At 37.8% G+C, this 110,717-nt stretch overlaps 12 protein-coding genes and 1 pseudogene across 19 annotated transcripts; 8 read left to right on the top strand and 5 right to left on the bottom strand.

Annotated features, from left to right (window-relative positions):
- Positions 1-2,586: 2,586 nt before the first annotated feature.
- Positions 2,587-5,551, top strand: LOC130715527 (50S ribosomal protein L35, chloroplastic). Its single transcript, XM_057565637.1, has 3 exons — positions 2,587-2,977; positions 3,074-3,190; positions 5,235-5,551. The coding sequence occupies exons 1-3, from the start codon at positions 2,720-2,722 to the stop codon at positions 5,310-5,312; spliced, it is 453 nt and encodes a 150-aa protein (XP_057421620.1). The 5' UTR covers positions 2,587-2,719; the 3' UTR covers positions 5,313-5,551.
- Positions 5,552-10,659: 5,108 nt separating this feature from the next.
- On the top strand, positions 10,660-14,080 carry LOC130713177 (uncharacterized). Its single transcript, XM_057562968.1, has 5 exons — positions 10,660-11,047; positions 11,164-11,337; positions 11,459-11,565; positions 12,172-12,509; positions 13,437-14,080. Exons 1-5 carry the CDS (start codon positions 10,775-10,777, stop codon positions 14,033-14,035), a joined length of 1,491 nt encoding a protein of 496 aa, XP_057418951.1. The 5' UTR covers positions 10,660-10,774; the 3' UTR covers positions 14,036-14,080.
- Positions 14,081-15,252: 1,172 nt separating this feature from the next.
- On the bottom strand, positions 15,253-22,405 carry LOC130710292 (autophagy-related protein 11). Of its 2 annotated transcripts, XM_057559503.1 has the most exons (6): positions 21,852-22,405; positions 20,475-21,770; positions 18,354-20,022; positions 17,147-17,367; positions 16,634-16,847; positions 15,253-15,852 (listed from the first exon to the last, which is right to left on the bottom strand). In XM_057559503.1, exons 2-6 carry the CDS (start codon positions 21,419-21,421, stop codon positions 15,481-15,483), a joined length of 3,423 nt encoding a protein of 1,140 aa, XP_057415486.1. In that variant the 5' UTR covers positions 21,422-21,770; positions 21,852-22,405; the 3' UTR covers positions 15,253-15,480. The 2 variants fall into 2 exon arrangements, with proteins under 2 accessions (XP_057415486.1, XP_057415485.1); XM_057559502.1 differs by having other exon boundaries at positions 20,475-22,405.
- An 11,531-nt stretch (positions 22,406-33,936) lies between these two features.
- LOC130715074 (putative leucine-rich repeat receptor-like serine/threonine-protein kinase At2g24130) lies at positions 33,937-38,065 on the top strand. Its single transcript, XM_057565073.1, has 2 exons — positions 33,937-36,834; positions 37,426-38,065. The coding sequence occupies exons 1-2, from the start codon at positions 34,293-34,295 to the stop codon at positions 37,827-37,829; spliced, it is 2,946 nt and encodes a 981-aa protein (XP_057421056.1). The 5' UTR covers positions 33,937-34,292; the 3' UTR covers positions 37,830-38,065.
- A 1,214-nt stretch (positions 38,066-39,279) lies between these two features.
- Positions 39,280-41,013, bottom strand: LOC130715075 (myosin-binding protein 7-like). The gene is made up of 2 exons (XM_057565075.1): positions 39,676-41,013; positions 39,280-39,490 (listed from the first exon to the last, which is right to left on the bottom strand). The coding sequence occupies exons 1-2, from the start codon at positions 41,011-41,013 to the stop codon at positions 39,467-39,469; spliced, it is 1,362 nt and encodes a 453-aa protein (XP_057421058.1). The 3' UTR covers positions 39,280-39,466.
- A 1,669-nt stretch (positions 41,014-42,682) lies between these two features.
- On the bottom strand, positions 42,683-45,344 carry LOC130715348 (uncharacterized). The gene is made up of 6 exons (XM_057565434.1): positions 45,175-45,344; positions 44,954-45,078; positions 44,753-44,849; positions 44,523-44,632; positions 43,555-43,629; positions 42,683-43,034 (listed from the first exon to the last, which is right to left on the bottom strand). The coding sequence occupies exons 1-6, from the start codon at positions 45,242-45,244 to the stop codon at positions 42,984-42,986; spliced, it is 528 nt and encodes a 175-aa protein (XP_057421417.1). The 5' UTR covers positions 45,245-45,344; the 3' UTR covers positions 42,683-42,983.
- A 2,216-nt stretch (positions 45,345-47,560) lies between these two features.
- Positions 47,561-51,214, top strand: LOC130713176 (uncharacterized). The gene has a single exon (XM_057562967.1). The coding sequence runs from the start codon at positions 47,561-47,563 to the stop codon at positions 51,212-51,214; it is 3,654 nt and encodes a 1,217-aa protein (XP_057418950.1).
- An 866-nt stretch (positions 51,215-52,080) lies between these two features.
- Positions 52,081-52,191, top strand: LOC130716403 (U5 spliceosomal RNA; annotated as a pseudogene).
- An 8,639-nt stretch (positions 52,192-60,830) lies between these two features.
- Positions 60,831-66,953, top strand: LOC130711761 (AUGMIN subunit 8-like). Of its 6 annotated transcripts, none has more exons than XM_057561489.1 (7): positions 60,831-61,032; positions 63,147-64,594; positions 64,721-64,840; positions 65,373-65,492; positions 65,574-65,663; positions 65,917-66,024; positions 66,583-66,953. In XM_057561489.1, exons 2-7 carry the CDS (start codon positions 63,296-63,298, stop codon positions 66,643-66,645), a joined length of 1,800 nt encoding a protein of 599 aa, XP_057417472.1. In that variant the 5' UTR covers positions 60,831-61,032; positions 63,147-63,295; the 3' UTR covers positions 66,646-66,953. The 6 variants fall into 6 exon arrangements, with proteins under 6 accessions (XP_057417472.1, XP_057417477.1, XP_057417475.1 ...); XM_057561494.1 differs by having other exon boundaries at positions 60,832-61,032; positions 65,376-65,492; XM_057561492.1 differs by lacking the exon at positions 60,831-61,032 and adding an exon at positions 61,160-61,392.
- Positions 66,954-69,755: 2,802 nt separating this feature from the next.
- LOC130714195 (pentatricopeptide repeat-containing protein At4g30700) lies at positions 69,756-74,579 on the top strand. Of its 2 annotated transcripts, XM_057564083.1 has the most exons (5): positions 69,756-72,541; positions 72,671-72,759; positions 73,302-73,423; positions 73,758-73,822; positions 73,942-74,579. In XM_057564083.1, the coding sequence occupies exon 1, from the start codon at positions 69,971-69,973 to the stop codon at positions 72,296-72,298; it is 2,328 nt and encodes a 775-aa protein (XP_057420066.1). In that variant the 5' UTR covers positions 69,756-69,970; the 3' UTR covers positions 72,299-72,541; positions 72,671-72,759; positions 73,302-73,423; positions 73,758-73,822; positions 73,942-74,579. The 2 variants fall into 2 exon arrangements, with proteins under 2 accessions (XP_057420066.1, XP_057420067.1); XM_057564084.1 differs by lacking the exons at positions 73,758-73,822; positions 73,942-74,579 and adding an exon at positions 73,567-73,687.
- Positions 74,580-74,709: 130 nt separating this feature from the next.
- On the bottom strand, positions 74,710-83,545 carry LOC130714196 (translation initiation factor IF3-4, chloroplastic). The gene is made up of 9 exons (XM_057564085.1): positions 83,114-83,545; positions 82,987-83,026; positions 82,826-82,885; positions 82,428-82,480; positions 81,533-81,588; positions 81,402-81,435; positions 75,319-75,391; positions 75,126-75,218; positions 74,710-75,044 (listed from the first exon to the last, which is right to left on the bottom strand). Exons 1-9 carry the CDS (start codon positions 83,389-83,391, stop codon positions 74,880-74,882), a joined length of 852 nt encoding a protein of 283 aa, XP_057420068.1. The 5' UTR covers positions 83,392-83,545; the 3' UTR covers positions 74,710-74,879.
- Positions 83,546-85,055: 1,510 nt separating this feature from the next.
- Positions 85,056-87,377, bottom strand: LOC130710575 (heat shock 70 kDa protein). Its single transcript, XM_057559894.1, has one exon. It carries the CDS (start codon positions 87,192-87,194, stop codon positions 85,242-85,244), a length of 1,953 nt encoding a protein of 650 aa, XP_057415877.1. The 5' UTR covers positions 87,195-87,377; the 3' UTR covers positions 85,056-85,241.
- Positions 87,378-100,281: 12,904 nt separating this feature from the next.
- Positions 100,282-102,468, top strand: LOC130713175 (uncharacterized). The gene is made up of 3 exons (XM_057562966.1): positions 100,282-101,118; positions 101,379-102,263; positions 102,451-102,468. Exons 1-3 carry the CDS (start codon positions 100,282-100,284, stop codon positions 102,466-102,468), a joined length of 1,740 nt encoding a protein of 579 aa, XP_057418949.1.
- Positions 102,469-110,717: the final 8,249 nt, after the last annotated feature.

Raw genomic sequence — 110,717 nt, 5'->3', positions numbered from 1 at the left:
AGAAGCAGAGTAAATTAGTTCAGAGGCAGAGGAAATTAAGTGATTCATCAGGAGATTTCAATTAAATTAACGACAAGTTGAAAGGAGAAGCAGAGGAGTAAATTAGTTCAGAAGCAGAGGAAATTAACTGATTCATCAGTAGATTTCAATTAAATTAACGCCAAGTTGAAAGGAGAAGCAGAGGAGTAAATTAGTTCAAAGTTCTAACAGATTTTACCATCAGCCATGAGCTTCTCTTCGTTTGACGGGACCAATGGAGCCTTGTATTTTCGAACTGATTTCTTCACAGGTTGCTGAGGGGACGAAGTTTGTTTATGAACTGATTTCTTCACAAGTTGCTGAGAGGAGGAAGAAGGTGCAGATGAAGCAATCACCACCGGTTTTTGTTTCTGAGTCTGCAGAGGTTTCTTGCCCAGATTTCTCTTGATAGTCAATTTGGTAGGTTTTGGGTTTAGGGGGTGGGAAGAGATTTGGTGGGCTACAAGACTCAGAATAAAGCGTGGTTAGAGGCTATAGAAAGCTAACTTGAAGTACTACAATTTCCATGATCATGTGTTTTGAATATTCATCCATATACGGTGGTTTGTACAACTCCGAAGTTAACAGACCTGTCAGCACTTTAATTGGGCCAGTTGAGCAATGGACCACTTACTCACTTTGAGCCCAGACTTGTATCAGCTGAGAGCCTGAGATTTGCTTCTGAATTAGATAAGATATTACTTGGATAACAAGATTAGCTTTTTTTAGTATAAATAAGTGAGGTTTAGGTTATTTTAGACACCTCTTATCATCCCTCTCACTCTTCTAGTATGAGTTGCTAAACTCCACTGTTTGCAAACCTGAAGTTCACTTCTTAATAAATTTCATCTTTTTATTCAATTTGATTTATGTTCTTTAATTCTTGCTTTGAATATTATTTTGTACTCAAGTAATATTTTATTTTAATTGTTATTATCCAAGCGAGTTGAGTCAGTTAGAGAATTCTTTAATTGATGATGAGAAGCAATCGTGAGTTCGTTCTCTAAGAACGTTCTTATAGTAAAGTTCTTATTTTTTTTCAAAAATCAAAGTTGCTATTTTTCTCAAACTTAAAAATTTCATACACTATTTTTATTTCTTTAAACGAATTAATTGATATATAACTTTAAGGCATTATTTTAATTTCACAAATTAATATATTTTGAAATAAAATAACGTGACCTCCCTCGAGCTTTTATATTTTCTAAATATTAGAGTTTTTTCTTTACCAATGCACCTTCATAGCTAGTATTCATGAGGTTAATTTGTCGTCTTACGATCAATGCACTAGACGCTATGAGCGAATCAATTGGTTTTTTCAATTCATAAGAGTTGAGAATTGAATCTCAACCACTTACTTAAAAGATGAAGTGCTCGATTACAATGCCAACTAACGTGAAATAGCTTGTTATATACTAGGGGTGACAATACGGGTTGGCGGGCCGGGCCAACCCGCCACTAACCCGCCGAAATGCGGGTTGGGGTGAGCTAGCCCACTTTTGGTATTTGGGTTCAAAGTCTAAACCCAACCCATATTTTGGCAGGACAGTGGGTTGGCGGGCTAGCCCACTTAGAAAATGTAGTGAAATAAAAAAAGATGTGTCATGAGGAATTTTAAGAAATCTTTCACTTTTCATATGTTGGCACATGAAAAAATTAGAATTATACTTGTTCTTTATATTTAATTGTTATGAGTTTAACTAGAAAGTTTCACCAATAGCAATACCAAAAATTATTTATCATAAGTTGTAAAACTGTAACCTCACTAGCAACTATCAAGTGTAAGTGTGTTATTTTTATTCGTCGTTAAGACAATGTTGTCGCTGACTTTTTGGCCAGGAATTCCTCCTCGTACGCCGGTTTAGTGTGGATCGATGAGGCACTGCCTGAAGTGGATGTTTTTGTAACCGCAGACCTTTTGGCTTCCATGCCCTCTATTTAATTAACAGCAAAATCTTTTCAAAAAAAAAATATCAAGTGTAAGTCTCAATAACCTTCATCAAATCATTGATAAATGTCATTTTTCTTTGATACACACTCACTTAATATTACTTAACATCACTATATATGTTTTACAATCATCAAAAAGAATTTACTTTAGTCAATAATAGTCAACCAACAATTATAAAAGATAATGTCCAGTAGTCATGATAGTTTTAGACAAAACATGACCTACAAATAAGAGCTGCAACTTATATAGGTGAATCCATGGAAGGTCATCATTGACTAGTTTTCAATTTTTTTTTTTAGTTTAGGTCTACCGTAATATATGCGCACCTTACAATAATCTACTTAAAGAATAAAAATATAAAAACAAATTCAAAAAAAAAGTAAAAAATGGGTTGGCGGGCTAACCCAACCCGTCATTAACCCGCCAAAATGCAAGTTGGGTTGGGCTGACACACTTTTAAAATTTTGGCTCAAAATCTTAACCCAACCTGCCAAAAAAGTGAGGCAAACGGGCTGGCCCGCTCGGCCAACCCATCTTGCCACCCCTATTATATACTATTAAAAAATTACATCAAAGTAAAAACTAAATGATGAAATTGACACCATTTTGCAAAAAAAAGCAAAAGATTGAGGACTGTATAATTCTGTAACCCCTGCACCTTTATCCACAACCACAAAGCTTGAGCTTCTTCTCACTTCAACAACATCTTACCCGAAAACTCAAAACAACAAACGCTCTCGCCTCTCAGAGATGGCGCTGGCTTCTGCGACGGCGACGGCAATGGCGTCCTCCGCCTTCAGTTTCCTACCATGCTCTTCTTCTCCGACCCGTCTCTCTTACGCTTCAGTTCGATTACCTCCATCAATCAAAACCAACTCGGTTAAACTCAGTTCTTCAGCTTGCATTTCCACTCCAATTTTTCAACCAAAGCTCTGCACCGTTACTCCTCCGTCGTCTCGCTCTCTCACCATTGTAGCTGCTAAAGGCTACAAAATGAAAACTCACAAGGTCTGTGAATTGGGGTTCCTTCAATTTGATTTGAATTGTGAATTTCAAATGACACTGTCTTTGTTTTTGAATGTGATTTGCTTTTGTTGTTGTTAGGCGTCGGCAAAGCGATTTCGCGTGACTGGTAAAGGGAAAATCGTGCGTAGGAGAGCTGGAAAGCAGCATTTGCTGCAGAAGAAGAATACCAAGAGGAAATTGAGACTCTCCAAAATGGTAATGTTTAAAATACTCAAGTTATGTTAATTTTTTTAGTTTTCGCATTAGTAAACCTAATTCATTGCCTAAAATGGATGATTCTTTTGCTAATCACACTAGATTACTGATATCTGTAGTAATTGTGGAGTTGTCTATAAGCATTCTGTATTGGCTGTGCAAGTAGCTTGAAAGATATTGGGTACAATTGAGAATGTATATATCATGTTTTTCTTAGCATGTGACTGTGAGTGACTGCTTGTGCTCTAACTATGTATCCTTCAAAGAGGATTCTTTGTCTCAATGGCTACCTATGCTTGCAATCTGGTATTTGTATGCTGGATTATCTTATTTTCTGGTGTTATTGGCTGTTTGGCTCGTTTGTTTGTATGTTTTCTTACCTCTCTTATCCCAAGAGTGTTTTAGGAGTGTAATGCTAGATGGCTATTAAATACTGGATGAATTTTTTATTAGACTTGGGTTGTGCAGAGGGGCTCATTTTGCTTGTTATGCAGGATTCCATTATGCTAAAAAAATTCTTGTGTTCTTTTGATCTCAAGAATTCCATAACCTCTTACTTTGTTAATATATGTCTTTGTTAACTTCGCTTTGAATTGGGTAGTGACTAGAGAGATTATAGGAATTGGAGTGATTTTTGGGCATAAAAGCTGAAGTTGGAGGATAAATTCTGGCTTCTGGTTTTCTTTCTCTTTTTTCATTTGAGATGAGAGTAAACTAAAGTGAAGATTATTATATTACATCTATACTGGTGCACTCCCGCGCCATTAGAAAATGAGAAATCTGCAATGTATATATTAAATATAAGATTAAGAGGCTTTGGGAGTGGATGTCTCCTGGTAATTTGTTGCTTTTCATGTCAATATGTTGATACCTGAAAGCATTGTTGATCTCATGCATTAATTATGAGGAGAATGATCTTGTAGCTACTTCAAAAAGTACTCGAGTTTACTTCCCCATCCATATACTCTGAAATGTCTCTATAATTGAGTTTGGCCAATTATCATATAATTGTGTTTGGTCCTTAATTTTCTTTTCTCTTGATTTTAAATTTTGTTCAATACTGCGATTAATATTTTACCAAATATCTGGTTCATATGAAGGATGCACATTAGGGGATGTTGTTATAAACTCTGTAACATATGTGCTATTCCATTCTGAAGGACCTATTTGATTTTGAGTGATCTGTATATGATATAATTAAACAAAAAGATGGAAGTTTAGGTTTGAATTTGATATGTATAAAAAGCAGCCTTATGGGGCATTTGTATTAAACCATGCCATTATTTTTTCTCCAAATCCGTGAATCAGGACTTGCACAGCCTAAACAACATACTCATATCATTCAAATGCCTTGCATTCACAATTGACTTGTTCAGAAAAATATCTACTACTTAAGCTTTATCGAATAAATTAATATGGAGACCTAAAATACAGACATCTATGAGATGCATGCCTCAAAGTTAAGTCATATGGAATTTGGTCAGGTGATTGAAACTGCCAATTAAACTAAAGTGGTAATCAAATTGATTCCTGAGTCAGAGATAACATGAATGTTACACTCGCTAGAAAAATACAGTAATTAAATTTCTTCTCATCTTGAACTAGGAATTTCTACCAAACTGACATCCATCCTAACAGAAATGGGATTTGTAGAATGATGCTAGATATATTGTAGAAGGGCTTAGATATCTGACTTGGGTTCACTTGAAATGTTGCATTGACTTGAAATTATTTATACTGGAACTGTGGTGCCTCTGAAAATTTCTTATTCTGGTCTGAAGCTAATTGAATAAATAAAGTTTTGGCTCAGATCAGATACATATATTTTATATGAAACATGCTAGGAACACATTCTCTTATACACTGTATTTTGACACTTTATTATTGAATGAAATTCATATAGAATGCACTAAATTACGTCAGTGTTCCAGTTCCAGTTTGGTTGTTTTCATATGAATTTTGTCTTAGGAGTGTAAGAGGTTGCAGGTACACTGTATTGATTTTCTCATGTCTAACTTTTTTTCCTTTTTATTGTCTTGAACAGCACCCGGTTAACAGGAGTGACTATGACAACGTAATTGGAGCCTTGCCATATCTGAAAGTAAACAGAAATGCTACATAGATGTCGTGTTTTCGATCTGAGTCATGAGCCTGACTGCACTTAGTCCAGTGACTTGTTACTTCTCCAATTCCATCTGAAAGATTTTGTATTTTTCAAATGAATTGAAGTAGTTTTTGTTATTTGAGATATCAGTACCTCATGAAAATGGTACCATTCCTGTATTGTGTAATATTGTGTATTTATTCACATTACCCTATTGCAACTTTGTATTCACTTATTTCCATCTTTCCTGTTTAGCATTGCAATTGTTAGTGAATCATGTAACCATCATAATATATTTAGTGACTTAAGAATTTCGGCCGCCTAGTTAATGATTAGAATTTAAAAACCGGGTGGGTCGTTCAAGTTGCCCGTAAGTTTCAGATTATGCAAAAACAAACATTCATGTTACTAATGAGTAGTTATATGGTGGACCATTTATATTTCGATCCACCCATGGGGGTATTTCACACTTTGTCTCTCCCTCCCTTTCTCACAGTGCACTCTGCCCCAACCCATCCTTCTCCTCGTCCCTGCCCATTGTCTCCCTCCCTCCCCATCTATCCTTTGTACGGCACTCACACGACGGGGTTGATGGCAGTTGGAGGGGTGGTGGTGGTGGCGGGTGCAAGCCTAAACGACATTGATGAAGGCACAACACATGGCGCAGTGCCATCCATAGCAGATGCCATGAATGTGATATCAGAGTCCATTGGAGGACCTCCACGTGACTTCTTCTTTGACTCGATTGCGATTGGAGCATTCCATGCCATGAGGAGAGGGGTTCTCACTTCTTGCTCAGAAAAGATGGCCGTCACCCTACCACATTGAGAATGTTGCTCCTTGGATTTTGACCATCTCGGCTTCAACCACTTATAGGAAATTCACCACACTTGTAGCTTTTGGTGATTGAAATGGTTTTGGGGAGAGAGAATCACAATGCCACCCTAGAGTAAGACCTGAGTCCCCGACCTTCAGCGATGCTAGAATGCTTGAGATTTGTGCAAAGTGGCGCGATGAGTGTGAAAATGACATTGATTGTTCAGTGGCAAAAAAACTCATTGGTGCCTGAAGCTCCTCTAGAGAGTTCCACATGGCTACATTAATCATACTAGCATCACTGACGACGATAACAATGTCATCAGAGCTAGGGGTTGGTGGTGGAGTCACGACAGAGTTTGGTTGGAGTGGTTGGGGGTGGACGAGAGGAAAAAATATTAAAAAAAAACATTTATGTCACTCATTCAATCCTCGTGATTCATTTAGGGAAATATTTGCACCATCGAAAACTACAACGATGTCACCGAAACTAAGGGTGGTTGTGAGTGGAGTGACGACAGAGGTTGAGGTTAGGTGGGTTGAGTAAGGAAAATAGTTTTTTACAAAATATATATATATATATATATATATATATATATATATATATTAATCACTCATTCAACATAATTATTCATTTAGGGAATATTCCTAGAACCTTACATTCGACATTGTTTAATTGATGGTTCACTAGTGGATCAAAATATTAATGGTCGAACTTAAAAGGACCCCCAAATAGACTATTGAGTCTTTGTGTAAAGAATTTATTATCATTTTTTTTAAGTGTAAAGAATTTATTATCTATTAGGCTTAGATACATTTTTGTTCCCTCCGAATGTGTGATTTTGGTTCCTATGGTTTTAATTGCTCAAACTAAGTCCATGTACTTTTAATTTTGGTCAAATGTTGATTTATCATCTAATCTAATAACAAATTTTAACGTGTGAACTGATATAAATCGTTTTAAATTGTCATTTGCATTAAAGTTTATAATCAACATCAACTTTTTCATTACTAATTGAATGAAAACTCAACATTTGGACCCAAATTGTTCAATTTTGAAAATATGGGGCTTAGTCCAGCAATTGAAACTATAAAGATTAATATCACGCATTTCTAAAATTATAGGAATCAAACGTGCAATTAATCCTATTTATTACTCCCTCCGTTCCCTATTATAAGTCACATTTTTTGAAAAAAATTTGTTACAAAATATAAGTCACTTTCTAATATCTAGGAAGCATTAAATAATTTTTTCCAAGTTCACCCTCATATTTAATATGAAAGAGATGATAAACTTTAGAAGTATTAACTTGGAGAGAGAAAATTATAGGAAAGTAAATAAGGGTAATCTAGGAAAATAAATCATTTTTTTTACAAATTTATTACTAGTAACTACTTTTCTTAATATAAGAGAATTAGTTATTTGTGACTTATATATAGGAACGGAGGGAGTATATAATATATAATATTCGAAGTGCATATTATGCTAACACTTCAACAAATCCACTTCATATATTTTTACCACATCGTCTTTTTAGCCCAGGTGTCAATTTAAACATAGTCCTTACCTTTCAAATACCTTGAATATTCATGTCACTCTTATCATAATTACAATTTGATCATAAAATTAAATCTTAGTTTACCTTTTAATATTTTAATTGTATAAATATATTTATAAATTTAATAAAAGTATCTATATATAAAAACGGAAATCAATGTTGCAATCCATATCTTTTATTTTTTTCAAGATTATAATTTTTTCTATAATTCCTCAATACGAATGAGAAGATTGGATTATTGAAGTATAAATAGTTAGTTTTTTAGCCCATGCAATACATTGAGGGTTTTTTTTTCAAAACATAATTTTGTAATAAGTTATTTTAGATGTATTATAGGTTTAAAATGAAGTAGAAATAATAAAAAAAATGTAATAGATTATTAGAATAAATTTAATCTTTAATTATAATTGTTACGAATTTAATTTCATATCTATTAAGAGGAACTAAGATGAAATTAGAAAATTTAAAATTATCATGGATAAGGATCATATAAAATAAGTTAAAATAAAAAAAAAACTATGATACACAAAATATTCTTTAGAGAGGAGGGATCAACTTACACTCCGTTCTTACACCACTAATCTTACCCCATAATGATATATTTGAAACATTTAATTATTCGAATCATATGATTTATTTTTAATTTAATTAATGTTATATGTTAAATAGTAAATAGAATAAGAGTTTATGATTAAAACCCATTTCCGTTTTACAAAAATCATATAACATATACCAAATAGAATAAAAATATCCAATTTGAGTTGGTACAACTGATCACATATTTCTAGTTTAACTCCCGCATCCACATGAGTCGAGGGTGTGAATCAGTGACGGATGCAAATGTAGTGTTGTGAGGGCAAGTGCCCTCACTTAATTTTAGGAAAAACATTAGAAAAAAAATTGAGTAGTAAAAATGTGATTTTTTATGACCCTTTTGATAAAAACATGCCCTCCCTTATGTCATACATTGCTAAATGCTCTCACTTGTGTCCCACATTGCTAAATGTCCTCACTTGAGTAGTAAAAGTATGTGGTTTTTGATGGACCATTTGGTAAAAAATGACTTCACTTGTGTCCCCTTTGGTAAAAAATGTACTGACTTCTAATAGTATTTGTTAGTTTTTTTTGTTACGAATTTATATGTATGTATTGCCCCCACTACATCACATTTATGATTCCTCACTGGTGTGAATCATCTACAGGCGTTGTTGTGATATTAAGTGTGAGTAAGTCTCACATTGGAAGATAATGATAATTTCGAGGGTTTATAAGTAAGAGGACGCGTACACCTAATATCTCAAGGTTTTTGGTCAAAGATATATTGTCCAACTCACTTGTGCTTTTCTTTTTAGCCCAACAAGTGCATACTATCAAAAAAAATTGCTATCCCTTATTGATAAAATCGGCAATAAAAAAATGCTATGCACACACGCATTCCATAGTTTACTCCACTCTTTTTTTCTCAATACGCGATACATCGCATCGGAGGAGTTCAAGGATTTGGAATTTTTCCTATTCCACAAAACCCTGTATACCGCAAGCAGGCCAACGTGGATTTGGCCTCCATTTGTAATTCCATTACTGATCCGAAGGATCCATAAGGATCCATGGACCCTAAAATTAGGTCATTGGTTTTTCCGATCCCATTCTCATGTACTCTTCACGCCATGTTGGTGATTTATGTATTTTTCGTGTCGTGTCGTGTTGGCGAGTCATGTATTCATAGTCTTAGGCGATCCCACCCTTTCTTGGCGGGTTACATTTATATGGTCTATTTTAGCGATTTATGTTTTTTACTGTGAATGAGTCGTTCTATCAGAGTCACCTCCATCATAATTTTATTTTTTGACATTTTTGTAGTGTATAATCCACTTTTGAACTTTTTTGTGGCATCTTAAGGATGGTATTCCTAAAATGGTGTAAATCTTATACTATAACCTAAAATTAAATTAAAAAAATGGCAAGTCCTATAGGTGACACCCTCCCAACCATTGTCTGGTTTGACTCTACTATTTTCTCTTACTAAAATTAGTAGTTTGATGATGTCAAAATTAATTTTATTAATTTTTTCAACATTTACTATTTGATAATAATAAATATTTCAAAAAATTATTTTATATCATAAATATTTCAAATTTTTGTAATGATATATCCTAAAATGATGATAACAAATTTATACAAATACAAAATCATTAATCTCAATTTTTATTATTGTAGAAACTTAATAAATTTGGTCAAAAAATTTGGTCATGGCAATAATTAAGTTTCTTAACATCAAACCAATTTCAAATTTGACCTGATTAAACACTATTTTCAATTAATAAGTCAATTTTTCTTAAAATTTTAACTAAACGGATAATATCAATTGAAATATTATATTTATATCTACCAAAAGAAATATTATATTTATATATATTTACAGAATCCATATATTTAATACATATAAAAAAATATCAAATTTCAACTAAATTTCTTTAAGATTGTTTAGGATTGGAACAACCCCCTAATTTTGTGAGATAGGGATTATATCCATTCCAAATATGCTTATTAAAAAAAAAATCCATTCCAAATATAATTCATACGTGTCTGACATGTCACTCAACAACTAGCAACAACTATTAAAAATCTACGTGTCACGGACTCACGCGCACTCTTCTATATATTTCTACTCTTCCGAAACAAAGGGAGCTTGTTCCTCATTCATTCTCTTTGTTCTATTCTGTTCTGTTACTGTGATTTTCAATCTTCATTCATCTCTTCCAATCCATGGAAAATTCAATGCTTCATCTCTTAGGTTCTGTGAAACGCCGTAGCTCTGACATTGAAGCGGCGTCGTATCATGATCATGATCATGATCATCACAAGGTGGCGGCTCAGTTGGACTTGGAACAACAACTGCATGAACCTCCCAACAAGCGCTGCAAACCTTCATCTTCTTCCCAACAGGTTTTTTTTATAATCTCTCTTCCTAAGGGGTTGTTTGGAAACACTCTAAAAATCAATGTATACAGTTTTTAATACTATGTGAAATTGTTTTTTTTTTTTTTTACTTTTTCTACTTTTGCATGGTTTGATCAGCAATGGGATGCTTCAAATTCAAATGTTATGGCTTCTGATTCTCCTACCCAGTTTAGCATACTTGATGAACCTGGGCCTTTGGGTCTAAAACTGAGGAAAAGCCCTTCACTAGTGGAGTTGATAAGTATGAAGCTTTCTCAAGGGAGTAGTACTATGGTTGTTGCAAATGTAAAGGATGAAAACTTGAATTCTGGAGTGAAAAAGGAGAAACAGGGTGCTGCTGCTTCTTCATCAAGGTCTGTTGTAAAGCATAAGGCTTCAAATTTCCCAGCTTCACTTTTAAGAATCGGATCATGGGAGGTATATATTTAAGATTTAAGATTTTGCATGTTGTTGTTGCTTGTGTTTTTTGGGAAATATATTTTTCAATGAATTTAGCTTAGGTCAAAATTAATTCTCTTTGTGTGTGGTGGCAGTATAAATCAAGATTTGAGGGAGACTTAGTGGCCAAGTGTTACTATGCCAAAAATAAGCTTGTTTGGGAAGTTCTTGAAGGTGAACTGAAGAGCAAAATTGAAATCCAGTGGTCAGATATCATGGCACTTAAGGCAGATTTTCCTGTTAATGGACCTAGCTCATTGACTGTAGTGGTAATTTATTCCTCTATTTTCCTTTCAATGTCATTGTCAGCCACTTCAATAGTTCTTTAACTCACAAACGCCTATGCATTGGGTATTAATTGACATATTGGTGATTTTCTGTGTATTGCAGCTTGCTAGACCGCCTATTTTCTTCATGGAGACTAATCCTCAGCCTAAAAAGCATACAGTCTGGCAAGCAACTTCAGATTTTACTTATGGACAGGCCAGCGATTATAGGTATATTCTTTTTTATCATCTGATATGTGGATCTGGGCTCATGTTATACATTGGTGTAGATTGATAAGTATTATGGTCTCATTGATTTGTCCTAAGCTGGACAGAAGAACCAGTATTCAATATAATTTTTGTAAAAGATCAGAGACTGAGTTCCAATGGGATGTTGAGAATGCAGTCGGATTAGTATTGTCAAATAGCGGATATCGCGGCACTATAGCGCTATAGCGCAGCGCTCTGAGAGCTCAGCGCTATCCGCTATTAGCTGCTATTTTCCGCTATGAGGGCTTGGCACAGCAGATTTCTGTCATTATGCTATTTTCCGCGATCCGCGATTAATAACACCGTGGCGGATAAGACAAGATCACTTATTGAATTCATTGAGGGGTTGTCAGGTTAAATTTGATGCAGCAGTATATTTTGGCATCAGAGCACTCTTTTTGTACAGTTTAAAGCATGTCTGAATAGTGTATTTATTGTAAAATGTTTTTTGGTAAAGTTTTGTAGTTTTAATTTGCATTAGGTTGGTTGTGTATATTTTGGTCCTTTGGCTTGCCTCCTTATTTACTAGGCCATGATGTTTGGGAAACTCCATTCTTGATTTTGCAGGCAGCATTTTTTGCAATGTCCCCAAGGAGTGCTAAACAGGCATTTTGAAAAGCTTATCCAGTGTGACGCCCGTCTTAACTTCTTAAGCCGACAGCCAGAGATAACTTTGGATTCACCTCATTTTCATTTTTATGGACGACCTTCTGCTTATAAGAACCCTGGCAATCTGAAAGATCATGATTTGAACCAAGTCAATGGTAAAGGATCTGCCTCATCTCGTTTTCAGGACATAGGATCATCTCATTCACTTCTGTCTCCATCATTTAAAATCGAGCAAAATAGTCCTCCTGGCATTTCCTTGGATAGTCTGCCCTGTGAGGCATCTTCCCACAGTTCAGGTACTGAGAGAACTTGACTTGTTTTGATTGCCCTGTTTATTGGCCCTAATGTTTCATTTATTGCCGTGTTTATGTCTAGTGTTAGAGTGAGAAAATCTTAATGTGCTATTCACATGTATCTTTCATGCTTACAATTTTGATGCACTCTTCTCTTTCAAACACTTTTACTTTGTTTGCTGGTAACTGTTTGAAAATTTATCAATGGAAGGATGAGGTGTCACTTTGAAAATTAAGTCCGTGGTGTAGTGATCCGGCAAAGTCGCTTTAGAGGGTAAAACAAGTTGTCACAGCTGTTGATTAAGAAATCAACGGTTGTGATTTAAAGAGCATCATATTTTGTTGTTGTACATGTGCAAGTATATAATCACAATCTCAACCGTTGACTCAGTTGTGATAACTTATTTTATCCTCTAAAATGACTCCCTCACTTTAGAGGAGTCAAAATCCCTGGTTTTGATATATAGACTTGCCTCTCATGATCATCATATTCTATTGACAACCATAGAACTAATCTATATTGAAGTTAAGTCTTTATTCTTAAACTTTATAAACCACATCATACTCTAGAGGAATAGCATCATTGTCACAAGCAGGATGAAAGATTGTGCATAGCATCTATATTTTTCAGATATTGGGCATTGGACATACCACACTTTGTGCTAGGTGTTTTCCATTCCAAGTAATGGCTTCAAAACTCTGACTAAGAAAATCTGCAGTGAGGATTTTTTATGTTTACATTCCAATGGTATATGATGTGAACTTTATCAATATAGCAGCATGTACATGGCTTCATAATGAACTTAAATTAAGTTATTAACTGCTCAGTTTCTATAGCTTATTTACTAATCGGTGTTGGTGGTCTTGGATATCTAAAGAATTTCATGTTGTTGTTTAAACTTATTGTTTTGTCTGTCTTCTATTTAAAAGGCATGGATCGTCTTGCAACTGAAGGGAATTCAAGCTCTGAAACTGATTCCAAGGGCCCAAGAAATTTGGATCAGATGCAAATGCCCGGGCTCCGTCATTCTATGTCAGTGAGCGATTTTATCGGCCACATTGAACATTGCCTTTCTGAAGAAATGATCTCCGGGAATCCATCCTTTTCTGACAGAATATCAGAGTACCAGGAAATGCTAGATGACATTTCACAGCATCTACTTAATGACAATCAAGCTACAGAAGCTTCTTCTGATGAAAAATCACTCATGACAAGGGTCAATTCTCTTCGCAGTCTTCTGCAGAAAGATCCTGCGGCAGTGCAGAATCCTCATGGCAAGGCAAGTGCTGTTGAAGGACCTGAAGATGGAGGAAATATTCAAGGTGGCAGCCATGACCATGAGTCAATGCAGGACAATAGAATTGAAATAGATGTCAAGGCTGCTGATGAGGACTTGAGAGATGTTTCTGGTGGCAAGCAGGCTCCCGGCATGACCAGGAAAGACTCCTTTGCAGAGCTGCTTTTTAATCTCCCTCGAATCGCATCTCTTCCAAAATTCTTGTACAACATATCAGAAGAGGATAGGTGATGTTGGAGTCAGATAGTTAGTCTCATCTCATGTTTAGAATTTCAAAATAGCCAAGAATGAAGTAGCATAGTTGAACTCAGGTGCATAGAGGATATATTATGTCTTTAGTAGCATGAAAAGTTTATTTATTTCTACCATTAGAACCACTAGGATCTATAAATTATTTTAATGAAGAATATTGGTACAGCCCCTGTGAAGAATTATTTAGGTACTTTAGCTTATGATTCATGTAATAAAATATCAGACTTATTTATGGATTCAGATACCTGTGTAGCTTTTTTTCTTGTTAGGGGTGGGGGGTGGATGGCATTTTCCTAAATTACAAAATTCAAACTCTGCACCTAATACTCATGACCCTCTATAGCTCTATCATTTAAACTTTTAAAGGATGGCATTTTTTTTGGTGTATTAAGCTCTTCAGAAAACAGAGATGAATTCTCAATACGACTCTAAGCATGGGGAATGCTTTTTGTACATTTTTTCACTCCTTGCATGCTTCAATGTCACTTTTTCTTTATTAAAAAAATTCCATTTAAATTAAAATATCATTCACCTTTTTTTCCTTTTAGAACTTTGACTTCGGACAGTGTTTTAACACCCTCATTTTTCCAAGTTTGAATTGTTCTAGATATCAAATTTACGTCTCTATTGAGATATATAAACAAAAAATATTGGTCAAAATATTAAGAGAAATTCATATTAAAATGTTCTATTGAACATGATTTATAACAGGATAATATAATATCATTAGATTTATTTAATCAACTCCACATGATGAAAAAAAACACCTGATGCATATTTTTTGTATTTAGTTTATTTCTTATCACAAGTGAAACCATTTTAAATCAATCAAACCTATATATTTTAAATGCATTTTTTTTTATAAAACTACCCTTATACTGTTTTTAGAACTTGTTAGTTTCAATTGAAATATATTTAATCTTATCCTATAAGAATTCTTAATCAGCCTCGAGCTCTAAGTACTAAACTACAATCTATTTATAACTGGATCTATGTTTTTTTCTTTCTAAAAATGCATAAACCACTTTAACGTTAAATTGTACTATTTTTTTGACAAGCAGATGTAAATTTCTCTCAATCATGTGAGCAAAAACAACTTCCCTTAACTTTTGCTTCTACCCACCATGATTTTGGCTTCAAACGTGGTTTTCTACCGTGTTTTCAGAAATGCACTTAAAAGAGATGAAAACCAAATGTCAAAACGAAAAGTTGTAAACAATATTCACAATTTATGAAATGTCATAGAAGACAGAAATATGTACAAAGCGGGGAGATAGAAACAGAATAAGGGTTCATCATCAGCTGTACAAATGGTTAAACTGCTTTAACACTCATAATAATGAGCATTTGGACCCCGAATGTTGTTGTTAATGTACAATTGAATTCTTCCATCACGTCTAATCTGCCGCCACGATGAAGCAGGATCAGGAAGGAGAAGATGAATGAATGGTGGTATCAGGTAACATGGCTACTGTCACTAGAAAATATTCACAGCCAACAGGGAGACCATATGGGTTTGAAGAAGTTGATCCTGAATTCAAGGCCAACTTGTCAGGGGTCAATTTACCATGCTCAGGCACTGCCTTCACAATTTGGTGTTCAATATGCACAATTTGTCCAACAATGTAGTTAGGTCTGCTTGGAAGATGCTCTGTAAACAGGGCCACAGATTCAGCAGATAAGTAGTAGTTAGAGCAGTTCCTGCTAATTGCCTCATAGTGCCCACCTGGAGTGAGCACAAAGGCGCCAATCTCATGAACTTCCAGACAACCAAAAGAAATCTTCTCTTTATTTGCCTGCAACAAAATCACAAGCAGAATATAACTAGTCAGTCCAGATAGAATTGGAGAAGAAGAAATTTAGAACTGAATGAAAAGTGTATTATGCTCAATGCATTACAAATGTACAGAGAAGAGTTTATATAACCCTGTAGAAGCTTGTGCTCTAAGCTAACTAATCATAACAGCTGGCACTAATTCTATAAGACACTTCTAAGTTCTAACAGATTACAACAGAGTAATTGACTAATATTTACAGCTGGCAATACCAAACCACTTGTCAATTACATAGTCTAAACAGTTACCGGAACTGACAATCTCACTATATACTGAACAAGTTCAGAATTTATAATGAGTAGAACCACAGTAGTTAAAATTGCGATTAAAATCGCTTAATTGCACGATTATGCGATTAATGGTACCCAGGGCGATTAAAATGGCATCTGTGACAGTTTTCTGGCTTAATCGTAGGATTAATCACATCAAAAAGTGATTTATATTTGTTATTTATGCGATTTTTTATGCATATATATGAATTTATATGCATTTGTTACTATGTGATTACTAATCTTACGACTGTGTGATTAAGGATTAACACCCCATTCACGACTAAACTTACAACAAAACTCATTCATTCTATTAATTAATCATCAGGCATTTGGGTTTTGCTGGCTTCAAAGAAAGAGAGCCAGCCTTAGTTAAAAGTAGACCAACTCTAAAGGAGACATTTTATTGCCACATGCTGTTAAGGAACAAGAAGCTTAGAACTGTATCATGAACATATGGACATTTAACTCACCTGCTTCTCAAGTTGATGCTTATTGTAATAAGTTTTGACCTGATCTATTTTCTCCTCCAATTCTTTCCGAAGTTGTTCGTTGGCAGCTTCCATTCTTGTATACTTCTCATGCAGTTCTTCACGGTGCCTGGATAAGAAACCAACTTTATCGGCCAATACACGAATGCATTTTCGGAACTCAGCAATGTCATCATCATCTCTGTCATTAGCAGAACTGAAAAGAGAAAAAAGAGTTTCTATCATCCTCCTTGTCGTGAACAAATAAAAAATATCACTGGGAAACACATCAGTCAGACAAAATAGCCTAGAATCTGCTCCCCTCAAAGAAAAAAGACAAAAAAGGGGCAAGAACTGCGTAATAAATTTTATGTACTCTCAACCTAATGATGTAATTGCAAAATGATGATTTTTTCCTTAAGTGTGAATGGGCAGTACATTGAAGGGGAGGATATAAAATTTTACACACAAAATTTAACACAGGCTCTCATGGTGCAATTAATGTAAGGAAATTACTTGGCCAAAGATTGCGCTAAATTGCGCAGGGAATCTGCAAAAGCAGCCACACCACCAGGAGAATAAACACAGGTTTTGAGTCTTTCAAAAAAGCTCCGCGTTTTTATAACAGATGCACGCAGTGAACTATACTCTGAGGCCCTCCTGTCAGCAGAGCTTTTTTGTGTCTGAGCTTCCTCTCTTGCCTCATGCAAACAATTCTCCAGATGAGCACAATTCAACTATAATGAAAGAGGAAAAGTACATTAGAATATAAAAGGAAAGCACAATAATGAACCAACAACAATGAAGCATTGCCCTTGTGGTAAAAAGAAAAATAATTAAGAAAGAAGTTTTAAATGCATCATTCCTAAGATGACCAAAGAAGAATCAAGAATCAATGATCTTTATTTGGTTAGATTTTTCCAAGAGGCCAGTTCAACCTAAGCACCTAACAGGTTTTAAACATGAATCTACAGTAACGGAAGACTGCATTTATATGAACTTATTGTCTACAGTAAACTTGCTAACAGCCAACTAAAACTCTACTCAGCATGGTTTTATGCAGCATCAATACAAGATGCTAAGGAAACATTTATTTAACATTTAAATGTATCCACATAGAGTAACTAAAATACAAGAAGAATATGGGTGTTGATGGTGGAGGGCTAGGGGAAGACGACCGATGGAATCCAGATAATGAAAATGTAAGTATTACTCCCTATGACAAGCAAAACAGCAAATAGAAACCAACCAGAGCCTATGGCTCCTACAGAGGTTCCAATGGCTATTGGAATTCCGCTCTCTAGCCAAATACAAACTACCTCAATGATTCCCCCACTACGATCATCCGCACACTCATACCCTTCCCCTCCTAACCAAATGATGCATTTAATTCCTCTTTTACCCCTTTGGTCTTTCTCTTTCTAACATGTACCCTCCACACCTTGGGCTTATCAATTGGGTCCAATAACTTATCCTGGTTCGCAGCCCCATCAATGAAAAATCTTATATAGAATAATTTGAACAATTATTTCAGATGAATTGCTAATAGAATGCATATCTGTGCAAGATAGAGAAAGAGAAGGGGCAGAGATTGGAAAATGACATGAAAGCAGTGAACAGAGAGAATAATGAAGAGTTTAGGAGATCAAGGGAACTACTTTTCAAAATATTAACTTGAAAATCTAAAATATTCTGTCTAATTCAATTCTATGTAATGTGTTACCTGAGATTCATCAAGTAGTTTTCGACTTGCTTCCAACTCCCTCCTGAGCACAGTAACCTCCTCCATAACAGCTTTGAGCTTGGTTTCATTTTCATTTAATTGATTTGCCTTATCTGCAAGCTCACTTCGTAATTCCAACAACTTGTCATCATTTACTTTTGAATCCAATTCTGGACAAACTGCTGAATGTGATACAGGCATGCTCTCAGCAGTAGAACTGTGTGTTAGTGACAAGCCCAATTGTCCCACTATCTTATCTTTTTTATCTTTATCACCACTTTGTGCTTCTTCACGATGAGGTTCCATCATAGATGAATCTAACTGAGGGTTCTGTACTCCAGAGGAATCCAACATGTTCTCGTCCAGCCCATCTAGAGTTTTACCAGTATGTTCTGTGAACAGGCCAAGTTTTGCATCCAAGGAGCTTGAGATGCATGAAACTTCATCCATGGGTTCAGTAGTAGATATGTAAGGCATGTGGGCTTCACCACTAGTGCATTCTGACTTGTAATTATCTGTCTTCCCAGCCACAAGGGGAAAGTCACCTGCATCATTTACACTAGATGTCTTCAAGCCCTGCACATACTGATCAGACAATTTCTGCTCCAATTCTTGAATACGTTTTTCATATGACACACATTGTAACTGTTTCATCTTGAGCATGGATTGAACATGTTTGACATATTCATCTTTCAAACGCAAGGCTTCTGTTGTCTTCTCAGTGGCATTCTTCAGTATATTATCAACCCTTTCATCATCCAGTGACTCGTACTCTACCTCAGGGCAGAGGGAACATATTAAAGCTATTCTAGAAGCAAGCTCAGCTTTCAGTTTTGCATTCTCAACTTCCAACTTAGAGGTTCCTGCAATTTCTATCAACTCACTGCCATCAAGAAGGTCTTCAGAATCATATCTCTCAATTGAGTCAGCAGCAATATCTACAGACTCGGTCAAGTGAGAGCTATCACTAGTCAAAGTAGATGAGCTTTTGAAGCTTCCATGCTTCTCCAGCTTGGAAGTTACTCCTACTAGATGCTCAGGAGCATAACGATCCACATCTATTATGTCAATATTAAGCAAACCAAGATCAAATGGAGCTATATTGACATCACATTGGTTAGGAGTGTCAAACAACCCCATAGATGCTAATACTTCTCTAGGAATGCATGAACTATGAGCTCTCAAAAACTCCTCCCGTCTCCTTACCTCAGCCTCCCGTTTTGTAGCAAGCCTTTCAGCCAATTGCCCAGCCATGCCCATGTACAACTTCATAGAAGCCTTCCGTCTCACTACTTCTGCAAGGCAAGCTCTATATGCAGGACCAATACCATGGAACAACTTTAAATCCACGAACAAACCATCCTGACGAACCATTGCCTCTTTGAACACAGGGAATTGTAGCTTCTGATCTTTGATGAGATAAGAAACATAAGTGATGTTTTGCATGTAATTGTGGACAAAGATGTTCATTTCATTCTTCTTTTCCTTGCAAAAGTCAAGTAGCTTAGAAATAGCATGATCACAATCCTGCATTTTAGGCAAGTGGCTTTTGTCATGAACATCATACATAGGACCCAGTGCTGAAACCGCATCATGAGGACGGAGCGAGGAGGACAACTGAGAGGACAGACAATCATCCACCAGTTTCTTTACAGTGTTAACATCCTTGCTGCAGAACCCACACAAGGTAATTTAGAAGGTGCACCAAGAACATTTGGTATAACGAAATTATTTCAGAAGACAAGAAGCATAAAAAAGCGGAATGATAAGTACAGCAAGTGACATCTGGAATCAAGTATTATTCCATATTGCCTCTCCTCTGTGTTAAGCACATGGTCCTAAAAACTAGAAAAGACAAGTCTCCCTATACAAACTTCATAACCAGCATGGAGTGGGACAATAACTATGCAGAAATGGTGCATAATTATTTGAGATCAGGCCATTTAACACGACATTTTAGAGCTTGATACCAGAATTTGAATATTAAACTCATGAAATAAGTAATTAAGTTACAAAACTGGATGCCATTGCAAAATCAGGATAACACATAAGCATTAAATGCTTCATCAGCAATAAAGTGCACAGCATTGAAAAAAAGGTTGCCAAATAAAAGAAACTAACCTCAGAGATTGCATGATACTCTTTTGTTCAGTTATAAATCTCTGATGTTCTTTAATTGCTTGTTCTAAGTTTTTGATGGGCAAGAAAGCCCTGCTGGACAACAAGTCCTCAACCCGGCGCTTCACTTCCCCAAAAGTCTGCTTGAATTGTGACACTTTATTCTCAAACTGCTTGTGGGAGCTAGTGCAATTATCCACTGACTTCCGCAAGTTTTCTTCCTTCACCAAATCCAGTAAGCATTTGCGATTAGCAGTTTGCAAAGCAGGGTGAAGTTTGACAGATCTTAGTTTCTCAATACCCTTTCCAAAATTTACCAAAAGATCAGAATGAATCCTGTATTGATGCATATAACGTTTCATGAAATCTCCATAGTTTTGGTTAATCATTCTATAGTACTGATCCAAATTACCCCTTGCAACCTCCACTGCTCTTTCTTGGACCATCTGTTCTCTCAAAAGCCTCTCACAATGCTCATACTTCACCATGGTACCAGTATAAATTGCATGCCCCTGATGATAATGGTGCCTAAATTGCCGCTCATAAGAAGGCAAAGCCTTCAAAGCAGGATCCAAAGCATCATCAAGAGGGTGCCGATCACGAGGGGACGACAATGATGGTGGCTCCAAATTGGGGATATCGACTTGCTCCGGAGGTGGAGGCGGCGAGTTATTCTGAAGCCTCGCTTTGTTGAATATGAACACTTCCCTATCATCAGATGGAAGCTTGTACGCCGCGAGCGACCGCTGCGGCTCAAGCTTCATATCCAGACAAAGAACAAGTTGATCACTGAAGCTAATCCCAGTAACCGATTCAATAGACCTCATCACAGCCTCAACAAGCATGTTCTCATCACAGTCCAACTCAAAGGAGTGTCCATTCTCAGCAATATGAACCAGCAGCTGGCTCCCATGGACTGTCATACTTCTATTGAAGCTAGAAGAACTCATCTTATCCACCACAACAACAAAAGCCTCAATCACAATCAAGGCCAAACAAAGGGGTTGAGTTAACAAATCAAGCAATCAGCAACAACACCAAAGCAATCCAATCCAATCCAACCTAGCCTTTTCTTAACCACACAAGCAATCACTTTACCCAAAACAGAAAAGGGTCAAAGAATTCTCAGATTACAGAAACGAGTCCACCCATCCACACAAAAAAACAAAACTTTGGCGACGAAATTCCAAATCAATCAATCCAAAGCTTAACCCAGCAACAAGAGCTCAAGTATCAACATACCCATGAGAGAAAAACGTGGAAAAAAGCAAACTTTAACCTTGGATCGTCTCTCAAACCCTAGTTAAAAGCGGAAAAACAGAGCCACGTGAGCAACAATGAAGTACCAACACAAATGACGAAACCCAGAGAAGAACAAACCCGGATTGCGACCCGACCCGACAGCCAGTAAGAGGAAACCGAAAATCCAACAAGAGAGGCAGACAGACAGCGCGTGCGTGTGATAACAAAATTGGGAAAAGGAAACAGTTATGATTGATCTTATGTTGTTGTTTTCCGATGAAAAAAAAAAGTTAGAGAAAGCGAAAATAATGTTGGATTGGTAGGGAAGATAGTTAGAGTAGATAACGTGTGAGAAGATGAAAATTGTGAGAATAAGCAGGTTGGCTTGGCTTGGCACGAAACGAAATCAATAGATTTTGATTTCTCACAAGTCACTACCAACTATATATATAATAGAAAAAGCCACCGTTGCTTCTCTTCTTCTTCTTCTTCTTCTGGCGATGATAGTATACTTGTTTTTTTGGTTTATCTTGTTCCTTTTCAATCTTCTGCAGGAAGCAAGCAACCCTGAATCCTGATAGCAGAGAACCTTCTCTCTCTCTTTCTCTATATCTCTGAATGTTGTTTGGAAGAAGTGAAAAAGCAAACAAAGTAAGCAAAATCGTAGTTTGTTGTTGTTGTTGTTGTTTTAACTTCAAAACCTCTTATCTCGGGAAAGTGTTATCACAATTTATTAACTGATAAACTCTAATCATTTCATTTAATGTTTCTTGTCAAGACCCCACCGACTTTTAATTAATTTCACTTTAATTTCTAAGATAGGCTTAAATACATTTTTGGTATATTGTTTTGGGAATGAGTGATTTTAGTCCCTATAGGTATCTAGTGTGAAGGTTTAGGCTTTCTTTGCTTGCTTCGGACAAACTTTTTTCTTTCGTCGTGTCTTTTACTCAAGATTGGTTTAAATGTTGATTTGTCATTTGATAACTAATGTAAAAGTTGGGTATATATCACAATTTTTTGTGTGAAGTGATATATATCATTTTTCGCATAAAAGATATTGATCAACGACAACTTTTTTCATTACTAATTGGATGAAAATTCAACACTCATACAAAAATTGTTTGATTTTAAAAGTAGAAAGACTTAATTTAAGTAATTAAAACTATAAGGATACAAAATCGCATGTTTGTGAATGATAAAATGGTAATTAAACTTTTAAAATAATAAGGGTTTATTTCAAAATTTAGATAAATTGTATGTAATAAATATATATAATATCTAATAAGTTTTTTTAAAAAAAAGCTGTGAGGAGATACTACGGGTGTACGTGGGACGAGTTTTGTTCAACCCCCTAGCCCTAAATAGTGTGCGGGCCATTTTGCTAACCCGTACACAAACTCGAAATAACCCAACAATGCTCGGGTCCAACTAATGTAGAGATTCGGTTATCATACGATTACTTGAGAAAAAGATTTTGTTCCTCTGCGATTCCTAAGACACTCCAAAATATGTTATTGGTACAAATGACTACATCCTGTAGGGGGATTTTCTCATAACTATAATAGTTACAAAGCTTATAACCATCAAACCACATTTGAACTTCACGCTTCCACTTAAAATAATGGTGTAGTTCGTGCCTCTCACTCTAGTCAGCTCGATGACTTGATATTCTTTGGGTATTGGCCCGTCCCACACTGTAACAGTTTTTCCTATAATTAAGTAATGATTTAATTTCCAACGTGTCAAACCTTTGGAGGCGTTTGTTACAAGGTTAAGAAACACATTCTCATGAATAATATTTTCGGGAATATGATTGTGGGGAATGTCATTCTTTTTTTTTTTGTTACATGGAAATTTCATTATTGGGTATTGAATTTGGAGTAGTGAGAAACTACCTTCACTTTCCCATCAGAGTGTAAGATTTTCAACCCATTTCACAAGAAGTTATTCCATTCTTGGGAATGTTTTATATCCGAGCATTGAATTTTCAACCTTATAACAAACGCAGGAATATGCATTCCCAGCCTCCATATTATTAGGTATGTACTTTTCAACCTTGTTACAAACACCCTATTAGATTCCTATTAAATATCTTTAAAATGCCCTCACATCTAAACCTAGGTATGATTATGCGTTCGAAATCTCTTCCGAGCTCAAACTTCTTCATATCGAGTGCTCAAGTCGATTACGGCTTCCTTTGATTCGCATATGCTCATTCTTTATTGGCATAATTTTTTTTTGTTTATTGTTTTAACTAAACTAAAACGGTTAAAAGTAGGTCAGCACCGCCAGGTCAACTCACTTTGCCATCCCTACTCTTAAATAATATGCTGATATGCAAGATGAATTTTTCGTTGTTGTTTAATTAACTATACTAAAAGGAGGATTGCAATATTATGTTTCTTTTTTTGAAACTAAACAATATTATGTATTGTTGAATATGATAGAGACCACGTTGGGATGACAAACAAGATATTTTTTTGACAATGACAAATAAACAAGACTTAGATAAAAATAAAACGTATTTAAACATTTTATTAATTTGATTTTATATAATATTTATTAAAAAAAATATTTTTCAGCTCTTTTAAAATGAAGATTGAGTGACAAAAATTAAAATTTGATATTTATATTTTTCTTCTAAACCTCTTAAATACACCGTACGTAAAACAATCATGATTATTATTCTTGATAAATTTAATTTATATGCGTTGATTCCGTAAATGATTATCTTTTTTTATTACAAAGGAAAACTAGCGAAACTAAACTAAAGGATCGTGACAAAGAACAGGAACAACAAAGGAGGGAGGTACGCGCCAAGTCTTCTCACACCCACAAACACGCACCACAAACTTGGCTAACGCATCTGCCACCACATTACCCTCTCGAGGTATATGAATGAGAGTCACTTGCAAAAGTCGATCCAACATCCCCTTTATTGACAGAAGAACCTCCATATGCCAATAACTCTGAACATCAGTAACATTTTCAGCACCTCTACTGCCTCCAAACAATCCATATGGCAGATGACATGTCGAATGCCCAAGTCCCACACCAGATGGAGCCCCTTCTCCAACACACGCAGCTCCGCGAGGAAAGCATCACCTGCCCCAAACGACGCTGTGAAACCGCAAAGCCACCACCCAAGCCTGTCGCGAACAACACCTCCGCCACCCATCTGGTTCTGGACACACTCCCAACTGCCATCCCTATGCAACTACACCCAATTCCTTGCTGAGTGAGTCGTAGAAGGCAAGCCTTGCACGCTCAATCTTCCCCAGTTCTTGAACTCAACCATGTCATTATAGATTCTCTTGAAACCAACACTCACTGGTCACGGGTTCGACTCAAACACATATGTATTCCTCCACTTCCACACGTTCCACACCACTGCACAAAAAACCGCGTGTTGTGATACCTACAGACGGGAAAACAACCACTGACGAAGCGATGCATTACTAGAGACACAAGGAAGAAGGGGTGTGAACTGCCGCCAGACTTGCAGAGACCCAGGCAGCGTCGTAACACATGATCAACATCTTCCACGAACTCGCCACAACGCGAACAAGCAGCAGAGACAACCAAGTGACAATGGTGTCTCTTTTTGTTGGTTGGCAACACTTCTCTCGCCGCAAGCCAGAGAAAAATCGCACTTTATGCAAGGAATTGATATGTAGATAGCGTTTGTATACACCCCATCATTGACACCCTTCCATAGAACCCTGTCCTCTCCAACCGTGTTGTAGAAACTAGAAACCCAAACTTGCAAAATCTCTGCCTTAATCTCCGCAGCTGCATATAGAGCATGTCCATATTCCATGCACCATTCGCATGTATGATGTATCTAATCACATTTCTCTTTTTTTTTTTTTTTTAAAATATAATTATAACATGAAGAATACATGAGTTCTAATTGTATGACTACGTAAAAAAAATTATGTCTATGCAAAGTAATTGAACGGGATTAATATCATCATCATTAATTATATATATATATATATATATATATCTTGAATAATTATAATTTAAAATTAATTCTTATTTAAAATATAAAAATATTATAATAAATTATTAATTTACTAAAAATTTATTTTACAATAAGAGTACTTATGAACTGAATGAATAAAAAAATATATTCTTATGTAAGAGTTATGAGACATGTAAGTTGGTTGGGGGAGGTCCAGTGACCAATTCCTGGTGGGTGCAATTTATCTTTCCGATGTAAAAAAAAAGAAAATTAAAATAAGGATGTACTTTAAATTAAATTAATATGAAACATATTTTTTTTGGTTATAAATATGAAACATATTATTACTTGCTCAGTTTGAAGATGTATTTTTATTTAAAAAACTTTGTCCCTGATTTAGGTGATGGGGCTGCTTAAAAATTATTCTACAATATTGGCATTTGGCACACTTCAAAATATCTTCTCTTGACCCCCGGGGTGGCGTCAGTTGAGGGTTGGGAGATCGCCCCCACTTTTGATAAAATATTCATTTTCTATGATGAGTTTTTGTTATATGCCCCCTCAATATCATTTGTCTAAGCATCTCACTTTCATTTCTTCATTTTCTCTCTGTTTTTCTGTTTAATTGTAACATGAAAAATGGACTGAAATTGGGCAACCCGGATGAATGGTCACCTTATTAGTCTTCATCAATGGTGGATGGTTCGAAGGATTTGAGCCAAATAGCGACCTGCTTTTATCAAAGCTTTATAGGCGATCTCATGTCCTTAATGGAGGCTTGGGTTACCTCAAGTTTATGACGTTTTTTAGGATTCAGCAATTTCTAACATTATTTAATTCGTTGTTTGAACTGTGTGATTTTTGTGGGAGATTAATTTTCTAGCCCACTGCCCACGTCTCTCAAACCGCAACACTTATTAGCCATATAAAGATAGGAGACGTTTAAATTATGGTTACAAGGATTCATTTATATTTATATGTAAGACATATATTAAGGTCTTTATAACTTAATTTCATGTTAATTCACTAAAATATACAAGATTGAATTTTAATTTTTTCTCTAGAGTTCTTTAGCTTGGCGCTAGTGTTCATAACGTGAAGAAAAATCTCATAACATAAATCAAACATCACCTTATTAAGGGTGTTAGATATAATACTTGATATTCTATGAAAATTAGCGACAAATTAAAAGAAATGTAGGTAAACATGAGAAGGAAGAGAAAGTAAGCACAAATATATAAAAACTTATGTAACATAATTGTGCTTTATATATATACTAGCACTTTTTAGTGTGGCTCATGATGAAACGTGATGGTAAGTTCTTGGAAACTTCCCTGAGTACAAAACTTGCTAATGCTAGATTTAAAGTTTGTTTGTTCATTTGTGAATACGAATTTGAATCAGATACCTCAGGATGAGAAATCAGATAAAAAAAACAAGGAAAAAGGTACACTTTTCATTTCTTGTCCAAATATTTGGCGCATGCTTAATTGACATCTTTTACCCCTGAAGAAGATACAAAGAGTAACGTGTTCAATAAAAATAAATTATAATTAATGAGTTTCAATTAATATGTGCATAATGCAAAGAGTGTGGCAAAGTTGATTAGTAGTTTTTGAAAGGTGGATAAAATTAAGGTCAATGTTGGCAACAACCATTTTCCGTTTTCCGTAAGGTTGTGAAGAAACAACCTAGGGCTACAAGTGAAATTTTTTAGAATTAAGTAATGAAGCATTCAATCAACGAGTTTATTTGAAAATTGAAGTCAATATCATAAATAGTGACGAAAACAAGATTTTTTTTTTTGAGAGAGACGAAAACAAGATTACATTCGTGTGTGTGTGAGAGTTATTCTCATTTCACTTTGATTAAATTAAGAAATTAAATGACAATAGGCCTAACTAATTTTCGCTGCAAATACTTGCATTAAGTAGTGAATAGTTTATCACAAAATATGTTTCATTCTATAAGTAATAATGAGTCACTGGTTTTATGATTAAATGACAAATGATTAACCACTACACCATACCTCATGGTTGATCGAACATAGCTAACATCACTTTCTTTCTCAATTCTCATTCTTTGATGTAGGCATGTAGTAGCCACGACATCTAAGCACGTGTTTGTTTTAATTTTTTAAATCACCGTAACATTATAAATGCATGAATCCAAGAAATGGTTAATTTGAAGTTGAATTGAACCAACCCTTCACTTAAACTTTATAGTATATATTATTAGTACTTTTCTTCCCGTCAAACTTTATATAACATTTTTCTCTTGTTTTTAAACTTGGAAATGGTATAAAAATAAAATTAAAAACCGTGATATGAAAAAGTGTCTAGAAATATTTTTGAAGTGGAAAATATACATGAAAGTACCCTTTTATATTTGAGATTCATTGATTTGAAGTGATAGCCAAGGCTTGAAATGACCATAGGTTTGCATCAACTAATATATTTGAGGTTTTGTCTCGCCATGTAAAGAGATACTTTGATATTACAATTCTCCACCTAAACATCCTATTAAAAATGGAGTTTAATGGATATGCACTGACAGTGTAAAATAGTTTTACACAGACATCCAATTGAATTCCGCAAAATCAGAAAATATATTATTCTTTTAATTAAAATTAAAGTCAAATGTAATTATCTCTCCTATGTGGCATGCTTTGATTGGATGACTGTGTAAAACTATTTTACACTGTCAGTGCATATCCATTAAACTCTTAAAAATGTTAGATCTTTTTTTTCCTGAAAGAATTAATGTTAAAGACTTTTTTTAGGTGTACTATTAAATACTACTCCTACTCCTATGTTAGACTAGAAAACACTTCAATATATGCATTTCTAAATTCATTATATAATGGGTATATTATAATCTTAACCGACCTCTATTATTTGTTTTAAACAACAAATGCGTGATGTGATACAATTTTATTTCTAATTAATCTCCATCAAAATTTATCTTCAAATAGGCACTCTCTCAAACTTGGTTGGTACAAATACAATTGGACACATATTTCAAGTTTAATTCTCAGCTTTTCATATGTTGAAGTTAGAAGCTCCCTATCTCAACTAAAACTTTAGTTAGTGGATAACTCTCTTAGAAACATTTATTGGCGCTCCTACTTAAAGTAGGTCGCTGCTAATTTTGTCAACATGTCATTCACATACTGTCCGATAATTCGGAGGTGTGATAGAGAATAATACTCTATCAAGATTGAATAATTCTAAGAACAAAAATAAACTAAGGCATTTGTCAATTTTCTTATAATCTTTATTATCAACTAAAGATAATACTTATACTTATATAAAAAAAAAGATATATAAACTTTTTTTTTTTGGTCAAAGGTTCATGATTCATTCAATAAAAGAGTTGCCTGAAGGCACTTACAACAGATGTTCATTCATTGAACGAAAGAAATTTGGGCCTTTAGCCCAAATCAACTTACAAGGTAGTTCAAAAACAATTAAGTCCATGACTACTTAGGACATCTAAACAAAGTTAGAACTAAGTGAGATTACAGCCAAACTACTTGCAAGACACACCAAAGGAAATAGGCCCATAACACTAAGCCCATGAGGACATGGGTCAGCCAAACCTAAGCCTTTGGATTCTTCAAACCCTAGCCAACCTCAGGAATAGGGCGGCAGAACAGTGGTGAGGGAGCAAACGGCGGCTCCAAAGCCAAGCTCCAAGGACCTGGTCAGCTGCATACAGAAGCAAAAATTTGATCTTTGAAACTTTAAATGTTGCTTCTTCTTAACCTTGCCGGCTCTGCCGTGTGCAGAAACACAAATCTGCTTCAAGGCTTTCTTCAACAGAGGAAGGTAACTTTAGAACTATGGTGGGCTGGGCCCAATAAACTAAAAAATGGATAACAAACAGTCAAACACTGAAAAAAAAACTAAAGATAATAATAAAACTAGCTATATGGCCAAACTAGATAACAAACAGTCAAACACTGTTAATCATTCTACCATTGACCAAAAAAAAAAACTAGCTATATGGCCAGGTAACATATGAGTCCCATATCAAAGTGTTTCCTATTTATTCTACCATTTTTGCAAAAGAAAATAGGCAGCTCCTTTTTATTTGTGAAATTTTTTATTTTGAAGAAGAGTTGGTACATAAAGAATAATTATAAATCTATGGCAGAAATAAAACATTCGTGTCCATTCAATAACTTCTATACTTTTTAGTTTTTAACATTCGTGTTTCAAAAAAAAAAAAACTTCTAGACTCTTAACACTGCTTCTCTATTCATCTAAATAACATTGCTTCTCTATTATGATCACTTAAATAACATTCATCTAAATAATTTTGTACTTATTCATCTAAAAATATCTAAATAACATTGCTTCTCTATTATGATCACTTAAAAAGTTCATAAATAAACTTAGTTTTAATAAAAACCTACCTACAAAATCTAAAGACCACTCAACATTAAGTTCACAAACACTTGCCAAAACACATGCTAAATCAATGGCTAGCATCAACATCTTGGCTGGACAATCACATGGGGACTTACCGTATAAGACAGTGATGCCTCACCCTAAAGGAAGTGACATGAAGATTGAGAAGGACCATCATAAGAATGTATATTTACACATATAAACTTGTAAATGTAAGCATGTCTAGTCTAGCTAGCAGAGACATAAAGGGAAATTTGACACATATATATTGTCATTGGGGCATGGATAATCTAATTTTAAGCTGATATAACAGGACGAACTCTACTACCCATTTCAAAATTTTCTCAGTATATAATTTAAATTTATAATTTGAGTCATTGAAATTAAAAGGAACAATTCAATGAACAAAAAACAATAGCCAATTCTACACCTATGAGCATTTCTTTCGATGTAATATAACAAATTAACTAACATCATAAAATCAGCTATGACCAGTTACTCCACATAATACCGTAGACTTCTCTAAAGCGAATTCGGATTTTCTTCAACCAATAAATCACCTTAAACTAAACCCATTAATTTGAGAAGTTAATTTTTTACTTAAATTAATTATAGTTATTGATTACAAAAATCAATGATCCTATAATTGTGCAGGTGGAAGGTGTGTTAAGAACATTTGTTACCGAGGATTTAAATTCCAAGAATTAAATTAATTAAAATCAAGTGATGGAGGAAATCATCAACATCAGAATTTAGTGGAGATTTCCCTGCCTTGTATGTTGACTGCAAATTAATCTTAGGGATGATCAAAAGATATCTCTTCATAAACCAGCCTCATGTTTCATATCACCAAATAAGTGTTGAAAAGTCATCATACGAAGGCCGCAATGCAAGGGTTACCAAAATCGTAGGGATGGTCAAATGTCATTTCATAAACCAGCCTCATGTTTCATAACTAAATAACGTAATGCATGGGTTACTAAACATACATTTGGCTATAAAAGGTTGTAAAACCCAAACAATAAAACACAAGAACAATTAGCCAGTGAGAAGTTAAAGAAAAGGAGAGAAAAAAATATAGTTCAACTTCTAGATATAATTGAGTTGTAAGTGATTTTGTAAACACTCTGTTTATTTTCTTTTTCAATACAATATCTGCAGCAGTTTGAAGACGCCGAACTTCATTAATGCACTAGGATATTGTGAGAAGATATGGTGACTACTAACATACAGTCTAAGAAACTTCGAGTCCTTGATATTAATAGAACTCTCGAATTTTTTAAGTTATGGCCACAGAAATATGAGATTTAGGTGACGCAAGCATTATATCAATGTCACATTCGATTAGCTTGCTGCAGCTAAGCCTCAAAGGATGAAAAGTATACGATCTCTTATATTATCATGGTCCTTGATCTCTAATTTCTATACTTTCTTTAACTTTTAAATGAAGTCATATATAAGAATATATTCTTCATCATTGGGGTATAGCTGAAAAAAACTAAGTCCAATGTTACATTGGTATAATTCTTTGGAAAAGCGCCACCCAAATCCAATATTTCTATGGCCTTAATTTTAAAAAATTCCGGAGTCCTGATTAATATCAAGGATATGTTAGTAGTCACCAAATCCTTTTTCACAATTGAGTTGGAAGTCTTCGGGTAGTTCCGTTTCATCCGTCAGGGTTACAACGAAGAGAATGGTACTTGGGGTTTGGTTCTCTAGCGTGGTGGCTCTGGTTGCAGGGTGAGTAGCAGTGACATGGGCTTGGCCGGATTGTGTTGTGTTTTGGTTGATGAGAGAAGGTACGCACATACTTTATCTATAATTCTTCATTATTTCGTGATATAGGACATGCTATATATTATGTATCTACATCCTTGATCTAGGCTACAATTATAAATCACCAGCAGATGAGGCTGGTGGTTGATGGAGATGGGGTTTGAGCAGGTGATTCAAATGGCAGAGTGTGGTTATGGTGCTTTGGTGTTCTGAGTTGAAGAAGGTTTTGGGTTCAAAGGTCTGGGATTCTTCGCTAAGTTTCATAGTACAGGAGCCGGTACTCAATCGAAGGTTATGGCAACCTGCCTCAAGAAGATTTATGATACTGTGATAAATGAGAGAATGTATTTTTTCGAGTGTTTTTTAATTTTTATATTTTCTCTTTCTCTTGTTTAGTTTCCAATCTTTAGAAATTATTTGAGATTTTATGAATCCTACATTTCGATGTCTATGAATGTGCTTAGCTCAGATGAATTTATATAATGAATATTTCAAGTCAGCAGTACTATTGCTTACATATAACCATAACCAAGAATTTGATTGGATGAACAAAAGCAAGAAGTCAGCAGTACTACAAGGGTGTCATCATTAGTTGTAGATGGCCGGATTGTAATTGTTGTCGCTTTTCTCTTTTTCTCTCATTTTTCTCTTCTTGTATTGGGTTGAAGTACCCCTTATACTTCATATAATATATTCATACCATGGCTTATAAAAAAAAGATGTTAGCTTTAAAGTGTTGCTTCAATTCCTCTTCCAATCACCTCCCCAGTTTTTGTTTTGAGAATCATAGCATGAAGGAGAATCATCCTCCTTCGTGAAGGTCTTATGGTGTCTAATACCGTCATTGAGAATGAGACGACGGTATGACCGGGATATAATTAACCTATGTGTTTAAGTAATTAATCTATTAATTTTTTTTTTCATTTTTTACCAATAAGTCTATGTTTTAAAATAAAATAAAATTAATTTTACTAAATAGTCTATTTAAATTAAAACAATATAAAGAATCAATTGACTCTAACTTATTTTTTTTCTCCTTCGGAATACAACTCTAACTTATTAGTAAAAAGTGCTTTCATTTGTTAAAAAAAATAATAAAAGTAAATTAAATATTAATAATATTTTTTTAAAATTAGTCCATATTTAAATTATAAAAGTGACATAATTTTAAGTAAGTAATAGCATCTAATAACATAAAATTAGTGTATATTAACTATTTCTAAATCAATATTTCTAATTTAGTAGCATTATATTTTTTTGTGAATAGGAAAATAAACAACATAACTACAGTGCTAACAGGGGCAAAACTAAATCTGGAGGGGAAACCAATTTCGTCATAGCACACTAAGACTCGGCGTCAATTCCCACCAAACAATCCGCAAATGTATTAGCGTCACGAGACACATGCTGAATATGCACCTCCCAAGCACGCGAGAGCAAAAGAGGCAAGTCCAGTAGCACTCTATTTTAGTGTTAGTAAATAATTAGTTTATTTTTATTATTATTATTATAGTATAAATAATAAAATAATGTTAATTGAGTAGTAGTTAGTGATAAAGAAAAAAATTATCTATTTTTATTTGAGTAAAACCAATTGTATACTATATAAATTGAATTTAATGGATATATAATGTCTGTTTCAAAAAAATAGATATGCAATGTCGGTGTAAAATAGCTTTACATGACATCCTATGTCGTGTAGGAGAAACCATTATATTCACTTTTAATTTTAATTAAAATAAAAATATATTTTATGAGTGTTGTGTAAATTAAATCAATCAATGTGGCAGACCTTCACTTCCATATTGTAGTTTTACATTGTTCTTTCACTTATGCTCTTCGGTTGACATGTATAAACAAATAATGCTTTCAAATCAGACTACATATGAATGCAGCCGACAAACAAACCAATATCAACATTGTCAGCACACAATCATAGTCTTCTACAAGCATGCCTACTAATCAAGATTATCCTTTTAGTTAACAGCACAATATCTACTACTTGAACTCAATCTAAGAAGCTATTGGGCTTTGCACAAACTTGGTGCATGACATAATCCTCATTAATAAATACAAATGTTAGGCATGTTATGCTGACATGTGCATCAATATTGCTTAACAACCCATATTGTTACTCAGGAGTCACATTTTTAGATACGTCAACTTTTAATATCAAAGATTATGGTTACCAAACGGGCGTTTGCTACTTCAACGGCAGTTAGGCACAAGGTTCAGATTTTTTCCATCACTTCTGCTTCCTTTTTAGCCTTCAAATCAAAGTGCTCCTCTTTTTATTGAGCTACATGGCACCTATTTCAACACCTTAGTAATAGTACCTGAACATCTCTCTGTGGTTTTCAAAGTTTACTTCATCATTTTTCCTTCTTTTAGATAAAAGACAAAACATATTGATTCATGATGTGTTTGTTAAGATTGACAATGTTTTTAATTTTCTTTCTAGAGATTGTTTCTACTAGAGTCTGTGGTGAGGAAGAACATGCAGGCCTTGTGAATGATAAAAGTTCACTTATTTCGTTCATGTCATGCATTGTTTCTGACCCAGAAAACTCTCTAGAGAATTGGAAGTCACAGGGAGTTCATGTTTGTGATTGGTCTGGTGTCAGATGCAACAATGCAAGTGACAGGATCATAGAGATTGATCTCAGTGGAAGGTTACTAGGAGGCACCATTTCCCCTGCTCTTGCTAACCTCTCTTTCTTGCAAATTCTTGATCTTTCTGGGAACTTTTTTGTGGGTCACATTCCTAAAGAGCTAGGAAATTTAGTTCACCTTGAACAACTCAGTTTATCAGGGAATTTTCTTGAAGGAAGCATTCCCTCTGAGTTTGGTTCACTTCACAACTTGTACTACCTTGACATGGGAAGCAACCATCTTGAGGGAGAGATTCCCCCATCACTTTTCCACAATGTGACTTCATTGAGCTACATAGACCTTTCTAATAACTCTTTAGGGGGGAAAATCCCCTTGAACAATGAGTTTATCCTTAAAGAGCTTAGGTTCCTCTTACTTTGGTCTAACCATCTTGTTGGCCAAGTTCCTTTAGCTCTTTCTAACTCTACCAAGCTTAAATGGCTTGACTTGGAGTCAAATATGCTGAGTGGAGAGCTTCCATCTGAGATTGTTCATAATTTTCCACAATTACAATTCCTCTACTTATCATATAACCACTTTGTTAGCCATGATGGTAACACCAACCTTGAACCTTTCTTTGCTTCCTTGATGAACTTATCTAATATTCAAGAACTCGAATTGGCGGGAAACAAACTCGGTGGGAAGCTGCCTCCTATTATTGGTGATCTTCCTGCAAGCCTGCAACAACTTCACCTAGAAGAAAACCTCATACATGGCTCTATACCTCCACATATTGCCAACCTTTTCAACCTTACTTTTTTAGAGTTGTCTAGTAACCTAATAAATGGAACAATCCCTCACAGCCTCTGCAAGATGGGTAGGTTAGAGAGAATTTTCATGTCAAATAACTCACTATCTGGTGAGATTCCTTCAACCCTTGGTGACATCAAGCATCTGGGTCTTCTAGATTTGTCTAGAAACAAGCTTTCTGGTTCAATACCAGATAGTTTTGCAACTCTCTCCCAGTTAAGAAGGCTTCTACTTCATGACAACCAGCTTTCAGGAACAATCCCACTGAGCCTGGGAAAATGTGTCAATTTGGAAATTCTAGACTTGTCTCACAACAACATCACAGGGGTGATTCCTGCAGAAGTTGCAGCCTTGACTAGCTTGAAACTATACTTGAATTTATCAAACAATGACTTGCATGGGCCTTTACCATTAGAACTCAGCAAAATGAACATGGTGTTGGCTATTGATGTATCCATGAACAATCTCTCTGGCAGAATCCTGCCGCAGCTGGAAAATTGCATAGCACTAGAGTACCTCAACCTTTCTGGTAACTCCTTAGAAGGCCCTCTCCCTTATTCATTAGGCCAATTGCCCTATATTCAAGCAATTGATGTGTCTTCAAATCAATTGACAGGGCTAATACCTGAGTCCATGCAATTGTCTTCCTCTCTCAAGATACTTAATTTCTCTTTTAACAAATTCTCAGGGAATGTCTCAAACAATGGTGCATTTTCATCACTGACCATAGACTCTTTCCTGGGAAATGATGGTCTCTGTGGCCAGGTTAAAGGCATGAAGTACTGTCATAGGAAACACAGTTACCATTTGGTGTTCTTGTTAGTTCCTGTGTTACTCTTTGGCACCCCTCTAATGTGCATGTGTAGGTCTTCCATGGTAATCAAGTCAAAAGTGAAGAAGAGGTCAGAAATTGTTAGTAGAGGTGACTTGGAGGATGGAGAGGAAATAGAAGAGCTCAGTTACCCAAGAATTTCATATAGAGAACTTAAAGAAGCCACTGGAGGATTCAGTGCTTCAAGACTAATCGGTTCAGGCCGGTTTGGACGGGTCTACAAAGGAGTCCTCCTAGATAGCACAAGAGTAGCAGTGAAGGTTTTAGATACAACACAAGCTAGTGAGATATCAAGGAGCTTTAGAAGGGAATGTCAAATCCTGAGAAAGATCAGGCACAGGAATTTAATAAGGATCATCACAATTTGCAGTAAACCAGAATTTAAGGCTCTTGTTCTTCCACTGATGCCAAATGGTAGCCTTGAGAGGCACCTATATCCAAGCCACGAGTTATGCCAGAGATTGGATGTGGTTCAATTGGTGAGAATCTGCAGTGATGTAGCTGAGGGAATGTCCTATTTGCACCATTACTCTCCCGTGAAAGTGGTGCACTGTGATCTTAAACCAAGCAATATACTCCTTGATCATGATCTTACAGCTTTGGTCACTGATTTTGGAATTTCAAGGCTTCTAAAAGATGATGAGAGTGTATCCACCAGTAACTCAACATCTTTCAGTTCTACAGATGGTTTGCTATGCGGATCTGTTGGCTACATAGCTCCTGGTATGTACTTTGTGAATTGCGATACAACAAATTTTCTATATTATGGTCAGGATTGTTATCTATTAAAGATTAATGATATTTTTTAGGAACTTTTTATAAGCCAATACTTATTATGCCATTAATATGTTTCTTGTTTAGTGAACAGATTCTGTTTCCTCCTCAAGAGTCAAGACCATAGATGACTTTTCCTCATTTTTGTTTGATGAGAGTTTTGTTCCATTTTTAGTACTTTCTACAATCAGTTTTTTTACTTGGTCTTTAGAATTAGGATGATGAAAACATTTTCAGTTTGTGACTACATGAACTTTGTTATTATAGTGTCTTATAACTAAGGACAAAACTTAGATACGGTACCATACAGTATAGTGTATGCTGTTGGCCAATGAAAAACTCAGTCATCCACGTTTCTAATATTTTATTAGTTTTATTAATGTGACCAATTTTCTTAATTTCTCTTTTTCACGTATCATGTTGTAATTGGACAAAAGTAGAAACATCTATGGAACTGTATCTAACTTTTGTTCTATAATTATCTGATTCATCAAACTGTATTGTGCTGTAGAACTCACTTCTTTTTCTTGGATGAGACAGAGTATGGAATGGGAAAACATGCTTCAACTGAGGGTGATGTTTACAGTTTTGGAGTGATTCTGTTAGAAATGGTGACAGGTAGGCGCCCAACAGATGTACTGATCCATGAAGGTTCTTGCTTGCGTGAGTGGGTTAAGAGACAATACCCTCAGCCAGAGAAGCTTGAAAACATTGTTGAACAAGCACTTCAAAGGTGCACTCCTTCTGGGGTGCCAAGCTATCATAACAAAATTTGGAAACAAGTTATATTGGAACTCATTGAGCTGGGGCTGCTCTGCACAATGCAGGATCCTTCAACAAGACCAAGCATGGCTGATGTAGCCCAAGAGATGGGGAGGTTGAAGGACTACCTCAGTAATACTCTCAGCAGTGAAGACACTTCAGTTGAAAAAGAGAATAATTAGCTATGAATTGAAGATTTTAATTTTCATCCTTCTAAAATGTATTTTTTTCACACAAAGTTCCAAACTCAAGTGTATGAAATTATAGCTTATAACTTCTTTTTTTTCATTCTTACCTCTAATATTTTGAGGGAGCTACATGAAGGCAAAGAAAGATTAAGTGAAGATAAACAATGTAGGAGAGTACACAAACTCAAGAGACAAGGGAGGAGTGAATAGAGATTATTAGCATTATCTTATGCTGAGTTGTTTATTCACTTCATTTGTTAAATTTTTTTCCTTTTATTTTGAAATCAAAGCTTGTGAGCAAGGTTGTGTATTGGTCTTAGGATTACCCTGAGGTCCCAAGTTTTATCTTAGATGAAACTATGACACCTGAGATGCTCCAAATAAAAAGATGCCACTCTTGATTAATCATTCCTCCACTTACAGTCTTACACAGAAAAAAAGAGGGGCGCCAAAAAAATACTGTTTTACTTTTACCTACCACTTGCTGACATAGTACATATTGCATTATAAATTAATCGTATACTTCCATCAGCTTCCAAGGCTATGTTAGTAACATATGACATGTTGATTCATTAACGACAGAGGTATGAGATGCAGCAATGTACTAAGTGTGCCTTGAAGTTGTTTATAAAATAGTGAAGGATCCTGTTATTCTCACACTGAAATAAATAAATAAACAAGGGTAGGTTCATGCACAAGTTAACCTAGCACCTTTTGTTCTTCTTCTTCCTACTAGATGATCTTATCGACTGAGAATTGAGTTAGGTATCGATGCACATGATATAATTTATGTTATAAATCTCCTAGCATAAGGGGACCACAACTTCCAAATAAGAAAATAAGAAGGTTAACTGGCACATTATCTTATCATCATGTAAGTAGTGTGTGTTTGGAAATTCGGTAGATTTTCACATTAAAAAGAGAAGTGATTCTAGTTCTAGAAAGATTCTGAGTGCTTTAACCGTGAATCCAGACATACGGAACATGTTAAACAGTAAAATGATAAGCTAAATGTTTTCGTCAGTTACTAATTTAAATTTATCTGGAAAAAACAAGTTACAAACAAATTAATGACATAATCTGGACTCTGTGAAATATCTGGATACTGGCTGTAGTTTTCAGGTAGGAGCAGATGATAGTAGACAAATTTATCATCTTTTTTAAAGAAGATGGTGAATGTGTTATGGATTAACATGATGGTGACCTCCATTAACAATGTTAATTCAATGGTTAAAATTTTGGACCCACTACAACTTGTTTGTTTTCCATTGAGTTACATGAAGGTGACCTCCACTAGCACAGATCATTCTTGGTTTCTTGATTCTGATAAAAGAGAAGTTGATCCAAACATGTTATTAGTTCCTTTCACTCCAAGTATAGGGGTAAAAATATTTTAAAATAGCAGCACACTATCAATTTTGCAAGAAATTTTGAATCCACAAGATTTTTCAATCACTGTCACACTAGAGCCAATTGTGTGCATTTTTAATAAAAGTCCAGCTTAGAAGATCTATTTTACCTGCCTAAAGTCCTAAACCACACAAAATCCCCTTTGTGAACAAAGTATATACACACCAAATGAAGCACTGAGTTGATTGGTAGTCTGAGATGACCATTCTGTAGTTACTTGATCACATCCAAAAGTACAGCATTGCCTGTTCATAGAAATTTGAAAATTCTCAGTTCAAAGACAAAAAACAGAAATAACTATCAAGTATATTTTACCTCAAAAGAAAATATACCTCAATTTTACCTCAATTCTCAGAAATAACTATAGTCAGAGAAAGGAGGAAAATAATTTTCTCAAAAGAAAATGCAAAACTTTCAGAGTATATTTTACCTCTTGAAGAGGATCCAGAGGCATATCCTTCTTAAGTGAGGCTTTTCTGGTTTTCCAGCTTCTCATCTCTGACTGTATTAATTTGAGTTGATTATGTATGTCCTTTAACAACCTCAATTGCTCTTCCCCATTCCCTTCATGCATAATCTCTTGCCTTGAACTAATTCTATCCCTCTCAAGCAAATCAATTCTCTGATGTAACTTCTGAAACTCAGCTTGAGCATTGCAATCAACTTCCATCCCTTCTTTATTCTCACAACCAATAGTCTTCAATTCTTTGGGACCAGGTTTTTTTATTTCACGTTGAGTGCTAAGTATGCTCTTTAGCTTGTCCATGTCATGCTTAACATGTGATTCTATGATTTCCTCAGACACAGGATCTGGTTTTGTTAACCTGTTATCTGTCTCTGACATCCATTTCACAAGTCTTCCTCTCCCTTGTTCACCAACCTTATGCTTTTCACTTGTTTGTGGCACTTCAAACACATCATGAACATTAACTGAGCAAGATGGATTAGCAATTGCTTCAAAGTGATTTACTTTATCTGAAATAGTAGGGGCTACCTTAGTGCCTGCTTGTGCAAATATTGAACATGATCTCCCTCTTCTATTCCTCAGGTTTGCAACTTTTTCACTTCCTGAGTCTTTACAATCTGAAATCACTTTCATTTTTTCATCTAAGCTTTGAATCTGGTCCCAGTATGAATCAAGGGTTCCAAATGCAAAGTCGACAGACTTCTTTGGCAAATCCAACCTCGGTGAAGCAGCTTCCTGGTTTTCACTCTCCACCACTTTAGGAATCTCATTCGGAACCGGAACCGGACTAGGTGATCTATCTCTCTTTCGGTGAGCTCTCGAATTATTCTTCCACTGAATAGGAGGCAATGAATGCAGCCTTCTTACACTGCTACCTTGATCATTTTCTACATTACGCTGATCATTTTTACTCAACAAAAAATCTTCAGGGAATTCCAACTCGCTGGCATTGAAATCAGCCCCTAAGGTCAGAAGTTTGTGTTTATAAGCGAGGACCTGAAACTCGAGAGAAGCGATTTCCATTTCCTTCTGATACATGAGCTCTTCAAAAACTTCAAGTGTGGCCTCAGCATGACCTATCTTCTCCTCCGTCATTCTCTTATAGTGACTCGACTCCATCTTCACCGCAGCCTTTTCTCCTTGCAGACGCAGTATCATGTCCATCGCTTCGCTCGCCGCAGTCGCTGACGCTTCTCTTTCCTGATCCAACTCTGCATACAGCTTCTGCAGAAGCTGCTGTTGGGCACGGAGTGTCTCCTTCATGGCTGTTATGTCACTTTCAGCCATGCTAGTTTCTACCATCGTAAAATTGATTAAATGTTGAACCAATCTCTATTCCTGAACAACATAGAAGGTAGCAATTTTATGTCAAACATAGGATCAGATTCTTATTTCACCTTTCAAGTATAGAATCAATTCAAGCATGTGAGCATAGTAGAATCAAACATTTAGTTTTTTCCAGGGAACAAAACATAGATTGGAATGTACGAATATAGTATTGGATCAAGCGCCTACCACTTGACCAAAAGCTATAGTTGTTGGTAAGACGCAACTTTATTTCCTTACAAAAAGGGGCCGCGCCCATCCCATTCTAGGCGCGATGAGTTGGGATGTTAAGCCCATCGAATCCTAAGGGTGACACCGGATTAATAAATCCAACATATAGCAAGGAAGAAGAAATCAAACATTTTGTTTTTTTCCATGTAAGGAAGTGCAGAGTAGAATGCACAGGGAACAAAAACTATTGAAAACAATATCTACCTTACAATTTTCTTTACAGAGCAGAATCCTCTGTTTCTCTATATCCAAATTGTGGTAGTTCAGAACCAGGAAGAAGAAACCAAACATATTTTGTTTCTTTTGTGTTGGGTTTTGGCGTTTTGTAGAAGAATCCCAGCGAGTTGGGAATACCTTGACCCGGATTAAAAGCAAAAGACAAGCGAGTGAGTTTCGTTGTTCTAAACAATTACAGACAAAATCATGGTACGTTAACGTTGTTCCTGTGTTATCATTATTCTACTACATTTACATTCTCTCTCTCTCTCTCTCTCTCTCTCTCTCTCACTCAGGCGCTTGTTCTTCGTTTCATTGTAGGTTTCATTGTAGGGCCCTTGTCTATTTTGTTTGAAGGTAGCCCCTTCTTTTCGATTCTTTTTTTATTTTTATTTTCCTTTTGAGGTTTCAAAAAGTCCTTTTGTGTAATTCTAGTGGAAAACAAAACATGCTTTCCAAAGGTTGAAGGCACAGCCACGACCACCTGATGAGTGATGATCATACATCATCGAATGTGTCAAGTCAACTCCAACACAAGCGTGGATGAAACCTCTCACTGCTGGCCCGTTGATGCTTTAAACAAGATTATATTTCCCACCGCAAGAATTTAATTTCAATCAATATTTATATCTATTTAGATGACGATTGATTACAATGGCTAACAATGCCACGCGTAAAATTCTTGTGAATTCATTTGTTTAAAGGAAGCTTGCTAAAAATTCTCATTCAAATTTATTTGACACCTTAAATATCATGTTCAGCTATTTTTCAAAAACTCAATTTCCTCTATTTCTAGAGTATTTATCATATATTCATACCAAAGACAAGTTATAGTCATTCTCATTCGAGTACAAGCTAGGGAGGCTTTTCCTTCTTAATAAAAAACAAGGTACGTGTTTGTAAATTGTATATCAGAAGTTACACATTTTATACATGAACCTTCATATTTTTCTCTCTAAGTGCAACTTCTAATTTAAATTGATCAACACGTAACTACTTGCTAAATGCTTTAGTAAAGTTTGGACTTCATTAAACGTAAACGTAACTAAACTGTTAAAAGTGTAACGCAGAGGAAAGTGCTCTGCGTGTTATTTATCTGAGGGGAAAATGAAACGTATGCCACTTTATTTCTAAAACAGTAAAACCTAAGTCAGTTACATGAAATAAAACCCTCCAAATCTAGTTCCAAAAAGCAAAATTGATTGAACAATCAAATTTCATAACGAAACTCATACTACACCAGGATTAAAAATAAAGGTCATATTTACTTCAAACATTATTTCCAAATACAAAGAAACACTGCTGAGTGCACTTGCTAAAACCTATACCACTCATCCTTTTGAGGTGAATTAACTAAACAATCGAGAAATACTCTATCATCCACTAAGAGGAAGAAATAAATACCAGAACCAAGAATCTCCTTCATCAAACTAAAAGGAAAGCATGACAAGAGTTTCTTTTTTGTCTTTTATACTCTAGGGACATAGCTACCCCTCCTTCTAGTCCACAGGAACCTCAACTTCCATCTTCAAACCCGTATTGCCAAGAATCTATCAATAAAAAAAGATGGTCAAGCGTTTTTCATATGAAAGATGGCAAGACTAATAGATTTCAATACAGCAGGGTTCAGTATGAGTGGTGGAAAACCACCATGAGTTTGAACTTTGAAGATGTATGACCCTCAAACAGTCATGAGAATGAAAATGCAATGCCCATTGACAAATATAAACATAAGTTTTATGCTAGTTATGACCTATGTTCCAAATGAAGATATTGAACTCGGTTTAACTTAATGGAAGCTAAGGTAGTCCATGATGTCACTGCAAGGCAAACTAATATATGTGTTAAGTCATGTGGAAGTAGAACATTGTTCAAGCCAAAACTATCCTGGCAAAGTTTTCCGTGTCTTAAACGATTACGATCACAGTAGTTGTGAAGGGGAAACAACAGAAACAATAAAATTAAAGACTCAATGCATTATCCCTTAGTTGCCATTTAAAAATGTTAATCTAAACTAGACTAAAGAATTCCAGTGGAGCAAGTCATGCTATATATTTTCTGTTTCAGTACCTTCATGAAGTCAGACAAGACTAAAAAAGAATCCTTTTTATAGCCAGCTTCCTCAAGGACCTTTGTCAGAACTTCCTGTGTACACAAAGGAAACAGAATACATCAGAGATTACAAGAAGATCAAGTAAAAAAAAAGTGACATCCACCAAAACAAGTCCATTCTCAACCTCATTTACATATTTTCAACAGTAAATACACACAGATAACCCACTTCATATAAATGCTATTCTTTATTAAGAAAGAATACAATCATGTGCTTTTGTTTTTTAGTTTTTTTTTCAATGATATTTCTTTAACCTGGAAATAGTTGCCGACACTAAATGCCTATATTTGGAAAGGATGAAAAGTGCAATAAGACATTAAACATTAAAAGTTGAGACTTATAAAGGTGACCAAGTTTTCAAAAAAAGGTTATCTCATCTCTTAAAAGGTTATATATTATCTTTTACTAAGGACATGTTTGATTTCAGAAAACTACTCTTATGTTTCTACTTCTTATTTTCAGTTTTAATTACAACACACCACATAGTTTTCACCTTGTTTCCTGAAAACAGTAAAATTTGTACGTCAAATAGAGTTCTACACAACTTTGAAAACAGAAAACAAAAGGAAATTAGGAAAATAAGGTTACATTTATGTAATCAAAACTGAATATGGTAAGTGAAAATGGAAAGAAACATGCCCATTGTATTCCAAAATATCCAGGTATAATTCAATAAACTTGCGAATACTCTTCTTATATCCAATCTTATAATCGACATGGTTTATCCTAGAGACATCCAATTCCCAAAATCAGTTCCAATTGACAAAATCAAACAGTAAAAATTCAAGCGTTTCCCCCCCGAGTGAACACTTGCATTCTGTGGTAGATAACTAGGAAGGTGACAGTGAAATGCCAACAAATTCCCACATACAAAGCAGAAAACCAAAACAAAATCACCAAGAAGTAAGTTGTAAACAAATGTGACCTCTCTCTGTTGTTCAGAGATATATTGTCCAGTCATGTCCCTCAAAACCTTCAAAATGTCACCAAATGTGACTTTTCCATTGCAATCCGTATCATAAACCTTGAAAATAACTAGAAAAACAAAAACAAAAATCAATCCAATGCAATACTTCACTGATAATCAATCTTACATCAAATGAATTCAGAGAAAAAATAAAAAATCATTCCACATTTTCGTATCAACAATATTACATTCAATTTTGTGTTGGAGAGTGGCACCAGGACCAAACGCAGACAAAAATAACACAAACTCCTTGAAGTTCAAGCCATCCAGCATTCTCAACAAACTCTGAAATATTATTAACACTTCAATTCAATCATTCACTCACATTCAAAATCAACATTCTATTCAATTCCAGTTATAGCAAGAGAGTGAGGGAGAGGGAGATTGACCTGAGAGAGAGGATTGACGGCGAATTCAGGAATGGAGAGAAACTCATCGGAGGAAATGAAGCCGCAATTGTTCCGATCGAGTTGACAGAATCGTTGATACAGAGAAACGATCTCTTGCTGCGAAACTGCACACAAATCGGAAGAGAATTGAAAATCAAAAATCAAAAATCAAAAAAAGAAATTCAAAAAATGGATTGAACAAGGTGAATAGCATGCATTACATGCGTGTTTGCAGTGTTCTTGAACTTCTTCAATGTCGTACTGTGTGAGCATGGAGGAGGTGTTTCCCATCACAACGAGTTACGAGATCGAACGAACTCAGCTCGCGACTCAGCTGAAAGAAAACGAAACGAGAAGGTGGATCATGTGAAGTGAGTGCGTTTTCATTTCATTACGAAACTGGCAACTACTTTTGACGGCTACATCAACCAAAAAGGTCCAGTTTGGCCCATTGGGCCAGATGGGCCCACATGAGACTGTGCGTTTGTTTTGTGAAATGGGTGCAGAAAAAGGCTTGATTGAAACGGTTTAGGTAGCGAATAATGCGGTGATCTTGATACATATTAATGTGATGATGATGTGATTATGATTGACAAGCTATTGTTTTATGAATTTTTAGGTCGTGAAGAGTCATTTCAAATGGTACACTATGACAGAAGAAAATCTATTAAGAAAATCTAATTTTGTCGACGCTAAACTTTATTGAAGGGCAGAGCGATCAGGTGAATGGTGGCGTCTCCGGTCCAAGCTCCGGGGAAAGAACCGGCGGAGGGCCGACATGGTGAGCGACGGTCCTTTCGTGACATGGTGCTGGGCTCTCGGTCTGCAGAAACTAGGGCTCCCAAGGTGGATTTGATTGCGCACAAGTTGGTGCATATTGAGATGAATGAGGATGCACGGAAGCCTCCCAAAGTGTTTGATGCGGACTCTGTTCTGGAGGCACTCAGTAAGCCTTGGAAGCAGGCTTTGGTGGTAAAACTGATTGGAAAAAATCTTGGCTATAGTTTGATGAAGAGTAAACTCATTAGCTTATGGAAACCCTCTGGCGGATTTGATATCATGGTGATAGATCATGGCTTCTACATGGTCAAATTCGATAAGGAAGAGGACCGTGAAAAAGTGCTACATGGTGGCCCATGGATGATCTTTGATCATTGTGTGGCTGTTGCACAATGGAGCCCTGACTTTGTGCCTTCAACAGCTTCTACCCTCAAGTCGATGGTATGGCTGAGATTCCCGGGGCTTAACCCAGCCTTTTATGAGGAGAGCTTCCTCATGGCTCTGGCGGCGGCGGTGGGGAAGCCAGTTAAGGTTGATGGTACCACACTGGAGATGCATAGGGGCAGGTACGCAAGGGTGTGCGTGGAGATTGAACTTTGCAAGCCAGCAACGACAAAGATCTGGTACAGAGAACAATTGATCGATGTCCAGTACGAAGGCATGTATGTCTTATGCGAGCACTGTGGTTTCTTCGGTCACCTTGGGCGTAACTGCATGGATCCGGCGACGGCGAAGCAACGAAGCCAGGAGAAGGGTGGCGGCCAAGCTAACCCTAATCAGGTTCCGAAAGGGGTGCCGGCAGTTACGAGCTATGAGCGCAATTCTCTCCCAATCACGCATGATTCACGCAATGATTGGATACCTGTCAAAGGAAAGAATTCAAAAAATAGAAAGCACATCAAGGAAAGATTCGTGGGCCCTACAGATAGGGTTAATTTGAATTCAAAAGAGGTAAACAAACTCGGGGTGGCTAATATCACAACTACTGGCATCTCACAGGTTATTCCTCAGGATACTGTGGGGCAGAAGTCACTTAGCCCACCTCTTCTCACTCCGCTGAAACGCCGTCGTGGGAACGGCGGGGCTACAATATACACACCCTCGAACCACCAAGCGAACAAGGGACCTCGTGCCCCATCCCAGAAGGGACGCTTGGGTGGGCGCACCCTCTACCGAGAAAAGAAGAAGGAAAAGCAAGGTGAGGCTGGGTTTGTGTTTGCTGCAGAGGGGAGCGGAATCAGTGAGAGTGCGATGAGCACCATACAGAAGGAGCTTCAGTTTAGGACTGAGGAGATTCACGAAGAGGGAGAAGTGATAGTGGAGGGCAACAAGGGAGGTGAGCCTCCCGATATCACGATTGCATGATGGGGGACTTAACCCCACCCGTACACATCCCAATTGTTTCCAATGATTGAGTTCCGTGATTTTCTTGTCATGTCCTGGAACATCAGGGGTGCGACGGGTGTCGGGGTGAAAAGACACTTGAGAGGCTTGCTTCTTCGATATAAGCCTTCTCTAGTGTTCCTGTTGGAAACTCATACTCAATTCTCTACAATGCGCCAATTTTTGGAAAACGTAGGTTACAAGTCAATACATATTGTAGAAGCACGAGGCCATGCAGGTGGAATTTGGTGCCTTGTCCCCTTGCACAGCCCGTTTACTTTCCTCGTGAGTGATGTGTTTGAGCAAGCACTAACGGTGGAGATCCACGGAGCGACAACTAAATGGGCTTGCACCGGGATCTATGCTAGCCCAACTCCCTCGTCTAGGGTGCTGTGCTGGGAGCATATTCAGAACCTTCGCCGACACATCTCTCTCCCCTAGATGATGGTAGGCGATTTTAACGAATCTCTCCTAAGTTCATATCAGCGTGGAGGTACTTTCGTGCAATCCAGGGCTGATCGTTTTCATGAATTCCTTCAGCAGTGTGCCATGATTCCCATGCATACAGTTGGTTTGAAGTATTCTTGGGTTCGACGAGTAGGAGGGAGAGTGGTTATGAGCAAGAAGCTAGATTGGTGCTTGGGGGATCACTTTTTGAATGTCAGTTTCAGTAACGCAGTTGCAGAGAATTTAACCAGGATACATTCAGATCACTCCCCGCTCTTGGTACGGTGTGGCGGGTTTCCGTCAAGACAAGGGGATCGACCTTTCCGTTTTGAAGCAGCTTGGATTACCCACCCAGAATATGCGAGTGTCGTGGAAGGGGCGTGGTGCATGGGTTCTCTGAATTCCAAGCTTTTGCAGGTACAGCAACAATCTACTGTCTTCAACCGGGATGTGTTTGGCCACATTACTAAGCGAAAAAAGACTTTGGAGGCCAGAATAAGTGGTATTCAGCGACGCTCGGAGAGAGTTGACTCAGCTTCTCTGTCCATTCTCCATAATCACCTTCATTGTGAGTTGGATGCAGTGTTAGCTCAAGAAGAATTACTATGGTTCCAAAAATCAAGAGAGCAACAAACTCTTTATGGAGGGAGGAACACGAAGTATTTCCATACACAAGCTCTGATCAAATGGCGGAGAAATAAAATCCATAGTTTGATATTACCGACTGGGGAGGTGTGCTCGGAGGACCAGACTTTACAGCGGGAAGCCACTCGGTTTTTTAAGGAACTGTTTTGTGCTTCTACCAATGTAACCCCTCTTGACACCTCTTCTGTGTTGTGCCCTCTTTTGGGACAGATCCATGTCTCTCGTCTTATGGCGGAAGTAACAAAAGAGGAGGTGTGGGAGGCCGTTTCAACCATGGGCCCGTACAAATCCCCGGGACCAGATGGCTTCCAAGCGGTACTTTTCAAAACCTACTGGCATATCTTGGGGGATGATGTTTGGAAGTTGGTGCGTGATGCATTTGTTTCAGGCTCCTTTGATCCATTGGTGTCAGAGACTCTTATAGCTCTAATCCCTAAGGTGGATGTGCCTAAGACCTTTAAGGAATTACGCCCTATCAGCTTGTGCAACGTGCTGTATAAAATTATCACAAAGGTGCTTGTCCTTCGTTTACGGCCATGCCTTCAGGAGATTGTGGGACCTCTACAGAGTAGCTTTATTCTGGGACGAGGAACAACAGATAATGCTATTATTTTGCAAGAGGTAGTGCACTTCATGCGGACCAAAACGAAGCGTAGTAAGAATGTTATTTTTAAGCTTGACCTAGAGAAGGCCTATGATAGAGTGGACTGGGGCTTCTTAGAGGAGACTTTGAAGGAATTTGGATTCCCTCCCATGACCGTTGCTCTTATTATGTTCTGCGTCTCTTCCACTTCTTTGTCTCTCATTTGGAATGGGACGCGCCTACCCCCCTTCCGTGCGACAAGAGGACTTCGACAAGGTGACCCACTTTCTCCTTACCTTTTTGTGCTTTGCATGGAGCGGTTGGCTCACATGATTCATCATGAGGTGGAGGAAAACAATTGGAAACCCGTTACAATATCTAGGGGAGGCCCGGGGATCTCTCATTTATTCTTTGCGGATGATGTCCTTCTATTTGCCAAAGCTGAGATTGATCAAATTAGGGTGGTTCACCAGGTGCTGGAACGGTTTTGTGGTGCTTCAGGATTAAAAATTAACCTTGCAAAATCCAAAGCCATGGCCTCTTGGTGTGTAGATATGTCTTTAAGAAATAGAATTGTAGCTCTCACCTCTATCCCCTTTACAGAAAATTTCGATAAATATTTGGGGTTTCCTATTTACAAAGGTAGGGCTCGCAGGGAGGATTTTCAATTTGTGGTGGACCGGGTCACTTCAAGGCTAGCAACGTGGAAAGTGAACCTTCTGAACAAACCTGCTAGAGTAACGCTGGCAAAATCTGTGCTTACGGCAATACCGGTCTATGTGATGCAATTAAATTGGCTTCCCCAAGCGGTGTGCGACAATCTAGATGCTGTGGTTCGCCGGTTTGTTTGGGGCACGGCTACAGGGAATGGTGTGAGCATGTTGGCGTGGAAGAAGGTGCTTCAACCTCGTCGGAATGGAGGGCTAGGTATCAGATCAGCTCGCATGAGTAATGTGGCGCTCCTTGGTAAACAATTATGGAACCTGGTTCAGCGTGCAGATAAATTCTGGGTCAAAACCATTGAGGCTAGGTATGCTGTTGGCCCTAAAGTTTTGACAACTGGGGTGAGAGATGGCTCAGTGTTTTGGAAAGCCATGGTGAGAACTGGACACTTGCTGAGGGATGGCTTCTCTCTTCGAATTGGCAATGGTCGCTTTTCCTTTTGGTTCGAAGATTGGTCACCGTTTGGGCGTTTGTGTGACCGTGTCCCTTTTGTTGATGTGCACGATTTACAGCTAACCTTGCGTTATGTGTTTGCCTCGGGCTCCTTCGACGCTGGACTCTTGTACACTGCTATCCATACTGAGCTTGCGGATTTCTTGGGCCAATTTCAGAACGTGGTGTGTGTTGAGGTGGAACGAGATTGCTTGATTTGGACCGAGAATGTGGATGGTGAGTACTCAGTGAAAGCGGGGTATCACTGGTTGCTGAACCGCGAGGTGAACCCGATTCAGGTTGTGCATCCGTGGCGTCAGGTTTGGCAACTTCAAGTTCCAGAAAATATTCGTTTTTTCATGTGGCAAGCCCTGCACAATATTGTGCCTACCGTGGAACAGCTTGTGCGTAGACGTCTGGCTGTGTCGGATTTATGCAAGCGTTGTAAGTCTGAGCCAGAAACCTTGATGCATTGTGTCCGTGATTGTCCGTTGGCGAGGAAAGTTTGGCATGCGATTGGGTTTGTGCTCCCTGTCAGTTTCTTCTCTCATATGTCCTTTGCAGATTGGGTTCAAGGCTTCCATGGGTTTGGTCTCACGGTGTTGATGGCTACTATCTGGGTTATTTGGAAGCAAAGATGTCGTTTTATTTTTGCTGGAGATTTACAGGTTGTTCATCAGACGGTGAGGGAGGTACATGTGTTGTGGGAAGTCCTGGCTCGCGTCTATCCGCATACTGCTCCTTCCAAACAGATTTGTTTCGTGCGGTGGCAGCCTCCAATAGATGATTTTGTGGCGTTGAACACAGACGAGAGCTCTTTTGGTAACCCAGGTGAGTCGGGGTTTGGAGGGGTAGTGCGTAGCAGTGATGGTGTGTGGAGGGTGGGCTTTGCAGGGCATATTGGAGTTTCCGATTGTCTGCATGCTGAGCTTCTGGCTCTTTTACATGGGTTGGACGTGTGCTGGATTCGGAGATGCCGGAAGGTTGAGGTGTTTACACATTCCAGAATGGCCTTGGGTTTAATCACGGGATATCACTCAGCATTCCACAAGTATGAAGCTGTTATAAGCCGGGTCAAGCTCCTGTTGAAGAGGGATTGGGATGTGCGTTGTAGACATTTGCTTCGTGAGGGTAATGCTGCTGCAGACTTCATGGCGAAGTTGGGGGTCTCTCTGTCGTCATCCTTGGTGGTGTTTGATGTGCAGCCACCAGGAATTGTCCCTATTTTGCGTACAGATTGCATGGGCACATGGCACTGTAGGCAGTAGGAGGTTTTTGGCTTTTGTTTTGTTTTTATCTTTTTAGGCTCTTGTTACCAAAAAAAAAATGGTACACTATGACGAAGTAGCAATAAAAACACTTTCTTAGCACATGTTTGGTTTTATTGAGCTCAATTAAATGCTGACCAAGATCTTAGGTTTCTTCCACGTTTTGGCGTTATAAGACCTCGTAACGCGCAAATTGAGAATGTTCCTAACTAAAAACCAACCACGACGATGGATAGATATTTGTATTTTTAGTTTTCAGTTGAAAATCGCATTGCGTGCATTGAAATTTGAGAACACACGTTATGAGACACCGAATGTGTAAGAAACTCAAGTCTTTTGTTGGTAAAAGGACTCACACATTCAACCTAGCTGAAATACATTTGGGGCAATGTACATTGAAGGTAGAGAATGAATACTCTCACATTTAATACAAAGTTGGAGATCTGATATTTTAGGGTATAATTTATTCTCAAGTAAAAAATACTTGTCATTGTTACTTTCAATTCATACCCATGAATGGGTTGGGAGTAAGATAGAGTTATTCTGAATATAACTCCTCACTCCCTTCACATTATATCATGTTTTCTGTTAATTTTAATTGTGCCTTTGTGAGTTTGTGTGATTTACTGTCACTGCTGCAAAATGCAGTATTGTGAGAACTCATTAGTGAAACAACTCTATTTGCTATGGGGATGATGATCCCTATGCCTTAATACCTTTATTTCTTCGCTTCTCATATATTCTTTGATAATGTGTTTAACTTGCATTATCGTCATGTTATGTTAATCCCACATCGGGGAATTCAAGTCCCACCCTATTATGAGAAGTAATATAAATTGCCATCACTCAGGTAAGGTTGAGCACGCAGCCTTGCATTATGCACATAGCGAACTATTCTTTTGCCTTTTACTAAAGAATACCGTGTGCATATTGCATCAAAAGGCATACGCCAAATTTTTCAAGGGATCTTTCCATTAGGAGGGCCCCTACAATTAAGTTTAAAATTTAAAAATTAACTTTATATGATTATACAATATTTTAAAAGTGAAAAGAAATTGTGGTTTCTAAATATTGTGTTTTGTCTTCTATTTTTCTGGATTATTATTATATTGACTATATATATGATCCAAAGTCCCACATAGATTGAAACCAGGAAAATTTCTTGTCAAAATTCTAAATTGTACATATCCATACCTCTAAACATTCACTAAAATAATTGTTAATTCAGTTACACCAAATTTCATTTTTATTTCTCTTCTCTTTTTATCATATCACATCTCATTTTTTCACTCTTCCTTGATATTTTTCTTTATTCATAATTAGGTATGAATAAAATATTATGCAAACACTCGTGACTAATGATTTAAATTAAAAAAACACCTGAACTCAAATATGGCCTAAACATCTTTAGAAGTTTAATATAAGCTAGCTTTTACATGAATCATGTTGTAACACAAAGAGTAACAAATCGATTACCCAGAACATTGAGTACACAAAACCAACCAAAGTTTCTCCCAATAAAAATAAAATTAAACAACGCAATCCAAGTCCCACAAAGAAGCATAAGATGATTCTTCACTTTAGAGGCAGAGGCTCAGTAGTTTCATAACATATATGTTGATCTGCTATAACGTAACAATCGATGTGTCTTAAGACTCTTAACTTCTCTATTCTCAGCGATGTGCATGAGACTTGTTTCACCGTTGTGATCAAATTCAAGAGAAATAGGAATACAATTAATTGGAGCGATATATATGATGCACTAGCTATTATAATAAAACCATATATCCAATGAATACAAAAAAAACATTTTTCTACATGCGATGTGTATAATCACGAATGATAAAGGTTCAAACGCATATATCAACAGTGTATAATTATGCATTATAGAAAATAATATGACAAATGAAAACAAAAACATGAGCTGAGATGAGAGATACATTTTTTTTTTAGATAAGCAGATGAGAGATACATGACATATGCTTTGTCGCATCAATGCATGTGGTGAACTTCATCATAGAGGGAAAAAAAAATCCCACAAGTATCATGTGTCCTTAACGAGTAGTATAATACGATACATTGCTAAAAGTTGATAAACAAGTACTGAGAAACGTTACATCGGAGAAAACAAGTGTTTTGTTTGCGAGCTAGCTTCACCCACTTAATAAATTATTCATGATGTTAATGTGACTTCAGGGTAAGACAAATTGTCATTTTTGTAAACACTTATTAATTTAATTTTGTGAGGAAAAATTAAGTAAAACAAAAAAATGGGCATGCCATATTTTATTTTAAAAAATGACCATGAGACAACAAAATGAATGAGGCACTAGACAAAAGTTCCAAATTAAACTTGTTACTCACAAAAGTAGGAACAATTTTTTATTATCCACCTTTTTGACATAATAACACGAAATATTCGGTCATCATTCGAATGTTGACTATTCTAGATTCAAGATTTAATTAAGTTAAGACTATTCATTCCTATCTTAGTATATTGTACTAGGACCAAACCTATAAGACCGATAGTTCTTCCCACGCACTCAGTCGCGTTTCATGATTTTTTTTTATTCCCCAGCCTAATAGAAAATGAATTTAAATAATGAATACCCACAACATAAATTTGTTACTAAATAATTCTTTCATACTTTATTATATATATTTTTCATAATATCAAAAGGAATAATAATTCTTATAAAAGCAATAGGAATGCTTGAATATACTTCTCTACAGTGTAAAAAATTATTCTCTTGCTCGTACTAATACAAAAGAAAACCAAAGAAACTAGTATAATTTAAATTTTTCTCAAAAAAATCAATTTTTAAATAATAAGTTTCAAAATCCAGTGCAAAACTAGCTAGCCTGTTAAATTTTCGGGCCCAACGAGACAAGCAGGAGTTAAAGTTTGGCCCAGCTATGCTTTTACTCAAATGATTATAAATTAAATTATCCTATTCATTGACCCAAAAAAATAAAAAATAAAAGGATTCTATTTGCAAATATATGAAACGACCACAAAGAGTTGACGGTGGCTCTAGACTTCTCTTTTGTCGGATGGCCTTTGCGTTCTCCTAGGCTTCCGTTGGTTTCACTTATGATGACACTCTGACACTCAAGTTATTAATGAAAATGATAAAAGAATATTTCAGCGCAGATTCAAAGTGCTACCTGATGGTTTTCACCTCTTTCCCTTAAATAGGATGAGATTCCAAAGGTTCTCGGGTCACGTTACACGTTATCCCTTGACACAACGACCATGCGCTTGACCTTTGGATGTTTTTTGCGCCCGGATTGTGGATGGTGGATATTGTCTTGCTTTGGCGATGGGGTTGAGGGGTTTTAGGTGGAGTCAACATCGTGTCAAGCGCACAATGTGTTCTACCCTTCGATCCTATGTGTCTGTTCAGGAGCCCGAGAAAATGAATTGTGGAGATCCTCTACGCGCAATGCCAACCCATCCTTGAGCTTGGTGAGCGACTGTGATGGCTTGCCAAGTTTGACTTACTATGGACGGTAATGGCCTTGGAAAAATCATAGTCGTTGTCTTTCCACGTATGACTTAGGTAAGTGCCTTTACTTACATGTGTTAATGTGTTATTGTGAAGGTTCATACTTCATAACTCGGTTTATTTCCTAATGTTGTTGGCTCCAAGCTGTTTCATTTTCACGTTGCTACGTCAGCGTTGATAGTCAGGCATGTCATATGTTGAGTCAGACGTAATGATGTTGAAAATTCCACGGTGCTTGTTTAATTAGGATATGTTGGTTGATTGTCCTAGTTGGTTACTCCGGACTAACAATCCTATCACACTAGGTTAAGTCGATTTTAAGACTTATAGGTCTCGGGTGCATTGACCTATAAATCGGGATGTGCGTTGCCGAATTATTTACACTGCTAGGGTGTTGTTCCTGAGTGATTGATACTTTGGTCGGAGTAGTGTTGAAGCCAAAGTGGATGTATGTGTTGGACATGTATGGGGCGATGGCTAGAGAGATGTATCTGAGAGTGTGCTTGTTCGGGGGACATGTACAAGGAATCTAAGAAATGGGTATGTCATGGGTATTCGAAACCGTAGCCTCCTAGCTATATATGCATGGCCAATCAATGTAGGTTGGAGCTATACGAAGATTATGTTGGAGGTGCCAGGAACAATTATACTGTCATTTTGTATTGCTCATATGAAATTTCTCTCTTATTCATTTTCGTATCATTTGATTGTCGAAGATTTAATTGCCTTTTTAGTCCTATTTAGTCATTTATTTAATTACTACATATGCCCCTTATTAATTGTATACTTAGAGACAAATATTGTTTCTATTTATTTGTCCACTAAGAATTTCACGAGATCATTAATTAATTGATAAAATCATTTTCAGAAAAAATAAACGAGGAGAGATAAACTATATTTTAAAGGCTAAAATAGAAAAACAAGCACTCCCTTGTTATTTTTTATAAGAAGCAAATGAGAGGTGAAACTTGATTTTTTATAAAAGAACCAACTTAAACTTTATGGTGCATTAACTATTTTTTAATTTACAAAAATATTCTTATTAATTGAGTTCTCTCTTTCTACTATACAACTCATTATTAATGATGAATAAAAATTAAGAAAAATAGATTGAGTGAATTTTGGAAAGTTGATACAAATTTAGAACAAATTTAGTGTTACTAACTACTTTAACTACATTTTTAAGGGGTGTGAAATAGTAGTTTGGTTCTTATAAAAAGAAACCGAAGGAGTAATACTATTCCGAAAGTTAATAAAATTAATTGTGTTTGTAATATACTCTATATGTTCATATATATCTGTCACTATTTTGATCTTTTTCTTGTTCCTATTTATTTGTGACTTACAATTTTGATGGAATATTAATCACGTTTTACCAATTATACCCCTAACTTAATGGTGGTAAGAATAATGAACGATCATAATTAATAAGAAAAACAAATGGTATATTAGGAAGTTAGATGATAATATTTTTAATAAAACAAGAAGAACATTGAATATAATTATACATTATATAATAATGTAGTACAGTATGATTTAAATAACAATCTTGGAGACGGCACAATGGGGGACAGCAAACTAATTAACCATAACGAATTATTCTTACACTGAGTACTTGATAATAATCACTGCTGGTGTGACTCGTCAGATACAAACAACAATACTCCTGGCATTAATTAATTAGTGCAAATATTGCAGTTTCGTAAACCATTAAAAAACATTTAGATTCACTCTCACGGCAGTAATAACCTCAGGCAGTACAAGTTTGAATTACTATCGCATCTATATTGGATCTTGCAAGTTAGTATTCGACAAAGCAAAACAATTCACTCTCAGGATTACAATTGTCATTAATTCACATTAGCAAAGGCGAATTATATACCTCGTCCTTATAAATCTCTTAGTCAAATATTGGAAGAAACCTAAGCCCGTATTGAAAAGTTCAGTAATTACTTTTGAGTTACGAGAGTTAATTAAGCACACCCATTTGAGGATTCCAGAGACACCTAGTACTACTACTAATGTGGAGTATAGTATGGAGAATATGATAAATTAATAAATGAACGTAAAAAATATGAGAATGAAGTTATGACCACAATATGAATTAGTTGAGAATTGGTAAGAGGTGGACCTGTGGTAGATGTAGTCAAGTAACCTACCCAGCGACCCTATAGCCTCCGGTCACAAGAATTAAACATAGAAAAGCCGAGACAACAAACTACCAAACCTATTCCGGGAAGTTTCACTCATGTTTTCGGACATGAAGGAAAGGACAAAAGTAGATAACTTGCATGAGAGGAAGAGAATTTTCACTATTAATGTTGATAGTGAAAGGTCTAGGTGCAAGCAATTTCCTCTTTTCTCAAAATCACTTTAGGATTCATGTCGTTAATAATGGTGTATTGTTGTTTTTTATTGGGTCAATAATGGTGTATTGTTGTGATAGTATGGAAGAATCCCAATAAGAATGCTATTAAGATTGAGCTACCATGTAATACAAGAATAACATTTATTAGCGTAAATCATAAGCAGAGCAAATGAGGCCGAAAACGATGACACAATCAATTTAGCCTGAGTTAGTGTCGGCGTGATGACTCACGTTAAATAGTGTGAAACTATCATCTTAACGTCAGTCAGCAAAGCTGACACTACGATATAGCGTCTACATGGTTAACAAAATAACTATGTTGCTTTGGTCTTTTGTTAACGTAAGTCGTATATGTCGACGTTATCTACGAACCTTAGTCGCGACTCTCGACCAAGCCAATGCTAAGTTATAACATATAATTTTGTTACATCTAATGTTGGTTGACAATGCTAATTTGATGATGAGTTACAGTTATTTAATTTGCTTGCATTTGAAAGTCTTTAAGCTAATGAGTATCGTGTCGGCTTAGCAATACCCTAAGGGTTGCTATGTTGTTTGGGATGGGCTATTTTATGATCCATCCCAAGTTGAGCAACTCAATTCTAGAAGGACTGCTAGTTGGACTTCTAAGCCAACACGATACGTACCCACAATTTTAAAGATACTCAAGTAGCAAACAAATGATGTGACTCATGATCTAACTCATAATACATCCATCTATGTGTTGTGATAGTTGTTTATGATCTTGTGGAAAGTGCATAAAATATGGGGTAGAGCATTTTGAGAAGAAGAAATTTCAAGTTTTTTTTTTTTGTTGAAGAGAGAGAGACAAGAGTCAGGGTCTCAGGGAGGAAATCATGTTTTGAATTTCATGATGAATGTCAAATGTGTTCTAGACAGTGAAAGATTCTTTTCGAAATTCAGGCACGCTAGGGGTAGAAGATGTGGGAGAGGGGTGGAAGAAGAGAATGAAAAATGAGGTTTGGGTATAGGAGAAAATTTATGTTATTTATTTTTATTCTGATCTCTTTAATTATAATCCATGTAAGCATTTTAATTTTTTTAACAATAGCCGCAACATTTCAAATCGCAACTAATAGCTATGTGGGTGGGTGAATATACATATGCATAATCATTTTATTAGTGTGAGAGACCTAAACATGTGCGTTTCCAAAGTTTGAGAATCTATTTCAAAAAAGAGTACTGTTATATGGTAACAGAGAAATGGAATATGAAATGCAAAATGATGATGTGTTAGTTATGCATTAGTGGTTTGACAAAATAATACAATGAATGGCGTAAATGTAGGAGCAATCGACCAATGAAAATCATTCGTAAAAATTCGACCCTCCATATTCGTGACACTCAACATTATCGTTAAAAGAAAACTATTTGATAAACCAACACTAATAATTGGTTATTTTTGGAACCCAAAACTTATTTAACCCACAAGATTTTTTTTTTATAAAACTTCAAAAATAGAAAGATAAAAAAATAGTATCATCCAAATTAATAATAAACCAAAAAGGAAAACAAATTGAAACCACGCAAGTATTTAGTATATTTTTAACATAACTTTTTTTGAAAATATTTTTACCTATTTGAATCAAACCCATAGTTAGATTTTAATGCAAAGTAGTAAAATATTAGATAGAAATATAGATGCATGAATCACTGACCACATGTTCATAGAGTAATGATATATACACACCTCATTTTTAAAACACTTCACTTCCACCTCTTTTTGTTTCTATCTCTCTCCTCTTATCATCTATCACATCTCATACTTTCTCTTTCTTACTTTTTTCTTTCTTCCTATCTCTCTCCTCATTCCACCTCTTACACCTTAAAAAGAGGTGTGTATGTATAATTATTCCATGGTCATATGATGATTAATTGCAAGTGGACCGAATATAGACGTACTTCATTTCAAAAAATATATATAATATAAACGTACTTTAGAATTAAAATAATGGCTTATTAGCACTTTTGGTCCCCAGGATTGCAAAATGTGCAAATAGGATCCCTAAACTTTAGAAATAGCATTTCGCCTCTCTAACGTTACCTTCCGTTAACAGTTTTAGTCCCTCCTCAGTTTTCCATCCAAAAATTAACGTTTTCTGGATTTTTCAGAAAAATTCACTACATCTTCATCTTCTTCATAGATCCTTCCATCATCTTCACCTTCTTCTTCAAAAAAAAAAAAAAATTCCAGAAAATCAAAGAGTTTCAAACCCAAAAAAATCAAAACTCAAAATATTGGTGTTTTACTTTTGACTTAATATCAAACTTTACTTACTCCATATCCAATAATTAACAGTTTAACACGTTAATCCCTCTTCATCTTCATTTCCACCACCAAATCATAAAACAACCCAAACACAACGAGCTTCCCCTCCACCACCTTCCCTTCTCTCAACGTCATCACCCACTTCCATAACCACCACCGCCAAATCTCATCATCTCCGTCTTGCAGTCCTTGTTTCAATTGAAACCCGAAATCGATTGAAACTCATATTCAATTCGAATCTCATCATCTCTGTCTTGCCATCTCATCATCATGTTCACTACGACTCTTCTCATTGGCACGTGAAGACCAGATCTAGCCTCATCACCTTCACCAAGGACGACCATATCCTTTTCGCACTCGATTCCTCTCTCTCGCACGTGATGACCAGACCTTGTCCCATCTCTCCTCAGATCTGCATGTGAGTGGTGGTGATGCCCTCTTATCCATCTTTTCTGGGTTCTTCCATTTTCTGGTTTCTTTGGATTGGGGGGTTTTGGGTTGAGGTTTCGGTATTTTGGTTTTCTCTGGATTGGGGTTTTGGGTTGAACGGTTTCTGGGTTTGGGTTTTTAGGGAAGAAGGCGTTCTCTCTTTGTGGCGAGGCAGTGGTAGCGGTGTTCTTCGTTATTATCCTTCCATCGCACTAAACTTCTCTCAATGTTTCTTCTGAATTTATGTTTTTGTACTGCCCGCCCTGTATTGTTTGCCTCTCTTTGTTACCATGTCATTATTATCATTGAAAATGGATACTGGATAGGCCTTAATAATGCGAATAATGCAATCATTTGGAACTCTCTCTGATTCACTTTTGTCATGGCCTAATATGTTGAATGGAGAATTTCATTTAGTATTACTTGGTTATTTACATTAGCAAGAAACTATCATGCTTGAGAAGAAGGATGAAGGGAGATGATACCGTTAATTAATTATTCAAACACCATTATTTGGATCCATTTTCAGCATTTCAGGCAATAGGTTTGATTTTTTGGGTTTCAAGAACTTTGATTTTCTGAAGAAAAAAAATTGAAGAAGATGAAGATGATGGAAGGATGTAGAAGAAGATGTGGTGAATTTTTCTGGAAAATCCAGAAAACGTTAATTTTTGGATGGAAAATTAAGGAGGGACTAAAACTGTTAACGGAAGGTAACGTCGGGGAGGCGAAATGCTATTTTTAAAGTTTAGGGATTCTATTTGCACATTTTGCAATCCTGGGGGACCAAAAGTGCTAATAAGCCTAAAATAATAAAAGGTTAGTAAAATAAAAAAAAATTGTAGAAATAATAATAATGTTAATTACAATTAGGGGCCTGACCAAGAACAAATCAAAGTAGGTGGCGCGAAAAAACAACTGTCCCTACGCCTCCCTCCCTTTTCTAACTGTAACCGTTTTCTCATAATCCCCTTTTTATTTTTATATTATTTTATATTTTCCATGAGAAACTTTTTTTTTGTAACGCCGAATCATCATTTTCACTCTTTCTTTTTTTAATTCTCTTCCTCGCTTTCTCGTTATCACCTTCAACTTCAAAATCACGAAACTGCCATCGCCGGCGAAACTCCGTCTCCGGCAACCGTCATTCGAATCTGAATTCTCTCGCCGCTTCGTTGTTCCATTGTTCCGTTCATCGGAGGAGCTTCTTCATCAGTAGAAGGTGAGAAATTCATTGTAATTTGCGTTCTGATTTTTAATTTTTTTAAATTTTAGCTCGGTTTTGAATTTTGATCAATTCGTTTCTGATCAAGTTTTATGCTCTGGTAATTATATTGAGAATTCGATAGATTTTCAAATTTCTTTGTTGATTGAGCGAAGATTAAGAAGAGCTTGGGATTTGGGAATAAAAATTCAGTGTATAACTCTCTCTGTATTGATTCTGTTTCTGTGTGATTCATTCACGAGCTGTGAGAAAACTTGAACCTGTCTTCTTTGAGAGAGACATGAACCTGCCAATCCAGACATCTGTCATGGATCTCTGTTTCAAAATGGAACCCTATGTTTCTTGCCATATTTTCAGGTAAGAAACTTTTCCCTCTTTCCTTCCTTCCGTCAAACTAGTCTCCTCCCAAATAATTTAGTTTATCTTTTTTTTCATTGATGGTAAAACTAGAGTAAATCCTAGGTGAGTAGCTTTCGAGTTTCATAATTGATTCTAGAAAAAATGTTCGGTCGTGAGAATTTTGAGCAGAGTCTCTCAAGGCCGCGGCGGTGGATCACGACGGAATGAAGCGGTTGATGTCCCTAGGTTACGACAGAGCTCCAGGTTCCATTGCAAATGGGATACATGTAGAAGAACGCTCAAGTCAGTGCAAGGGTTGAGAGAGAATCTCAAACTCAGTAAGAATTTAAGTGTAAATGATAAGAATGAATAACATGTTATGTAAATGAAAGACAAAACATGTATTTATAGGCCGATACTCGTGGCAGTTGTCTCTGCAAGTGTGAGGAATGCCCTTTAAGTTAGACTTTCGAGCGGGTGGACTACCTTTGATCGTTCGGTCTGGCCTCAATTCATTTTGTTTCGGTCTTCACATGACTAAGCGGACACTGAACAAGAGGGACGTTTCTCCGTGAGTCATTCAATCTGACCTTATAACAAATGTTTTTTTACACATGCTTTTTGGTCGGATGAGATGTTCTGAAGTCGGGTAGTTTAGAAGCTGGCCTAAAAAGAAAGAAGCTGAACTAAACACCAAACACGATATTAGGCTAGTAAAAATCTATTTACCACTCTTGATTTTCTTTTTCTTTTATTTTTATTTGTTGCAGTTTGCAGCAATCGATGTCTCAGAATCATGTTAGGTTTGCACAATAGAATAGTTTTTATTATAGGGATGGGCAATGATCGTCCCTGCACGTGGACCTCCTTGTCTTTTTCACTCTTCTCAAACAACAATAACACTAGCGAGTTCAAACCTCCACCTTCAATTAAATTCAGAAAGTATATAATATTATTGTCCATAGCATACAAACAAAAGACATAATTTGCAGGCCTCATTGAAAATTCTGTCTGCAAATTTTGGGATAGGAAATTCATATAGCAGTTACCATATGGTAATTCATTTGGCTATTCATTGGTAAAGTTTAACTTGTGTGTGTGTGTGAGACTGCATGCTTTTGGTAAAGAGAGACATTAGATACTTTATTTATTTAATTTGTTGTGCAAGTTATGGTATCACTTTCAGTGAATTCCCTTTCATGAAAAGGAGTTGAGAGAGAAGAAGGAATAGGACAGGGTGGGTTTATGTGGAGTGAACCCATTGCCAGCCCACTAGACCATGGCATTCCCGTGAGAGAGACAAAAGGGGGAAAATTAAAGGCTCTCTTACCCTACGCATTTCCTCTCTCTTATCCCTCCCTCCATTATTCCATTGCACTTCCCAGTATCCCCAATTTCCAAGAGGGGACCCTCTTTACCCTGTAATTGAACCTTTTTTTGTTCTTTTCAGTTAAACTGTAAGCAACGTTTAATGATAAAAGTCATAAAACCTTAAAGTTACGTTAAGACAGTTTCCGCAAGTTTCTCTCATCCATTACACCAAATGTTGTTTTTCCTCTCCATATTCTTCTTGCTGTGTCCTGATCTTGTTGTATTTTGGCATGAGAATACCCACTTGTGTTCAGTTCACTGCCCTTGATTCTTAAATTCCTTCTTCAACAGATCTGAGTCTCTGTAAAGACGTGTGCTTTTTCTCTTTTGAATGGGCTTATTATCTGGTTTTCTTTTCTTTCCCAGTCTGTAGCATCTTACTTTATTTTCATTTATGGCAGATTTATTGCTGGGAAAAGGATCTTCTTTCTGGATAATCTGTGCTGTTTATTTATTGCACTGAATGCGGGATATGTCATTACTAAAGCTGCTAAATTTGGTTTAGTTTTATGAAAGCTTCCATCAATGTGGTCTAATTTGGATAGAGTGGATGGATGCAAATGAATCAGAGCAAGCATTTAGCAAACACAGAACTGTGGAGAGCTCAAGACGGCCCTTGGTTCCGGCCGAAAAGAACAATGCAATCACCACCCGGCGATTGGGAACAAGGGAGGTTAGTTCCCGGTACAAGTCACCTACTCCGGCGGCAACTCCATCAGGTCCTCGTCGATGCGCTTCTCCAAACACAAGAACAACGCCTGTGTCACCCAAATTGTTACCAAAAAGAGCTCAATCAACAGAGAGGAAACGGCCTGCAACTCCTCCTTCGCCACCAAGTCCTTCAACACCTGTCCACGACTCAGCTGTGGATGTGCATTTATCATCTAGAAGGACAGCTGGTAATCGTTTACCTGATAGTCTTTGGCCTTCCACAATGCGAAGTTTGAGCGTTTCTTTTCAGTCAGATACCATTTCCATACCTGTTAGCAAGAAAGAGAAGCCAGTTACTACTGCTTCTGATCGTACTTTGCGACCGACTTCAAACTTCGCACACAAGCATGTTGAAACACCAAACGCGCAAAAGCTTACACCGGAGAGAAAGAGGAGTCCTCTTAAAGGGAAGAATGCCCTTGATCAGTCTGAGAATTCAAAACCAGTTGATAGTTTGCACTCTCGACTAAAAGATCAGCATCGTTGGCCAAGTAGAATTGGTGGGAAGTTATCTTCTAATACATCAAATCAAAATTTTGACCATGCTGATAAGATAGCCAGAATGATGAACACTTCTGCTCCTGGAACTGGTGTATCTTCACTGAGAAGATTGTCTTTTCCAGCTGAAACTAATACGCCTGTGCAAAAAACTTCTAGCGATGCTGCAAGGCTATCATTTCTCCTTCAAAGTGGTAGAATAGGAAGCCAAGTAAAATCAATTGATGACAGCTTCCATGTATTAAAACCTCACAAATCTGTTTCTGGGCCTCTATCAAATAAAACAGGATTAGCAGTGGCTGGAGTCAGATCTCAACCGGGATCGCGTCTCCCTTCACCCAGTAAGATCTCAGTGCCATCCTCTTCTAGTTCAAGAGGTGTCAGCCCATGTAGGTCAAGGCCATCAACTCCTCCCAGAGGGATTAGTCCATCTCGAATAAGGTCAACCAATCCATCCGACCAGCCCAACAATTCAATTTCAGTGCTCAGCTTTATTGCTGACATAAAAAAGGGGAAAAAGGGTGCAGCCCAGATAGAAGATGCTCACCAATTACGACTTCTATACAATAGATATTTGCAATGGAGATTTGTAAATGCGAGAGCAGAGGATGTATTTTACATCCAAAATGCAACTGTGGAGGTATGACTTTATATCTTTGAACAAGCTGGCAGTCTCTTTTTAGTGTAGTTCTTCTAGTGTACAGAAGATTCTGAAGATTAAATCATTTGCCTAGATCATTTTATAAGAACTTGTTCAATGGTGCAGAATACTCTGTATAATGTATGGGAGACTACTTTGTCTATGAGGGAATCGATTATTAGGAAGAGGATCAATCTCCAGCAGCTGCAGCTTGAGCTGAAGCTGGAGTCCATTTTGAATGATCAAGTAATACTTCTATCTTAACTGAAATATTTATCATTCATTCATTCTATATGTCATCTTTTATTGTTGAGGGTGCTCTTCAGTTACCCCCGACCCCTTTTTTGGATTTAAATAAATATAGTTTTTCGGAGTTTATATGTAACACAAATATACTTCCCAAGAGATTGGACATATATATTGAAAAGTTGTTTATGTTAGCCTCTGATAATAGGTTTTTTATAACTCATATTAATTGTTGATATAAGTTATTATAAGTAAATGAAAAATAAAAAATGAAAAGCTCAGGACTCAGTTTTTTCAAGTTGGAACTTTAGAAGGATGGATATGGTGGTATTGGTATTTGGTATACATAGAACATCTGACCTTTTGGAAGTTGTTTCCATTGTGATATAGATTACAGTTTGAAAAAACTTTTTCATCTAGAAAATACTGATGATATTCATGAAATCTTATATGAAGTTGAGGTTCTATTTTTACTTCTTATAACTATGTAGTGAAACATTTTTCAAATGTGGTCCTTTTATGATTACTGAAGCAGATGACCTACCTGGATGACTGGGCTGTAATTGAAACTGATCATGTTGATGCTCTATCTGGGGCTATAGAAGACTTAGAGGCCAGCACTCTTCGTCTTCCACTAACTGGAGGGGCGAAGGTATGTTTGGTTTATATATGTCTTTTGCCTTGATACCTGGAAAGAGACACTGACATCATTACTATGTTTACACTTTTACAGGCAGATAGTGAGCATTTGAAGGCTGCTATCTGTTCAGCTGTTGATGTTATGCAAGCAACAGGATCTGCAATCTACCCTTTTCTCTCACGGGTGAGTTAATTGTTTAAGATTTCTGCTGGCGATTCGCTGATCAGCTAGCACTTGTCTATCCTGCTATTCCTAGGTTAACACATTTAGTAGCAAACTATTTTTTTCTCTGATTGCAAGTTTTTCTTCCTTTTGATTTTCCAAATTAGTACTACTATTTAGGATTCATTGGTAAAGGGTTACCATATTTTTATGTATCATTTTTACATCAAATGCTATGAGAGGCTGACACCATGTTACTTTTTCTATCCCATAGGTGAAGGACATGAATAATTTAGTTTCTGAAGTTGCTGTTGTATCAGCACATGAGAAAGCTATGCTTGAAGAATGTGAAGCGCAACTTACTGTTGCAACAGCTATGCAGGTCAGAGTCACTATATAGTGTTTAAGAACTTGAACTATGTCCAAAACATTTCTCAATGTAATGTTGAAGACGAGCATTGATTGATGATGTCTGTGTAGTGTACTGCACTGATTTGTATATTTGCAGGCTTCATATTACATGTCTGTTTCCTAATGTGGCCTAGTTGGATTGCGCTTTTCATGTTAGTTGACATAGTTGCATTCATTGAGCTTTTTACCTCATTTGGTTGTCTGATAAATTTAGGTCCAGACCTTTTTCATTTTAAAATTGGCTACTCTGAATAAGTTAATACGGTTTTGAGTCATCTTAGGAGGCTGGTTGTTTTTATTTTCATTTGTTTCAACTTTCAATCAAGAACATCTATTGTATAAGAGGGTGAGGAGCATCCTTTCAAGTTTCAACACTAGGGCTTGATCACTCCCTTAAGTAAGACAGATTGAAATAAATTAAGCATACATAAATTTGTTCGTCTTCAATTGATGGATGAGTTGAATGGAATGTGCTTCATCATCATCCTTGTTTTAGTTTCCAATTTATTTGTTTTTTTGGTGGAAACAGGTGGAGGAATCTAGCCTTCGGACCCATCTCATGCAGACCAAGCAAGCTTTGGAGAATAAGTAACCAACCTCGGAAATTTAGACACCTTGAGCCTGACCTGTTTCCAAGCTAACAACAAGTCTCTAGAAGCTGCAGCCAAAGTGATAGTATTAGTAAATTAAATTGTTTTTCAGGTTCTTTACCTTTGTAAATTTTTTAATTAGGTTATTTTCCCCCCTTTCCTCAAATATGGCTCTTGTTCAATTACCTTCTTAGTTTCTTTTTAGTCAAAACTGGTGGCCCAAGCCTTCCACTTGTAATTTTGTATCATGCAGATGAAAAGTAAATGCAAAGCAATACAGAGAAATAGTAACACCTATCCACATTTATCATTTGCATTTATTTGAATGACAGTAAAGCAGAACATGCCTCATTGCAGGCAATCTGAATGACAATAAAGCAGCGTCTGAGAAACATTGCCCCACTCCCTTTATCCCTAAAACAGAGAAAACAGATTAATATGAGATTAATTACCATTATGGAGTAATTCTTAAAGTAATCATCATGCATAACAAGATAACTGCACTAAACCAACGAATGTTGGTACTTTTTCTGTGTAATTTCTTCTATTGTGTTAGTGTTAGATGTTCTGAGTACGTTGGTTGGGATGTCCCTCAGTGTGTTGATGCTATATAGCCTATATGTATATGTATCCCTGAGTACAATGAGTTAACTTTCATCAAGTTCTCATGCCTTGTGAATTCATCTGCAAATAGAGCATTGTTGGTGGCTGGAATGATGACATGTATACTTCCTCCTATGAATACAAGTTACTATGTTAGTGCAAAGTCTGAATGTGTACTTCTACTATGCTCCCTTTTGTTACTCATATCTATCTTAAGTTTTCCACAAGTTTCTGGACTGGGTGTGAACTGGGGAATGTGTTCTGCATTTGTGACTAGGGGTTTACTGGGAATTCATTCTTTTTGCTAGGTGAATGAAATTGGTTTGCTTGTCTGATTCCCTTGTGTTTCATAATTGTTTAATTTATATAATTGTCCTTCTAATGATTGTTCAATTTATGTTTCTTCTGCAGTTTAATGTTTTGCGTAACGTTCTACTTCTTGGTTAAATTTTCAGTATGCTTAGGACCTATGTGCTATACTTTTATTTTGGGCTCTTTCGAGATGTGATTGTTATTGTTGCATTATGTGAGTCCTGTAATTTGATTTTTGATAGGTCACTACAACCATGGCTCATAAACTAGCTAGAAAATGAATTAAAGAAGAGTTGCATGTATCATGTTTTATTTTATGTCTGTGGTCTAGAACTGTATATGAAAATGGATTATTACATCTGGTATTGATCATACTTTTGCATTTGGTGTGTGGTAATTTGTATTAAGATTGTTGATTTTGCAGCAAGTGGTTAAAGTGATTAATCATATGTCTCTCAGTAAGGAGGAGTGTGTTGCTCCAAGAAAGGACACCACTTTTCCTGAGGTGGCCAAGCAACATGAGATAACTGGAAAACTGAAAATGTGAAGATTCAAAGATTGAGAACAACTTACTGATACGAAGTGTATGAAGCTTAGAGGTGAGCACCGGCTGATGGCCACTTGCAAGTGTATCTCTAAAGCTAAGTTGGAAAATGACAAGGAATTATGTATTTTACATTTCTTTTAACTTATAATCAAAGACTTCTTTTTTTGTGGACTAAACTTCTAGTCAAGACAATACTTTGTTTATACTTACATGTTATAGTATGAGTTTCAAACGTTCCATTTGGCTGTATGCTTTAAAGCCTAGGAACTTGAGCGTTTGTTGGTTTTATTGTATTCATGAAAGTATCAAATTCTGTTTGGCCATCGAAAGAACATGATTTTAAAGATCTTATCAACTTCAATAGGCACAAAGGGCAACTCCCAGCCTTACCAACTAGTTCAAGACATAAAGGATCATCCTCATATTTTGTTAACTGTGATTACGCATTGCTTGACAGAGAAGTGCTTCCAGGGACAAATTAACGCAAAGCAGTAGTGAGATTCCACATGAGTGTGTTCGGCTCTACATCCAAATGGTCTTAAACACGGGTCTAGTGGTCTACTCTAATCCAAAAAGTTATTGCTTTCTCTTCAGAAGCATTGGCTTATGTGATCAATTCTAAACATACACGAGGCTAGTTTTCCGGAACGCAATAGCACAGGTTTTAATTAAAGAAGCATTTGGCGGTTTGCTGCAGCTGATTGGTTGGGTGGGTTTTTCAGGCTCCCCTGCTGGCTCTTGTGCGCTCTTTGTTGAGCTTTTGGCAATCAAGCATTGTCTTCTCTTAGCGTGCGATTTGGGCTATTGGCGAGTCGTTTGCGAAAGTGATTCGTTATACGCTATCAGAATGTTGAAGTCACCGATTTTGCCTTCATATCCGGGAGATGTATTAGTGGACATCGTTAGTATGTTTACTCACATGTCACATGTCTCCTCCCATCATATTAGGGGGGAAGTCAACACGTGTGCTGACAAGTTAGCCTCTTTGGGTTTGCGTTTTCAAATGACCTTATAAATTTGGTTCCTTTCTTTTGCGGAGTTGAAGTCGTTTTTAGCTTCTCACCAGCGTTCCAGCGTTGCTGCATTGGACTTTTGTAGTTTCTTTTTGCAATTTATGTATTAATTCCATCATTCCAAAAAAAAATCAGTTCTTATGTCACACGTATGAATGAATGAAGAAATTAAGGATCTTTTAGAAAAATGATGAAGAAATAAGGATCCTTTAAAAAAAGTGACAAAGTCAAAAGTCATTAGTGTTTTTCTTACATTATTTTCTACGAAAGGTAATCATGTTCGAGTTAGGAACATTCACATTATGATGAGGCTAACTCTTTCAATGAGAGTTTTCTCCAACACAAGACTCGAACGAGACATTGTTTTAAGAAAATCAAGTATATACCACTTAAACAAACCACTCGTGGATATAATGATAAAAGTTTAATATATTACTTAAAACAATAAACATGAACTGGCGAACTGCAATGAACAGTGTAATTAACCTTAAAATAAACTATACGATAGTGTCGGTCGCAATGATACAAATTGATTGTTTGGACTTCTGAGATTAAAAGTTTAATCTTATAAAACACACTTTTAGGGAAACATCTTACATTTACCACATCCCAATAGAATAAGATTGTGTCAATAGTGAGGATACACCTTGTTAAACCCAAAACCTTAAAATGAACTCAACTACTAGTCCAGCAACCACGTGCAAACCACGAAGCAACAAGTACGAGTGGATGCAGTTCCTAAGCAAAGTTACACAACTGGTTCCCTGGTTTTCAACACCAACGTTATTTTTTGACTAAACCTATAACTCATTTTCAGTCAAACTCTGTTTGTCCCTGAAACCAAGCATTTCGATGATTCAGCGCAACTCGATCATCACCTTCATCAACAAAGCCTGCAACCTCCCCCACCTAGCTCAAATCCACGCCCAGCTCATCCTCAATGGCTACCAATCCGACCTCGCCTCCATCACCAAGCTCACCCAGAAGCTCTTCGACTTCGGCGCCACTCGCCACGCGCGTGCCCTCTTCTTCTCCGTTCGCAATCCCGACATCTTCCTCTTCAACGTCCTCGTCAAAGGCTTCTCCGTCAACGCCTCCCCTTCCTCCTCCATTGCCCTCTACACCCACTTGCGCCTCCGCACCAACCTCGCCCCTGACAACTACACATACGCCTTCACCATTGCTGCTTCTCCCGATGACAAGTACGGGATGCTCTTACATGCCCATGCCATTGTTGATGGGTTTGGTTCCAACCTCTTTGTGTGTTCCTCTCTCGTTGACTTGTACTTCAAGTTTTCGCGGGTTGGGTTGGCCAGGAAGGTGTTTGATGAAATGCCTGAGAGGGATACCGTGGCTTGGAACACCGTGATTACTGGGTTGGTGAGGAATTGTTATTATGATGATTCTATACAAGTGTTCCGGGACATGGTTGCAAATGGGGTGCAGGTGGATTCGACCACGGTGGTTACGGTTCTTCCTGCGGTTGCTGAGTTGCAAGAGTTGGGAGTTGGGATGGGGATTCAGTGTCTGGCTTTTAAATTCGGGTTTCACCGTGATGCTTATGTGTTGACTGGTTTGGTTTCGCTGTATTCGAAATGTGGGGATATCAGCACGGCGAGGTTGTTGTTTGGGATGATTGGTAAGCCGGATTTGATAGCTTACAATGCTATGATTTCTGGGTATACTTGCAATGGTGAGATTGAGAGTTCAGTGAAGCTTTTCAGAGAACTACTTGTTTCTGGTCAGAGAGTGAGTTCAAGCACCATGGTTGGCTTGATTCCGGTGTCTTCTCCCTTTGGTCATCTGCATTTGACTTGCTCTATTCAGGGTTATTGTGTGAAATCTGGTGCTATTTCGAATTCGTCTGTTTCAACTGCACTGACTACCATTTACAGCAGACTCAATGAAATAGACATGGCTCGGAAGCTATTTGATGAATCACCTGAGAAAACTGTGGCCGCTTGGAATGCTATGATTTCGGGTTATACGCAGAATGGTTTAACAGAGACGGCTCTCTCTCTCTTTCAGGAAATGATGACGACTGAATTTACCCCAAATCCAGTTACCATCACAACCACCCTTTCAGCATGTGCCCAACTAGGATCACTAAGTTTTGGGAAATGGGTCCATCAATTAATTAAAAGCAAAAATCTTGAGCCGAACATTTATGTTTCGACTGCTCTAATTGACATGTACGCCAAGTGTGGGAACATTTCTGAGGCTAGGCAATTATTTGACTCAATGAGTGAAAAGAATACAGTCACTTGGAATACTATTATATTTGGTTATGGGCTCCATGGATATGGGCATGAAGCACTTAAGCTTTTCAAGGAGATGTTGCATTCAGGAATTCATCCATCTGGTGTTACTTTTCTCTCAATCTTATATGCTTGCAGTCATGCTGGCTTGGTAAGAGAAGGAGAAGAAATTTTTCATGATATGGTCAATAAATACAGGATTGAGCCTTTAGCTGAGCACCATGCATGCATGGTGGACATTCTGGGAAGAGCTGGACAGTTAGAGAAAGCCTTAGAATTTATAAGGACAATGCCTGTTGAGCCAGGTCCTGCTGTGTGGGGTACATTGCTTGGTGCTTGTAAGATTCACAAAAATACAGACATAGCCCGCGTGGCTTCAGAAAGGCTATTTGAACTGGATCCAGGGAGTGTAGGCTACTATGTCTTGCTTTCTAATATATACTCTGTGGGGAGAAACTTCCCAAAGGCTGCATCAATACGAGAAGTCGCTAAGAAAAGAAAGCTGGCAAAGACTCCAGGATGCACTCTAATTGAGATTAATGGGACCACACATGTATTTGTATCTGGTGATCGTTCTCATTCTCATGCAACAGCTATCTATGCAATGCTGGAGAAGTTAACAGGCAAAATGAGGGAGATTGGGTATCAGACAGAGACAGTCACTTCTTTGCATGATGTGGAAGAAGAAGAAAAGGAGCTCATGGTTAATGTTCACAGTGAGAAGCTAGCCATTGCTTTTGCCCTTATTACTACTGAACCTGGTACCGAGATCAGAATCATCAAGAACCTTCGGGTTTGTTTAGATTGTCATACTGCAACTAAGTTTATATCAAAGATCACAGAAAGAGTGATCGTAGTTAGGGATGCTAACAGATTCCACCATTTCAAAGATGGGATCTGTTCTTGTGGTGATTATTGGTGAAACTGAACGGATAAATTTTTGCCTGTTTACTGTTTAGTTATACGGGGGCACACGCATAATCTCACCTTTTGGTTTCATATTATTTAGTCCAACATATACGGACTGTATGTTTGCATCCACGTTAAGAAAGCTCATAATCGCGTAAAACCACAAGCTGCTGCATATTGTAGCTTTCGCTTGGAGGTGCTAGAACTAATTCCAAATGCTACATCCTCAAAATGTTCTTAAGAACTTGAAATTATGGTAATTTCCTTGTTGTCCAGTTGTAATATTGCAATAATGCAACTAACTTGATGCTTTCATGACCGTGGTGAACTAATTGAGTCAAGAATTCTCATTATGTTGCCTATTTTGTGAAAAAAAAAATTGCAGCTTAAGAAACCTGCTCAAAATTTTAATGATGCCATTGGATGCAATTCTTCATTAGCATTGTTCCTGAAGCTGCAGTCATTGAAGATAAGGTATTGACTCCTGTTTTTACTTGAATCTTAAATCCTCTAAAACTTGGATTAAATAGAAGATATTCTTAACCATATTAAGTGCAATGGAAAGCAAACCTGTTAGGATATGAGAGGAGGGAAAATTAGGAAGGGAATGCTATATAGCAGTTAGTTAGTAGGGGGTATAAATAGGGGATGTGAGGTTGGACAGAGCATTGAGTTTGTTACTTTGGGAAAACAGAGCAGTGGCTCACTTGCAAGGGAAAACCCTTGGAGAAGAGATCTTTCCCTTATTCTGTTCATTTTTCATTCGATAATAACAGATTCATTCCCATTCATTCTATTTTCTATGCTTGTATTCCTGAATTCATGCTTTGGATTTTTTATTTCCTTTTTTTATCTTAGTTATTTGGCTTGATTTTGGACAGATGAACGCTTTGTATGAAGAATTATTTTTGTTTTGTTTTGGACAGGTGTATTTGTAGTTATTTTCCTTTCAAAATTCAGATTCTTAATTCATGATTGTCTTATCAGAAGTGTTGTTTTGATCTTGTAATAAGCAGATAACATGATGCCAGAAGATGTTTGGCTAAGTAAGGATCAGCAGTACTTCAAACCTGAAAATGTCGTCAAAGAGAACCCAAGGATCACCTACACTGCCATATACAAATGTGATAATTTCTCGGTAAGTTCTTGCAATCTACTCCCTCCGTCCCTAAGGGGTCTTATAATAAGGGACTGAGAGAGTATAATTTTAGTCATTGTTCACCAATAGAATTTCTAGATAGATGTACTTAATTCAAGGGTGTTTTTCTTTTTTACATCCAGCTCTGCATGGTTTTCCTTCCTACAAAGGGAGTCATTACCCTCCATAACCATGGGAAAGATAAAAAAACTATGCAGTCAAATTGTTGGTACAAGTAGTTTTGAAATGTGAAGTACGGTGTGTAGCTGTTTACCAAAATTGATTCAAGTTTGATCTGTAGCTAGCTAATGAAAATTATAATTGTCTTTGGCAGTATGATTTCAAGGGTAGACATGAGTGAAGTTTATGCTGAGCTTCCTAGACATGGTGGTTGGAATGGTTAGAAACTTAGAATTTTACTGTCATACATTGTGATCAAAGTGAATGAGTTTTATGTTTGGATTTAATCTAATTATGAGACTCCATACACTGATACATTAAACATTCAAATTCAACAGATCCTGACATGCTTGATGTGGTAAATGGAAGGACGGCAAAAGATGAATATAGGTTCACTTCAGCTTATGGGCCATTTCTAAGGTTCTATAAGCTTAAGAAACCCTTGAAGCCATTTCATAACTTTCCTTCTTGTTACCTTATTTCATTTCCCTTGTCTTTAAATTTTATCTTAACTAATTATTATTTTGTTTTATTAATTATATGAAACACAATGTAAAGTTCAAAGTTAAAGTTGAAATAATAAGATTGAACCTGATAAAATCAGGTGCTGACAACCGCCACTAACCAAATCATTTTTAGACAAACGCAAAGGAGCATTATTTTTTTTTATTTAAAATCTCTAAGAAATAATATCATTTTTAGATCTTTTTAGAGATCTAAAAATCACAATTTTTAATTCTTAAACAAATGCACTCTTGATCAGATTTCAGGTTGTCAAGAATTTGATTTTTTAAGTGCTGGGTCGTTTATGTTTGTAATAAATAAAATAAAAATTATTGTTTTCCAAGAATTTTCAAAATACATGAAAATGTTTGAGCAAAAATTAAGGTGATTTCTATGTTACCCTTAAAAATTAAGGGTATGTGTACCTCACTTCTTGAACCGAAGAGGTTTGGACATATCAATTATGAGATGGATAGATAAATTAGTTTGTGGACATTTTCACTTTTACAAAATCCCTATAAAAAATTTTATAATCTTCATTTAAAAAAAAAATCCCTATCATTTTTTATGTGAATGGAGTGTTAGTGGGATCCTTCTGCAGCTTATGTTCAAATAGAAAAAGCTGACTATTGATTAAACATCTAGTAAATTTGTATACTACTATTACATAAATTATACATAAGCTATACACCACCCACAAAATTCCAAACCTCACCAATATAAGTTACAATCCATCCATTCGATAGTTAGAATCTCGCATGGATGTTTCTAGTTATGTTTGGACACTGACAGAGACTTCATCTACAGTGACTTCATCTGCTGCTGACTTGTCTTTTTTCTTGGGTGGTTCTTGAGTTTTCAGTATAGCAGTTTTATTTGGAACCAAAAGTATGAAGATGTTTCTGTCACGGAAGCTTTTAGCCTCCTCTGTTCCAAGCTGCACAAGACATGAAGGTTATTAAGGCTTCCACAAATATTATATTACTCGATCATAATATAGTAAAGAGGCATAACAAACCTCCCCAACATCGTTCTGGAAACGTTTAATAAGCTCAATAGCAATATTCCTGAATTCATTTTCACGACCTTTAAGGTTTACTATGACCTTAACCTGCAAGAATTGATCCCAGAAATCTCAATGCATTGAAGATAAATATGATAAATATTGAATTTGTACATTTAATATGGCATAACAAAACTAGTAATGGAACCTTATCACCATCTGTCAAAAACTTGCGTGCAGCTCTCAAACGCACAGAATAATCATGTTGATCTATGTTGTATCTGTTAAAGTTCAAAGTAAAAAAGGCACAATCACACATTCCGGTAAAACTGGGCATAACTCAAACTCAAAACCAGCCCCAGTTCATAAAAACAATCCCTGCAACTGGCGTATTTGACTTTGCATTATCAAAAGAAGTAACTCGTTGCTAGTTTTATGCTTTGACACAATATGCCGATATGGTACAGTTAGTTGTATCTATCTTCAAACTGTGATGCATCACATGAAGCTTCCTATGTCTATCTTTAGCAGTATGTCCAAACAAACTCCTACACGTAACCCTGTCCTAATTGATCCCGAGTTCACACCTAAGAAACAAGATATGAATGATAAAAACGCCTGAAATATGAAACTTCCTATGTTTATCTCAGAGCAGCATGACTAAACAATAAACATACTCCTACCATCCTGTTCAAATTGATCCCAAGTTCACAACCAAAAAACAATATATTACTGATAAAATGCCTGACATATGAACAAGAATGAGTAAATCTGATCAGAAACCAATGAACAATGTTGCAAACCCAAGAACCAGGCCCAGGTTTGGCAACGTCTACAATAGGAGGCCCAAGATGATGCCAGCAGAATCACCTAATGATCACTCTTCTAGAATGTAGTATTCCTAAATAACCTCCTGGTGAGGTGGCAGCAATCAAGAGGGGAAGGGGGGGACCATTGTACCAGCTGAGAAAATATAAGTTAGTTATGGAGAGAGTATTGTTTTAGGCTGGAATTGGCTAGGACTAGGAGAGAAGGAGCACTCTCGAATTTGCTCATCTTTGTCTTTTCATTTCCTCTGTTATTTGCAAATTCCCTAAACACTGCTTCTGGAATTTCTCCAGAGGATTCAGTGCTATCTAATACATTTGCATTCTCAGTTCAGTGTTATTTTCTGGTACCTAACATTGGTATCAGAGCTCCCGATCCAGAGGGAGCTTTGTATGGTGCTTACCCGCAGCGCCATGGAATCTCGAGTTGACAGTCTTGAACGCACCATCACTGAGATGAAGGAGGTGGCTCACGAGCAGTTTGAGGAACTCCGGCGACTCTTCATGAGCCGCGACCAGAGGAGAACCAGAGGACGCTCCAACACCCCTCGTCATAGGAGGACTTCGCGAGATCTGGGTTCCGTTTCTGCCGTAAGAACACACGGTGGGTCACGAACCGGGTCGCGAACCGGGTCGCGTTCTACAACACGGAGTCGCGAGCGTTTCGAACCCCACCATCATCGTAGTCATTTGAGAGCGGTGACTGGAAGGAGGGTAGACATTCCGATGTTCAATGGTGAAGACGCTTACGGGTGGCTCACCAAGGTTGAGAGATTTTTCCGCCTCAGCAGAATCGAGGAGGGAGAAAAAATCGAACTCGTGATGATTGCTATGGAGGAGCGAGCTCTGAGTTGGTTCCAATGGTGGGAGGAACAAGCTCCTGTGCGCGCTTGGGAACCCTTCAAGGAAGCTCTGATTCGTCGTTTCCAACCTGCTTTGGTTCAAAATCCCTTTGGACCTTTGCTTAGTGTAAAACAGAAGGGAAGCGTGATGGAATACAGGGAGAGCTTTGAGCTATTGGCAGCACCGATGAGGAATGCTGATAGAGAGGTGTTGAAAGGCGTTTTCCTGAACGGGTTGCAAGAAGAGATTAAGGCAGAGATGAAGTTGTATCCTGCAGAGGATTTGGCAGAGCTAATGGACAGAGCTCTTCTGTTGGAAGAGAAAAATCTGGCAGTAAAAGGGGGTAAAAGTAGAGAGGATGACAAAAGGGGATGGAAGGAAAAAGGGGGTGGGGGAGGGAGAAATCTCTCTAGTTATGGGGAAAACAGGGGAAGATTTCCTAGTACTGCAGTGGGCTACCAGGGTAAAGAAGGAGCTGGAAATCAGGATAATGAAGGGAAAAATCCTATGAACAAGGGGAATACTGGGAATCAGGTGCAGGAGGGAAAACCACCAGAGAGAAGATGGAATGGGGGGCAGAGACTTTCCCAATCTGAGTTGCAGGAGAGAAGCAGGAGGGGGTTGTGCTTTAAATGTGGGGAAAAATGGGGAAAAGAGCACATCTGTGCAAAGAAAAATTACCAGTTGATTTTGGTGGAAGTAGAAGATGAAGAAGAAGAAGAAGAAGAGGTGTTTGAGGAAGCTGAAGATGGAGAATTTGTGCTGGAAGGCAAGGTCCTACAGCTGTCACTAAACAGTAAGGAAGGACTTACTTCAAACAGATCCTTCAAGGTGAAAGGAAGGATTAAAGACAGGGAAATTCTGATCCTTATTGACTGTGGAGCCACAAGTAATTTTATTTCCCAGGAACTAGTAGCAGAGCTAGAAATTCCAGTCATAGCAACTTCTGAGTATGTGGTGGAAGTGGGAAATGGTGCCAAGGAGAGAAACTCTGGGGTGTGCAAGAACTTGAAACTGGAAGTTTAGGGCATACAAATCACCCAACATTTCTTCATTCTCGGATTGGGGGGAACTGAGTTAGTTTTGGGAATGGACTGGCTAGCAAGCTTGGGGAACATCAGGGCAAACTTCCAGGAACTCATAATTCAGTGGGAGTCAAATGGACAGAAGTTGGCACTACAAGGAGAACCATCCTGGTGTGGGGTTGCAGCTGACTGGAAATCAATTAAAATGACAGAACAGAGAGAGGCTGAGGGGTATTTTTACTCTTATGGCTGTTTGAGTGAAGAACCAAGAGCAGAAGTTGAGACATCAGGTGCGTTAAAGAGAGTGTTAGCTGAGTTCCCTGTTGTGTTCCAAGAACCACAAGGATTGCCCCCAAAGAGAGACACTGACCATGCCATTTTACTACAAGAAGGAGCCACTATTCCAAACAGCAGACCTTACAGGTATCCTTTCTACCAAAAGAATGAAATTGAGAAGTTAGTTAAAGACATGCTGAAATCAGGGATTATTAGACCTAGCACTAGCCCTTTTAGCAGTCCTGCAATTTTAGTAAAGAAAAAGGATGGTGGATGGCGATTCTGTGTAGACTATAGAGCCCTAAACAAGTTAACAATTCCTGATAAATTCCCAATACCTATTATTGATGAATTGTTATATGAGATAGGGTCAGCCATGGTCTTTTCTAAATTAGATTTAAAATCAGGGTATCATCAAATAAGGATGAGGGAAGAAGACATACCAAAAACAGCTTTTAGAACCCATGAAGGGCATTATGAGTATTTGGTTCTTCCATTTGGGCTGTCTAATGCACCATCTACTTTCCAAGCCCTCATGAATCAAGTTTTTAAACCTTATTTGAGGAAATTTGTTCTGGTATTCTTCGATGACATATTAATCTATAGCAAGACTGAAGAGTTGCATACAGAACATCTGAGGGTAGTATTGCAAGTATTGAAAGACAAATCACCTAGTGGCAAACAGGAAGAAGTGTTCTTTTGGGCAGTGTGAGATTGCTTACTTGGGACATATTATCTCTAAAGAAGGAGTTGCAGCTGATCCAAGTAAGATCAAAGATATGCTAAATTGGCCAATCCCTAAAGAGGTAAAAGGGTTGAGGGGATTTCTGGGATTGACTGGATACTATAGGAAGTTTGTGAAGAACTATAGTAAATTGGCTCATCCCCTAAACCAGTTACTAAAGAAAAATAGTTTCAGCTGGAGTATGGAAGCAACCAAAGCTTTTGAGAAGCTTAAGGAGGTCATGACAACAGTACCAGTGCTTGCTGTTCCCAATTTTGATAAAACATTCATCTTGGAAACTGATGCCTCTGGGAAAGGATTAGGAGCTGTCCTCATGCAAGAGGGAAAGCCTGTAGCCTACATGAGCAAAACCTTATCAGACAGAGCCCAAGCCAAATCAGTCTATGAGAGAGAGCTGATGGCTGTAGTATTTGCTGTTCAAAAATGGAGGCACTATCTGCTGGGCAGCAAGTTCATCATACACACTGACCAAAAGAGCCTGAGGTTTTTAGCAGAGCAAAGGCTAATGGGGGAGGAACAACAGAAATGGGTATCCAAATTGATGGGGTTTGATTTTGAGATAAAATACAAACCAGGAATTGAAAATAAGGCAGCTGATGCTTTATCAAGAAAGATGCAATTCTCAGCAATTTCATCAGTACAGTGTGCAGAATGGGAAGATTTGGAAGCTGAAATCTTAGGAGATGACAAGTACAAAATGATCATGCAAGAGTTGGCCACCCAAGGTCACACTACAGCTGGTTATAAATTGCACAGAGGAAGGCTGTTATACAAAGACAGAATAGTCATCCCTAAAGGATCTGGGAAAATTCTCACAATTCTCCAGGAATTTCATGATTCTGCTATTGGAGGCCATGCAGGTATATTCAGAACATACAAGAGGATTTCAGCCCTTTTCTTCTGGGAAGGAATGAAGTTGGATATTCAAAACTATGTCCAAAAGTGTGAAGTGTGCCAGAGGAACAAATATGAGGCTCTAAAACCAGCTGGTTACCTTCAGCCATTACCTATTCCTTCTCAAGGGTGGTCAGATATCTCTATGGACTTTATTGGAGGGTTACCTAAGGCTATGGGAAAGGATACTATCTTAGTTGTGGTAGACAGATTCACAAAATATGCACACTTCTTTGCACTTGCTCACCCTTACAATGCAAAGGAAGTAGCTGAGTTATTTGTAAGAGAAGTGGTGAAATTACATGGATTCCCCACTTCTATTGTCTCTGATAGGGACAGAGTTTTCCTTAGCACCTTATGGTCAGAAATGTTCAAACTAGCAGGAACAAAGCTGAAATTTAGCTCAGCTTACCATCCCCAAACAGATGGGCAAACTGAAGTGGTCAATCGTTGTGTGGAGACCTATCTGAGATGTGTGACAGGGCTAAAACCCAAGCAGTGGCCCAAGTGGTTATGCTGGGCAGAATTCTGGTATAATACAAACTATCATTCAGCAATCAAAACCACTCCTTTCAAGGCTTTATATGGGAGGGAGCCTCCTGTAATCATCAGGGGAAATGATTCCTTGACTTCAGTGGATGAAGTAGAGAAAATGACTGCTGAAAGGAATTTGATAATTGATGAATTGAAGGAAAACTTAGAGAAGGCACAGAATAGGATGAAACAGCAGGCCAACAAACATAGGAGGGATGTGCAGTATGAGGTTGGGGATTTGGTGTATCTTAAAATACAACCTTACAAACTCAAGAGTTTAGCCAGGAGGAAGAACCAGAAACTGAGCCCTAGATATTATGGACCCTTTCCAATCATAGAAAAAATTAATCCTGCAGCTTACAAGTTGAAGCTACCAGAGGACAGTCAAGCGCATCCAGTTTTCCACATTTCCCTGCTCAAGAAGGCTTTGAATGCAGGAGCCACCAGCCAACCACTACCTGTCTCTCTCACTGAAGACTGGGAGCTCAAGGTTGAACCAGAATCAATTCAAGACTCTAGAGCAAAAACTGATGGAGACCTAGAGGTATTAGTGAGGTGGAAGGACTTGCCAGAATTTGAGGATTCCTGGGAAGATTTCAACAAACTACTGGAACAATTCCCAGATCATCAGCTTGAGGACAAGCTGATTCTTCAAGGAGGGAGAGATGTTGCAAACCCAAGAACCAGGCCCAGGTTTGGCAACGTCTACAATAGGAGGCCCAAGATGATGCCAGCAGAATCACCTAATGATCACTCTTCTAGAATGTAGTATTCCTAAATAACCTCCTGGTGAGGTGGCAGCAATCAAGAGGGGAAGGGGGGGACCATTGTACCAGCTGAGAGAATATAAGTTAGTTATGGAGAGAGTATTGTTTTAGGCTGGAATTGGCTAGGACTAGGAGAGAAGGAGCACTCTCGAATTTGCTCATCTTTGTCTTTTCATTTCCTCTGTTATTTGCAAATTCCCTAAACACTGCTTCTGGAATTTCTCCAGAGGATTCAGTGCTATCTAATACATTTGCATTCTCAGTTCAGTGTTATTTTCTGGTACCTAACAAACAACAATCTAGATCTTTCTTTTCCAGGTTTATTATCTTCGAAACAATAAAATTAAGGAAAAAAGATCTGGGTTAGCTTAGTACAATACCCCATTTTGAGCTCCTTCAAATCCATCCGACTAGCTACATTTAAAAGATCACTTGGTCAGTAATTTAATGTTTGTTCTAAGTTTTGTAAATGATTTAGCTAAAAATATCATACAACAAATACAATGCTTACCGGCACTTTTCTTCTGCTGGTCTCTTTTCTTCTTTTGTTGTTCATATCTATATTTACTGTAAAAGAAGAAAATATAAGGATTGATGAATTTCAAGGTCCAACCATTCTCAAGGCATCACTGCATATGTGTAAGTGCAATACGAAGGCAGAAAGGAAGTAGAAGTATGCATGGCCTTTCAGACAGAATGTCTTTCATGAAACAACTTTATGTGTGTGAGTTAACCTCTACCTTGATTGCTTAATATTTACTCTTAGAAATACCCGCACCCCAAAAAACATGAAAGCGATTCTTAATTCTTACTGATGAATGACCCACCATCCAACTGAATATACACTACCATATAGAAGCATAGCATCCCACCCAATGCAAATGATACTCCTGTCTTCATCCTCACTCCCCCCTGCCTCAGAGACTGGAACATCAAGTAGTTGCATGAGGCTAGAAGCAAGAAACACTAAACACCAAATTTGATTATTCATCTGTCAACCCAAGCAGAGTATCCCACTCAATGCAAGGGATACTCTTGTCTGCATCACCACCCACTGCCTCAAAAGCTGGAACACCCTTGCATAGGCTAGATGCAGATAAAACTGAGCACCTAGTTTGATTATTCATCTAGCAACCCAGTTCATGACTACTTAATCTTCAATTATTGTTGAAGGTGTATACAATCAGGTCATTAACTGTTAAATTTATCGATTGACATCCAAAAATGACAATTCGACACATTTATGCCACACCCTTGCATGACCACTCTACACATCCATCAACCACTAGTACTTCAACACTAGATTTAATATGCACATAAATAAATAAAAATGCAAGGTAAGAAAAAGAGAAAACTAAAAACACAAAATGCACAGCATTTTTTTTCAGTAAAGACAAAGTTCATACCTGTAATCCATTATTTTAACAACAGGAGGATCTGCCTCTGGGGATACTATTACCTGTGGGGAAATAAAACAAGTTCATGCATCCATGTCAGAAGTGATACTAAAATAAAATGGCTCTCCATGCTCCATCACATGCAGTTGTAATACTTGGGTAAGTGAAATTACCCTGTGTCTGTTTCTTAACTTTTTAAACATGTACAACTATCAAATACAAGTGTAAAGAAACAAGGTGACAGCATAATAAACAGTTGCTATCCTAAGAGGTAAAAAACACACATCCTTTGTAGAGATGCTACATAAATTGAAATGAAATTCAATCGATTATATCGTAGAATTCATTCATCCAATGCCCTATGTAGCTAGATGGAATATGCAATCAGAGGGAAAAGGCATCATTACCAAGTCAAGCTGAGCATCATCAGCCATTTGAATGGCCTGGCTCCTAGACACAACTCCAACCTACAAAAAATCAAAACCTTCAGTCAATTCAAATTGGAACATTATGCACTCTACAACATCTGCAAACAAACTGAATCAGAAAGCTTAATACAATCACAAACCATGTTCTGCTTCTCATCAATGAGCCTCACAGTAGCTGACCTATTTCGAATTCAAAGGGGAAAAAGCATCATCGTTAAGCACGAACAAACTCAGACATAACAGAGAAAGACAGAAATGAATACATACTTGAGTTTGGAAAGGTCGAGAGCTTGTTCATCTTCGGACTCGGCCTGAGCCTGGCGCTTTCTGAAGTCGCCGGAAGGGCGGGGACCGCCGCCACCGTAGCGGGAGGTGACGATTGCGTGTGGGGGATGGGGGAGAGGGTCGAATTTGATGGAGTGGGGATTGTGAGAGAGGGGAAAGCGAGCAAAGAGTTTGGAATCAGAGGAAGAGAAGAGAGATGAAGGTGAGGGTGTGGTGGAGGTGTAGAAGAGTTTGAATGGGACGCTGGTGATGCCAGCCATGGCCCTTTATTTTCTTCTTCACGGTGGTTCAGTTCAAGTTTGGTGCGTGCATCTCGTGTTCTTTCTTATCCACAATTGTTTCAGAGTCACTCACTGAGATGAGAATGAGATGACGAACAAGGACCAGTTTGGTTTGGTTTGGTTCTTGTGTTGGGTTGGGTTCGTAGGTTGTTCGGTAACTCTGGGTGTGTGGGCTTGGATGACATTTACATACCTTAAAAAGGACAAATTTAATGCTATGAAGCTCATGTTATAACAAAGTCGAGAGTTGAATTTCTTAAGTATTTAATCTTGTGTTTGATCGGTGGGTGATGTTTATGGAAAAGCAGTTGTTCGGAGAAAGACGACTTAATATATTTTTCATTTTGTGATTTAACGTCCAAAACGGTTTGAATAAGACTAAGGATAAGGATTATGTGGATCCATATCTATAAATAAAAAAGCAAATTTGGTGCTAGAAAGCTTCCGTTGTATAAGGATGGGGTCGAATCAATTTTGTGTACGTAATGTGCAATCTTACGTGGGGTGGTAAAGCTAGCTCGAACTAGCGGACCTGAATAAGCCAAACAAATAAATTTCACGTCAATCCATTCACATAACCCAGCAATGGTGCGGGCCAGCTCCGACTCGGCAAGCCAACATATCTTTAATTTTTCTAAAATGTTTTAAGTGGGTTATGGCGGGATAACTCACAGGCCAATTAGTTAACCCGCTAAAAAATGCTTCTTCAATACATTTACATTATTTCATTATCATTCCAACTTACATAGCCCCAATCCGATTTTGACCCACTTCTATGGAGCAGGGCAGATTGCAAGCATTGTCACTCCATACTCTTACTTTACATTTTTCAAGAATGCTCAAAGATGTGGCTGTAAATAACATTTTTTATCAATACCATTCAAGATAGCGCTATAGTGACAATTGTATGAGAAATTTCTCACTTCATTATCAGCGTACTAAAATGTAAGAGATCAATAAACGTTTATTGTTTCACCAAAAAAAAGTCATTGAATGGTGTTTTGCATTAGTACCAATATACTTAATGTTACTTACCAAGTTACCAACAGAATTATACCCACTTGTAAACCAGTTTATGGATTTGGAGATGATTCGCACAATGTTTTCGGATGATATAGCAAGGTTCTTCAAAGAAGTTGAGAATTAAATCTCAAACAACTTACCAAAAGAATAAAATATTGAATAACATCAACTCAACAATATTACCATTGCATCAACCCACCTAATTTTCCTAAAACAAAAATAATTCTTCACATATCTTTTGTTAACAAAAGACTAGGAAAAATTGCTATCACAATTGTTACCTTCTAAGTCTATAACGTTAGATTAACCACCCTTGTTTTATTGATTTGGTTATATGCACTACTCTTCTAGCCTTAGCTTAACTCACAAATATATGGCTCCGACTTACTTACCATTATCATTTGGTGATCTATTATACCCTTCTTTTGCGTAATAACATTGCACTTCTTCAGAAAACAATTAACATTACATTGGAGAGCTTGATACCATGATAACTGTGTTGCATTCCCTGCAGTATCCTTCCAATCAAATTTATCTTTTGTTATCTTCTTACTTTTCTTCTTTTAACATCGGATTCCAATTCAGGGTAAACACCACAATAGCATAGTGAATTTATCATAGAAAGCTAAGAAACATGGTAAACTTTATTTGATTCAAGAAAACATAACATTACAAAACTTACATTCTGATTGTTCAACAGTCCTAGATCACTTAAAAACTCCCAAAAGACTAGTACTCTATAGCCATAACAAAGACATTCACAGTTTCACACCATACACAAAAGTTTTTAAACACATTCACACACTTTAGTCCACCTCCTCAATCTTAGGTCCAGCTCCAGAACCTGACCCAGCACCAGCACCACCACCCATGTCATCATCAGCACCACCCATAGGCACATCACCACCCTGATACATCTTAGCAATGATGGGATTACAAATCCCCTCCAACTCCTTCTGCTTATCCTCAAACTCATCCACCTCAGCCAGCTGATTCCCCTCCAACCACTCTATAGCCCCCTCCACAGCCTTCTCAATCTTCTCCTTATCATCAGGACTCAACTTCCCTCCAATCTTCTCATCCTTAATCGTGTTCCTCATGTTGTAAGCGTAGTTTTCCAGCGCGTTCTTCGCATCCACCTTCTTCTTCACCTCCTCATCCTCTGCCTTATACTTCTCCGCATCCTGCACCATCTTCTCAATCTCTTCCTTGCTCAACCTCCCCTTATCATTGGTAATCGTAATCTTGTTCTTCACACCAGCAGTTTTATCCTCTGCAGAAACATTCAGAATACCATTCGCATCAATGTCGAAACACACATTGATCTGAGGTACTCCTCTCGGAGCTGGTGGAATCCCAGCAAGCTCAAACTTCCCAAGAAGATTGTTATCCTTTGTTCTTGCTCTCTCCCCTTCATACACCTGAATCAAAACCCCTGGTTGATTATCAGAGTAGGTAGAGAAAATCTGTTCCTTCTTCGTCGGAATCGTCGTGTTCCTCGGAATTAGAACTGTCATCACCCCACCAGCAGTTTCCAACCCAAGACTCAGAGGAGTCACATCAAGCAACAACAAATCCTGCACCTTCTCATCCCCTTCACCGCTCAAAATCGCCGCCTGCACCGCCGCACCGTAGGCCACAGCTTCATCGGGGTTAATACTCTTGCAAAGCTCCTTCCCATTGAAGAAATCCTGCAAAAGCTGCTGAACCTTCGGAATCCTGGTCGACCCACCAACCAGAACAACCTCATGAACACTGCTCTTATCAACCTTCGCATCCCTTAGACACTTCTCCACCGGCTCCATACACTTCCTGAACAAATCCATGTTCAACTCCTCAAATCTCGCCCTGGTAATTGTCGCATAGAAATCAATCCCTTCATACAACGAATCAATCTCAATCGTTGTCTGTGCAGTGGAAGACAGAGTCCTCTTCGCTCTCTCACATGCAGTCCTCAACCTCCTCAACGCTCTGGCATTTCCACTGATATCCTTCTTGTTCTTCCTCTTGAACTCAGACACAAAATGATTCACCATCCTGTTATCAAAATCTTCACCACCGAGATGAGTATCCCCTGCAGTGGCCTTCACCTCGAAAATCCCCTCCTCAATCGTCAACAGAGACACATCAAAAGTTCCACCACCCAGATCAAAAATCAGCACATTCTGCTCACCTTTCCTCGAAGCTTTCTTGTCCAAACCATACGCAATCGCAGCAGCAGTGGGTTCATTGATGATTCGCAGAACATTCAACCCTGAAATCGCCCCTGCATCTTTTGTAGCTTGTCTCTGAGAATCGTTGAAGTAAGCAGGAACAGTAACAACAGCGTTCTTCACAGCATGACCCAGAAACGCTTCTGCTACCTCACGCATTTTCACTAACACCATGGAGGAGATTTCTTCAGCTGCGAACGTTTTCTCCTCGCCTTTATAGTTGACGACGATCATGGGCTTTTCAGCGGGGCCTGAAACGACCTTGAATGGCCAGAGCTTCATGTCGTTTTGGACAGATGGGTCGGAGAATCTGCGGCCGATGAGACGCTTCGCGTCGAAGACGGTGTTCTGTGGGTTCATGGCTACTTGATTCTTCGCGGCGTCGCCGATGAGTCGCTCGGTGTCGGTGAAGGCGACGTAGGATGGGGTTGTGCGGTTGCCTTGGTCGTTGGGGATGATCTCGACGCGGTCGTTTTGCCAGACGCCGACGCAGCTGTAGGTTGTGCCGAGGTCTATGCCGATTGCTTTGCCTTCTTTTGTCGCCATGGTTGATGACTTCACAAGCTTTTGAAACAGAGTATTTGGAAAATTGAGTGTTGTTTGCAGAGAGATATTGATGTGTGTGTTTTGCAGGTTATGGATGAGAAGAGGAAGGAGGTGAAGGAAGATTATATAGTCATTGATTTGGAGTTGGTAGAGGTCGAGAGTTATCGAGGTTGTGTGTGTGAAGGGAAATGGAAATGGAAATATCAAGAACAAGAACAGGGTAGAGAGTTCTCGAGAATTTGAGGAGGTTCCAGAAGTTTACAGATGTCTGTCAGATACACACAAAGGTAAAGTTTGCATCAATTCACGGTTTCGCGCCTCATTTTAACTGTTCTTTATATTTTCACACTTCTTTTTTTCTTTATGTTAGTGTTTTGTTAATAAAATAAAGGCAATGAAAACTCAGGGTACCTCTTTTTTAAAATATAACTATAACTATAACTATTATAGTACTATAAGTAAATATCAATTATAGTAGGCATAAATTATTTTTGGTGTGGTATCCGCGTCGCGTTGAGTGATTGAACAGATTTCATGGTCGATGAATGAAGAGTGGTAGAATTTTAACCATCCGAAGTTATTGACGATAGAGAGGTCGACATAGATCTTAATTTATTCACAAATCTCTCTTTGTTTATGATGCTCGCTCTCGGTTTGGTCTTAGTGTTGGTTCATTTTGTTTAGTTTTGACGCACGCCACGGATTTGAAACAAAACTTGTGAGATGCAGTTAGATGAATGTCGAGAACTGTATGAAGAATTACTTATTAAATAATATAATAATATCAATATTTAAAATTTATAACAAAATATTAATACAAATATATGAATACTGATTTAATTTTAACATGCATATTTTCTATTGGTACGCATCATTTCAGATACTACAAACTAATCTAGCTTAAGGGACTTTTCCTCTTGTAAAAAAAATCTACCTTAAGGTATCATAGAAATCAGTTAATTTTAATTTTATACATATGAATATCTAATTTAATGTACATGTTGATAATATTTACATTAAATAATTTAACAATCAAACTTAATAAATTTATATTTCATAGAAATATAGAATAGTTTATTTACCGGATTGGTGCTGCAATATTTTCATTGGTACTTTACGGTAACTAGATAGATTGGTCTTGTTTGAGCAATCTATGACTTGAACTAAGTTGAAGAGTTGCGGAAGCAAACTGAAGTGGGAGCTCCACGTGCAAAGGATAGAGTGTGAAGAAAGCTGTACGTGGCCGTCGATGATGTTTAATGTTTAAACACACGTTGAAAAAAGGGGGATGACAAATACTGAAATACCCAATGTAAACATTTTGCTAGTCTTAACAAGGATTCTCCCTGTTTACTTATAGGAGTGTTTCTTTAAACTCATATAGGAGTGTTAACCCGTTTCAATCTATGCGATTCGTGTAGAATAAAATATAAAACTCGTTCGGGATAAGTTTTATATTTAACGAATATGGCAGAATATGAGATAAGACTCGCTCAGGATAATTAAGGTTTACACATAACGAACACGGTAGAATATGAGATAAGGATCACTCAAAATAAGGTTTACATGTAACGAACACGGTATACTTAAAAAAAATCTTTTATAATATATATTTTATCTTTTAACTTTTTTGACAGTATCGTTTTTTCTTTTGAACTTATTATTATTTATGTTTGAAATTGTAAATACTGCAAACATTAAAAAAAAAAGTGAACGGTATGTAAGAGCATCTCCAACGGTGGTTTCTTAAACCAGCTAGAGATGCTAAGAACCGTTTCTTAACTTTTCAACTCATTGAAGCTTGCTTAGTTGGCAGTTTGGGTTTCTTAGCTACAATGCAGAGTTGCTTCTGCAAGCAACTTTGCTTTTTCAGTTTCTTAATTAAAATAAGTTATTTTCTCTTACTTCCCCAACAGCTTTCAGAGGTAAAGATAACATAAAGGATGAAATTGAACAATTCAAGTTCAACAGAGACATAATCAGAGGACGAAAATTGCAATTTTATTGAATCAATTGAAACTTTACATGAAAAAATTGAAACTTTACACACAAAAATTGATATTTACATAAATAAATAAAAAATTCTTCTCTGATGAAGTTCTGGAAGCTCTAATCTGAAAGTATCCCCCCTTGCATGTGTGAAAAGGAAGGATTTTTGCAAGCTTCAAGGCTTTGAAGCTATGAAACAGGGGTTGTGGGGGTCAGATTGAGGCTGTATGGTGGCGGTGGTGGTTGTTTGGTGGCCGATGGTGATTGCATGTGGTTGTTTGGTGATCGGCTGGGGCTTTGGAGGCGTGGACCAGAGAGATCGAGGGAGAAGAAGTGAGGGAGAGAGGAAGGAGGCGCCTAAGGTTGAGAGGAAGGAGAAGAAGACGAGAATGGAGATGCAGATGGTAGAGAGGAAGGAGGCGGCTAGGGTTGAAAATGGAGAGGGAGAGAGGAAAAGTTAGAATTGATAGGTGGTGACCGGCCCGTTATTGACCGGTCCAGACCCGGTTTGACCAGCTGGAACCGGTTTTCTGCCCGTTTGGGCTTGGTTTGACCCGCCTGGCCGGTTTTTTTTCTCTTTGGACTTTTGTTTTTGAAATCATCTTTGGACTACTTTGATCAACCCAATTTTTTTTTGAACTTTCAGCTCAAACATTAATATTTAATTAATTAAGGAAATTAAAAGGAAATAATTAAATTTAATTATAGTATTGATTTAATATTAAATTTTAAATCTAAATTGGGTGAGAATAAATATTATAAATTAATGTTGTATGGTGGGACACGGGTGGGACCCTTGAAATAGTAATTTAAGAAACCATGGGTTGGAGCAAAATCCGCTTCAGTTTCTTAGGAGTTTCTTAAGTTTGATGTGGCAGTACGGGCCCACAGGAATAGTGTTGAATAGTGTGTTAAGAAACCAAATAAGAATTTTGGGGTTGGATTTGCTCTAAGAAAAAGTTTGGAAAATGTGTTCCAGCAGGGAGAAAAGAGGAAAGCACCTCTTTGTGTCAGTTTTCTTTGCAAGATTGCAAGGAAAACTTTTTTGTGGGCCCCGCATCATTTTTGCCCCTCCCTTTTCCTTTCCTGCGTGTTCCAAACAGATGGAAAACATTCCATTCAACTTCCTTCCTTCCATAATTCATAGAAACAAACACAGTGCTAACGAACACGGTGGAATAAGAGATAAGACTCACACCGGATAAGCATTGCACGTAACGAACACGATAGAATACGAGATAAGGCTCGCACAGGATAATGTTTACACGTAACTAACACGGTAGAATACGAGATAAGACTCGCTCATGATAAGGTTTACACGTAATGAACACTGTGGAATAAGAGATAAGACTCGGTCAGGATACGGTTTACACGTAACGAACACGTTGAATAATAAATAAGGTTCGTTCAGGATAAGTTTTCCACGTAAGGAACGCGTTGAATAATAAATAAGGTTCGTTCAGGATAAGTTTTCCACGTAAGGAACGCGTCAGAATACGAGATAAGACTCTTTTATCCTATCAGCTGAGTCATCAAACATCTTGCCTTGTTGTGATCACAGTGGGCAACTTAGTTGGCAGTTACTTCCTAAAAACTGCGCCTCTTCATCTTCCTTAAAACTTCTCCAGAAACTGAAATGTCACTGCCATTGCAACACAACCCAGTACAGTAGCAGCAGCTACTGTCGAAAATGGCATCTGAAGAGAAGAAGAAGAAACGAATGGAAGATCAGCAAAACGACGTCGTCATTGGCACAACCACAACCGAAGCAGCAGAACACGAGGAAACATTGGTTGCTCTGGTTGAAAGCCGATCCCGTGAAGTCGAAGGCCTCCGTTACCAGGTCTCCTATTACACCTCTCAGGTTTTTCGATTTCCTATTCCATTTTCTTCAACCATTTCATTTCTTCTGAATGCCTATTATGTGTTTGATTTCTTATTTCTATAAATGCAAATGGAAAAACTGATTTTCTGGTGTGAAATTGTGAATGGTGAATGGTGAACTAAACTTGTTTGCTTACAAAGTTTTTTTTTACTAAAAAAATCAAATAAAACCCTAAAAAGAAATTGAAACTTTGCATGCAAAATTGCAAATCATTAGCTGACTTAACATGTTTGGGAAAAACAACATTTGCAGCTTGAGGAGGCAGAGAAGAAGTTTCAAGATTCTGATTCCAAATTGACTCGCTTTAGAGCCCGAACTACTGCAGTTACTTCACATGAAAAGGTTATAGAGACAAAGAATACATCAAATGGTCCAGTGCATGCAAGTGAAGGTTCTTCCAGAAACCACATTCCATATCCTTCCAAGCAATTACAATCATTTCAGTTTCATTTTTAACTCTTCAGTGATTGATACTTAAACCTCTCATTCTCAACCTATATGTCCTTTAACTCTTTTCACTTGAGCTATCATTCAGAGACTTATTGAATTTTGTTTAATTATGTTGATGATAAAATTTTATTTTTACCTTAGGAGCTTTTGGTTTTTTCTAGTCCTCTAGTTTTTGTTAGGCTGGGTTGCTTTTGTCGGACTGTCCTTATGTTTGCAGTATTCTGCTTTCCTTTGTGAAGGATTGTGTATTATGTAAGACCCAATTTTTTAAGTTTGGAATAAATCGAATAAAATTCCTTTTCACGATTAATTTGATGTAACGTGAAGGGAAAACCTGAACAAGGGTTAAATGGAAGGAGTGAATTTATGAAGGAAAAGGTCCAGGAAAAATCCAAGGATTGTATCGAAAACCGATAAGAGTTATAGCAAGACTAACATTCGCCTAATCTTAGGTCGAAGACCCTAGTGAATAGTTAATTTATACTTTAGGACACGATGGAAATTAATTCCAAAAATCTTCAGAGAAATATTAGAATTTCTCTTATTCGTCTATAAACAAGTATTTTGACGCGAAACCCTGGAACGTACGAACGTCAAGTTTCAAATCTCGGAAGTTTGCCGAAACTAAAACCTTGATAGTCCAAGAAAACCTAAAATGAACGGTTGATGAAGACTTTTTCTATTCGGAGCTTCAAATGAAGATTCCACCCGCGTGCGCCTATTTCTCTCGTTATTTCTAATCTTTCTTCAGAAGGAAGTTTTCTCATCCGACATCCACTGCAAAAAGTAACTTATCGGGTAAAATAGTTTTACACCGACTTTGCGTTAGTCACCTAAAATACAAGGAAACCTCTGTTGAGTTTTGGAATTCTGTCGCCAAAACCTATCTTAGAACTCACGGAGAATGAAGCCGGAAAAATAGGAATTACTCTTATATTTTTATTTATTTTAACTCTATGAGTTAAATCCTCCGATATCTAAACAAATCTGTACCAGTTTACAAAATATCTTCTCAAAATATCTCCCTAAAATATCTATTCGTTCTTATCCAATCTTTGATAAATATCTATTCGTTCTTATCCAACCTCTGATAAATATCTATTCAACCTTATCCGATCCTTGATAAATATCTACTCATCCTTATCTAATCTTTACAAAATATCTTTACAAAAATATCTTCTTAAAAATATTTATCCATCCTTATCCATCCACCAATGCATCCTTATCCAAACTTTGCAAAATATCTCCATTTCCTACACTATATATAGGTTGTAAGCTAGAAAATGAAAATTTTGCAAAACTCACCCATTTTCTTTCCCCAAAACCGCGGCCAAGAGAGGAGAAGAGGAGGAAGTTGATCTTCGCGAATTCTTGCCCGTTTGCTTCACCGATCGTTGCTAATCGAAGACCTTGAGGTAGGTAAACTATATCTCTCTTCTGATTGTCGTTTCTGTCGACTTCTCCTAAGTCTTTCTGTGTCCAAAGTTTTGAGGTTTTTGGAAAATTGTCCAAATAGCTTGATTTCTCTGTCTAAACATCTTCCCTACGTGCCCAAGAGCATTTCTGTCGGATTAGTTTTTCCGTAATGTCGCCGGAATTCCGCCGGAATCAATTTTACCTCAAATACCCATTTTGGGGCAAAGTCTCAATCTTTTAGCTTAGAACTCTCGACTTGGCTTAGTGCTAGTAGGATTAGTCGTCATAAACGTCGCTGTTGACGTCTCCATCCAATTTGTTTTTCAAAAATCCAGTTTTGAAATTCTGAGTTAAAATAATGACCAAACTACCCCTATGTCAGTTTTCGATCCGAAAATTTTTCCGAGCTTAGATCCGCCTTAGTTACGACTTATGATAACCTAGGAACCAAGTTTGATCGAAGAAAAATCGACCCACACAATTAAGGGGAATGGCCGAGAGCACCCTCAAGAGGGGGGAGGAAATCCGACTTTTTCGAAAACTTGTCCTAACGCGTTAGATTGTCGTACCACGGAGTTGTAGTGTTCCGTGTGACCCTAGGACTTATTGTTTGCTGAGTTTCTGACTCATTGTGATTGATTTCTGTGAAATTGCTTTAAGGTTCGTTTGAGGAATTCGGAGGACTTGTGGAGGAAGATCGTGAAGGAAAGTCCAAGGAGCGAGCTGGAAAACCAACAGGTGAGGGCTACTCTCTGAATTACTAGATAATGCTTTAGGTGTCGACGAATTCGACTTGATTTATGTGTTATGCACTTAATTGCTAATTGCCTGAAATGATTTCTGAGGCTTCGGCCGATCTTGTTGAGTACTTGATGCCATGATATTGTGTGCTAAATGATTCACATGTTATGTGCTAAATGGTTAATCTAGGATGTGTTGGAATATGATGTTTATGTTTATTGATTGAGCTGATTTATTTATGTTACTCCACTCATATCTGTTATGCTTCAGAGTGAGGATAACGGGCATGTCATGCCGATTTTATTATGAGATTTTAGGAAAGTTTGATGGGACGGACTGAGGTTCGTACCCTATTATTGTTTTATGGATCAAGACCTTCTCTAAGGAAAATGAGTTTGAAAATGATATTGGAAAAACCCCATTTGAATTCACGTAAGAACTTGGGTTGTTCTGTCTAAGGCAAGAAGGGCTTTTAATGTGGCATTGTGCCCGGCCAGCTTACCTGGGAACTTCTCGGGCCATTACTTGGGTGATGATGGACCTTTTGTTTTGAGACCTTCTCCAGGGAATCATTGGAATTATGGGATCTTTGAAACTAATAGGATTAGAGACGAAACTTAAACAATTTCATAATGAATCTCCATAACGTATTAAACAACCTCAAAACCCTTAATATAATGATAAAAGACTCAGACGAAAGTTTAGGGCTTGAACATAAGTGTTTTGAAAATGAGAAGTGTCGGCAAATCCAAGATTAGGAGAAACTCATAAGTTTCCGAGTATGCTTATACTCTTTCGCTCGATGAGCAGTTTAATGTTTGGCTATCTAAAGTTTAGCCGGAGACTATAAGTTTCCAAGTACTTCGGTACCCTTTCGCTCGATGAGCAGTTTATTGATTGGCTATCTAAAGTTTAGCCGGGAACCATGAGTTCCCAAGTACATTCTTCTTCTTTTGATTAATTCATTTTGTCGCAGAATCGACATTTGCCTTAGGGTATTCTTTTTAGAGACAATAAGTTAGCTAGAACACGTGACGACGTGTCGAGTGAGGTCGGAGACGTTGTTTGGCTAATCACTTGCATTCATGCACTCATTTTGAGGTTAATACACGGCGGATTACCGGACCTCGATGGATTCCAAAATGGTCATAAGACCCGGATTTCCATATTTAGGACACTACGGTGATCCTTAGTAGCAGACGGAATGGCAGACCTACGGGTTCACTGCTGATCTGACTACTTTTGTGTGGTGTAAGAGGCGCCCGAGCGGAATGGTCCCACTTTGGCCGGTGTTAGGGCTGACTCGATGGTGTCCATCCTTCTTCCGGAATGCATCTTGTCAACCAGCATTGCATTTCATGCAACATACATACTGACTTAGTTGCTGAGTGTGATTGGTACTTGTTAATCCTAATTGATGCATGTTATCTATTATTATCGTCTTTTATATTCATTGTGATATATGCAACCCTAGGATGTTATCCCTAAACCTATAAGCCTGAGAGGCTAAATAATTATTATCCTATATATCTGGTTTTATTAATTATATAATTCTTTGGAGTTGACCCTCGCGTCTTCTGTGTGTGTTTGGGCGGACTACGCCATTGTCAGTTGAGTATGGTGGACTGGTACGAGACGGTCGTCCTTTCGGGGGGGACCAGGTTTGAGATGTTGGACCAAGACACCCCGGGCTCATGGGTGGTCGACCCCGCCGGCCACCGAGCTATCTATTCGGGGCGAATAATGGAGGATCGCGTTGACCGGACGCCAAGCCTGACGCACGGAGTGTGGAGGCGCTACATTATCAGCTTCAACTTGCCACCAGGTGTACACTGCGGACCTGGACTGGGAGTACCACCACCACTGTCGCCTTCGGACGACGAGGACCCCTCGGAGGAGGTGCCTGTGGGAGGGACTTCTTCAAGCACTAGTTCACCCACTGTCGCGGCTGCTATTGACTTGGGATCGGGTGCAGAACCCGCGCGACCAGCTGTGGAGACCGATGCAGTCATCGACATAGTCATCTTGGATTCAGATTCAGACGACGATCTTGGGGATGCATAGTTGGGATTAGTGTAGGAGTAGTGTCTTGGCTCTGATGTTCAGTCTTTCGTTTTGGGCAGGGTAGGTCCCCGACCCTTAGCTTTTCTTGTGGTTCTCCTTACGGAAATCACAGAGAGTTGGTTGGACTAGGGGGTCTTGCTTTAGGCCATCTGGGCTGACTTATTCTCATTTTGAGGGTTTGTGTTGCAGACACTTAACCTTTTCTTTTGGATTGTACCTTTTGCCTTCGGGCGTTACTCTCTTTTGCTGTCCGTCACTGGAGGGTTACTCGTGACGTGGTTTACTACTTACAGCGGGGGCTGTAATTATTATTGTATATGAGTTCTGTTATCTTCTGTTGTCAAGCTCTATTTCTTTCAGTTTAATTTTGTATTATCGAGAAAAAAAATATTCACGTTTTCCGCATTAAGTATTTCTTTTGGTTACGAAAGTGACGCCACCGAAATCGGGGTGTTACATATTATGCCTTATCTATTCAATATACTTTTGTTTTCTAAAATTAAAAAATTAAATGATTTCAGTTGTAGGAGATCTCACTCTTTGTAGCCATATATATTATATTTTTTCTTTTTTAGTAGGATTGACCGAAAACTTACTTGAAGAATTTTATCTTTATTCTTTATCTTTTTAGGGTCTTCCTTGGTATGAACAACTTTCTATCAGTATGATTCAAATCAACCCAATGTATTTGGTTTGCAGTTCACCTCATCTTTAACTCATACCAAACCAATTACAATCATTTCAGTTCTTGAAATTATTTTTTTTAGCTAAGTATAATTAGTATTATATTTAAAAAAAAATCCTAAAGCCTAAAGAATAAGCTATAATCATTAAAAAGGTTAGAGTCGATGTCAATATTTAGATTCTATTTGCTAGTAAAGAAACAATGACTCTATTTATTTATAGTGACGTAGATAAATCCAAAATTCTACACGTAAATATGATAATGTGTGTGGATAAATATTTTAAATATAAACATTTATTTTTATACACAAATTCGATGACCCAAACAAAATTAACATGATATCAATCGAATTAGTTTGGTTTAGATTTGTTGTAACCAAATCAATTGAATTTAATTGATTATGATTCTATTTTACCTTAAACTCGATCCAACTCAACCCATGAACAGTCTAGGCCTATTCATGGCCCAGTTTTAGTCAAGAACCGAACTGGAAAACTGGTTCGGCCGAGAGGCTCTATTCACACAAAAACTGAATCTAACCGATTCAAAAACCAACATAGAAGGAAAGCCCTTCATTGTTCTATCAACTATGGTTACTAGATGCCTCACATAAGATAAATGTTCATATTGTACATCATGAGAAAGATCATATAGATATTTTTGAAGCATAGAAACATAAAAAATTGGATAAACTATAAAGTTGGAGATATCATCGGGAGAATGAGTACTTAATGAATGAGTACTTAATGAGGGTACAAACTTGGGAAGTGATCTTAGATACTATAGATTTAGCCACTAGTGGTACACATGAAAGATAGACTTAACAAGGGAGAAAGAAGAAAAATGGGTTCACATCCTCTAGGTGTTGTATTCTTATATAATTTTGTATTTGACTTGTGGACTGGGCGGGCATACACGATACCCATGCCCGCCCAAAAGTGAACGACTGAGTAAATATGGACTGGGCGGGGAATACACGATGCTCATGCCCCGCCCAAAAGTGAACGATTGAGTAAAAGACAGCCACGGCGGGAATCGGTGAGGCAGCGAATATCATTGGGACCCACGAGCCAGCTAGGAGATTCTTTTGGATTTGTCTTACATGCCTAGGGAATTGGGCCCTGGTTGTCAGGCCCAAACATAGGAAAAGTCCATGTTGTGACCACACCCTCTATAAAAGGGGAGATCACCCACTTGTACGAACCAACTTTTCAGCATTAATGAGAATATTCTTTTTATGGTAATTTTGCTATTTTAGTGCTCTGCTAGGGTTTACTTTCTGTCATCTTCTTACGTAAGCTTGCCCTAGTACAGAACATTGGCGCCGTCTGTGGGTCTTACCTCGATCTACTACTTGACATAGGAGGAGAGATTTAAGAGCCATGGAAACTCGTTCGTGTGGCGTGGGCCGCCGCGATCATCGCCGGAGGGGTGGTGGTCGTCACGGCGGCCGCGGCGGTGGACGGTACAACAACCGTGAAGTACCTCAAGAGCCGGAGCAGGAGGCTTCTTCGGCGGGGGTTCACTCGGTGGCGCAGTCGCCGGTCTCGTTGGTGAATGCAGCTCCGGGAAGACCTTCAGATCTGATAGCTAGATCAGATCCAGGAGTCAGGCGACGATCAGCGCCGCCTGAATACATAAATATGGATGACCTCAAAACTAGCGTTCCAAGAAAAGCACCAGAGGTGGTGACGGGAATCACTCCGGCGGCCTTGCAACAAATGTTGGACACTTTGCAAAAAGTACAAAGTCAGAACGAGCAGTTGCAAGCCCAGGTGAAGTATTTAACCCAGCGACAAGACTATAAGCAAGAACAACGGCTGGAGGCCGAAGACGTTGTTGAATTCCAGCCTTTTGTTCCCGCCATCACAAGGGTAGGCATACCAAAGCATCTGCAAACGATGGCTTTGGACGCCTTTTCAGGCGACTCAGACCCCATGGAACACTTGCGTTACTTTAACACGAAAATGGTTATTGGTGGAGCAACAGATGAGGTGAAGTGTAGGTTGTTACCATCAACATTCAAGGGGATGGCGATGCAATGGTTCATCCGTCAACCACCCTTCTCTATTGACAATTTTACTGATTTGTCCACAAAGTTCTTAACTCAATTCTCCGCCAATAAAACTACCAAAGCAACCATGTTTGATCTTATCAGCATACATCAACAGCCAGGGGAGAAGCTCAAAAACTACATGGCGCGATTTAGTAAAATGGCGGTTCAGCTAGAGGAAGAAAATCCGGATGTTTGCCTAGCGTCTTTCAAAAATGGTCTCCGGGCGGGTGATTTGAATCGGGACTTAACGAGGCGACCAGCAAAAGACATGATGGACCTTCGTGCTCGTGTTCAGGAATTCATATTAATTGAGCAAGATGATCAGAAAAAACACGAAAGAGAGGAAGGACGCAAGCAAGCCCAATCTGGCGGGGTGTCACAGGATAAACCTAAGGCGGGGAAGGAAACCAGGGTAGCACAAACCCCCCGTGTACCAAGACCGGGGCCATATCAAAACTCTAAACCAGGATTTCAAAATACATGGCACAGAAATTCTCAAGGTCCCATTGCAACCACAACTGGTCAGCATGGTGCTACGCCAGCTCCAGTCCCACCTACCAAGTTGAATGCACCCTTAAGCACCATTTTAAGGGCAGTAGGGCAAACAAATGTTGTGCAGTACCCGCCACCGCCACGGCGGCCGCCAGCTAATGTAGATACCAATAGGTGGTGCGAGTACCACAAAGCGTTGGGGCATACAACAGATAATTGTTGGAATTTGAGGCGGGAAATTGATCGTTTGATTAAGGCTGGTCATTTGGCAAACTTCGTTAAAGACACAGCAACGCCAAAGGTCGCTAGGATCACCCAAGGGGACAAAGGCAAAGGCAAGGAGATAGTTGAAGAGTTGGGCGATCCTGTTGGGGAATGTTCATCTATTGCAGGAGGATTTGGCGGGGGTGCAATTTCAAGTAAGGCTAGAAAACGCTATGTGGCGGCAGTACACTCAGTACATGAGGCCAGCGAAAGCGAGTGTTGGGTGAATCACTCCCCTATCATATTTACCCCTCAGGACTTTGCGCATGTGATTCCCCATGACAACGATCCAATTGTGGTAACAATCAGGGTTAACAATTATGTGACGAAGAAAGTGTTTTTAGACCAGGGGTCTTCGGCGGATATCATTTATGGAGATGCCTTTGATCGCCTGAGGCTAAAAGAATCAGACTTGAGGCCGTATAAAGGAACCTTGGTAGGATTTACAGGGGACCGTGTCACTGTTCGGGGATATGTGGAAATACCAACTGCCTTTGGCGAAGGAAAGTTTGTAAAGAAATTTCAAGTGAAGTACTTGGTCTTGGCGTGCAGAGCCAATTACAATGTACTCTTGGGGCGAGACACCCTCAACAAGTTATGTGCGGTCATTTCAACAGCTCATTTGACTGTTAAATATCCAGCATGCAATGGAAAGGTTGGGGTATTACATGTGGACCAAAATGCAGCGAGAGAATGTTATTTAAGAAGTGTGGCGCTCTATGGGCGTAAGGCCGCCAAAGAAAGTCACAGAATCATGGAAATCTTTCCACAAGAGGGATTTAGTTTGGATCCAAGAGACGATGCTGATGATTTCCGCCCACAACCTCTGGAGGAAACCAAGCAAGTACAAATCAAGGATAAAGTTTTGAAAATCGGTAGCGGATTAACAAAGGAACAAGAAAAAAGATTGATCACCTTGTTGGGCGAGAATTTGGATCTCTTTGCATGGAAAATCAATGACGTGCCATGAATCGATCCCAGTGTAATCACTCATAAGTTGGCGATACGGGCAGGAGCAAAACCAGTCATCCAACCAAGGCGACGGATGAACGACGAAAAGAACAAGGCGGTTCAGGTAGAAACTGAGAAATTGATCAAGGCACAATTTATTCGTGAGGTACAGTACCCAACCTGGCTCGCCAACGTTGTGATGGTCAAAAAGGCTAGTGGAAAGTGGAGAATGTGCACGGATTACACAAGCCTGAACAAAGTGTGTCCAAAAGATTCCTATCCTCTTCCCAATGTTGATAAGTTGGTAGATGGGGCTTCTGGTAATGAACTTTTAAGTCTCATGGATGCATATTCTGGCTATAATCAAATCAGGATGCACCCTTCGGACGAGGAAAGTACGACGTTCATGACTAACCAGGTGAACTATTGTTACAAGACAATGCCTTTTGGATTGAAGAACGCGGGAGCTACCTATCAACGCCTCATGGATAAAATCTTTTCAGAACAAGTTGGAAGAAATATGGAAGTGTATGTTGATGACATGATTGTCAAATCGACTAAGTCGGAGGATCATGGCGGTGATCTCAAGGAAGCCTTTGCCCAGCTGAGGAAATATCAAATGAAGCTAAATCCCGAGAAATGCTCGTTTGGGATTCAGGGGGGAAAATTTTTGGGCTTCATGATAACAACAAGAGGGATTGAAATAAACCCAGATAAAAGCAAGGCGATCTTAGAAATGAAAAGCCCAACAAATGTAAAGGAGGTTCAGCGATTGACAGGACGAATGGTCGCCTTGTCACGTTTTCTGCCAATGGCGGGTGATAAAGCAGCCCCTTTCTTCACCTGTTTAAGAAAGAATTCCAAGTTTCAGTGGACAGAGGAGTGCGAGCAAGCTTTTACCAAGTTGAAAGAAACATTAGCAACACTGCCGGTACTCTCCAGGCCAACGCCAGGCGTTCCATTAGTACTCTATCTAGCAGTTACTGACAAGGCGGTGAGCACGGTGTTGCTCCAGTTGGAAGGAAATAAGCAAAAGGTTATATACTTCGTGAGCCATACTTTGCAGGGGCAGAATTGCGGTACCAAAAAATTGAAAAGGCGGCATTGGCAATTCTGAAAACAGCAAGGCGCCTCAGGCCTTATTTCCAAAGCTTCCAGGTCAAAGTCAAAACTGATGTTCCCCTAAGGCAGGTACTCCAGAAGCCTGACTTGTCAGGGCGGTTGGTCAGCTGGTCGGTGGAATTATCAGAATATGATATACAATACGAGCCAAGGGGTCAAGTTACGATCCAAAGCTTGATTGACTTTGTTGCAGAGTTAACACCTACGGAAGGCGAGAGGAACCAAGGCGAATGGATCCTGTCTGTTGATGGATCCTCAAACAACACCGGAAGTGGAGCTGGAATAACCATCGAAAGCCCAGATAAGATGGTCATTGAGCAATCTTTAAAGTTCGAATTCAAGGCAAGTAACAACCAATCAGAGTATGAGGCCTTGATCGCCGGATTAAGGTTGGCCATTGAGCTAGGTGTTCAAAAATTATTCATCAAGGGCGACTCACAGTTGGTTGTCAAACAAGTAAATGGCGAGTATCAAGTCAAGGACCCGCAACTTTCGAAATACCTGGGGGTGGTGCGCAGATTAATGATGGAAATTGGGAAGATCAGAATAGAGGACGTTCCAAGGGGACAAAATGAGAGAGCTGATGTATTAGCAAAATTGGCGAGCACTGGGAGATTGGGTAATTACCAAACGGTCATTCAGGAAACCTTGCCTCGTCCGAGCATCGATTTGGTAGAAGTAAAGTTGAAAGCAGTCAAGTCAATAATTGAAGGCGAGCCTTCATGGATGGAGCCAATCAAGGCTTTTCTACAGAACCCTCCACAGGATGACAACCTGAACACAAGAGCAAAACGCAAAGATGCTAGTTTTTACACGCTAGTGGATGGGGAGTTGTATCGGCGGGGAATCATGTTTCCTATGCTCAAATGCGTTGGCACCAATGACGCCCATGGAATAATGGCGGAAGTCCATGAAGGTGTGTGTTCAAGCCATATCGGCGGGAAATCCTTGGCGGTAAAAATTGTGAGAGCAGGATTTTATTGGCCGACAATGAAAAAGGACTGTCTGGAGTATGTTAAGAAATGTGAAAAATGCCAAGTCTTCTCTGACTTGCACAAGGCTCCGCCAGAAGAATTAACAACCATGATGGCGCCTTGGCCATTTGCTATGTGGGGGACTGACATTTTGGGACCATTTCCAGTGGCGAAAGCACAAATGAAGTATATCATCGTGGCGGTTGATTACTTCACTAAGTGGATAGAAGCCGAGGCAGTGGCAACTATCACGGCCGCCAAGGTTAGGAGCTTTTTGTGGCGAAGGATTGTTTGTAGATTTGGGGTCCCCATGGCAATAGTAATGGATAACGGAACACAGTTCACAAGTAGTGTTACTCGGGAATTTTGTACATAAATGGGAATCGAGATGCGATTTGCCTCTGTAGAACATCCACAAACCAATGGGCAGGCTGAATCGGCTAACAAGGTTATCCTGAAAGGATTAAAGAAGAAACTGGATGAAGCAAAAGGGCTTTGGGCAAAGGAACTACCAGGCGTTCTTTGGGCATACAACACCACTGAACAATCAAGCACAAAGGAAACCCCGTATCGTTTAACTTATGGGACTGACGCCATGCTCCCAGTGGAAATTGAAAACCAAAGTTGGCGAGTGGCTCGGTTTAATGAGAATGACAACGGGAAAAATTTAATAGCAAACCTAATCATGCTGCCCGAGGAACAACGTGAGGCTCACATAAGGAATGAGGCGGGAAAAGTGAAGGTTGCAAGAAAATTCTCAACGAAAGTAGTGCCAAGGAACATGAGGGTAGGAGACTTAGTGCTCCGAAAAAATACAATACCCGATAAACACAACAAACTTTCACCCAATTGGTGCGGGCCCTACAGGATTATAGGCGATGTTGGAGGAGAAGCTTATAAGTTGGAACAACTAAATGGACAAAAGGTTCCACGAACATGGAACGCCTCCCATCTTAAGCAGTATTTTAGTTGATAGAAACAACCAAAGGTGAATGAAGCCGCACTCTTTTTTCCTTTCTTTGGAAAGGTTTTTAATGAGGCGGCATGTAAAAAGAACGGAGACAATTGTTCTCATGTATGAAAGAGAAATGAAGATTATTTCAACAGAAGTTACTTTTTAATTTTTTAATTTATATTACGAGTTTATGCAAAGTAAATCGTATCAAGGTATATAATACTGCAAATAAACCTTTCGGAATAAGAAAGTATCGCCATCCAATATTGCAAGCCTTGGCAATTCTAGTGGCCACAAGAAACCAAGCCTCGTCGAAAAATCGATCAAGGTATAAAGACCTAAGTAACAACAAAAGTTGAAAACAACTCAAGATAACAACGATTGAACTTAAAATGGTCTTCATTAAAAGCAAGAAAAAGGGGCGACGCCCGTACATGATTGAGAATGATGACAAACAAAAGGGCAAGGCCCAAAGAAAAAATTGACTTCACAAAATAAAAACAAATTACAAATTTAAGCTACATTATCATTGTTGGCGTCGTTTCCTTGGCTTGTTCCAACTTGAGGGTCCTCCTTCTCTTGATCCTTGTCCTTGTTTTGCTCATTCCTATCCCCGCCATTTTCTTCTTCAGACTCACTTTCATCATTGAATTGAGGAAGGAGGTCGAGGCTAATGTCGTCATCACCAACCACTTGACCATCCTTGATCTCCTTCAGCCACCCGATGCGGGAAAGATCAAAGCCCGGCTCAACCACACTAATTTGCTCTTTGGCCGCCAGAAAGCCTTGAGCAAACTGAAGAGAAGCACGCCCTAAGATGGAAGCATTCAAGCGTTCGTACTTCTTCTCCAGTTTTTGGCACTTGGCTTGAACAGCAGTGTGCTTATCATTGATGGCTTCTTTTAGAGACTTGGTCTTCTGAAGAAGCAGGTCAGAGGCCGCCAGGTCAGCAGTTAATTTGGTGCACTTTTCCTCAGCAGATATCAGCTTCTTATTGGCGGTCTCAGCATCAGCCTTAGCTCGCTCATAGGTGGTTTTATAATCGGCTGCCTTCTTTTCGAGACGATTCTTGGCTGAAATCACTTCTTTCACACACTGGGTCATTCCCGCCACAGTGCTGGCGGCGGAAAGTGCATGATATATGGCCAAGGAAGCAATGTTGGGGGGACCTTGACCGGAAACGTCTTTGTGGACCCGATTGTCAAAAGTACGGGTCATGAAGTCCAACCCGTTGAAGTGAGGGTCATTTAAACTCAGCAAGGGGGGAGGAGCCTCGCCACCAATAGCTGAGCTAGTGCCAGCCTGGCTAAATGGAGTTGTCGGGCGGTTAATCAGCAAGCTTGAATCCTGGTGAGGTGGCGGGACAATGTCGTGTCCCTTCTTTTTCTCCGCAGGCTGACTTTTGGAAGCTGCACCAGATGATTGATGAGAAGGTTTACCACCAGCAGCGCCTGAGGTTTTTTGGCGCTTAGGGTCCCTAACATTATCAGAGCCCGAAGCGCCTTCATTCTTCTTATTTTGTTCATTTTCGGCGGCCCTTTTCTTCGCCGCCGCTGCGGACTGGGCGAGGTATTCCTTCAACTTCAACGGATTCGAATCAACCTTGCCTTTTCCCATTGTAGCTGCGTGAAAAGTACTAGTTAGACAAAACACATGAACATAAAGAAAAAGCAAGTCATGTGAAAAGATCATAAACTTACTAAAAAACTGATTTAAAGTGCCGGCTTTCGACGCTTCAATCAAGTTATGGCCAGAGAGTACTGGTAGTGTACGAAGATAATCGGCGATACCTTGCTCAGACTCATCTAAGGCGTCATATGAAACGGATATTTTGCGGCGAGGATTTTTTGTCCAGTAAAAGGGGAAGAGGGGATTATTCTCGGAATCTCGAAACAAGTTATTTATTTCGGGCGACTCTACAACTTTGAAATATTTTTTCTGCCACACTTTGTAATGGCTTTTGAGGGCGGTGAATCGGCTCATGTTCTTACGGGCTAAAAGGGGAACCCACTTGACGGAGGTAGGTTTCGTGGTGACTGTCTTATAGAAAAGGAAAAACAAGGGGTAGGTGGGAGTGAAACTCAAATGTTCACAAAGAATTTCAAAACAGCGAATAAAACCCCAGGCGTTGGGTTGGAGTTGACAAGGCGCCACGTTCAGAAAGGAAAGAATGTGACATATAAAGGGCGAGAATGGAAGTTTGATATTCAAGTCCAAGAAAAAATAACCATAAACAAAAAAAAAATCGGGCGATTCATCGGACAAGTCCTTGCGTAAAAGAACACAATCACCCTCGCCACAGGGAAGAACATTCAACAGGTGATCTACGTTAGTAGAAGTGGCGGGGTCTATTTTGGTAAACTCTTGGGATGATATCCGAAGTGAGCTTATGCTTCCAGTACTGCCCCAGATGGAACGCAAAAGGCATTTATCTTCAACCAAATGTGCGTTTGAACGCCACTCGGGTGAAGACAAATCTCCATTCGAAGAGAGAATGGAGTCTACAGAGCCGGCGGGACCGGAATCCTCATGAGTAGAGGGCGAGGAATGAATTTCAATAACGGCGGAGGCAGAAACTTCCCCCTCCGTAGATGGTGAAGAAAGTTCTAAAGAAGAAATGCTAAAATTTTGCGTCGACATACGTGATAATTTCATGAAAATAAAAAAGAAGATGAACAGGTTCAACACAAAACAGGAAGAAGATGAACAGTGTCAAGAAAAGAGAAAGGGGAAGGACTCACCGGAGGAAGAAGTGGAGGATTGAGTAAAGAGAACGTCGGCAATGGGGGAGCACCGCGCAATGACGACGGCCGGAGGGAGAAGGGCTCACCGGAGAACAAAGAAGGGAGTGAATTTTCAGAGCAAAGGTTTCCAGAAAAGTGAAAAGAGAAAGGTGAAAAGGGTATTTATAGAAGAAAAAGGAAGAGAGAGAATGAGTGGGAAAGATCGCGAAGGGTCGTGGGATCGTGGGATTTGAAATTCGAAAAGACATAGCTCCTCGAGACGCACAACTGCATTTATGGCAAATGATAACAAAATCCCGGAAAAGAAGGATACGTGCGTCAGTTGAAAAGACGTGATTGACGGTTATGATCAATGGCGACCCATCTTTGAAACGGCAACGAAGGTGGTGGTGTAACAACGAAAGTAAAATGGCGAGGTAACTACGATATGGCGAGAAATAGCGGTATCCTGACGCGTTACAAAGCAAAAGATAAAAGCGGGCAACAAAGTTACATATTAAAGACATTTCAGCTCAAGTTGCCTGAGTCTCATGTCTTGGGGGCATGTGGACTGGGCGGGCATACACGATACCCATGCCCGCCCAAAAGTGAACGACTGAGTAAATATGGACTGGGCGGGGAATACACGATGCTCATGCCCCGCCCAAAAGTGAACGATTGAGTAAAAGACAGCCACGGCGGGAATCGGTGAGGCAGCGAATATCATTGGGACCCACGAGCCAGCTAGGAGATTCTTTTGGATTTGTCTTACATGCCTAGGGAATTGGGCCCTGGTTGTCAGGCCCAAACATAGGAAAAGTCCATGTTGTGATCACACCCTCTATAAAATGGGAGATCACCCACTTGTACGAACCAACTTTTCAGCATTAATGAGAATATTCTTTTTATGGTAATTTTGCTATTTTAGTGCTCTGCTAGGGTTTACTTTCTGTCATCTTCTTACGTAAGCTTGCCCTAGTACAGAACAACTTGATTACATATTTATTTATACAAATATATTATTATTTTATTATCTATTTGTATTATTTTTGTGTTGCATTGTATATATGCATTTATGTAATTGAAACATGCATAAATTAAGTCTCAACATATAATAGAAACTAGTTTATGAAACGTAAAATGTTACACATGTTAAAAAAATGATGGTTTACGAAACAACATAAAACTGACCCCCTCAGGAGGATTCACCATAAAATCTGCATATGCAGGCTTCCGATAATATATTTTCGATAGCATACATGATATTATTGTATTACAAAAATTAAATTTTAGAACATTTATGCATTAAGGGTCTTTCAAGGATTTATGTCATGATGAGATTATGATAAAATGTATGGGATGGTGGAATGAGTTTCTCTAATAGGTCGTAACCGGACTAATTGACCTAATAATAATTATTTGACAAAATCCACCCTCACTTTTTGGTCTATATATTATAGTACAAACAAAAACAAAGAGATATGTGAATATATATCACCGACTTTTGTGACATCTAAAATTAGTATAACTATTTATCTTTTACCTAAAAATGTTTGACACTAATAGGTGGTGACTTTTGTGTTGTCATCAGCTTGGACTAACCTTGCATGTTTGGTATAATGGATAAGGCTAACAATGCATCAAAATATTATTTCATGCCCAAATTGAAGTATTGTTTTGAAACATTTGATAAGAATCAATGATATATGTTTATGTGCTATTTGCAATCTCTACGTTATAAGGGTGCAAGTTATGAATATTTATTGAAAGTTTCATAACAATACTTTATTTGAGATGTTGTAGTTTTATTTTAATAGATTGATCGATCTCATCACTTATATTTAATACAAGGTCGGTTGAATCATATGACAAAATACTATGAAAAAACTAGTTTTGTTTCATTGTATATTAGAACAAACTCATACCCCTCCGAAATCACAATAATAGAAAATATAATAAGTTAATAATTGATAAATGCTTCACTCACTAACTTGACAGCTAAACCCTTACATGAGTATGTGATGGATGATTGAAAAAATTAAAATGTACATGGAATTTTTTCTCAAAGTCTAGTGAAAAAAATATTGAAAGTGTGGTGCGTATGAGAGTATGATGGTAGGGCGTGAAAATGGAGAGAGAGATAACATTGCAAAGATGAAACAAGTGTACAATAGATGAAGAAAGAATTACAATAGCATTGGTAAGTTTTAAAGTAATAAAAATATTATAACATTTATTTATCAGTTTTATTCACTTGTGCACCATGCATAATCAAATCGAATATTGTCAATCAAAAGTCACCAAAGTTTTAAAGTTTTAATTTAGGCAAAGATTCTAAGCGAATGAAATATGATTTAGTTTGCTTGTATGCATTTATATTGTAGTTTTTACACTTTATAGTGTGCTTTTTACTTACTTCATTCTCTTCGGCTACTTTTAATAGTCTCCCTAATGCCTTATTGAAATACATACACCGTTTACATATAAGAGTGGATGTGATAGACCTTTTATTGGGCTTCCTACTCGTACTCATGATAAACCCAAACAAATTAGTTTCAAACTTAAATGGCTGGATGTTTTTATTTAGGTTTATTATGTTTTGTTCAATTATGTTAATGATAAACTTTTAGTTCTAGAATGTTCTCTTTAATTAGATTGTTCCAGATGTAGGAGATCTCACTCTCTTTGTAGGCATATATATTGTATCTTTTATTTTTGAGTAGGATTGACCGAAAATTTGAAGCATTTCATCGTCGGGAGAATGTTTTTGAAGCATTCTATTGTAGTTTCAATTTCAATTTCAACTTAAAGGTTAAATATTATACTGATCCATGCATATGCTATCAAAACATAGTCTTCTCTTAATTTTGGAGTTGAGCTTTTGACTTGTCATTTGTGAGAGTAACTTGCTCGCTGTTATTAGGATGTTGGAGTCTCCTCTTTTGATCTCGCATTTGAGAGCTTTGTTGGTGAAGATTATTGATATTTGACTCGTCTCTGGTGTATGTGTGTGCTCCCATCATGTTACTTGAAAGGTTAATATCTATGTTGACAGGTTTGCTTTATTGGGCATGCGTTGTCATTTGGTCTCTAAAATAGGTCCTTACCCCAACAATGTTGACACTGCTTCTTAATTCAGATTGACATTGTTGTGCTCGTCTTGTCAATTAATTATTTAACAAAAAATATCCATATAATATGAAATATTATTATTGATTTCACATTAAAAAAATATAAATAAGTTTGAAAACATAACTTTAATTAGATGAATAATAAAAAGCAAATATTTATTTTATTATATTTGTAATTATATAGAAACAAACATTTAACCCATTTTAATAAAATGAATAAAATACTAATTTTAATTTTCCATGATAAACCAAAAAGAAAATCATATACCTAATCCTTGAGAAATATATTTTAAATTTCAAATAAAAGTATTGTTTTGAAACATTTGATAAAAATTTATGATATATGTTTATGTGTAATTTGCAATCCCTGCGTAATAAGGTTGCAAATTATAAATGTTTATGATGTGAGATAATGGATTACATGTACCTTTGGTAGCACATAAAAACGTATATTATGAATGTTTATTGGAAGTCTCATAACAATACTTTAATTGAGATGTTGCAGTTTTATTTTAATAGATTGATCGATCTCATCACTTATATTTAATACAAGGTCGGTTGAATCATATGATAAAACACTATGAAAAAACGAGTTTTGTTTCATTTTATATTAGGACAAACTCATACCCCTCCGAAATCACAATAATAGAAAGTATAATAAGTTAATAATTGATAAATGCTTCACTCACTAACTTGACCGCTAAACCCTTACATGAGCATGTGATGATGATGGACGATTCAAAAAATTAAAATGTACATGAAATTTTTCTCAAAGTCGATTGATGGTAGTGAAAAAAGGATGTGAAAGTGTGGCGTGTATGCTCTGCATGACGGCAGGGCGTGGAAATGGAGAGGGAGATATCATTGCAAAGATGAAACAAGTGTACAATAGATGAAGAAAGAATTACAATAGCATTATAGGGTAAGTTTTAAAGTAATAAAAATATTATAACATTTATTTATCAGTTTTATTCACTTGTGCACCATGCATAATCAAATCGAATATTGTCAATCAAAAGTCACCAAAGTTTTAATTTAGGCAAAGATTCTAAGTGAATGAAATATGATTTAGTTTGCTTGTATACATTTATATTGTAGTTTTTACATTTTATAGTGTGGTTTTTACTTTCTTCATTCCCTTCAGCTATTTTTAAAATTCTCCCTAATGCCTTATTGAAATACACACACCGTTTACTTATAGGAGTGGATGTGATAGACCTTTTATTGGGCTTCCTACTCGTACTCATGATAAACCCAAACAAATTAGTTTCAAAATTAAATGGTTGAATGTTTTTATTTAGTTTTATTATATTTTATTTAATTATGTTAATGATAAACTTTTATTTCTAGAATATTCTATTTAATTAGACGGTTCAAGATGTAGGAGGTCTCACTCTCTTTGCAGGCATATATATTGTATATATTTTTAGTAGGATTGACCGAAAACTTGAAGCATATAGTAAAACTTGACAGTCTGGGCGGCCAATGCTCCGTGTTTCTTCACAGGTGAGTTTCTGGAACCGCCTTGGCCGTTGAGCGGGATAAACACTTCTCAAGCTTCATTTGCTCACCAAAACTTGCATCTTTTTCTGATCTAAGCTTTCAAAATAAAGTTCCATCTATTA

The sequence above is a fragment of the Lotus japonicus genome, chromosome 4, assembly GCF_012489685.1.
Source record: "Lotus japonicus ecotype B-129 chromosome 4, LjGifu_v1.2".
NCBI lineage: Eukaryota > Viridiplantae > Streptophyta > Magnoliopsida > Fabales > Fabaceae > Lotus > Lotus japonicus.
The sequence above is the reverse complement of the archived record's forward strand: the minus strand, read 5'-3'. Positions and strand labels throughout refer to the sequence as shown.

What these genes read in the sequence shown, in the direction of transcription:
- LOC130713177 (XM_057562968.1), top strand. Translation starts at nt 10,775, where the DNA reads ATGGCTTCTGATTCTCCTACCCAGTTTAGCATACTTGATGAACCTGGG. An exon ending in TAAGAATCGGATCATGGGAG is followed by an intron (nt 11,048 to 11,163) that starts GTATATATTTAA and finishes GTGTGGTGGCAG; the next exon opens with TATAAATCAAGATTTGAGGG. An exon ending in GGACAGGCCAGCGATTATAG is followed by an intron (nt 11,566 to 12,171) that starts GTATATTCTTTT and finishes TTGATTTTGCAG; the next exon opens with GCAGCATTTTTTGCAATGTC.
- LOC130715074 (XM_057565073.1), top strand. Translation starts at nt 34,293, where the DNA reads ATGATGTGTTTGTTAAGATTGACAATGTTTTTAATTTTCTTTCTAGAG. An exon ending in TGTTGGCTACATAGCTCCTG is followed by an intron (nt 36,835 to 37,425) that starts GTATGTACTTTG and finishes TGGATGAGACAG; the next exon opens with AGTATGGAATGGGAAAACAT.
- LOC130710575 (XM_057559894.1), bottom strand. Translation starts at nt 87,194, where the DNA reads ATGGCGACAAAAGAAGGCAAAGCAATCGGCATAGACCTCGGCACAACC.
- LOC130715075 (XM_057565075.1), bottom strand. Translation starts at nt 41,013, where the DNA reads ATGGTAGAAACTAGCATGGCTGAAAGTGACATAACAGCCATGAAGGAG. An exon ending in CTCTGGATCCTCTTCAAGAG is followed by an intron (nt 39,491 to 39,675) that starts GTAAAATATACT and finishes TTCTATGAACAG; the next exon opens with GCAATGCTGTACTTTTGGAT.
- LOC130715527 (XM_057565637.1), top strand. Translation starts at nt 2,720, where the DNA reads ATGGCGCTGGCTTCTGCGACGGCGACGGCAATGGCGTCCTCCGCCTTC. An exon ending in ACAAAATGAAAACTCACAAG is followed by an intron (nt 2,978 to 3,073) that starts GTCTGTGAATTG and finishes TGTTGTTGTTAG; the next exon opens with GCGTCGGCAAAGCGATTTCG. An exon ending in AATTGAGACTCTCCAAAATG is followed by an intron (nt 3,191 to 5,234) that starts GTAATGTTTAAA and finishes TGTCTTGAACAG; the next exon opens with CACCCGGTTAACAGGAGTGA.
- LOC130711761 (XM_057561489.1), top strand. Translation starts at nt 63,296, where the DNA reads ATGGATGCAAATGAATCAGAGCAAGCATTTAGCAAACACAGAACTGTG. An exon ending in TCCAAAATGCAACTGTGGAG is followed by an intron (nt 64,595 to 64,720) that starts GTATGACTTTAT and finishes TCAATGGTGCAG; the next exon opens with AATACTCTGTATAATGTATG. An exon ending in CACTAACTGGAGGGGCGAAG is followed by an intron (nt 65,493 to 65,573) that starts GTATGTTTGGTT and finishes ACACTTTTACAG; the next exon opens with GCAGATAGTGAGCATTTGAA.
- LOC130714196 (XM_057564085.1), bottom strand. Translation starts at nt 83,391, where the DNA reads ATGGCTGGCATCACCAGCGTCCCATTCAAACTCTTCTACACCTCCACC. An exon ending in GTTAAAATAATGGATTACAG is followed by an intron (nt 81,589 to 82,427) that starts GTATGAACTTTG and finishes CTTCTTTTACAG; the next exon opens with TAAATATAGATATGAACAAC. An exon ending in TCCAGAACGATGTTGGGGAG is followed by an intron (nt 75,045 to 75,125) that starts GTTTGTTATGCC and finishes TGTCTTGTGCAG; the next exon opens with CTTGGAACAGAGGAGGCTAA.
- LOC130715348 (XM_057565434.1), bottom strand. Translation starts at nt 45,244, where the DNA reads ATGGGAAACACCTCCTCCATGCTCACACAGTACGACATTGAAGAAGTT. An exon ending in TCTCTGAACAACAGAGAGAG is followed by an intron (nt 43,630 to 44,522) that starts GTCACATTTGTT and finishes TTGTGTACACAG; the next exon opens with GAAGTTCTGACAAAGGTCCT. An exon ending in TCTTGTCTGACTTCATGAAG is followed by an intron (nt 43,035 to 43,554) that starts GTACTGAAACAG and finishes TTTTATTGATAG; the next exon opens with ATTCTTGGCAATACGGGTTT.
- LOC130713176 (XM_057562967.1), top strand. Translation starts at nt 47,561, where the DNA reads ATGGTAGGCGATTTTAACGAATCTCTCCTAAGTTCATATCAGCGTGGA.
- LOC130713175 (XM_057562966.1), top strand. Translation starts at nt 100,282, where the DNA reads ATGAACGACGAAAAGAACAAGGCGGTTCAGGTAGAAACTGAGAAATTG. An exon ending in AAACATTAGCAACACTGCCG is followed by an intron (nt 101,119 to 101,378) that starts GTACTCTCCAGG and finishes CCCCTAAGGCAG; the next exon opens with GTACTCCAGAAGCCTGACTT.
- LOC130714195 (XM_057564083.1), top strand. Translation starts at nt 69,971, where the DNA reads ATGATTCAGCGCAACTCGATCATCACCTTCATCAACAAAGCCTGCAAC.
- LOC130710292 (XM_057559502.1), bottom strand. Translation starts at nt 21,421, where the DNA reads ATGAGTTCTTCTAGCTTCAATAGAAGTATGACAGTCCATGGGAGCCAG. An exon ending in AGTATCATGCAATCTCTGAG is followed by an intron (nt 20,023 to 20,474) that starts GTTAGTTTCTTT and finishes TGGGTTCTGCAG; the next exon opens with CAAGGATGTTAACACTGTAA. An exon ending in AGCATCAACTTGAGAAGCAG is followed by an intron (nt 15,853 to 16,633) that starts GTGAGTTAAATG and finishes ATTTTGTTGCAG; the next exon opens with GCAAATAAAGAGAAGATTTC.